Source organism: Meriones unguiculatus, chromosome 10 (genome assembly GCF_030254825.1).
Source record: "Meriones unguiculatus strain TT.TT164.6M chromosome 10, Bangor_MerUng_6.1, whole genome shotgun sequence".
In the NCBI taxonomy this organism is placed as follows: domain Eukaryota; kingdom Metazoa; phylum Chordata; class Mammalia; order Rodentia; family Muridae; genus Meriones; species Meriones unguiculatus.
The window spans coordinates 67,979,463-68,110,145 of NC_083358.1; the positions used below are offsets into that span (position 1 = coordinate 67,979,463).

The 130,683-nt window shown below is 41.0% G+C and overlaps 4 protein-coding genes and 1 pseudogene across 5 annotated transcripts; 2 read left to right on the top strand and 3 right to left on the bottom strand.

The window, feature by feature from the left end:
- The first annotated feature begins 30,841 nt into the window (after window positions 1-30,841).
- LOC110560070 (acyl-CoA-binding protein-like) lies at window positions 30,842-31,147 on the top strand (annotated as a pseudogene).
- Window positions 31,148-41,855: 10,708 nt separating this feature from the next.
- LOC110560069 (uncharacterized) lies at window positions 41,856-42,269 on the bottom strand. The gene has a single exon (XM_021655787.1). The coding sequence runs from the start codon at window positions 42,267-42,269 to the stop codon at window positions 41,856-41,858; it is 414 nt and encodes a 137-aa protein (XP_021511462.1).
- Window positions 42,213-78,534, top strand: Metap1 (methionyl aminopeptidase 1). Its single transcript, XM_021655791.2, has 11 exons — window positions 42,213-42,381; window positions 49,171-49,222; window positions 51,845-51,957; window positions 54,048-54,108; window positions 58,263-58,354; window positions 59,366-59,449; window positions 62,556-62,694; window positions 67,892-68,023; window positions 70,775-70,918; window positions 74,718-74,783; window positions 76,910-78,534. Exons 1-11 carry the CDS (start codon window positions 42,268-42,270, stop codon window positions 77,071-77,073), a joined length of 1,161 nt encoding a protein of 386 aa, XP_021511466.1. The 5' UTR covers window positions 42,213-42,267; the 3' UTR covers window positions 77,074-78,534.
- A 3,704-nt stretch (window positions 78,535-82,238) lies between these two features.
- Window positions 82,239-96,612, bottom strand: Adh5 (alcohol dehydrogenase 5 (class III), chi polypeptide). Its single transcript, XM_021655789.2, has 9 exons — window positions 96,468-96,612; window positions 94,302-94,403; window positions 92,416-92,557; window positions 91,662-91,749; window positions 88,470-88,689; window positions 88,131-88,391; window positions 85,109-85,244; window positions 83,471-83,609; window positions 82,239-83,141 (listed from the first exon to the last, which is right to left on the bottom strand). The coding sequence occupies exons 1-9, from the start codon at window positions 96,477-96,479 to the stop codon at window positions 83,117-83,119; spliced, it is 1,125 nt and encodes a 374-aa protein (XP_021511464.1). The 5' UTR covers window positions 96,480-96,612; the 3' UTR covers window positions 82,239-83,116.
- A 4,330-nt stretch (window positions 96,613-100,942) lies between these two features.
- On the bottom strand, window positions 100,943-120,499 carry Adh4 (alcohol dehydrogenase 4 (class II), pi polypeptide). 2 transcript variants are annotated; one of them, XM_021655790.2, is made up of 9 exons: window positions 120,361-120,499; window positions 119,920-120,021; window positions 118,924-119,062; window positions 115,342-115,429; window positions 113,395-113,626; window positions 109,316-109,576; window positions 104,828-104,957; window positions 103,774-103,912; window positions 100,943-101,464 (listed from the first exon to the last, which is right to left on the bottom strand). In XM_021655790.2, exons 1-9 carry the CDS (start codon window positions 120,376-120,378, stop codon window positions 101,440-101,442), a joined length of 1,134 nt encoding a protein of 377 aa, XP_021511465.1. In that variant the 5' UTR covers window positions 120,379-120,499; the 3' UTR covers window positions 100,943-101,439. The 2 variants fall into 2 exon arrangements, with proteins under 2 accessions (XP_021511465.1, XP_060248621.1); XM_060392638.1 differs by lacking the exons at window positions 100,943-101,464; window positions 103,774-103,912 and adding an exon at window positions 104,194-104,353.
- Window positions 120,500-130,683: the final 10,184 nt, after the last annotated feature.

The window sequence follows — 130,683 nt, forward strand, 5'->3', positions numbered from 1 at the left end:
GGACAAGTTGCTTGTGTTTTTATTTGGTTTTCTTTCCGCCTCCCACCATTTTTCTCTTGGTTTCAGAAAGAGGCTTCGATGGAGAGTCGTTGATGCGCTCTGCGTTCCCCCGTCCCCGGGTCCACTAATGCGGGTGGTCACTTGCTGCCATCGCTGCCCAAGCGGTGGGCGGGCTTGCCCACGGTACCCACTCGCACGCTTGGGGAGGGGAAATGCACGCGTCGGCTTTTCCTGTTCCCAGTCCTGAGATGAAGGTGTCAGGGGTGAATCTTGCTGGACGTAAAAAGTTTGGAAGTTCTGTCCAATCGGTTCCAGTATTCTGTTTGAACGTGAACGGAAATAGCCTACGTCCAGGTGCCAGCCAGGGAAGCCACTCGGGGCTCCGCTGACTCAGCCCTGGACTGAAGGTCAGGAGTCGTTAAGCCGGGTCAACTATGACTCTTGACGTTGACTCATGCTCCTTAGGCGAGTGACTTAATCGCTCAGTGCCTCAGCTTTTTCATTTATGAACTAAAGATGATAATACACTTACCTCACAAGGCCGTGCTGTGGTAAGGACTGTAACCAGCTTTGAAAACGCTTCGGAATCTAAATGCTTAGAAGCAAGCGCGTGCCTTCCTAAGGACCAGCTGCCTCCGCCTCCGCTGCTGTTTTAACAAAATGTTTGACACAGGTTCTCCTCTAGCCCAGGATGGCCTTGGACTTGAAGTGTAAGGGAGGATGGTCTTGAACTGTTGATCCTCCTGTCTCCACCTCCCATCCCCAAGTACTGGGATTACTGCTGCGTGCGGGATCGGGGTGGGGTGACAGCGGGGTGGGGTGACAGCGGGGTGGGGTGACGAGGGAGGGTGGGGGTGGTGGGGGAGGGGGCTCGATTTTGCTTCAATAGGGATGGAATTCAGGGCTTCCTAAGTGCTAGGAAAGCACTCTACCAACTGACCTATGTCCTCAACCCTTAACAGTTGCCATGTACACCAATGCAGTTTGAAAGTTTCAAGACTTTTTCTTTCTTTACAAATGTAGCTGTTCACAACAAGAAGCCTTATTTTCAGGAAATGATCTTAAAAACAACCTCTAACAGAAATTTATCCCCATACTGGCGTGCTGCATTTTCTTCTAAGTTACTGGGCCGTCGTTTGTCAGTGTTGAGTAAGGGTTCTAATGAGGAAGACAGGATCTTGTTGCTGTTTCCACGCAGCTTAAGAATGTTATCACCAGGAAAAGCAATACAAGCAGGCTACCTCTGTGCCTGCCTCTTTATGGTGTTGCTGTTGTCCAGAACTGTGTCATAGCTATTATTGAGTACATAATGGAGGCTTGGGTTGACTAACACATAATTGAGGCTGTTATAAGAACTCAAAAGCCAATGCCTGTTCATGATTTTGTTTACCAGGATGGCAGAAGTGATTTAAATGAAAGCTTTTGTTTAGTCAGCATCAGTAGATTCTAAAGTTGATACAGTTCTGCAAACTAAACAGAGAGATGACTGTCTATATACAAATCTGTTACACTATCCAAAGTAATTACAGTTGATCTTTTTATTTTCTGTTATTTGTAAAGTGAGATCTGGTTAATTTCTGTGAAAAGACAGAGTGCTGAGGTTATAGTGCAGTTGATAGAGTGCTCATCTAGCGGGCTGGAAGCCCTACTTTAGATCCCCAAACACCACATAAACCCAGCATGCTGGAGGATCAGGAGTTCAAATTCAGCTACATGGCAAGTTCCAGGCCAGCCAAGGCAACATGAGAATCTCTATCCAAAGAAAGACAGCATAAATATCCTGTTTTATTAAGCTGCAAGATTACAACAAAAGTCAATCTGTTGGCAAGAAAATATCCTGGTGAGCCTGAAAGCCACTAATATAAAACCTTTGTTTTAAATAATTTGTTTTCATTTGTGTTTTTTTTTTTTTTTCAACCTTCCTCCTCTATTGTCAGTGAAAACTCACATTTTGGGCTAGGGGTGTAGCTCAGAGGTAGAATGTTACCTTAGTTTGTTTACCACTAGATTTAGTTCCCAGTGCTCCTCCCCCACAAGGACTTGTGCTTTTATAGTACTGATGTATGCTTCGTTCTTTATAGCTTAATCGATCTCCATATTTGTATATGATTTATTGCATATTTGTAATATTTCAGACGTGTTTGCCTGGTGTCAACACTGCAATTTCATCTTGTCAACTATATGTAGTGACAAGGTTTCATTATATTTGTCTGTATGTAATAGCTTTTATTTTGCTTATTTATTCGTTTATTTGTGGAGCCAAAGTCTTACTATGTTGTGCAAGATGGTCTTGAACTCATATACTCAAAGGATCCTCCCACCCAGTCCTCCAAAGAAGCTAGCACTAAAAGAAAGGCAGCTGTGCTACCTTGCTACCATAGCCAGGCTCATACTTAGGGAAAAAAAGCTTAACTTTAAACCAGGCTTATGAGCGAGAGATGATGTTGAAATGCTGTCCTCCATGATGGGTCATCTAGATCACAAACACCTGCTTTGGTCCAGCATGGTGTCACTATCACCATTCCTTATAACCCTGGCCTGACTGAATGCTACTAAGCATTAGGAAATAATGACATCTTCTCAATACAATCTATTCCCCAGACTGGTGTGTTACAAATCTTCACAGCTTTAACTCATGTTGAGACTACATCAGTTGTTTCTGTCGTATACTTTGTCTGAATTTTAGTTCCCTGGTTTGAATGACTGAAGTCATTGTTTTCTTAGATTGTTCAATGATGGTTCAAATTAATCATACCTGCTATGATCTATATAAAATTATTCCATCTCACTGTCCAGAATTTTGTTTGTTTTTACGTAAGCAAGCTTTAGAACGTTAGACATCCATAGCTCTTGATAATTATGAAGCAGACTTTGAGACAAAAAGATATGAAGTTGTGTAATCAAATAAATGACCTCAATATTGTAAGCTGAATAGGATCTACGGATACTCTAAGCCAACTTCTAGTCATACTTTGTTCTCACTTTCCCTCAAGATGTGACTGCCTGTACTGTAATTTATATGTTCTACTTTTATTTTGGTAATTTTCCTTCAGGAAAGATTTAAGATGATATCTTCTATATGAAAAATAATCTTGGGAATTTATTATATAGCTAAGAATGTCTAAGGTGGTGTCAGCTCTTATACTACAAATTCTGCTGCTAACTGTGTTGACCACAGATGGACATTTTAGTCAGTTTGTGTCTCACTTTTCTCATGAGTTAGATAGGGAAATAATATTGTTTTATTTGGTTACAGTGAAGAATAATGACTTTCATGTAGCATGTATGAAATAGATTGTAGAACCCAGCATTCAATGTTGCTGATCATTAGAGTGATAAAATATCACATTGATGTATTTTTTTCTTTCATTTTCTTTGTCATATGCTAGACAAGTGTTCTACCATTGAGCTATTCACCACCCTCTTTTTACCCTTTATTCTAAGACAGGGTCTCACTAAGTTACCCAGGCTGGCCCTGAACTCACTCTATAGTCCAAGCTGGCCTTAAATTTTCACTGCTCTGTGTCAGCCTCTCCCAAGTAGGTGACATTACAGACTTTTGCCAACAGGCCAAGCTTCTTCCCTTTTTGTTGTTGTTGAGATAGACTCAGTGAGTAGCCCAGTCTAGTCCTCCATCTGGTACCTGAGAACTGAGACTGTGTGCCACCACCCGTGGCAACATAAATTCCTTATTCCTTCTCTTTTAGTAAAATGTAGTATGTTTAAGAATTCCTTTATCCCAAGAACTAACTACTGCTTATTATCTTTTTAGGATATTTCAAGCCTCTATAAACTAAAAAGTCAGTTAGCATGGATTGGTCTTCTGGACTATTCCAAACATTTTTTCATATGTATTACTTCATTTGATTTTCCTAACCATGTGATTGAAACATTGTATTTTCTGTTTGTTTTTTTGTTGTTGTTTAAACGTAAACAGAGTACTATTGGTGACATGTTGAAGTCCACACATACAGTGATGGAGTCAAACCAATTTTTTCTCAACTTCAATATTCATATCAACTTTCACATCATAGGTGCTTTCTTCTGATTAGGTCTTCCAGATGATGCTCTTCTTAAAAACTTAAATTTATTTCTGGTGTATGTGTATATGATAGACTGGGTGTGAGAGTCTGGTCCCAGGAAGTGAATGTGGAACTCAGAGGACACTGTGGAATCTGTTCTCTCCTACCTTTATGTGGGTTCAGAGAAACTCGGGTCGTCAGGCTCACTCAGCGAGCATCCTTACCCACTGAGCCATCTCCTAGGCTCACTTCAAAGCACTTCTAATTACAAGTTCGTTTACAGACCTGACAAGAAAGCATCCAAAAGGTCCTAAGTTAATGGGAACTGTGGAATCAGTTAAGGCTATTAAAAGACACATGAACTGTAGGCACTCCCTGGACTTTCAAATCTGCTTGGTGTGCTAAGTCATAGAAGTATAAATAATTCAGTTCCCTTATAAAGAAGTGTGACTAAGAACCAAGAGGATGCGGCTAACAAGCAGGCGAGGCATCCTAATGATGAGTGGCACAGTCACATAATTGCTTCCCTCATTTCCTTCAAGCCTCTGTCCTGTGTCAGGATGCCTTCCTTGCTACCCCATCAGCTAGCTTCCTCATTACTCTGTCCCAGCCCTGCTTTATTTTGCCCTTACTCTAAGCTTGACATCATACCACACATTCTTTCATTACTAATCGCCTCTGCTAGGAAGATGCTAGCTCCTTGATGACCTGTGGGCACAGTGTAGAATTTAGAGGAAATCCAAAAGTCTTAAAAATCCCAGCCTTGGGCCTAATAAAGTAACTATCAAGAAAAATCCTACAGAATATGCCAGCTGCTATGAAGTCATTTGTGTGGACTTAAGAGAACCTCATTAAAAACAGCAGTCTGAGGTAGGCATGCCTGTTTTTGCAGGAGGGAGGGGGACTTTTAACCAGTCAATGAGATTGACCAGATTGTAACTGGACTGCAAAATGAAGACCACATTCCAAAGTAATTAGAAAAGAAATAATCTGTGGGTAACACAGAAAATCCATGTAGTATATTAGGCAGACAACAGTTAAAGAAACTTAATTATATAATTGAAACCTGAAAGGAATGAAAAATACATTGGATAAAATAAAGAGATCAAGATTGTCAACACCTGTCAAGGGGCAAAATACAACAACTGGATTTCAAGGTCTGAACTGGGTTTTTTTTTTTTTCAATGCTGAAGTCAGATAACACTTCATTCTACAAAACAGGAGCACCCTGATGAGCCAAGCAAAGGAGGGTGGATATACAGACACAGAAGGTTGATGAAAATAGAAGCCAGGCAAAAGCAGATTGTTCGTTTCAAAGGTATTTGGTGTGTGAGGCAGGAAATGGCAAAAAGAAAGCCACTGAGAAGCATCAGTGCTTTTCAGCAGAAGGTAAAGCAGACAGATTTCACCACCATACCACCAACCAGTCTTTTGAAAAGTTTGGCTCTTATCTCTCTAGCCCTAATCAGAGGTTGGATAAACAGCTGAGTTTCATTACAGTGACTTGGAACTTTAGCATGATGGATTATTATTGGGGTCCAGTGTAGGAACTTGATCCAAAACAATGGCCTTTGATTTTCATTTAGTGTACCCCAAATTTAATAGAGACCTGGGTGAGGGAGACACATGCAGGTCTTCATTGCTCTATACGCTGCTTTCACAATACAGTACTCAAACTGGACTTGTGTTCACGGGAGCAGCCACTTGCTGTCTATAGGAAATCCTCACTGACAGGAGTTGGACCGTGTTCAGCTGTTCCTAGTGTGGGAACAGAAATCCGGTGCCCCTGGACCCAACTGATTCACTTTGTCTTAATTTCAGGCTCACTCAGCAACCATAATGATAAACCTATATCCTAATATTTATGTGCATGTAATGCTCATCAGGAAAATCAGACGTGCACACAATAGTCGTTAGGTTGGTTTAAGTCACTCTCTAAGTGGCCCTTGCCTTTTGGGGTTATTTGCTTGTGATTGTTCTCTGTGGGAGAGGCCGAAGAAAAGCTACCCACTGGACTGCATTGCATCTGTGTCCTGGCACTAGGATGATTCCCTGAGGAAATGGCATGCTATGGAAACTGTCTGGGTGGCTGTCATTCTTTACCAGAACTTGCTGTATGCTCTACTTTCTATTCTAGCTATTTCACTAGTTAGCTATTCCACAAGTTGGGAATTTTTTTTTCTTGGTAGCTTAGTGTATTCTAGTAGCAAATTTACAGAAAGAACATAGAAGGCAAACAATTAAAAATATGCCTTGCATGGAGGACAACTCATGTCAAACAAGTGTAGAGAACAGAATCTATGTTGTCAATAGGAAGTTTTCTTATTGAAAAAAAAATCCGAATGTCAGGCTGGAGAGTTGGTTCAGCACTTCCAAGCACTTGCTGTTCTGGCAGAGGCTCTGGATTCAGTTCCCTAAGTAGTGGCTCACAACCATCTGGGGGAGGGACGCCCTCTTCTGGCCACTGCAGGTACCAGGCGTACAAGTGGTGTACATACATGCATACAAGTAAAGCACTCATATACATAAAAACCTTTATTTCCCCCGAGACAGGGTTTCTCTTTGTAGCCTTGGCTGTGCTGAACTCACTTTATAGGCCAGGCCTCAAACAGAGATTCACCCGCCTATGCCTCTCCAAGTGCTGGGATTAAAGGCATGTGCCACCACTGCCAAGCCAAAAAAAAAAAAATATATATATATATATGTATGTATATATATATATATATATTCGATATTACCCAGAAAAAAGTAACATGTTTATTATAATTATGATAAACTACTGAAATTTGCTCAGTGTCTCACTTAGAATTGTATTAATATTTGCTTCACAAGTATCCTAGTTTCATTTCTGTTGTGATGATAAAATGCCCTGATAATTGAAACTGTCTATCACAATGAGTGCCTACATCTTGAATTTTAGAGTTTGAGAGCACTGCCTTTTATTATATACTCACAACATTGCTTGAAAACATAAGACATGCTCAAGTACCACTGGTATAGCCCTATGTGTTTCAAAGAACTAATGGTTATAGCTTTTTAAAAGTAGTACAGTTGGACATGATGATGTTCACCTATAATCCCAATTTAGGAGGTGGAAGGATCAGAAATTCAAGGCCAGCTTCAGCAAGATAGCAAGTTCCAGGCTGGACAGGATTACACGACCAAATGAGACAGTGTCAAAAGAATGAGCTCTGAAAACAATAGAGTAAAAACAACAGCACATTTTCCAGGGGTAATGTGAGAACACGGGAAAGATACACATCAATGTATTAGCAGCCATAATGGCTGAGAAACGAGCAGGGCAAGGGGTCATGGAAAGACGTGGACATTCTGTGCTTGTATAGGTGAAATGTTTACAAATATATAGATAATATGCATTTGTAGTATATCAAAATAAGTAAACAGCAAGTCCTCAAATTCCTTAAAGTTCGTAAGCCGTATAGGGGAGTATAGTGTACCGAGAGCCTAACAAATGTCATATCTAATGAAAAGCACACCAGAATGTACAGAATTTAATGCCATACATCCTATGTCTTTGAAATTGAGAGAGAAAGAGAGGTTCTAGTTTAAAGAAGAGAATACACAAAGAAATAACATCCAAGTAGATGCAACAGGCAAGGTGGTTCTATGTGATCTGTCTGGATATAAGGGTGAAAAACAGGCAATCAGGAATTTCACTCAAAAAATTGGCTGGGAAACGGCAATCTCTCTTTTTTTTTTTTAATGATTTTTTAAAAACTTTTATCTGCATTGATGTTTTGCCTGCATGTATGTTTGTGTGAGGGTTTTAGAGCCCCTGGAACTGGAATTACAGACAATTGGGTGCTATGTGATTGCTGGGAATTGAATCAAGGTCCTTTGGGAGAGCAGCCAGTGCTCTTAACCAGTGAGCCACCTCTTCGGCCCTGTAAAAATATTTCTGTGGCCCTGCTCTTCAGATAGAGCTCTAGCAAATAATTTAAATCATCGTCACAGAAATGTGAGAGGTGGAGATTTACGGTTTACAGAGTTTGCTGAGTTTACAGAACAAAGCATGGTGGGAAGAGACAGGAGCGCAAGAGGAAACGTGTTGCCTGGCTACTGGGAAATCGACCTTTGTTTTACAAGCTTACAGCCTGTCAGCTGGTACTCCAACCTGAGGCAAAATTTTTTTCAGACGGGTTCCCTCCTTCGTTTTTCCTAAAAATCACTAAAGCGATCGCTTGTCTTTGAGTAAGAGCTCTGGCCCCCCTTGCTCCTAGTGTGCCTGGCGAAATCTGCCCTCCTGGTATCTCCCAGCATGCAAATGTTCGTAGACAGCGCGGAGGCCCCTGAGTGAAAAGGAACCAAGGCCTTGACCCCTTCCTCTCTGCTAATTCCAAGTTATTAGATCTATCTGATTAGATGGACCTAAAGGATGTCATGGGGCAGAAAAGAGCAGTAAATTCACAGGAATTAATTATGAAGGAACATCTGGAGAGGAGTGGCGAGGCTAAGTGATTCAGCACGTCGTGGAGCAAAAGCTGTTCATCACTTCACATCGTCCTGGCCTTGGGGGATTTGTTCCCCAAGAAAAGTCAGAATGTTACAGGGCTAGGGCCCCATAGCCCTCGGGACGGCAAGAATGATTGGCGCAATGCTTAACCATCTGGGGTGCTCCTGAAGGGCTTTACTTCCCAGTTCTCTCCGAGCAGCCAATATCCTGGAAGGAAAGCAGCCCCCGTTCGCCTGGTACGTTTCTAGGCTTTTAATGTTAATTCATGGGAAAATTCAAAATAAAAAGGTCTCTTCCCCAAGAATAAGTAGGAATTACCAAAATTCAATAAAAAAATAAATAACTGTAATTTTTGGTAGAAACAAATGAACTGATTGTGATTTATTTTTTAAACCTAAGATCCAAACCACATTTTATTTCTAAAAAATTCTTATCATTCCAACAGTGAAGGTCTTTCTTTTTATTACTTGTCAAAGAGTAGGAAAGGGTATTTGTTTAAATATACATACACACGTATACACATGTATCTATATTGTGTGTGGGAGGGTTAGAGAACAACGACAGAGGTTGGTTTTCTCCTTCCTCCGTTTGGCTTCCAGGGATGGCCCTCAGATTGCCATGTTTAGTGTTAGTGGCAAACGCCTCAATAGAATGAGCCACCTTACCAGTGTTCTTACTCTTTGCTTTTTTTTTTTTTTAATTATGTATGTACATTTGTATTTTCACATGTGCGCAAGTATGTGAAGGGCCAGAGGTATCCTTTCTTCCTTTTTTGGGTGTCATCTGCCTTGTTTTTTGAGACAAGACCCTTTACTGGTCTGGAGCTCAGTAATGAGGGTAGCATTGATGGCCAGCAAGTCAGAGATCTGCCTGTAGCTGCCTCCCAAGTGCTGGGATTAAAGGTGTGAGCCAACACATCTTGCAATTTCTCTTATATTTAAATTTTTGAAAGTTATGATTATCCACACAAAACACCTTCCCAAGTTTTAAGGTTTCTGCTAAAACAAGTTCTTTAACTTAACTATTTCATTCTTTTTACAGAGTAAAAGCCAATAAGGTTGCGTGAGAATCACAATCATACCCAGCGCTCTAGGTGACAGGTACCTCAGACTTTTACAAATGGGCATTTTTCCCACTTATTCTCAGAGTCCTTTGAAACTACCCATTGACTTGTTTTGCTAAGCCTTCCCTTTCGCTTGAACTAGAGTTTTTACCAACACTGAGTTAGGGAGCAGTGACTTCCCCATGAAGTAAAATAGTTAGGTTAGGGGTTCTAAGGCTTTCTCTAGCTTTGCAGTGACTCCGGGGAGAAGACGCTTCAGCAGTGGGGTAGTCAGGGGGAGTGGGAGGGTGAAGGTCATGTACCTCTGCCTTCGAAGAGTTTGTGGTAACAGGAAGAAATACTGAACAGGACTTACGCATACATTTTAAACCTTTTAAGTAGAATTTTATGTAACCACGTTGGGGGGCAAATTGACCAACAAAGTCAAAGATGGCTTCGATGGAGATGACAGAAATTAAGCTGGGCTAGAAACAGGATCATGAAGGGGAGGATATTCAGACACATGGAGAATTTTTTTTTTTTTTTTTTACAGAAAGTATTTTTTTTTTATTAATTACAGCTTATTGGCTTTGTATCCCAGCTGTAGCCCCCTCCCCACCCCCCTCAATCCCACCTTCCCTCCTTCTTCTTCTCCTATGCCCCTCCCCCAGTCCAATGATAGGGAGGTCCTCCTCCCCTTCCATCTGACCCTAGTCTATCAGGTCTCATCAGGACTGGCTGCACTGTCTTCCTCTGTGGCCTGTTAGGGCTGCTCCCTCACATGGAGATTTAATCTAAGATTTAAGATGAAGCCTAAATGGAACTGTGTGGCCCTTTGACCCCTACTTCTTTCCACCTGCTCCTTCCGGCTCTGGCCACTGAAGGCTACCTGTACCGGTTCACTTGCATCTCCTCTGACTTTTGGGTGATTCCATTTGAACTATAGGTAAAGGGAAAATGGGTGAGTACAGCAAGAGTTTTAAAGGCTTGTTTCTTCCACTGAAGGTCTCAGGCAGCAGTTCTCAACCTTCCTAACACTGTGACCCTTTAATACAATTCCTCATGTTGTGGTGACCCCCAGCCATAAAATTATTTTTGTTGCTACTTCATAACTGTAATTTTGCTACTGTGTTATGAATCGTAATGAAAATGTCTGTTTCCTGATGATCCTAGGCAACCCCTGTGAAAGGGTCAGCTGACCATTCCTGCCTTAAGTGGTTCTTGCTAGGTGGTTTGTTACAGCAGTGAGAAAAGAAACAGATGCACCCTCTCCTCCCTCTCAGACAAGAGACTGTAGTAATCCCCAACTTCCTCTAAAGCCAGCCTTGCCTTGTGCTCACCAAGCTTTGCCCGTGTCTGTAAATAATTCCCATATTACCGGCAGGTAATGTAGCCTTACAGTTTGGTAACTGCGAGATCACAATATATTTTATCCATACCTGTAGATTCTACCCTGATCCAGAATTGCCTGTTAAGCCCACGTTATGTTCGCAATCAGTGGCACACTGGAACTGAAAGACTAGCAAGGAGTAGAAGATACTCTAGAGAGAAAACTTACCTGGGATTCTGTAGCAGATAGGCACTTTGAATTTTATTCTATAGTCAACTGAGAGCAATTGTTGCGCCTATGAATGGAGTGCCATAATTAGGCTGGTGCTAGAAGAACACACTAGCAGCAGCGTGAAGGGAGAACTGAATACAGGAAGGCCAATTAGGCTGCTGTTGCTATAATTTAGATGAACGCGATGAAGGTCCAAAAGCGCAATTAGAGTAGACATAAAGAGGACAGGGTAGGTATCATGGGCTGTTATTACTGCTATATAAAAAAACAAGCTGAGTCAGAATAAGCTGAGAGCTACTTCAGGGGTGCAGGGACTCAGGAATGAAGTGCTGGCCCCAGGCCTGCCTTCTGCCTTCCAGGGATCTCATCAACCTCCTTCAGGAACTATGAAGGAGGGGCTAGAGAGGTGACCTGGAAGTTAAGAGCATGTACTGCTCTTCCAGAAGAGCAGAGTTGGATTCCCACTGCCTACACCAGGAGGCTCACGGAAAGCTGTGACTCAAGCTGCAAGGGATCTGGTGCCCTCTTCTGGAGTCCACGGGCACCTGCACTCAGGAACACACCCCCATACACAACTATACACATCATTTTAATATAATAAACTGAAGAGACAGCTCAAAAGTTAAGACAACTTGATACTCTTACAGGGGACCTGGATTTGGTTCCCAGTACACACGCGGAGGCTCACAACAATCTGTAATTCTAGTTCCAGGGTATCTAAAGCCCTCACCTGAAATCCTACACCATCAGGCAAATGCACATGTGGAACATGCGTTCATGGAGGCCCAACACGCAAACACGTAAAATTAAAATAGTCTTTTTAAAAATCGTGATTGCCATAAGAACATAATCACTACCACTGGGGGACGGTAAATATGATTTAAAGTTTTTATCATATTTAGATTTTTCTCATTAAAAATCATATTTTTAACTTTTAAAATGTTTTACAAATATCGTCTAAACTGGAGAAAAGTAGGCAAAAGCATTAGAGGTTATTAATTCGATCTCTAAGCAAGCCTGTCTGAGATGATTTCTAAGACATACAGAATTTTCAAATGGCCCAGAGTCTCATCTTCTCTGTCTGTTCTCAGTCTCACAAGAACAATTATGCTAACAGCCCATGGGTGCAGAGCCTTGGCTATGAGCCAAGCTCCACTGTTTGTCTGCTACAAGGATTAACTCATTTAATCCTAACAGTCTCACTTTACGGACAAGGAAACTGAGTCATGTAGAAAAGTTAAGAAGCCCAAGGGCACACAGCTAACAGACAACCAGACATTTTGGTTTCAGAAGTTGGTTTTGTGCACACTGTACGTTGCAGTATGCTGCAGTGACCATTGTGAGAAAGAAAGTATCAGTCTCTGATATTCTGGAACAGTGAAGAGATGGTGGGAAGGCAAGAATTCACCAGCAATATTTTGAGGGGCAAAACTCAGACTTGAATAGGATTGCTCATAGATGCAACCATAGGAGAATAGTAAATAAATATACAAAGGAGAAACAAAAGAGAATATACTATCAAGGCAGGAGAGATGGCTCAGCCATTAAAAACCCTGCCTTCATTTGCAGAGAACCAAAGTTTGGTTCCCTGCACCCACGTGCTGACTCACAAGCATCTGAACTCCATCCTAAGGATCTGGGATCAGTCACACGTGACATACACATACATACGTGTGGGCAAAACACACATACATATAAAATACATTAAATCTTTTTTTAATGTTAAAGAACATAATATAATGAGATAATAGCTGTAAAATGATACTAAGATACTCTAAATTGACCAGTAGTTTAAACTTAATACCACATAAAAGAGAAGTTAATATATAAATTATATTCAGATCAGCCTAAGTAGGTGCGTGAAATGTAATGTTCTCCCCTCCCCTCTCCTTATTTTCCCTTTCTCTCCATGTCTCAGTCTATTTTTTAAAAAATTAGCGTTTACTTATTTTTTTTTCCTGAATGTGCACACTTGGTGTCACAGGGTTGGAATGGAGGTCACTAAGCAACTTGCAGGAGTCAAGTTTTTCTGCCTGGCGGGTCCCCAGGGGTCAAAACTCAGGTCAGACAGACTGCTAACGAGCACTTTCCCCATGGAGCCATCTTGCCAGTCCAATGCCTTGTTCTGTTTACTTTTGAGTATTTCATTTCTTTGCCCACTTTTTACAATGACTAATGGTCATTGTACTATGGCTTTAAAAACTCGTTACAGGCACCTACAGCAATTTGCATTAGCTGCTCTGTGTGTGTGTGTGTGAGTGTGCGCACACACAAGGGAATTATTTTATGCCATAAAGTCCACTTTTCCTCTAATTTTTAAAGATGCATTTATTCTGTAGGTTGTTGGTGCTTGCTACAGTGTTATATGGTTGTCAAAGGACAATTTGAAGGAACCAGTTCTCTCCTTTCCACTGCTCTGGGGATCAAACTTGGGTTGTCAGGTAAAGTGCCTTTACCCACGGAGCTGTCTCCCAGGTTCCACATTTAAAAGTTTTCTTAATGTTTAGTGGTCGCCTCATAAAGGTGCATATGATGTATTTATACTGAGGCCTGTGTAAGGGAACTATAAGAGGACCACATGGTTAGACTAAAAGGAAGAAAGGGCCTCAAAAGATGAGAATTGCTGTTACTGGGAGAAAGCTAAATTTATGATTACGATGCTGAGAAGAGAAAATAAAAAGATATGTTGAAATTTTCTGGTTTACTAGGTGTGAAGGAGAGAGACCCAGAGCTTGGAAGGATTCCAAGAGAAAGCAGACTGGGTTTATATTTCTTTCTTCCTTCCTTCCTTCCTTCCTTCCTTCCTTCCTTCCTTCCTTCCTTTCTTTCTTTCTTTCTTTCTTTCTTTCTTTCTTTCTTTCTTTCTTTCTTGAGACAGGGTTTCTCTGTGTAGCCTTGGCTGTCCTGGAATCTCTTTGTAGACCAGGCTGGCCTCAAACTCACAGAGATCCACCTCCCTCTGCCTCCCGAGTGCTGGGATTACAGGTGTGATTTTAAAACATAGCTCCTGACACCAACAAATTTGTTCTGCTCTCCATGTTGGTCCAAGATGCTTGTTCCCAGTGATGGGTACTGTAGAGACTCTTAACTGTTCAAAGTACTGAGCATGAATGTGAGCACTCAGCAGTGGAAGGGACATCTGTATCACACTCCCATCTCACCACATCTCAGGAACATCAAGAAGGAGAAGAATTAAGATCCAGTAGATGAGGACACATGCTGTGAAGCACTGTCCTCTGGACATGGCCATTACACACATGAATTCACGGTAGCTGGCATCTGCACAAAACCCACACAAGATCAGGCCAATTAAAAAACCCCAGCATATGGGATGGAGAGATAGCTTAGAGGTTAAGGGCATTGAGAGGTCCTGAGTTCAATTCTTAGCAGCCACATGGTGGCTCACAACCATCTATAGTGAGATCTGGTGCCCTCTTCTGGTGTGCAGACACACATGCAGGCAGAATATTGTATACATAATGTATAAATGGTGGATGGAGGGGCTCCCAAGGTCCCACCTCTAAGCAAGGAGCTCTTGGTGGTTGATGGCTGTTGGGAGAGGGAGATCACTTTTGGCGGGGTGTGTGTGTGTGTGTACCATGTCCCATTCCTCTCCTCTTGTCTGATCTAGCAATGAATTTCAAAAACAAAACAAAATAAAACAAAACAAAAAACAAAAAACCCAAAGCACTAAAAAAGGATACATTGTTCTCCCCATTTTGACCAGTTCTGAATTTCTGTGATAGGCTCCCTCTGCTGTAAAAACAAGCTTCTGATGCAGACTGAGAGCTACATTTATATGTAGTTATAAGGATAGGTATTTAGAATGTTATTTATGCTATTTACAATGTTGCAATGTTTCAAAAGCAAACTGTGACATCACATAGATATATGATTTTATCAATTTTATTGTTCATCAATCCCTCCTCAAGACAGATCATCAAAATTTAAATTTTTGTTCCTAAAACAGGTCATGGAAACCATTACCTTGTGCCAGGCATCCCAGCACTCAGGTTAGCCTGATTTACATAGTAAGTTCTAGGACAGCCAAAACTATGTGAAGAAACTCTCTCAAAAAAGACCACACACACACAAAAAGAAAGAAACTATAACCTTCCCTTTTGCATTGGAATTGGCCAATTAGAGTTATTTATTTAAAATTATGAGAAGCCGGAGAGATGGCTCAGCACTGTCTGCTCTTCCAAAGATCCTGAGTTCAATTCCCAGCAGCCACATGGTGGCTCACAACTGTCTATAATGAAACCTAGAGCCCTCTTCTGGTGTGCACAGATATATGCAGCACGAGTACAAATAATAAATATATAAATAATAAATATATAATTATAAATAATAAATAAATCTTTTAAAAAACAGGAGAGAAAAAATTATGTACATGAATGTTTTGCCTGTATGTATATATGTGTGTGTGTGTGTGTGTGTGTGTGTGTTTGCATGTGCACTGCATGTATGCTGTGCCCATGGGGTTCAGAAGAGGGAGTGATGGATGGTTGTGAGCCACCATTCGGAAGCTGTGAATCAAATCAAGGTCATTTGCAAGATCAACAAGTTCTTTTTCTTTTTTTAAAGACAGGGTGCCTATGTGTAACAATCCCAATGGTTCTGGAACTCATTGTAGACCAGGGGCTGGCCTCAAACTCATATAGATTCACCTGCCTCTTTCTCCTGGGTGGTAAGATTAAAAGATACACCACCACGCTCAGCTGCAAACTTGCACTCTTAATCGCTGAGCTATCCAGCCCTCAAATGACATACAGTTTTTGAGACAGATGAAAACACAACACAAGTAGAATGGGTGACATTTAACAAGAATACTCATGTGGAAATGCTCTCAAGACTGGTAGAGGTGTGTTTGATGCCACAACAACTGTCTGCATTTAGGAACAAGACACTGACAGAAAACCACATGAAAGGTGGGTTTTAACTTGTGCATATCTGTGTACCACCTTTTGGTAACCATCAGACCCAAAGGATATGATATGGAACATCTTAAGTGTGTCTTTTCAAAGTTCATTTAAGAAATAGAATCAATCACTCAGTAATTGATGATGATGATGATGATGATGATGATGATAATGATATAAAGGTAGTGGTAGCGAGAAGGAGGAGGAAGACCTGTGGTGTATCTCCTGATAGTATTTGGTTTAGGCTCTTTTTTATGGGTTTATGATTTTGTGCCTGGCCCATCAGTACCATTTTTGCCACAAGAATGTCCTTCGAATCTTGTAACTCCCATTTTAAATTCACATCTGTGGATATTCTTTTCCTCTTCAGTATGCATGACCTTTTTTCACTTAAAGTTTTTTCAAATTGTTTTCAAGGGTGGCAAGATGGCCTACCAGATAAAGGCACTTGCCACCAAGCCTGAAAATCTGAGTTCAGTCCCCCGAACTCACATGGTGGAAACAGAGAACTGACTCCTCAATTATCCTTTGACTTCTACATGAGTGCTTTCATGTGTTGTGAGAGTTTTTCCTGCCAGTCCCAAGCTCCCAGAATAATGGCTCATGAGACTCAAATATATATTTACAAATACCTAGGCCATATAGCTAGGCTCTTCTCTGTCTACTTCATAACTTAAAATAACCCATCATACCAATCTACATTCCGTCATGTGGCTGGTTATCTCTGCTCAGGTACCATGGATCTGTCCTCCTTTCATCTGCCTAGACGAACCTCCCACTCTTGCCTCTATCCCAGAATCCTTTCTGCCGGCCGGATATCCCACCTTCTATTCTACCCTTTCTTGTAGGCCATAGGTTTTTTTTAATTGACAGGAAATGCATCCATATAATATACAAGATATTCTCTTTACATGCAGTTCTAAATAAAATAAGTTAACAATAGATAATCTTGAAAGTCTAAAACCTTTTAAAGTTTTTTTTTAACTCTTAGAGTATTCATGCAAAAATAAAAGCATATTAGACTAGTTGTGGTAGCACATACCCTTTGATCCCAGCACTCAGGAGGATGAGACAGTCGGATCTCTGTGATTTCCAAACCAAGCCTGAAGACTCTATTTCATATAAATAGTGAGACTCTGTCTTAAATAAAATAAGAGGCATAGTAATAATCGGTTATGCTTTACTATTAAGCAATTTTCTAGGGACTTTGAATGAAAAGTTCCATCTAATATCCTCATTTCAACCTTATGAGATAATGTTATGGTTCACATCTTCAAAGAGGGAAATGGAGGCACAGAGGTGTTAAGCACACTGTGCGGGTCCGTAGCTGACATGTGCAGAGATGTGATGTGAGCACAGACCATCCATGTCTGTAGGTGATTCTAGCCACGTTGTCACACTCCCTTGAAAACAGAATGTAAAAGCTACATTTTGTTTACACATGCTGGTCATTTACTCGCTCCTTTTGGCCCACTGTCTGGCCTTGGAAGTTGTGGGGAAGGTACGTCTTGGGAGCTGGACCCTTCACTGTAGATCTGACATTTTCCTAATACGGTGTCAGAACTGAATTAGACGAGAGGACATCCAGTTGGTATTTGCTGCTGCAGAATCTATTGCTACCTTGGTGTGTGAGGACCCCTCTGTATCAGTCAAGGTTCTCTAGAAGAACAGAACTGATAGAATGAATCTCTCTTTCTCTTTCTCTCAATGCATTGGGAAGAACACCTTTGTAGGAAGAAAACAGACTCTGCAGGCAACTTGGCAGCCATCATTCTTCTCATTATTATTTTTAAGCTTGCAGAGGGCATGTCTGAGACCTGGGATGGCGCGAGCTGTGGGTAAACACTGAAAACACATTTTTTACTTTAAGCACTTAGACGTTTCCTATCAGGAGTGAAGCCTCCTTATGTAACACTGTGGTGGTATTTGGGGAGATGGCAGTGAAGCTACTTCTGAAAGAATAGGGGCACAAGTGAGACATCTGTGGGACCTTGGTACCTGGGATGCCCACCAGGATCTCAGGCTTTCCTGAACATCCGTGGAACCCAGTAGAAGTTCTGACAGAGCAGGAAGCCACAGTGTTGGCAGGTGCCTGCGTGTTGGGAAGTCAGTGTTTGTGAGATAGCACTAAAGGGGTCTCAGACACTCCAAGAAACTGAGATTGAGAAAAGACTTCTAATCTTGAGATCAGAAGTCATTTTTGGAATCTTGGAAGACTTACAGAGCCACCCAAAGCTCCTGTCAAAATAAGATATAATTGGCAAATAGAATATTATTTTGTATTTACAGTTTTCAATGTTGCATATGTTCTTGTTGAAGACTAGTCCAGAGCTTGGGAAATCTATGAACTTGGGCTCTGACCATTGTCTCATGGAGGTCATTGGGCTTTGTCAGTCTGTGTGGGATTCCCCCTGCCCTTGTGTGTGTGTGCTGTGCGTGTTCATGCATGCTAGGGGTGAGCATGATCACTGTCTTCCTTAATTGTTCTCCACCTTATCTTTGGAGACAGTGTCTCTCAGTGAACCTTGACCCCATGGATTGGGCTAGACTGCCTATCCAGGAAGCACCAGGGATCCTTTTTTCTCTGCATCTCCAGTGCTGGGAATATAAGTGTGTGCCGCTCCATTTACCTTTTTATGTGATTATTGGATTTGAACTCAGCTTCTATGCTTCCACAGCAAGAATTATTGGCTTAGCGATTTGCCCTTTCTCTACTTAGCCTACTTTTAACTACAGTCATGAGTAAGCAGAGCCTTAACATGTCTGTCTGCCCACAGGCCAGTGGTCCTCAACCTGTAGATCACAACCCACACAGGGGTCATATGTCAGATATACTGAATATCAGATCTTTACATTATGATTCATAACAGTAGCTAAATTACAGTTATGAAGTAGCAATGAAATAATTTTATGGTTGGGGGTCACCACATCATGAACTATATTAAAGGGTCACAGCACTAGGAAGGTTGAAACCATTGACATAGACTCTCATAATAGTTCAACTCTTTTTTTTTTTTTAGATTTATTTATTATTTATACAGCATTCTGCCTGCGCACCAGAAGAGGGCACCAGATCTCACTGTAGATGGTTATGAACCACCATGTGGTTGCTGGGAATTGAACTCAGGACCTTTGAAAGAACAGCCAGTGCTCAGGAACTTTGGGAGAACAGACAGTGATCTTCACCTCTGAGCCATCTCTCCAGCCCCATAGTTGACCTCTTTTAGAGGGTTACTTCTACATGTATTTCTCTTCTTATATGAAGCCACCCAGTCTCTTTAGCTAAAAGCTAATATCAGCAAGGGTCATTATCTGGGGTGGTAGTGTTGTGCCACTCGGGAGGCAAAGGCAGGTACATCTCTGAGTTCAAGGCCAGCTTGGTCTACAAGGAACTCACTCTGGGCTACACAGAGAAACATGTCTTGAAAAGCCAAAAACCAAAAAAGCAAAGGACAAACAACAACAAAAAAAAACACAAAACAAAACAAAACAAAACAAAACAAAAAACAAGGGCCATTATCTGATCCAAGAAAAGACCACTTATCATTCAGACAATAACCTATGGTTAGTTAGTCTTTCATTATGATGCTGGACAGTGGGTACCATTCTATCTAGTTAGCCTGAGGAGTATCATCTTTGTTTAGGAGGCATTCATTTGGCAGCATAAGCAAAAACTGAAAGACAAATGTTGAGAAAATATAATGATGGGAGCCTACAAGCAGAAGTTACAACAGCAAACACATTGTTAACCAGAGAGAGAGAGAGAGAGAGAGAGAGAGAGAGGAAGCTGAAAGGGAGAGAAGGAGAATCTTATGTTTGGTAGCATCTATGATCAGACACAGAAAGCATCTGCATCTTCATTTTAGAAAGACATGCAATAAAGCCATTGTAAGCTACTCAGCTCTGAGAATGATTGGACACAAAGAAATTCTGGTTCTCAAGCTCCATTTTATCTCCTTAAGTCCTGGTAGCTTATGGATATCTCTATCCCTCTAACTTATGGAACTGTATTCCCCCACTGCAAGGATAAACTATATCAGATTTTTAAATCAATACTGACTTAAATAGTTTTTTTAAAAATCATTATTGGTTTGAATAGATGGGGAAACATTTGTTTACAATGCATTAGTAATAAAGTTACTGAAATGATGTAATGTAATCAGAAATCAAGTTTTAAGACACATAAATAAGTAGTAAATATTCAGGTTCTGTATTCTGAGCATAGAAATTGAATCTGATTCGGGGTATTAGTAGCAAACACCTTTAATCCCAGCACTTGGGAAGCAGAGGCAGGTGCAGCTCTGTGGGTTTGAGGACAGCCTGGTCTACAGAGTGAGTTTCAGGACAGCCAGGGCTACACAGAGAAACCCTGTTTCTAGAGGAAAACAAACAAACAAGAAGCTTGTGCTTTGTAGCTTGGTGACCTCTATGAAGACCTACATCATTCCAGAGCCTCCCCTAGATTTCCCATCTCTGTTTGATTACATGAGTCCAGGACCACTAGTGATCCTGGGGAGGTTCCCGTTAAACTCCAAGGATAACATATCTGGTAGAATTAGAGGGTGAACAGTCCGCAAAAGTACACTGAGGCAGAACATCTTTTATACGTTTGGATCTGAGCCCTGGGGCTCACATACTCTGCATTCATGCCGTCAATCATGAGAAAGGAACCAAGCCCACTGCTGAGTTCCAAATGAATCACAGTGGCCTCAATGGCAGGCTCTTTTGAATCACAAACTATATGGACACAATAGGAGAATCTTATTCTCCCGGAATAGAGACGACAAATATCTGTATTAGAGCCTGTCCCTTCCCCGAGGGGAGCCAATCCAGATCATTCGAGGCATTACCCGTCCTTGCCACCGTGGTCTCTTGATGTGTGAGTCCCTGATGCCATCCTATACCATTCTGGCGACTCAGCCACTCTCTATAGCTGCTGTTCCTGCTGCTCTGCAGTGAACTGGCTTCTGTCCATTGTCTTTCTTAGCTCTGGCCATTCATAGTTTCTGGCTACTCTTGACTTTTATTGTCCTGTAGCGTCTGATGGTTGCCTTTTCTCTGGCTTTGTTCTTTTTGCTTTATGGACTCTACTCAGCAAACTGCTGACTTTCTTTGTGTGTTACCTACTCAGCTTTGTAAGAGTGAATACTCGTGTTTGTGTCACTATGGCTCCCTCTGTTAGACAGAGCTATCACCCCAAATCATACACTTGTGCCTGGGGCTGGCACTGCCAAGCTTTTCTGAGTCCATCGCACAGAGGGCTGTGTTTGTAGCTGACTATATAACTATAATAACAACAGCTTCTACAGTGTGGTGGTAATTGTGGGCCAGAATTGTTTCAAATACTTTAGCTTTGGTCTCTTCAAACTTTAAAATGACATTCCCATTTCAAGGAGGAGGACAGCTGATTAGCATGGAGCAATGTTTCTGGGATCATGTACCCATAAGCACAACCCTAGGGTTTTAGCCCATTTATCTAGTTTAGCCACTACACTTCTGATGCAAGTGAGCTTCACAGAAACCTCTGTGGGAGCTTCTGTGTGTGGCAGAGAATGGTGGGTAGGAGAACACTGAAGCCTGCAATTCTGTTAGCTGGGTCCAGTTGTAATCCAGAGGTATTTACCCAGCTGAGGACCATCCTAGGGTGGGACAGCACCTTTTACTCCCCTGCAAGGGGGGTGGGGTAGATAGGCCTATCTGCTACCGATTGCTGCCACTGACAGCACAGCTCAGAGGGCCAATGAGTATTTATTCAGCACTTATTAGATGCTAGATTAAGTGCTTGGCACTTCATGTTGCTTTTACTGAATTTTCTCCTCATGAGGTGGATATAATTGTTTTCAGTTTTCTTTTTCTTTTCTTTTCCTTTCTCTTTCTTTCTTTCTTTCTTTCTTTCTTTCTTTCTTTCTTTCTTTCTTTCTTTCTTTTTCTTTCTTTTTATTCTGATACTGGCTCTTTCAGGTCTTGGCTCCAAGATGACCAAAAAAAGAATGTTGTTGGTTTAGCAAGTTGGTGGTGGTGTGTTGTATTTAGTTATTAATATTTACTATTGATTTATCTTTTAGAAAAGCTGCAGTTAATCCTAAACAGCTGTATAACCAAATCACCACACAGAGACTGGATTTATTTAATTAACCCAGATCACAGTGCTGGGCTATAGTTACTCCATCCTACATCTCCAAGCCCACATAGTTTCCTGCTATTCAGATTTTACCCATTATACTTGCTTTTAGTGCTATCTTAGGTCCGATCCATCTCTCCACGTCATTCCAAGACCTCTCTCCTGCCTCTGCTCTCCCAACTTTTCTCCTGCCACTCCTCCTCCGCCTTCCTCTCTGCTGGCTCCTCCCCTCTCCCTCCTACTCCTTCCTCCCCATTGCTCAACGTTGTGGCTGGTTGTTTTATTTTGTCATGTTTACACAAAGTTGAGACAGGTGATGCTTAGAATAAGTGTCATAATGCAATGTCCGGATTGAAACAAAAGGGTGGGGGAAAGAAATCAACATTTGAATGAACAAGGGTAAGGTGTATACATTTCAAAAGAACATTATACCAACAGTGGTGCTAAAAAGGGTGCCTGGACTGTGCCCAAGAACAAGGCCATTAAGAAGTTTGTCATTGTATGTGGACCTATCTGCATTGCCCCCGTGGCACGCCTGGGTTGGCTACCCAGAGGCTATTTAAGCTGTGGGCTGGCTTTCCCCGGGGTCCGAGGATTGTTCAATGTTCCTGAATAAACTGCATTGGAAAAAAAAAAAAAAGAAGTACTAGGAAAAGATAAATTAAAAAGAAAAAAAACCCAAGACATTTAGAAATTATTATATAATCCTAAAGTTCTATAGGCACTAAAAGAAAATGTCAGTTAATTTAAAAGTTAATGAATGTTTCATATGCATTTTGAGAGTAGAGACATATTTATGCACAAAAAAATTATTTACCACAATTTCATGTAGAATTATGCTCTCCTTGATTGATAAATATTTTGAAGTACTTTTGATATTAAGGAAGCCAAACTGCAAGTTTTCAATTGATAATTTAAAAGAAACAAGATGATAAATATATTCAAATAGATATTCTTATAAAGAATACCTAGCTTTATTTAGCAGAAACAGAGAAAATATTGTTATGTATACTTTTGTAACCTTAAGAATGTTGAATTGCAGTGCCTCTTATGAGCTTTCGCTCACCAGTGCCCTGTTGGTGAAAGTTTGCTGGTTTTATGGGTTAGAAACAATGGCTGTTAGAAATAGTCCCTGTTCCCCTCACTTTGGGAAACCAATTGGTTACTGAGCTACCACAGGCTACATCTGAGTGGAGGTTCTAGGTTATATCCATACATGGTCCTTGGTTGAATGTCAGTCTCAGAAAAGACCCTGTGCCCAGATATATTTGGTCCTTGTGGAGCTCCTATCCTTTCCCCATCAGACTAACTCCCCTTCTTTCTTATGATTCCCTGTACTCTGCCAAAGGTTTGGTCATGAGGAGCAGTCCTGTTAGGCCACAGAGGAGGGCTTTGCAGCCAGTCCTGAAGATACCTGATAAAACAGGATCAGATGAATGGGGAGGAGGTCCCCCCTATCAGTGGACTTGGAAAGGGGCACGGTGGAGATGAGGGAGGGAGGGAGGGACTGGGAGGGAATGAGGGATCGGGACACGGCTGGGATACAGAGTTAATAAAATGTAACTTATAAAAAAAATTAAAAAAAAGAAACAAAAAAAAAAAAAAAGAAGTTTGTCATTCGGAATATTGCAGAGGCTGCTGCTGTCAGGAACATATCTGAAGCAAGTGTCTTTGATGCTTATGTGCCTCCCGAGATCTATGGCAAGCTGCATTACTGCGAGAGCTGCACCATTCACAGCAAGATGGTCAGGATTTGATCCTGTGAAGCCGGGAAGGATCGAACATCCCCACCACGATTTACACCTGCAGGTGCTGCACCTCGACCTCCACCAAAGCCCATGTAAAGACAAAAGGCATTGGTGACAGAAGGACAGGAAAAGAAAAACAAAAACAAACAAACAAACAAAAACCACTTTGGGCAAATAAAATGGAAGTTATGCTTTAAAGATAAAATAAAGTAAAATTCTGAAACTGGGAACAAAATCTAGGGCCTCACATATGCTAGCTACATCCCGGATGTTATCAGTTTTGTTTTTCGTTGTTGTTGTTGTTGTTGTTTTGTTTTGTTTTGTTTTAAAGAGAAAAACTGAGACTGGACAGACTCATCACTAGTTTCTCTTAGGATCTAAGTAAGAAGGAATGTTGGTACTAGACCATGGGAACAAGGCTGGTGTGCTTCACCTGCAAGCTAAGGATGCGATTTGCTCCTGCTCAGTTCTTCCACAGAAACTGTGTGGTCCATCTGATTACGATTGCAGCTCCATAGAGTTCAAAGTGCCTCCTGCTGAATGACCACTCTGAAGATCTACCCAGAAGGATTGACCAAGCAAGCATGTATGAGTCTTTGAGGAAAGAAGAAATAAATTCTTGCGATTTCATTATTATTTTTTGAGACAGAGTCTATTATGCAGCCCTGGAACTCATTATGTAGACCCTGCCAGACTCTAGCACACAGAGATACACCTGCCTCTGCTGGCCAAGTGCTGGGTTTAAAGATGTGCACCACCATTTCTGGCACAAAACTTAAAGGTGAGATTTGAAGATGGTTATAGCAGTTAATATAAACCCATAATATAAAATTCAAACACTCCTTTTATGAATAATCAAATAGTTTGTTGGCAAATAGAGGTGATTTAATTATGTAAATGATATAGACACTGAAATGCTATCAACAACTTTGATAAAATCTCTGGGAACGAAATGCTGTACTGCCCATGGGTCTCCACTAAAGATTAATATATTGCAACAATAAGGGCTCTTCTGTTCCATATGAGTGGATATATGAGCAGTATGTTGTATACTGGAAAAGGTACTAGAGGATCTTTCCTTGAATTTCCCAGTATTTTGTGGGGATAATAAGGATTGTTCATTTGAATATACTGTGAAAAACTTCCCCATTTCCTGGGCCCTGATTCTGATAGATCTGGGTAGCTTACCTTCCAGTGTTATAGGCTGAATTTAGTTATAACCAAAATTCACACACTGACTCCTTAATCTCCAGTACCTCACAATATGGCTGTATTTAAATATATGGCCTTTAAAGAAGTAAGGGGAGGCAAGACGAGGTCCTAGAAACAGTCCTTTATCTCATATGCCTGCTGCCCTTATAAAGACAGTCAAATGCAGACAGCACAGACTTACGAACGACTATGGAAGGGCCCAGCAAGAAGATGGTCATCTACCAGCTGAAAAGAAAGACCTCAGATGAAACCAAACCTGCCAAAGCTCTTAACTGTGGATTCCTAGCCTCCAAGACTGTTAGAAATAGGTTTGTATTGTACAAGCACCCCGGTTGGTCGTGCTTTGTTATGGCGTTGTTGGCAAACTAATATACTCTCAGTCCCTTGGAGTCAACATGCTGAATCTTTGAACTTTCTAAGTCATCACAGCTGTCACTGGCACAGCATGGATTCAGGTTTTGGTATCTTAACCACTCTCTAAACTGGGAACACAGACACTCTGTTTTGCTATATCCACAGCCAATCTGTCTCTGTTGCTTGATTTTCTGAGTTGATTTTCTCGCTGTTTCAGTCTTTGCCTGTTGCTGACAGTGCTCACGGGAAGGTTCTGCTGATAACCCACAAATTTATCAAACACTTGCTTCTTGAGAGAAATAGAAGACAGTGATTTGATCCTTCTAAATATTTCATTCTCTGTTACACATCATGCCAGACTGTCAAGAGCATGTCACTATTCTGTTCAGGGACATTTGTTTCTTTCCATTTTTTATTTTTTTCCTAGTAGGATGAAAGCCGTAGGAAGGCTGTTTCATTAATATTGGACTTCTCAGAGTTTTGCAAAAGTGTTTAATCAACTTGTCTTATTTAGTTCATAGAAATACAGGATCAAGTACTTATAAATAATGCCAATAGTTTAAATAAAAAATGATGCTAGAACTTAGAATCCAATCCTGTTCATCATTATAAAAAACATCAGAATGCATGAATCAACAATAATGAATCACTTGAGAAGCCCTAGAGATGCATTACTGATATTCTTGTTACAAAGACTGAAAGAGAGCTTGCCTAAATGTAGCGAGTGTTTTGAAGAGACATACGATTTTACTGTAAGATAGAAATGGAGCTTGAATTGCGTTATTCATTGTGATGTTGATGAGACTGTGATAAAACAAAGTAGATGGCTTGTGCAATCCAAGGTTTCCCGTTGCTATCTTTTGAATTGCCAAGACCATTTGATTAAATAGCATGGCATAGTCACCAAGGCCATTCCAACAACAGCAGCTGTACTCACAGCTGGACGAAGTCGTGTTCTCACAAAGGCATCCTGACCTTGGTAACACGCTTGACCTCTTCTTCAAGCCCTCTCTGTCAGTTCCCCATGGATCTCGACTCTTGCATTGCTTTTAGACATGCCCCGAATAAAGGTGAAATGCAATCCTGCCATAAATCAATGCCTATGAATGCCTACTATAAAATTCCTAATTTATATGCTACATGGTGTGTGTTCTTTTGAAAATGTAAAACTATGCAAATACCAACCAGAAAGCAGTGACAGAAGACGACCACTTTGCTAAGAAAGGAAGCAAGAGAACTCAGCAAGCTCACAGGGTAGGGCTGCAACACAGGAGTCTGTGGGAAGCTGGTAAATGTGCAAGCCAAATAGATAGTTGTCTTTTTATTTCTGAAACGACTCAGTATTTTGTGGTTATCTAGTCTGTCTACTTGGAAGACATTAAAAAAAAAAAATCCTTAATGCAATTTGCAGCCAAGTTGGAAGTATGAAAAGGTGTAGTGTTTCCTCTTCCCTCTTGCCTGGGCCTCTCTTTGCTAAAAGATTGTTGTGAGTCTACATAGACGGTAAAAGGCTATTTCTTCACATGGAAATGCTATGTTTCTGGGTAATCAAAGTCCACCTCCTTGCAGTTCCTCCTACCCTGTACATGTTGCATATCTTTCATAGTTAAAATAAGAAAGTTTGAATTTTGCATTGAAGCTATGATATGAATGTATATGTCAAATATTCTAAAATTTTGTCCAACTCCAGCAATTCAGTTTCCCAGCTTTATTGCAAGCACCCAAGACAGAAAGCCAGAGTGGGGCTGATTTCATTCTTCAGTTACAAACTCACTTGAAAAACTACTTTTAGCTCAACTTGTCTGTAATCAATCTTGGAATCCTATTGCAATTTGTTGTAGACTGTGTCAGTGGAAAGAAAACAAATCTTCGGGGCCTCTTGCTAACCTCACAAGAGGCCAGATGATGCTACTTGCCACTTTAATTTGCTTGATGGTGTTGAGGGAAACCAGATGCGAAATGCATATTTCCAATTAAACTTTGCCATGCTTGGCTGATGTTTATCTTTGTCATTGCATTTCAGATGACAGAGTTGCATATAACACAAAATTTGAGTCAGTTAATTTTAAGGCTGAATTGTAGAATGAAGCCTGTTTTTTTTTTTTTTTTTTTTTTTTTTAAATAAATGTAGAAGCAACTGTTTCAGTAGCTTTTTTGGCTTGTGAGTCCAGGACTCTGTTTTTAGATATTTTTTCAAAAATTGTATGGTGGGAATTTTTTATAACAGTTGAAATCTGCAACTTACGAATCACAAAGAAGTAAGGAACTTTGGATAAATAATATAGATTTGCTAATGTTAATGTTAATATATTACCTAAGTTAAACCATATCTTTTCTTTTATAATTTTCTTCATTTTAAGACAGCACCTGCAATTGAGAATAGGTAACATCCTTTTGAGTTGATGGCCAAAGGTATCTCATAGAACCTCTGAAACATTACAGGCTTTTGCCAATGCTACCTCTGCAACCTGACAGTAAGACATTTTGTTGAAGACATCACATAGTTACGCCATCAAATGTGGAGAAGTTGGGCTGCTGCTCAGCTTGAAGCTTCACCTCTACTGATGGCTATTCATAGGGCTGGAGGTAATATTCATGCTACCAGAGGAGGAAAGCAATCATCTGTATCAGCCAGCTATGATTCCTGTAAGCTACGATAACAACCTGCCTGCAAATACATACCCACTGGAGCAATAGTGGCACAAATGTTATGGGAGTAATGAACTACTTTCGTATTGGATTTAAGGCCTGCTCCATGGGAAAGAATTCATACCTGACATCGTTAATGAGAACAAGAACCTAAGACTGGATAAGTCTGAGGGGGAATAAACCTACTAAAGTTAACACTGCTAAATGAATATAGCAATAAAATAACTCTTCATGATGTAGTGCTATCATTGAACCTCACCAGGTAGGCCTCTTTTTGCAGTAGATGGTAATTAACACAGCATCTTAGTCAATGTTCTATTGCAGTGAAGGGACACCATGACCAAGGCAACTTGGAAACTATGTTGCAACCAAGGAAAGCAATTAATTGAAGCTTGCTTACAGTTTCTGAGGCTCAGTTCATTATCATCATGATGGGGAGCATGGCAGTATAAAAGCAGGCAGGCATGATCCTGGAGAGTTAACTGAGAGATTTACTGTTTGGGAAACCCTGCTTCAGTCCTCTATGACCAGAAAGCCCTGACCTTGGTGAAAAATTGAGGACTCCGTTTGTGCGCGAGGCTTCTTCTCTGCCCGCGGATCCCAGACCCTCACACCCTTTACTTTAAGAATGTTCTTAAAGACCTTAAGTAAATTACAGGTCCAACTCCCTCTCTCCCAATAAGAACCAGGTCAATAAGCACCTGGGATTCCTGGAATGACTTCCCATGTATGAGGCATCTCAGTACCTTCTGCCAATGACCTTTGCCCACCCTGGATATCCCTAGCTCCTGCCCAAAGTTCTATATAACCCTTGTTCACTCTGAATAAAATGGATCTGCCTTAATGAAGCGGATCTTGGGGCTTGTGAACTCCCTGCCCATTGCCCCTGCTCCCATTGCCCTTGTGGACTGATATGGGTGATGATCCTGGGGGGTGGGAGGCCAGGAAGGGCCACATCTTACATCTTGATCCTCAGGCAGGACACAGAGAGAGGATAGATTCACACACACACACACACACACACACACACACACACACACGTTGGAGGACCTGCTGTTTGAGGTTGCAGTCCTCCCAGTCCTGATGGCCTTTTTGAGCTTGGCACTAGAGGAGGACTCCTTCTCCCCAGCAGGACCTCCTACTCTCTGCTTGACATCATCTGGAGAGTGTCTTTAGGCATAGATGTGTCTAACTGCATCTGATATATGGCCTTTGGCACAGTTCCCTGCTAGCTTTCCCTTCTCTGTGTCTGTAGGATAATTAAGCACCGTTCCACTGCACAGGCGACAGGGCCAGGATGTTTAATGCAAATGAAGTATGCTGTAAAAACCTATCAGAGCACCTCCTGTATCTGTTCCCCTCACCCTTGGGATAAAGTTGATCTGCCTGCCTGCAGCTGATCCTGGAAGCTATTCCATCATCGTGCTCACAGCCTTCTGAGCCCTGTGTCTCACCTCTGCTTCGCCTGTCCTTTTGGGCTGGTGGCCAACAGCTCCCCCCCTCAAACCCACAGCCTCACTCGTGTGCGCGCACACACACACACACACACACACACACACACACAGAGAGAGAGAGAGAGAGAGAAAGAGAGAGAGAGGCAGACAGACAGACACTGGGCTTGGCTTTTGAAACCTCGAAGCCACCCCTAGTGACACTTCTCCAACACAGTCACATCTACTCCACCAAGGCCGTATCTTATAATCATTCCAAACAATGTACCAACTGGGAACCAAACATGAAAATCTATGAGCCTATGGGGGCCGAGCTCATTCAAACCTTCAACACACAGAGACCCCACTGGACAAGTTGTAGAAAGCAAGACACTCTGGAGCAAATCAGCCCTAAATAGGATGTCTGTAATCACACTCCTCTGATGAGGCTCAGGGACCGGAACAAAAGAGGAGGCAGAAAGATTGCTAAGAACCAGAGGTGACAAATGATTCCAAGAAAATCCTGTTGTTTAGACACAACAGGACTGATCCACGAATGAACTTGTGATATCATGCACAGAGCATGCACAAGTTCATACCAGACAAATCTTGGCATGGAGAAGGAGAAGTGGGCACGAAGTCCCACTCCTAACCCAGAAGCTATTGGCAACTGATAGTTGCCAGGACATGGGAAATCAGCTTTCTTCAATGGAGTAACACTAGCTTTATTAACTACACTCCAGGGTAGGACCCATACTCAGGAAGAGTTAGCTGGCCAACATAAAACTGACTTTATGGTGTGTGAGTGTGTGTGTGTGTGTGTGTTTAGGAGAGAAAGAATAAGAAATGATGCATGTGTAGGGAGACGTTTGTGACAAGTTGACAAAAATGCCAACCAGCATAACGTGACCATTTGTCAACTTGACACACAAACACATCACTTTTTAATATCTTCTTTCTTGTTTATCCCCACAACCACAATATTAACATCAGGGGGGCTGGAGAGATGGCTCAGGAGTTGAGAGCGTTTGCTGTTCTTGCGGAGGACCAGGGTTCATTTCCCAGCGCTCACACAGTGTTCACGACCACCTGTAACTCCAGTTCCAGAGGATCCAATGCCCTCTTTTGACCTCTGTGGACACAAAACACCCACACATAATAAAATAAAATAAATAAAATAAAACAAGACCACACATAAAACATAACTCACTTTAAAAGTCCCCCAGTTTTTAAAAGTTCAGTCTCGGGTTACTTCCTGCTCTGGGGCTTGTACCATCGTGCCTGGGAGTCAGGTTACCTCACCAACATGCCTTAGACTGAATTTGACAAAACTGAGGAGGACGTGGAGTGCCTCAAGAGGAAGCCAGCTGACAAAGAGATGCTGCCAATCTACAGCCACTTCAAACAAGCCATGGACGACATAAATACAGATCTGCCAGGATTGTGGGATCTCAAAGGCAAGGCCGAGTGGAATGGGTGGAATCGGCTGAAAGGGACTGCGACGAAGCAAACTACCTGGAAAACCTATGGGAACCAAGTGGAAGAGTTACAGACGACGTCCAGAATGGAAAGACCGGATTCGGTATTTTTCCTTCCAGGATTCCGTGGCTAGTTCATTGGCTACAGGTATGACTCTGCTCCCTTGTCTGAATGCTTGAGAGCCAACCAACGGGGAGAAGAATCTTCCAGAAAAAGAACTTCTATTTCTTTTGGAAACAAACTTTCACTGAGACTTCAAATTTTCTGACATTTTGGGCCTCCTTACTCTTCCTCTAATGTGGCTGCTCGTTATTTAAGCTGATTTGGCAGCTTAAGTAACATGACTCTTTTCTTCTTTCCTATCTCTTATGGGCAGCTGGTGAAGTTATATCTTGATTGCCCTGAGGTTTTCTCTTTTATACTGTAATAAAATTGCCCTTGAGCTTCCATTTGAATCTGAGACTGAGAAGGGGAGGGGGTACCCTGATTTCTCCTGTGTCAGGAACCCCTAGAGCTGGAGTTACAGGCAATTGTGAGTCACCTAATGTAAGTGTTGGGAACTGAATGTGGGTCCTCTGCAAATCAGTGAGCCCTCTTAACTGTGAGGTCACCCACCCAGCCCCTGACCTTTTTAATAAACTTTATTTGAAATTGTTAACTGTGACAGTAGCAGTTTGTTCTAGGTTTAGAAGTAGCATAGTGAACATACTTAGATACTGATTATCTAGAACCCACGAGGTCAGGAAAAGGTTAAAGGGTTAAGTGCTGTTGGAGTTGCCTCTTTCTCTTTCTTTCTTTCTTTCTTTCTTTCTTTCTTTCTTTCTTTCTTCCTTTCTTTCTTTACATTTAAGTGCCTTTCGTTATTTCTTTTTTAATTTAATTTAATTTTATTAATTACACTTTATTCACTTTGTATCCCCCCCATAAGCCCCTCCTTCCTCCCCTTCGGGTCCCACCCTCCCTCCCCCTTCCTCATGCATGCCCCTCCCCAAGTCCACTGATAAGGGAGGTCCCCCTCTCCTTCTTTCTGATCTTAGTCTATCAGATCACATCAGGAGTGGCTGCATTGTCATCTTCTGTGGCCTGGTAAGGCTGCTCCCCACTCAGGGGGAGGTGATCAAAGAGCAGGCCAATCAGATTATGTCAGAGGCAGTCCCTCTTCCCATTACTATGTAACCCACTTGGACACTAAACTGCCATGGGCTACATCTGTGCAGGGGTTCTAGGTTATCTCCATGCATGGTATTTGGTTGGAGTATGAGTTTCTGGGAAGACCCCTGTGTTCAAATTTTCTGGTTCTGTTGCTCTCCTTGTGGAGTTCCTGTCCTCTCCAGATCTTACTATTTCCCACTTCTTACATAAGATTCTATGTTCCCTGCCCAACAGTTGGCCATAAGTCTCAGCATCTGCTTTGATAGCTTGCAGGGCAGAGCCTTTCAGAGACCCTCTGTGGTAGGTTCCTAGCTTGTTTGCTGTTTTCTTATTCTTCTGATGTCCATTCTCTTTGCCTTTCGGGATGGGGATTGAGCATTTTAATCAGGGTCCTCTCTCTTGATTAGTTTCTTTAGATGTACTGATTTTAGTAGGTTTATTCTATGTTATATGTCTATATGACCATGTGTGTCTTTCTGCTTCTGGGACAGCTCACTCAGGATGATCCCTTCCAGGTCCCACCATTTACCTGCAAATTTCATGATTTCCTTGTTTTTAATTGCTGGGTAGTATTCCATCGTGTAAATGTACCACAATTTCTTTATCCATTCTTCAGTTGAGGGGCACCTGGGCTGTTTCCAGCTTCTGGCTATTACAAATAAAGCTGCTACAAACATGGTTGAGCAAATGTCCTTATTGTGTACTTGAGCCTCTTTTGGATATATGCCTAGGAGAGGTATGGCTGGATCTTGAGGAAGTGCTATTCCTAGTTGTCTGAGAAAGCGCCAGATTGATTTCCAGAGTACAAGTTTATATTCCCACTAGCAGTGGAGGAGGGTTCCCCTTTCTCCACAACCTCTTCAGCATGTGTTGTCACTTGAGTTTTTGATCTTGGCCATTCTGATGGGTATAAGGTGAAATCTCAGAGTTGTTTTGATTTGCATTTCCCTAATGGCTAATGACGGTGAGCATTTCTTTAAGTGTTCTCTGCCATTCAATATTCCTCTACAGAGAGTTCTCTGTTTAGCTCTGTTCCCCATTTTTTAATTGGATTACTTGGTTTGCTGCTTTTCAGCTTCTTTAGTTCTTTATATATACTGGATATTAGTCCTCTGTCAGAAAAAGGGTTGGTGAAGATTCTTTCCCAATATGTAGTAGGCATTTGTTTTGTTTTGATGACGGTGTCCTTTGTTTTACAGAAGCTTTTCAGTTTCATGAGGTTCCGATTGTTGCTCTTAGAGCTTGTGCTGTTGGTGTTCTGTTCAGGAAGTTGTCTCCTGTACCAATGAGTTCTAGGGTTTTCCTCACTTTTTCTTCCTAACCGATTTAATGTGTCTGGTTTCATGTTTAGGTCTTTGATCCACTTGGACTTTAGTTTTGTGCAGGGTGATAAGTATGGATCTATTTGCATTTTTCTACATGTAGACATCCAGTTAGACCAGCACCATTTGTTGAAGATGCTATCTTTTTTCCATTGTATGGTTTTGGGAGACTTCAACACCCCACTCTCAACAGGTCAACAAAACAGAAATTAAACAAAGAAACAATAACTCTGACAGAGGTCATGAATCAAATGGACCTCACGGACATCTACAGAACCTTTCACCCAAACACAAAAGAATTTACCTTCTTCTCAGCACCTCATGGAACCCTCTCCAAAATAGAACATATAGTTGGTCACAAAGCGAGCCTCAATAGATACAAGAAGATTGAAATAATCCCTTTTATCCTGTCTGATCACCATGGAATAAAGCTGGACCTCAACAACAACAGAAATAGCAAAAAGCCTACACACACATGGAAACTGAACAACTTGCTACTAAATGACAGCTGGGTCAGGGAAGAAATAAAGAAAGAAATTAAAGTCTTCCTAGAACTCAATGAAAATGAAGACACAACATACCCAAACTTGTGGGACACAATGAAAGCAGTGCTAAGAGGAAAGTTCATAGCACTAAGTGCCTTCAAGAAGAAATTCGAAACAGCTCATTCAAGTAACTTAATGGCTCACTTAAAAACCCTAGAAAAGGAAGACTCAGACACACCAAAAAGGAGTAGAAGGCTGGAAATAATCAAACTCAGGGCTGAAATCAATCAATTAGAAACAAATAAAACAATTCAAAGAATCAATGAAACCAAGAGCTGCTTCTTTGAGAAAATCAACAAGATAGACAAACCCTTAGCCAAGCTAACTAAAAGGCAGAGAGACACCACCCAAATCAACAAAATCAGAAATAAAAAGGGGGACATAACTACAGACACTGAGGAAATCCAATCATTAGGACTTACTTCAAAAGTCTATATGTCACAAAATTTGAAAATCTAAATGAAATGGACAATTTTCTTGATTGATTCGACTTACCAAAGCTGAATCAGGACCAGGTAAATCAATTAAATAGTCCTATATCCCCCAAAGAAATAGAAGCAGTCATTAAAAGTCTCCCAACCAAAAAGAGCCCAGGACCAGATGGCTTCAGCGCAGAATTCTACCAGACCTTCAAAGAAGAGCTAACACCAATTCTCTTCAAACTATTCTACAAAATAGAAACAGAAGGAACATTACCAAACTCATTCTAAGAAGCCACAGTCACCTTGGTACCTAAACCTCACAAAGACCCAACAAAGAAAGAGAATTTCAGGCCAATCTCCTTTATGAACATTGATGCAAAAATATTCAACAAAATACTTGCAAATCGAATACAAGAACACATCAAAGATATCATCCACCATGACCAAGTAGGCTTCATCCCAAGTATGTAGGGGTGGTTCAATATATGGAAATTCATCAATGTGATCCACCATATTAACAAACTGAAAGAAAAAAAAAACACATGATAATCTCCCTAGATGCTGAAAAAGCATTTGACAAAATCCAACATCCATTCATGTTTAAAGTATTGGAGAGGTCAGGGATACAAGGCACATATCTAAACATAGTAAAGGCGATATACAGCAAGCCTATACCCAACATCAAACTGAACAGAGAGAAACTTAAAGCAATCCCACTGAAATCAGGGACAAGACAAGGCTGCCCACTCTTCAACATAGTTCTGGAAGTCCTTGCTAGAGCAATAAGACAGTTGAAGTAGATCAAGGGGATACAAATTGGAAAGGAAGAAGTCAAATTATCACTATTTGCAGATGATATGATAGTATACCTGAGTGACCCCAAAAACTCTACCAGAGAACTCCTACAGCTGATAAACACCTTCAGCAAAGTGGCCAGATAAAAATTAACTCAAAAAAATCAGTAGGCCTCCTGTATACCAAAGACAAAAGGGCTGAGAAAGAAATTAGGGAAACAACACCCTTCACAATAGCCACAAATGACATGAAGTACCTTGGTGTAACCCTAACCAAGCAAGTCAAAGACTTGTATGAAAAAAATTTCAAGTCTTTGAAGAAAGAATTAGAGGAAGATTTCAGAAGATGGAAAGATCTCCCATGCTCATAGCTTGGCAGGATTAACATAGTAAATATGGCCATCTTACCAAAAGCAATCTACAGATTCAATGCAATTCCTATCAAATTACCAACACAATTCTTTACAGACCTGGACAGAAAAATTCTCAACTTCATATGGAATAATAAGAAACCCAGAATTGCTAAAACAATCCTCTACAATAAAAGATCTTCTGGATGTATCTCCATCCTGATCTTAAGCTGTACTATAGAGCAACAGTAATAAAAACTGCATGGTACTGGCATAGAAACAGAATGGTGGATCAATGGAATCTTTCATTCTTTTTTAAACGTTTTGATTTATTTTATGTATACAAATGCTCTATTTCATGCACACCAGAGGAGTGAATCAAATTCCACTATAGATGGTTGTGAGCCACCATGTGGTTGCTGGGAATATGAGCTCAGGACCTCTGGAAGAGCAACCAGTACTCTTAACCTCTGAGCCGTCTCTCCAGCCACAATTAGCTCTTAAAGAAACAGAATCAGTGTGGGATGCCATGTCTGAAATATTAACATTTTGGAGGCTGAGGCAGGACTGTCATAATTCAAGGCTAGCCTGGGCTAGACTTAGAACCTATCCAAAAAAAATAAAAAATCTATCCATCAGTCATTTCATAAAGGATCAAATGGGGCAGCTGCCTGCAGAGATCATTATGGTACAGCATTTCTGTGCTCTAACTCAGAAGAATATAACTTTTATGTTACATTTCTTAGCCCCACCCCCTCCCAAGTACTGACCAAAGCTAAACTTGCTTTTCCTGGCACTCTGAATTTTGTCCCTAGTTCTTCTAAGCCCCTTGTTCTGTGGCCATGTAGAGAAGAAGCCTCAGTTGCAAATGTTGTGGTTGTCTCTCTTTCCCTTCCCCATTTCTGTCTGGCAACTGCAAACGTTCATAGCCTTATTTTTCTCTAAACGCTAATAAAGTTGTTCTCAACTTTTGAGTCCATTTCTAAATTCTTTTATTAATGAGATGAAGATACCACCGAGGTAATGGAAGCAATCTAAGTATTTTCTATCAAAAAGAATGATTACAGGAACTTAACCTTTGGAAGGCTATTTTGTAGCCTTCACCGCCTTGTAAAATGGTGTTTCCACAAAAGCCTTACTGCATTCCTGAAACGTAGTTGCCTGGAGTGGCTGACCTGGTTCCTATTTTCTTCATTTCCTTCCTTCTGATTTTTTTGAAAATTAGGCAACTTTCAAAGCATGTGTGCTTGAACTCCACCCAGTGGGGAAAAGACACAGTATTCTGGAGTTAGGATAAAAACCTATCACATTTCCTACTATGTGCTTGCTGCTTGGATGAAGTAATGCACTCTTTTGCAGAAGTTAATGCTGCCTAGCCAATAATAATAACAATAATAATAACTTATTAACTGTAATTATAATTATAATTGCAATGTATAATTAATTATATATTAATATTTATTTTTCTTTTTAAATTTTATTTTTAAAATATTAGTTACAGTTTATTAACTTTTTATCCCAGCTGTAGCCCGCCCCCTCATTCCCTCCCAATCCTACCCTCCCTCCCTCATTTCCTCCCTGCCCCTTTCCAAGTCCACAGATAGGAGAGGTCTCCTCCCCTTCAATCTGACCCTAGCTTATCAGGTTTCTTCAGGATTGGCTGCAATGTCCACCTCTGTGGCTAGAAAGGCTGTTCCTCCCTCTTGGGGGTGGAAATCCAAGAGCCCGACATTGAGTTCATGTCAGAAATAGTCCTTGTTCCCCTTACTAGGGATCCCACTTGGATACGGAGCTACCATGGGCTACATCTGAGCAGAGGTTCTAGGTTACATCCATACCTGGTTCTTGGTTGGAAATAGTCTCATAAAAGACCCCTGTGCCCAGATATATTTGGTCCTTGTGGAGCTCTTGTCCTCTCCAGGTCATACTAACTCCCTGTTCTTTCATATGATTCCCTGCACTCTGCTGAAGGTTTGGTTATGAGTCTCAGCATCTGCTTTGATACACTGCTAGGTAGAGTCTTTCAGAGCCCCTCTGTGGTAGGCTCCTGTCCTGTTACTTGTTTTTTCCTACTTCCAATGTCCATCCCATTTGTCTTTCTAAGTTAGGGTTGATCATCTTACCCTGGGTCCTCTTTCTTGTTTATCTTCTTTAGGTGTACAGATTTTAGTATGTTTATCCTATCTTAGAGGTCTAGTACCCACTTATAAGTGAGTATATACCACATGTGTCTTTCTGCTTTTTGGATACCTCACTCAGGATGATCTTTTCTAGTTTCCACCATTTGCCTGCAAATCTCATGATTTCCTTGTTTTTAATTGCTGAGTAGTATTCCATTGTGTAAAAGTACCACAATTTCTGTACCCTTTCCTCCATTGATGGACATCTGGGTTGTTTCAAGAATAAAGCTGCTCCAAACATGTTTGAGAATATATAACGAACTAAAGAAGTTAAAAAGCAACAAATCAAGCAATCCAATTAAAAAATGGGGTACGGAGCTAAACAGAGAATTCTCTGTAGAGGAATATAGAATGGCAGAGAAACACTTAAAAGAGATGCTCAACATCTTTAGCCATCAGAGAGATGCAAATCAAAACGACCCTGAGATTTCACACTCATCACAATGGCTAAAAAACTCAAGTGATAACACATGCTGGAGAGGTTGTGGAGAAAGGGGAGCCCTCCTCCATTGCTGGTCGGAATGTAAACTTGTACAACCACTTTGGAAATCAATCTGGCACCTTCTCAGACAACTAGGAATGGTGCTTTGTCAAGATCCAGCTATACCACTCCTAGGCATATATCCAAAAGATGCTCAAGTACACAATAAGGACATTTACTCAACCATGTTTGTAGCAGCTTTATTCATAATAGCCAGAACATGGAAACAACCTAGATGTTGTTTCCATCTAGGAAATGGATACAGAAATTGTGGTACTCTTAACCAATGGAATACTACTCAGCAATTAAAAATTCTTATAACCATAAATAATTGATTATAATAACTATAATTATTATAAGTAACAATTAATAATTATTAGTAATAATAATTATTATTGAAAAATTTACTTCAGGACAGGGGAATGGAATGATAAGAACCTGTAAGACAGTTTGGAGAGATTGCTCAGAGATTAAGAGCACTTGGCTGTTCTTCCAAAGAACAATTTCCAGCAATCACATGGTGGATCATAACCATATATAATGATATGTGGTGCCCTCTTCTGGCAGTAGGCATACATGCAGGCAGAATACTGTTTACATAATGAAAGAAAGAAAGACAGAAAGACAGAAAGAAAGACAGAAAGAAAGAAAGAAAGAAAGAAAGAAAGAAAGAAAGAAAGAAAGAAAGGAGCTTTAAAAATGGGGATCACTGTGAGTTTGAGGCCAGCATGACCTACAAAGTGAGTCCAGGACAGCCAATGCTACACAGAGAAACCCTGTCTTGGAAATCAGAAAGCAAAGCAAAACAAAACAAAACCCAACAAACAAGAAACTGTAAGAATGGAATAGCAAAGTGTTCAGAGAACTAGGCAATTAGCTATTGCAAATGGGCTAAGGGCCAACATAAAGAATCACGACAGAGGAGCCTAATGAGGTAAGCCAGAACCATATACAAACAACATGTATGGAACACCGCAGGCGATGAATTTTGAGGAGTGTAGGTCAGTTATACTATATAGACTGTCTGGTTTGGGTTTACTTGATATTTCCTTCTGATTAGGATTAACTATGTATTTTGGGTAGGAACATCAGAAAGAATACTGCAACTTCTTCATGGTTCATATAAGAAAATGTACAAAATTGATTTGTACATTTCATGTAGACAATGTGTTTTTCCACCATAAAGTTAACTGTCTTTCCTTTTAAATGTTTTGTAAGGAATACATAATGAGCCCTCTTGCCAGTCCCCCTCAATATATTTTAAGCATACCAGGACTTGATAAACTGTTCCCAGTTGGGACCTCTTTTTGCCTGAGGAATATTTATACAACTTTAAGTACAGAGGTACATACAATGATATGCAAATTAGACATTCACTGACACTTATCTCAATTCTTTGGAACAGTGAGATGGCTCAACTGGTAGAGGCACTTGATGCCAAGGCAGCCAGTGCATTCCATCCCTGGGACTCCCGTGGTGGAAAGAGAGGATGCTGCAACCTGTCCTCTGACCTTCAGATACCCACCACAGCAAGCGTGTGTCAACACACACACACACACACACACACACACACACGCAATAAAGAAAACAATTCTTTGATGCAGAATAATTTTTTAAAAAATCTTTAAAATACATTTTATTTTAATTTATGGGTCTGTGTCCGTGTGAGAATATGCATGTGTACAGATGAGCACGGGAGTCAGAAGAGGGAGTAGGATCCACAGGGGTTGGAGTTACAGTGGTTGTGAGCTAATTGATGTGCTGAGGACTGAATTCAGGTCCTCTGCAAGTATAGTAAGATCTTTAAATTGCTGAGTCGTCTTTCCGTCCCTTAGAACAATTTTGCTATAACACTTTTTTATTAAATTCACATTACATATGAGACATATTGCTTGTTCATTCTTCATACAGAGATCTTTCCAGCAGTGGTGGTACATGCCTTTAATCCCAGCACCCAGGAGGCAGAGGGGGACCTCTGAGTTCAAGGCCAACCTGGTCTACAAAGCAACTTCCAGGACAGCCAGAGCTACTCAGAGAAACCCAGACTAGAAAAGCCAAACAACAACAACAACAAAAAGAAAAGAGAAGGAAAAAAAAAAAAAAAAGGAAAAGAAATCTTGGATGAATATTTGACACTACAGGTCATAAAGCATCTTTAATGTTTTTCATAGTTGATGAATTATCTTGATTTATAATTGTCAATGCTGAAAATGTTGCTTTGTATAAATATGTAGTACAAAATAGCAGAAGCATATTTTGATCTGTTTTAGGAATTGTTGGAAACGCTGGCTAATCCACGCCAAAATCCACTGTATAATTTTTTTAAAAATGAAGTCCAAGCCAGCAACTCAAAAAGCAATATTTAGAATCATTCAATTCACTATGCAAAGTACCAACCACCTTACTACGCTGCTATTCTAAGGCAATTCAATCCAAACAGATACTTCATAACTGATGAAGAATGATAGTAGGAAAATACTAAAATTTTGTTTTCTGTAATGAAACCAATTGTGCTTAAGAGCAAAACACCAAAAACGCTGACTTCACAATATTTGCAGTTCACAACACACAATAGTCTCCTGTGGCAGTGTTCAGGCGGTTGTTTGTGGCTGCCTGTGTGACAGTACAGGCAATGCAGTGTGCTGTGGGTTCAGAATCAAGGCTGCAGAGAAGTCCTGATGCACACGCTGAGTGTTAACAAAATACCTGCGATGCAATTCGCCTTTAATTTTCAGTTAACTTCTGGTGGTTAGGCTTTTAAAAACCTTTTACTATTGCCAAATATTTTGTGGTTCCACATTTAGAAGTTGTAAGCCACAGTTTAGGAAGCTGGGATTTGTATAGTTATATGTCCTATACAAACATATACATATATGCAGTCACTGATTTTTTTTTTTTTTGCTTAAATGTATACATTTTTATTAGAAGTTTTACAGCGGTTATACAGCAAAAGTTATTAAAGAAAATATGAGCTTTTCTGGTCTACTAAGGTGGAAAAATTTTAAAAAATAACAAAACCTACAGCATTTAGTTGATGATCAAATAAAACCAGTTCCAGCCCCACCCTTCCTCCCCCCCCCTTGACAAACACAAGTTAGAAACCGGCAGTTCTGGAGTCTACTGAGTATTTGTAGTTCAAAGATTTAGGTCACAGGTTTGTAGCTGATGAACTCTAAGAGCTTTTTTTTTTTTTTTTTTTTTAGCTTCTTTTCTTTATTTTCTTTGGTTTTCTGAGACAGGATTTCTGTGTAGCCCTGGAACTCACGCTGTAGACTAGGCTGGCCTGGAACTCCCAGAGATCTGCTTGCCTCTACCTCCCTAAGTGTGTGTGGGCTTTTAGAGGCGAGCGCCACCACCGCCCGGCTAACACCCACATTTCTTGGTTAGTTGAATTCTCTTAGACCATAAAATCAGATAATATATATATATAAAAAATTCCGTGGGTATTGAACGCTCTGGCAGTTACTAGCATTATGTATTTCAACGGCGGAGTTTGGAAAGAGAGGCACGAGGGAGGGCGGATTTTGACCCATCTCGGTTCCATTGACATTTTTTTGAGAATGGGCGCTTTTTGGGGTTTTTCTTTTTTTGAGGGTCAGAACTCACAAAAGGGAGTTACTCTGCAAGAAGCGTCAGGTGAAGAACCAAGCAGAGGAGCCCAACAATGAGGGAGTTCCGGGTCCGTGTTCCGAGGTCGCGCCCAGAGGACGCAAGCGGGGTCCGCGGCCGTGGACCGGGGCTGCCGCGCAGAGGCGGGGCGAGGGGGTGGGGCGCGGCGGCAGTACGCGTGCGCAGCGGGGGCGGGGCTGCCGGGGGCGGGGCGGGCCGGGCGGCGGGAGGGGCGGGGCAGCAGGTGAGCGCGCGGGGCGCGTGCGCGGTGTGGGCGGGGCGCGCAGCGTAGGGGCGGGCCCTCCTCCTCCCCGCCCGTCGCTCGGCGGAGCTCCTCCCCGGCTGCCTCTCTCTCCCCTCCCTCCGGCCGTTCCTCCCTCCTCCGGCAGCCTGGCAGCATGGCGGCCGTGGAGACGCGGGTGTGCGAGACGGACGGCTGCAGCAGCGAGGCCAAGCTCCAGTGTCCCACCTGCATCAAGCTGGGCATCCAGGGCTCGTACTTCTGCTCGCAGGTAGCCACCCACTCCGCGCCCCTCCGGCCTCCGCCTCTGGGCCCGGTTGCCTCTCCCTCCGGCCTCAGAGTGGCCCGGGCCTCGGGAGCCAGCCGCCGGCGCTCGCGGGGGCGGAAGCTGACCTGCGCCGGGTTCGGGCCACACGTCCGCATCCCGGAGGGCGGCCGGGTAGGGACGCGCGGGAACCGGTAGCCCACGACCTTCGCCCGAGCCGGGGTCGGGTGTGGGCGCCGCGGGCCGCGCTCCAGGGGCTTCGTTCCGGTGCCTGTGCAATCCCGGACGGTGACGGAAGCGACCCGCCAGGGCCTCGGGGTGGCCGCAGTCTCCAGAAAAGGAGAGCTAGTTTCAGCCTCACTTCTTTTGTGTTTTACTACCGTGCTCTGACATTTAAACAACTTTGAGTGGGCGTGGAGGGGGGGGGGGTCTGGGTAATTCATTCTTTCCGTTGGCATCTTAGATTATTCATTTAGAGAACTGGTAAGGTAAAGAGATGAGTCACTTGTGTTCCTGAAGTTCCTACAGAGTAGAAAGGACAGTTCCCTCAGGACCTCAGAGCTGCAAGACTCTGATGTGCAAGTTTTGTGCAGCTGAGCAAACCCAGCGCTGAGTGGGGCCCTGACAGAAGTGTGTGTTTACTGAACAGTGTTTGTGTTCCGTTGTGTTTCGAGACCCAGCATAATGGCAAGGCAGCAAACACTGGGCTTCAGTTAAGAGTTTGTTGACGACAGGTATATAAATATTGTTTGATATTAAACTGACAGGTTTCTGGGAGAGGGAAATTAATCAGGAGTCCAAAGGCCTTGGCATGCTAATTCTTGAGTAAGTGAAATTACTTACGCTTCCAACTTATCTTGTGCAGACAGAGTGAGTGAGGATTCACAAGGTTGCTTGACACTGATACTAAGATAAGACCCTGTAGCCCTGCAACTTAAGACCTTGTGTTTTTTAAAGGATTCCAGTACAGTTTAGTACTGATATCTTAAAAAAGTTGAATAATTATGTGGCCGGAGGGGTGGTACATGTCACCTTTAATCCCAGCACTTGAGAGGCAGAGGCAGGCAGATCCCTAGGGTAGCCTGGTCTACAGAGTGAATTCCAGGACAGCTAGGGGTACATAGAGAAACCCTATTTTTTTTTTTGGCGGGGGGGGGGAGATAGTTATGTGAAAACAGCAAGACAACTATTTTTGAGTATAAAGTACATGAAAAGATAAATATAAAATAAAACCTATGAATAAAAGCCTTAACAATTGTAGATAAACCATTGCAAAGAGATCTTCACTTTTGCATGGGTCTTGTTTAGAGAGTATATGATCTTTGACCTTAATATCATTTTCCAAAACGTTGCACGTGGAAGGGAAGTGTTGCTTGATTTAAAAATAGCTCTGGGCCGGTAGAGGGCCTCTTGAAACTGTTAACATTTTCCAGTTCAACTTACTGAGTTCTTTTTGGAACCTGGACTTAAAAGGAAAGTTTGCCATGAAAATTGTGTACCATCTGAGTAGATTAGTGTAGTTTACACAAGTGTTTCACGTTGGGAGGTGCTGGGTGTGGTGCCACACACCGTTAATCCCAGTACTTGGGAGGCAGAGGCTGGTAGAGTTCTTAGCAGACCAACCTAGTCTGTCTAGTGAGTTCAAGCCCAGCCCATGCTACATATTTAGACTCTTGTCTCAGAGAGGGAGAAAGAGAGAGAGAGAGAGGAAGTAGAACTAGGAGGAGGAACAGGAGGAGGGGCAGGAAAGTAGGATGGGCTGGAGAAATGTCTCTCCGATTTGGGTGACATTTTGTAAAGATATATGGATTAATATGTACTGACACTAGCTCCCCAATTTGATTATGCAAGATAGATGCTGAGCCCTGGAACTGTATACATACAAGGATCATTAAGTAGACTGAAAAGGTTGTATTTATATGTTTAGAAATACACACACACACACACACACACACACACACATTCACATACAGTTACATAGTAATAGAAGCCATGGATCTAAGAGCTAGGGGAGGGGTTATGGGAAAGGTTGGAGGGACGAAAGAGAAGGGGGAAAATCCTGTAATTTTTAATTAAAAATATATAAATGCTTAAAATGTTTAACTGTTCATCAGGCATAGGTGGCATCTGTTGTAAAGAATATTGAATTGTAGTTTGGAATTGTGAGAACATCTAAGATATATTCAGTATGGCAGAATGAGTGTAAAAGTAGCCTGTGTTGGAGCCTGTAGATATAGTACTAGTATCACTGTTATACCTTTAATCAAATAGCCAGAGTGGCTTATGCTGCCTTTCCTCATTCCTATTACCTCTCATGGCCAGTTTGTAAAATTTGTCACTGAGTCAGTTGTAGTAATTCATCCATCCCTCCACTGTGATTCCTCACTTTGTAAACAAACCACTCAAAGCAAACCAGACTAGATCTTATCTATAAATGCCACACCTCCCAAAGTTGGGTCATGCCTATTTCATTAATGAGGTTCTAACTGCTTTTGGTGTTCTGGCTCCTCAGTTAGAGTAGCTCTTGTCTGGCTGTCGGGATTATCTTGCTGTTTATATTCTTTACTTACCAAAATGTTCCTTGTCCTCTGTCTCTGAACCTTTTCCTAAACACAGTTTACATCCATGTTGAGAGTAAGGCTTTCCCTTGCCATTAGGCATGCTCTTTTCAGAGGGTTTTTTTTTTTCCTTTACCTCTGTCTTCGTTTCCCTAATACTGGCCAGACTGTTTTTGGAACCAACCAAACTACAAAGACACCTTTTTATAACACCATAACACTTTTATAACATTTTAATGACCTCCAATTACCTTACTTGTTAAACAGTGTCTTTGATCAGAAGGTAAGCTATCATTTTCATGGCTGAATGCTCATTTCCTTGTACTGTAACTTGTATGCAGCAAGTGGTCAATACATTTGAATGAATGAGTAATGAATGAATGAGTTCAGGTCAGGTTCTCCGTACAGGTTGGTGGCAATTCTAGCTTAGCTTTTTTATGCTGGGATTTAAGTACATGCCCAATTTATATTTTTTACAAATTGTTAACAATTAGTTAACAGAAGTGAAGAATACTAACTTCTGAAAAGGCAGAACAGAAGCTTCTCTGCTGTGTGACTTCATACATACAACTTCTGGTTTTCATTATCTTTTGAAAATGGGGCTTGGTGGCACATGCCCTCAATCCCAGCACTCAGGAGGCAGAGGCAGGTGGATCTTCATAAGTTCGAGGCCAGCCTTGTCTGCAAATCAAGTCCAGGATGGCCAGGGCTATACAGAAAAACCCTGTCTCAAAAAAAAAAAAAAGAAAAAGAAAAAAAAATTGGGTCACTAATAGTTCTTATATGGTTTTGGTGGGTGGAAAGGCACTGACTAAACTGTAAATGATAGTTTATTTTACTGTTAAACTCTATTTTATGTTTAAAAACATAAAAAATATTTTTATCTTAGTTTCTTTTTAAGAAATTTCTTTCTTTAAGGAATAAGACCCATTATCCTTAAAATTAGGCTTTCCAAAGCTTGTGATTTTTTTTTTTTTTTAGTGTCTTGAAGGTATCCTTTCTTACTAAATTAATAGTTGTATGTACCTTATTTTCTTCACTTGTAAGAGGTTTTTGTTTTTTGTTTTGTTTTTGAGATGGCGCCTAAGGTTTACTCATTGTTGTGTTTTCTGAAGTTTCTTGTTGTCCGTATGTGTTCAGTTCATTAATTGAAGGATGGAAGGAATGTGCCTGCTGTGGAAAGTGGAATTCTACCCTTACATTATCTTTTTTGTTTTTCAAGACAGGGTTTCTCTGGGTAACCTTGGCTGTCCTGGAATGTACTATATAGATCAGGTTGCCCTTAGAGATCCACCTCCCTCTGCCTCCCCGGTGCTGGGATTAAAGGTGCGCCACTACTGCCAGGCAAAATTTCAGTTTCTTAACTGCTGTTATTTAGCAAGATTCTATGCTGTTCACTGTCTTGCCCTGGGCCAGATAGTCCGCTGAGAAAGTCCTAAATGATGTGCTATTCTTTGTGGCCATCAGAACTGAGAAAGTCAGGGACTGTGGCTAAGTGGGATGAGACTGCATTTGCAGTGAGACTTGGGTTTTAGTCTTTGCTCCTGATCCTTCGGCGGATGGATGAAAGGCACCATTCTTAGAGTTGGGAAGACAGTGAATAAGAACATGTACAGAGCCTGGCCTAGTGTCTGGTAAGTGATTTCAAGATGCTGATCACCTTATTTATCATTTAGGTTTATTTATCGTGTGTGAGAGTATTGTGTCTGCCTGTATGTATGTGTACCATGTTGGTGCCTGCTGTTCTTGGAGGTCAGAAGTGGTCATCAGATCCCCTGGAACTGGAGTTAAGAATGGTTGTGAGCCACCGTATAGGTGCTGGGAACTGAAATAAGGTCCTCTGCAAGAGCAGCAAGTGTAGCCAGGCATGGTGTAATCCCAGTACTTGAGGAGGCAGAGGCAGTTGGATCTCAGAATTCGAGGCCAGCCTGGTCTTCAAACTAAGTCCAGAATAGTCAGGGCTTATTACACACAAAGTATTACACACACACACACACACACACACACACACAAGATATTTGGGCAAAGTCTTTTTTTATCTTAAGACAAATTGTCATTATGTAGTCCACCCTAAGGATTCGTGGCAATCCTAGCTTAGCTTTTTTATGCTGGGATTAAGTACTTGCCCAATTTATATTTTTGACAAATTGTTACCGCTAGTTCTTGCAAAACAGCAATGAAGAATACCAACTTTTCAGTCTTAGATTACTAGTACATACTGGATGTGCACATCCGTCTGTGAACAGTCTCTACGCTTGCCCATGTCGTCTGTCACTCAGCTCACATGGAGGCAGCAGTAGGTGTTGTCTGTTTGTTTCTTACCCACAGATATCATGTGACATTTTGCAAAAATGATAGTGAGGAGTTGACTAACCAAAATGAAAGTATGACAAAGAAATGATAAATGATGTTGATGGGAAATTTAAACCTAATACAGGGCTGTAAAAGGTATTTGGGGGAAGCTAGATAAATGGTACAGCATTTGCAGCTCCTGCAGAGGACTTGCTTGGTTTCTGGCACTCACATGGGGTGGCTTACAACTGCCTTCAAATTCTTCCTAGCTTCTCATGTCCTCCACCGGCCTTTGTGGGTATGCATGTGTATGTGACACACACACACACACACACAAATAAATCTTAAAAAAAAAGGACATGTTAGTGACATGGGATTGTTGACATTGCAGGCTTTCTAAAGACCCTACATATGCCGCCAGAGGAAACGAGGCAGTTGGGGTGGGGTGTGTGTGTCTGCCTTTTTACATTAATGTTGGAAGTAAATCATATTAGGGGAAGTGGCACCAATTCATGCTGTAAGTATAGTACAGTGCTAGAGATTAGGCATTCAGCAAGAAATATGAGATGGTTCCTTATCATTTGAGACAAATATTACACGACTAATTACAAAATTTACGTTATAAAGACAAAAAACATACACTGCTATGGAAAGGGAAGGTCAGATTACGTTAAGGATGAGTCTGGTCTAGCAACAATAGATACCAAAAAAACTTCAGACTAGGAAACAACCAATACATACTTGAACACATGACAGAGTTGTTCTCCAGATACGTACCCAAAGTTTAGACTTCTTTTTAAAGCTTTATGCATGTGTAGTGTCCACAGAGGACAGAAGAGGGTGTTGGATCCCCTTGAGCTAGAGTTAGAGTCAGTTGTAAGCCTCCTTGTGCGGGTACTAGGAACAGAAATGGTGTCTGTTGAAGCTTGTAACTGTTAAGCCATTTCTCCAGTCCACACTATGAATGATCCATGTGGTCCCAAAGAACTACCTAGAACTGGCTTTTAATACTGACAGTCCTTTCTTTAAATGATAGGGAGGAACCGTGAAAATGGGAGCGGATTCTATGCATAACAATAGAAAAACTGAAGTTTTTCTATAACTATTACATTTTTTGTTTGTTTGTATTTTTGGGTCAAAATTGTTGGTACTATATTAGTTTTCATTCCTGTGGCAACTTCGTGACAGAAGATGCTTAGAGGAGGGCTGGCTGTTTTGGCTTACAGTTTAAGAAGGGATATTTTAGTCCATTACAGGGAGGAAAGCTAGTGGGCTGAGTCTGAGGCAGCTGGTCGCGGTGTATCTGCAGTCAGGAAGCAGGTTAGAGGCTAGCCCGCAGTGACCCACTTCTTCCTGCAGGGCTCCTTCCCAAAGGCTCTACAACCTTCTCAAAGAGTACTGCTAGCTAGGGAATAAGTGTTCAAACACTGGGCTGGGGGAGCCTGTAGTAGGCATTGAAGGCAGCGCACACCATGCAAATGCTATCCCAGTCAGTGAACTATAACCCTAGCCTTAGATTACTTTCTGCTTTGAACTGCTGCCATTCATTCATTCATTCATTCATTCATTCGGTTTTTTGAGGCAGGGTTTTTCTGTGTAGCCCTGGCTGTCCTGGACTCACTTTGTGGACCAGGCTGGCCTCGAACTCATAGATCCACCTGCCTCTACCTCCCTGATTACAGGTGTGTGCCACCCAGCTTTCTCTTAATATTTGTCTTGCAAACCCTTGTGTTTTAGTCTTTTTATTTTTATGTTTTGAGGCAGTGTTTCAGTGTGTAGTTCTTGCTGGCCTGGAACCCACCTGCATGTCCTAGCCTCCAGAGGGGTGGGATTAAAGGCATATGCCATTGTGCCTGGCCAGTAACTGTTTCTTCTGTGTAACAGTTCTTAAAAATGTTTCTGATTAAGGCAGGCCTGAAACTGATTTTCTTGTTTGCTCTTTTAGGAATGCTTTAAAGGAAGCTGGGCTACTCACAAGTTACTACATAAGAAAGCAAGTGAGTAACATTGCTTATCCTTATGCTCTCTGCCTTGGATGCAGCATTTGTGCTAGTCTTGGGACTTTTACTTCAGAAAGTATGTGTTTGGGTGCTCTGAAAGCATACTTCTGACATCTGGAATTATTATTCTTTGGTAATATGTAATAAAATGTCTGAATTACATCTGGTTAATCTTGTTTCATGTGTTTAACATGAGAACATGAGATCTTTGCTAGGATAGGTGGATCTGGCTTGGTTAGTACCTGATCGTGCCCTAATCCTTTGACACCCTCTTGTTTTGGTAGAAGTGTCTGCATATTGTAGGCGGAGGGCACAAGGGGTATTGGGTTTTGTTTGGCCAGATCGCTGTTCTGTAGCTGATAATGGTCTTAAACTCTCGATATCTCTGTTTCTGCCTCTAAGTGCTGGTTATAGACATGTGTCACCATACCCTGTTGATTTTGGAGGTGTTTTGGATGACCCACAAGATGAAACCATAATAATTAGCTATTATCAGCCACACTGGTATGGCATTTTTTTCAGCATAGTCTTTCTGTGTCAGCTCTTCATGCTGTAAATTTAGTCATTAGTATGGCTGACCTGAGACACCCTGCCATGCTTGCTTGGAAATTGACTAGGACTTGCTGTGCATCCAGCATTGCCATGTGATGGGTGCATGCTTGGCATGTAGTGCTTGGTAGTTGGTATAAACTTTCTGTCTCAATGATTTTGGTGCCATGTACTCATCTGCTTGTTTTCTAGGAGTTAGTTGGTTAATAAAGTTTGCTAGAGTGCCTTACCAAATCATCTGAGGTTAGCCAAACCACATTTGAAGGAAAAGGAAATAGAGATTTTAAGAAGATGTATTTTTCCTGGTGGTATAAAGTGATATCTGTGCTTACTGGGCATTCTGGGTTATCCATGGGAGGAAGAATAGTCTGCAAGTGGGCAGTACTCTGAGTGAAAGTTCACCAAAGCATAAGGGAAAAGAGAAACTGCTTTTGGTTTGTCCCCTTGAATGGAAGTGCACGGCTGGGATGTCTTGTACTTTGGGCCTTACATTGCATGCTCTTTGGCACACTGCCTGTTTCTTATCTGGGCCTAAAACATTGTAGCTTTTGAACAATAGTATGCAGTGTCCTTTGCTTTCACAGTTGTTTAAAAAGTTTTGCTACCAGCCTCAGTTGTTTGATGACTATTAGGAATCTAGTGCTTGTCTAGCATTGGTTAAACAGGCCCTGAAATGTAAGCTTACTTCAGTTTTCGGATGTAAGTTTGGAGTGAGGTCTATGTTTGAGGTCTGCTTTCAATTCTCCTTTGCAAATACCGTTTGTAGAAGGGCAGGGATGCAGATCAACAGGGAGCTTTAGATTTGAAAGGCTTTACTTCCAGGCCGGAGAGCTGGCTCAGTGGTTAAGAGCACTGTTTGTTCTTCCAGGGATCCTGAGTTCAATTCCCAGCAGCCACATGGTGGCTCACAACTATCAATACCGGGATCTGATCCCCTCTTCTAGCATAGCATGCATGTATGTTTGCAGTCAGAGCACTCACATACATAAAATAAGTAAATAAATCTCCAAAAAAATCCGAAAGAAAAGAAAGGCTTCACCTCCTTTCCTTTCTTTGTTGCTTCCCTAGGAGTATTGTTAAGCAAAAGCTGTGTTGAGACAGAATGTACATTTTTTTATTGCATCTATTATTTTATGTGTATTTGTGCATGCATGCGCATGAGCACACGCTGCACATGTGGAAGGAAGTTGGGACTCTTTGAGGGGTACGGGTTTTGCCTTCTGCTGTGTGGGGTGGTGGTAGGGATTAAACTGAGGCTTGGGAGGCAAGTCCCTCCTTTATTTACTGAGCTATCTGGACAGCTCTGGAATCTAGTGATGTAGCTAGCACCCTGTATGACTTGAACTTAATGATCCTCCGCATCGGTCTTCAAACTGCTGCGCAGATTTGTACCACTGTGCTCAGCAAAAGCTTGTATCTTGATTGTTCTAGATTTAAAGAGATACATCCCTAGATGTTCCTCCTTCAGACAAACTACTTCATGCTAGTATTCATGCTTGCCATTTTGAAGAATTTTCAATAGTACTTGAATTTATTGACAATGAATGCAGTCCATTTTTGTCTTGGGTTCAGAAATAGTTTTGTATTGATTGAAAACCTTCACTTAAAAGCCATTGAATGGTTAAATAGGAAGTTGTTTTTTTATGTAAGTTTGCTTTAGGATTGATTTAAGATTACTGCTTTTAAATAAGAGCATAGAATTCAGCTGTTAAGTCTGATTTCATGTGGGAAGGTTTTGCTCATATTTTGACACTTCAAAATTACCTTTGTATGAAGTGTTATTGTAGAGAGCATGTGTTTATCATTGAGTGTCATTCTGTTTGAGACTGTGTACAGTGTGTGTCTAGGGAATGCTTCTTCCTAGACACGGAGATCTGAGAGGGTTGGAAGCTTGTAACCAGAGCAGGAAAGCAGCTGCCTTGTCAGCTTAGATTGGATGCTTGCTGGATATTTGTGCCTGGGCTTTCCTGTTCAACCAAGTGAGAAGTAAAGTATGCTCTTCAGTAGCTGATGACTGAAGCATCCTTTCCTCTCCTCTCTTTCACATCTGTTTATCTCTTATTCTTTCAGAAGACGAAAAGGCAAAAAGAGAAGTATGTTCCTGGACTGTAGAAGGTGATGTTAACACTGACCCGTGGGCAGGTTATCGGTACACCGGTAAACTCAGACCTCATTATCCACTGGTGAGTATGTAAAGTAATTAGAGTGTAGCCTTGTCTTTAAACCAATTTTCAGTTCTCTGAAATCCATGCTTGTAATTTGTATTTGAGTAGTGAATCATCAACAGGATTGCCTTCAGAAAGGAATGTGCATTCTAGCTCTCAGGGTATATTATTTGGGAGCTAATAGGGATAATTGGCAGTTGTGGAAGAAGTGGAAAGATTTTTTTGTTTTGTTTTGTTTTTTTTGAGATAGGGTTTCTTCTCTGTGTATCTTTGGCTGTTCTGGACTCACTTTGTAGACCAGGCTGGCCTCGAACTCACAGAGATCTGCCTGCCTCTGCCTCCCTGAGTGCTGGGATTACAGGCATGCACCACCGTGGGGAGAAGTCTTTAGATATAAAGATGAAAACTTTATTAATTTTATAAAAGAATGGAATAAATAGTCTTATGGCTGGCATGAGAGCATGTTACTGCTTTTCTACAGTTTTTTAATGTGATGCATTGTAGCCTAATTATGATGGCTTAAGTACCATTCCTGTCCTTGAGTCTGATTTCACGTGGCATTTCACCTGTAGGATTCAAAAGATTTTTCTAATTGTTTTGAGAATTTCATGCAGGAATATAATGTGTTTTGATCAGACTCACATGCAGCTTACTCTCCCCTCTAACTCCTCTGTTATTTTCTTACTACATTTCCTTCCCAACCTAATATGTTAAAAAAAAAATTACCAAGTCATCTTAATGCTGCTAGCATGTGTATGGGTGTATGGCCGCCCACTAGAACACAGGCAAGTTTTCAGGAGCTGCATCCTTAGAAAAGTGACTCATTTCCAGCAGGTTCCTCTGCTGGGGATAGGACTTCACCAGCCCCTCCCCCATCCATACTAGAATTTTGGCTGCTTTGATCTTGTACAAGTCTTGTTTAGACAGTCACAGCTGCTGTCGATTCTGTGGGAAGAAGCCCTCTCATGTACAGTAATGCTGTCTTGCTGCAACATCCACAACCTCTGACTGGTGGGGTTCCTTAAATCCAATGAGAAATAGATTCTTTACTCCCAAAGCATTCATGCAACCTTTGAACTGGGTACATGGAGTCACCCTGGTCTTACTGTAGCTAGAAGGGTTCATAGCTGGGTAAGACTGTTGGTACTTTCCCCTGTTGGTAGCATGTATAACACTTTCCAGAGCTATGAAAGCTAGCCAATAGATGAAGCTTCCACTTTAGTACAAGCTTGGTTTCTTCATAGGACTCAGGAGTGATTTGTTGTTATTTTGAACCATACTCTGGCTGTCCTGGAACTCATTGTGTGTAGACCACACTGCCCTTAAATTCACAGAGATCTGCCTGCCTCTGCCTCCCGAGTGTTATGATTAAAGGTGTGCACCACCACTGCCTGGCTTGACTGGTACTTTTAATAAAATGAATACGTCTGTAATATAAAATTGGGATACATAAGAAAGTTTCTGTGTGCCAGGCATGGTGGTACATGCCCAAAACAAAAAAACAACAACAAAAAGTTTAGGTTCTGTATTTCTCCCTCCCGGTGATCATGTCTACGAATGTTTGATTTTACTCTGAGCTGCCACTTTATTACAGTTACCAGCTTGCCAGTTTGAAGCAACAGGGTACCTGTTGGTTTTTAGTCTTTTTGTTGTTGTTGTTGTTTTTAAGATTCACCACTTCTATGATTTAAATCGTGTGTTTATAGCTCTGTGTGGGTGTGAGCACATTAGTGCATGTGCCAGCAGAGACCAGAGGTGTCAGCCCTCTCTGGAGCTGGAGTTGCAGGTTTTGTAAGCCACATGATGAATGCTGACTGTTGCTTAGGTCATCTGAAGAGCAGACTCTTAAACACTGAGCTGCTTCTCCAGACTTGTATCTAATCTTGAAGCGGGGACACGCTTAGTCATTCTCCTTCTTTCTCAAGCATATATGTGGTACTAGAACGTAACCTTAATCTCAGTGAGTCAAATAAGAGTCTTGTGATACTAACATGTCAACTAAAAAACTATTAAAACCTTTGGCTTGAACTCCATTTTTGAGTTTTCTTTGCAGTTTTATTTTTGTTACTAGTTAACAGGCATTGAACTGATCTCGCTGTTGTTTTTAGATGCCAACAAGGCCAGTGCCCAGTTATATTCAAAGGCCAGACTATGCTGATCATCCCTTAGGTAAGTCCTGCTTTGGCTCCGTTCTGCAGTTTTCAGTTTGTGGGCTTGACATCACGGCAAAGCAAGGCATGCTTTTCTTGTAGGGTTTTCAGTGCTGGACATGTAATGTAAACACTGTTTCTTTTCTAAAGCCACATTAAAGCATTTAAGATAAAGATTTTTACCCCCTCATTAGGAATCTATCCAGTTCTGAAATCAATGTTTATGTGGCTATTAAAGACGACATTCAGAAAAATACTGTATTTTGTGTTAAATGAACTGCCAGATGGGAGGGAAAGGTTTTTAATTTTCTTTTTTGCTCTTACCTAAATTAAGGCAAAAGTATATCATGAAGGCCTGAGTGAATGCTTCACTAAAAACTTTGGGCTGTAGCAGTAATAGAAAGAATAGCAATGGTGGTGATAATAATAGTTATGTGAGCATGATGGTGATGATTCTTTAATAGTAACTGATATTTATTTTTGCTTAACCATGTGTCAGGCACTGTGCTAAGTTCTTTGCACGTGTTACTCCATTTAATACTTTCAACATTTCTGAGGTAGGTTCTGTTGTCTTCTCTATTTTATAGATAATAATAGTGAGACATGCAGAGAAGATGAGTAATTTGCCACACAGGTCAGTGGACTTAGTCTCTGACCTTTGGACTTGTACAATATTTAGGCTGGACTAGGTGTTGATTGGTTTTGCATGTCAGAAATGAGAAATGGTTGAATATCAGCGAGTTTACTTGATTATTTGTTTATTTTTAAATTTAAAACGTTTAAAATTTTTTGGTCTTGAGACATTTTACTACCTAGCCCAAGCTGGCGTCAAATGTACAGTCATCCTGTCTTAGCCTCCTGAGTGTGGGGTTACATGTCTGTGCCACTGTGTGCAGCATGTGTGGCTGAGTATAAGTTTAGTTAGCTGCTTTTTTCTTTAAGACTCACAGAACCATAGTATTATTCTTTCTATATGTAATTTTAAAACTTACTAAATTCATTGTAGATAAATTTAAGGAAAAGATACTAGAAATGATACAATAATGTGGAAACTCATAATTTTATTATTTTCTCTTGAATATAGTAAAAACTTATATTTTAAGAAATATAGGTATAACTTTAAATAAATAGAATGTTTTGCATTGAAAAGAAGCCCTACTCCCTAGAGATAACTGCTTTAAGAACATTTCTTGCAGGAATGCAGAGGCAGAGGCAGGTGGAGCTCTATGAGTTCGAGGCTAGCCTGGTCTACAAAGCTAGTCCAGGACAGCCAAGGCTACACAGAGAAACCCTGTCTTAAAAAACAAAACAAACAAAAAATCATTTCTTAATTAATACACATTAGACCTAGAGCCCGTTTTTACACAAAACGAACGCACCACATACACCTTTTCAACCTTTTGTTTTTTTTTTTCATATATGAGTTCATGTAAGTTCTTCAGATCTATAGTTTTAATTTCATTGTGTGGCTGTATCATAATTACCATCCAGGCCTCTACTAATGAATGGTCAGATTAGATTATTTGCAAGGCTTTGCTTCTCTGAATTTGATTGTAATTTCGATTCTTGTAGTTTCATCTTTGGCAACATTTAAGACTTTTTTTTTAGGTTAATTGCCTAAAATAATGGTTTGAATCAAAGGATATAGACATTTTTATTTTGAGATATTAGAAACTTCAGAGTGTTTTTCAGTTATTACTCTCATTAAGAACACGAGTGTACTTGCTCTGACAGAATACATACTAAAATTGGGATGATACAGTGAGGACTGTCATGATTCTTGTGTGAGGACGACACACAACTTCATGAAATGGTTCAAATTAAAACAAAATAAAACAAAACAGAATTTTGCTCCTCTTCAGTTGTTACCATCATTGTTTGTTAGCAAAGTTTTTATGTTTTTTTTATAAAACTGAAAGGCTGAAATTGCATATTCTTTTATTTTAGCTTGCATTTTTAAATTATAAGGTTTAACATCTTTTCATGTATTAAAAGTTGTATTTTCTTTCCTTTTGAATGTCTGTTCATATTCTTATCCTCTTTCCCCATTAGGTGATTAGGTTGTTTGTTTGTTTGTTTTCCTTAAATTTCTAAAATGTTCTTTGTACATTAACACTCTGAACTATATTGCAAAGATTTTTTTCCTCAGGTAAACACTAATGTTTTGTTATTCTGTAATAACATGCTTTCAGTGTTTGTATGTATAGTAAGATAAATGTGTCTTGTATTGTTATATTTAATTCTCACATTAAGTATAATGTGAGAATTATATTGGACCGGTGTTTGATTAGCATGTTTGACTAATCACATGCCATTGCCAGACTTTCACTTTTGGAAATGTTTTCATATTTGTAGGCCTTGTTGCTGTCAACTTTGTTTTCCTTTAGAATTTTCCTGAGTATCTTTGCATGTTTCTTCTGTATTCAGTTTATAATCAGCTTGTCTTGATTCCCGGAAATATCTTGTTGGTATTCTTTATTGAGATAATACTAAATTTACAGATTAATTTTAGAAGAATTGATTTCTTGATAATATTTAAAAAATAGGGTATGTTTTATATTGTTTCTAAAGTAGAGTTTTCAGAGTTCCTTTTTGAAGCTGTTTTAGGGTTATATTTGTTCTGGGTACTTTATTGTTTGGTAGTTTTTAGGTTGTTTATATTATGGTAAAGTTACTGATTTTGACATCTTAATTGTTGACTTGCTAAATTCTTACTTTCATCCATTCACCAGATGATTCTTTTGTTCTAGGATTATGTATTATCTGCAGATGAAGCTTTTATCCTTTAAGTTATGTTTTGTTTACCTAATGTCTGCTGGTATTGCCAGAACAGCATTGTGCCAGATAATCATCATTCTGTGATATTCATTCTGACTTGGGATTTATATTTTAAGGCGGTAGCTACCCATGTTATCAGGATTATCATTCTGGATAGTCATTTATTTTCTAATATTGAATTAATTGCCTTATCTTGTGAATTTATCTTTTCTAAATTTGTGTAAGTATTTAGGGAGCTGTTAACCTCAGTGGTTAACAGCACTTCCAGCCCTTTGAGAGGTCCCACTTGCTATTAACTCCTGCTCCAGGGGATCTGGTACTCTGTCTGGCCTCCACATACCAGCACATTCATATGACACACACATAAAAGAATTGCAGAAAAGTTTGTTTGGGCACTTTCCATTTTAGAGAATGCAAACAGGATAGATTGATAATTGGTTAGATTTTTCCTCCCAAGATTTTGAAATAATTGCTATATAGACTGTTTCTTTTATGTATATGTAAAACTTGAATTAGACTAATTCAGTATTGAAGATTCTTTGGAGAGAATTTCCCAGACTTTTAATTATGACCCTGAATGAGAAATGTTCTGTTTTTTTTTTTTTTTCTTTTTTTTTTTTTTTTTGTTTTGTTTTTTGACATGACCTGTGTGTATAAAAATAATAATCAGATATTTTGCAGCAATATTTACCTGGGTTGTATAATATAGAATCTGACACCTTCTTTTCCCTTTTCAAAAGTTAATTATAGCCTACTAAAAGTCAGTAAATTAGGATGGAGAGATGGCTCAGCAGTTGAGAGCACTGCTGCTCTTCCAGAGGACCTGGGTTCGATTCATTGCACCGTCTTGATAGCTCACAATCTCCTGTAACTTCACTTTTAGGTGACCAGATGCCCTCTTGTGGCCTCCAAGGCCACAAGACATGCATGCAGATTACGTGTGCACATGGAACTAAAAGGAAAAAAAAGCCAAAAAAAACCCTAAGATTATAAACTGAGGTTTGAGTGACATTGAGTTAGGCTCTGGTTTTAAAAAGCAGTATAATTGTTGATTAGTTGTTGGTATGTAAATGCTTCATGCATGGTCATAAAAACAGTATGTGCTTTGTGCTGTACTTGTTAAAATGTATCATTTAGTGAATTTATTAGTATAATTTTGAAATTATACTAATAATAATTAGTATAATTAGAAGTTTTAGAAAATTTTTCTTTACAATGTCTTTTATTTCCTTTTTGTGTTGAAAATATTAAAAAATAAACTAACTTTGACGGTCTTAAAATGTGAAATATTATTGTACATAAGGAGAATCAGCTGTTACCCCAACATCAGGGTACAATGTGCTGAGTTCTGTCCTTCTGTTTGTTGTGGTTTTACTCACTTCTTTTCCATTCCAGGAATGTCTGAATCTGAACAGGCTCTTAAAGGTACTTCTCAGATTAAATTACTCTCATCTGAAGACATAGAGGGAATGCGGCTTGTATGTAGGGTAAGCGCTACTTTTCCCTGGTTAAGAGCCCAGACAGGAAGCCTGTGATTTGTGGTCTATGAGATGTTACATTGTTGACTGTTCCAAGCCATCCCATTTCTTCACTGACTTCGAAAATATTTTTATATTTAACTAATCCATTTATTTAAATCTGTTCTATTTTAGAATAAAACCAAACGAGTTGAGTCATCTGTAGTTGTGATTTTCTTTGATCAACTTTGTATTGTTTGTTTATTTGCATAAATATTTACTGAATTGCAAAGATTGAGAGATGAGTATGACTTTACTCTGCCCTCAAGAACTTCAGAATTATTATTATTAGTTTATTTGTGTGTGTGTGCATGTATGGTTTTGTTTGTTTTTTTTTTTTTTTTAAGGGTCTCTCTTTCTCTCTGGCCTTGGCTGTGTTTTGTAGCATTATATTTAAAACTGAAGTTTTTAAGATACTTTATCATTTTATGTTTGCATAGGACAAAGTACAAGGCTCACACAGAGTTAGGCTAAAGTCCTTTGAGACACCTTGTAGCATGGAGGGGTGGATGGGATTGATTAGATAAAATCACATACTTACATTTTGTAAAGGAAAAAAAATGCCTTAGATATTTATTAAAACTTTTGTGCAGCATTTGAAAAGTGATTTGATGCTAACTCTTCTGTCTGGAGAATTTTGTATTTCTTTCACTTGATATGATTTTTTTTTTTTTTTGAGGAAATTCATTAATCTTTTTTTTGTGTTTCCTTTCATGCTCCCCCAGGTTAGAAATGTCAGATTAGACTTTCATATGTTGATTGTTAATTTAGGTATACTTCTTCATTAAGTTTACTTACAAGAAGCCTGTTTATCTTTTAAATAAATTTATTTTTATGTATTTTTATATTACATATTTCTAACTTTAATATTGCATACAAAATGGTATCAAATGATTTCATTTGATTTTTACAAAATCAAAGAAAGTTCAGGGTTTAGGTTGTACTTTACTTCTTCTTGAATGTACGTAGTTTTCTTTTCAGCTTGCGAGAGAAGTTTTGGACATTGCTGCTGGGATGATTAAGGCAGGCGTAACTACTGAAGAAATTGATCACGCTGTACACTTAGTAAGAACTTCACTTTCTTATTTCAGAAGCTTCAAATGATTAATTTTTTAACTTCATCTTTATAATGTCCAAAATAACTTTATTAAGCTAGTTTGAAAGGTTATTTCTGTATTGTTTTATGTATGAGAAGCATTTCATAGCTATGACAGTGGTAAGTATTATAGTGGGCAGTCAGGCATTTGACCAACTGCAGTTGAAAATCTTTGGGAAACTGGCCGTGGTAGTGTACCTTTTTAATCTTAGTGTTAGAGAGGCAGATCTCTGTGAGTTCAGAGGCCAGCCTGATCTACAAAGTGAATCCAGGGCATTTAAGGCTACACAGGGAAAACCCTGTCTCCAAAAACCAAAAAAAAAAAAAAAAAGGGAAAAAATAACTTAGGTTTGTACAGATATGCTTGTGTTCTTTTATTATTTGCTACTGTTATCGAAATAGGGAATATTACAGTGTAATAGTAAGTAATACAGTGATGGCTTAAAGTATTTGGGAGAAGTGTGTAACATATATGCAAACACTACACTACACTGTACAAAGGATTTGAGTGGTACTGGATCCTACTGTGACTGGATCTGTGATGCTGAGATTCCTCCAGGGCACTTGAGACAGCTTATTCTGAAACCTCAGCCTGTAGGTTGAGCTTTTAGAAAATTGATTAACTAGTGTTTCCGAAAAATCATACTACTGTGCTATGTATTCTGAAATACAGAATAAGCTGCAGAAGCTAGACTAGAAATTTTCCTTTTGTATGTACAGAAAAAAGGCAATAAACAGATTAGATAGGAGGATCCTGTCTTATTCAGTGTTTTGCTGTAAAGAGACATCATGACCACAGCAGCTCTTACAAAGAAAGCATTTAATCTGACCTTGCTTAAAGTTGCAGAGGGTTAGTCCATTATCATCATGGTGGGAAGCATGGCAGCATACAGGCAGGTGAAAGTGGAAGGGAGAGAAGGGAGAGGGAGAGGTAGGAAGGTATGTAGGGGATGGGAGGGAAAAAGAGAGCCCACCTCCGGTGACAGACTTACTCTAACAAGGCCACATCTCCTGATCCACCAGAATTCCACTCTGGTGACTAAGCATTCAAATATATGAGCCTGTGGGGCGTAATTCAAACCACCAGGGATATCGTTGAAACAAACAAAAAACAAAAAAAATCCCCACTAACAAGGCAATAAACAGATTAGATAAATATTTTTAGTATATATGACTTGGAGATATCTTTTTGTTTTAAAATAAAGATTGCTTGTTAGAGTCTTTAAGATGTAGACTAGTGCATGCACCATATGTCTAAGTTCATGGAAGAGGCTTAAGTAATTTAAACACAAGGACAGTAGGTTTTGAAGACCTCTCTCTGCCCATCCATTTTGTATGCGGGAATGATGAAACTGACACTCCCATACAGCACAGCGACGATGGTATTATGAATGGGGACAGCCTTCCTGAAGGAGTGACTATATGTCTAGCGCTTATAAAAGTGCTGAAAAATTAAAAGCATTGTTAGATTTTTTTTGACTGTTTCAAATCTATTTCATTTATTGTTTGGTTGTGGTGGGAGTTGGGTGTATGTGTGTCTAGGGTGAGTGGGGGTCTAAAAAACAACTCAGTTCTCTCCTGTCATGGGTCCAGAGGATGAAACTCAGGTTGTCAGACTGGTGGCAAGTGCCTCTGTCTCCCTCTTGTGGTTTTTTTTTTTTTTTATGTAGACTTAGATGATTTTTGATTTTGAATATTGTATAATCGTAGATCATGGGTAGGCATTTTGAGTATTTCCTGTAGGTCAGGTACTCTTTAAAGTACCTTCATATTTAGTAGTTTGATGTTGGCAGCATCCTCTGGAAGTAGGTGCTACTATAATTGTCCAAGGTCACATAACTTACAGAGGATGAAAACTGATATGATTGATACATATTCTCTGCCAATGAAATGAACCAGTTTAAGCCAAATTAAAGTATGCAGCAGGGTTATTGGGGGCAGTTCACCAACCTCACAGGAGTGGGTCAGTGAAGTTGCCTTCAGAGGGAGACAGATAGAAATGGGGGCAGGGAGTGGGGAGAAGAAATGCAGAGGTGGGGGGAAGAACCAAAATGCCTGGATTATATAGTGAAAAGCCTGTGGGGGAGAGGAAGCCCAGCCATAGGCTGGGAAGTTCAGGTAGGGACTGAGGGATGCTGGGAGAACTCCAGGTCCAAGTTGGTTAATTAGGCACCTCAGTTGCTTGCCCCAGGTCTGAATCCTAAGGATGGTACTATAGAGAAGTACAGCCATGTCAGGGAAGAGCTGGAGGGATGCAGTTATTTGCTGTGAGAGGATGTTCTACCTGAGGGAATGTCAGATTACTTAAAGATTCTAGAAATAGTGGAATTGCTAGTAAAAGTATGGATTATTTCACAAATAGTGTTTTGGCAGCTATTATTTGCTGAACTGAAAACCATGCTGTAGCAAGGACACAGAACTTACAGTACACTGATGGCCGCTATATAAAGATTCAAACAGAGCTGTTTCCTAAGTCCACGGAATGTAATGATTCAAATATTGCAGAAAGCACTTTACCATTTCTTAATTATACATGTACTCATTTTCTGTTTAGAGTTGCAGCTGGCCTTAATATAAGGCAGTATTATTAAAAGTACCTATTAATTTGTGCTATTTTTACTGAAAATGTTTCATAGGTAGTAAAGTCAGAATAGACTCTTCACATGACTCTAGCATATATTTGTAGTGTGTGAATTTGATTCCGTTTTACATGAACATAAGTAAACTGCTTTGCATACAGTGTATTTAATTGGCATACGTTATCCTGCTGGATAATGAACAGGATAATATCTGCCAGCCAGTCGTGTGTTGTCATATGCCTGTAGTCCCAGTTTCTAGAGCTGTAAGTTCTAAGAAATTCTGGGTGGCGACAGCATGGTATTTCTCTGTGTGTGTTTACGTGTACAATTCATACACATGCACACACATACATACACCACTATTTTCAAGTAAAATATGATATTCTTCATAATAGCATCTATGATGAAATCCTTCAGATTTTGTGATCTGATTCATTATATACAGATTTTTCTTTTACATTCCAAGTTATTTTCTCTGTACTTTCATTTACTATAGGCATGCATTGCAAGAAATTGCTATCCTTCTCCTCTGAATTACTATAATTTCCCGAAGTCTTGTTGTACCTCAGTGAATGAAGTCATCTGCCATGGGATTCCAGACAGACGGCCTTTGCAAGAAGGTGATATTGTTAATGGTAAGAAATTTGAGTAACATTTGTCATTATGAGCAAAGAAACAAGTTTCTGGAGTCCGTTGAGAGGTTTCTATAGTGAGAATTTTGGATTTTGGTTTCTTTAAAGATCACAGAAATGTTAAAAATATTTCTTCATTCTAATCTCAGGTATGGGGATATGGGACTGCTTTGAACTTTCTGCAGCAGCTGACTATGATTTGTCTCATGCTCCAGCAGAGACATGGTTTTGTCAGCTGCTGAAGCTGTTTGTGGGATTTTGTGACATTTTATTCTGGGAACTTTTCAGGGGCTATATTAATGGTAGGGTCCCAAGAGGCAGTGTTGCTAGTTGTTAGTTGTTCAGGGAGTTGATTGTGATTTGAGGTCTGCTCCGCATAGAAGAAACAAGAAAGACATTTGATTCAGGTATCTCTACCCCCTTCCCTCTATCCTTCTTTCTCTCCTATCTAGTGATGGGGGTGAAACGGAGAGGGTAAAGGATGGGAAAAAGAACCTACAAAGACTACCTACAGGTTTCTGTTTTCTTGACTTGATTTTTTCCTGTTTAAAATTCTGTCACTCAAAATTGAAGGAACTCTTTCTGCCTGCCTGCCTTTCTTCCCTTTCTCTCTTTTCTTTCATCCATCCATCCATCCATCCATCCATCCATCCATCCATCTATCTATCTATCTATCTATCTATCTATCTATCTATCTGAGATAGAGTCTCTTTACAGAATACTGTCTATTTTGAAACTCACTCTGTAGACCAGGTTGGTCTCAAACACACAGAAATCTGACTGTCTCTATCTCCCAGTGCTGGGATTAAAGGGGTGTGTAACCACACTTGGCAAGAAATCCTTATTTTGGGGGGTTGAGACTGGGTTTGGCTGTCCTGGAACTCTCTATAGACCAGGCTGGCAGGAACCCAGCCTGGCAGGAAACCAACCCATTTTTAATGATTTTAAGTGTGTTGCATTCAGCATATATCTAGTTTGTGTTCTAGACAACCTGTTTATCTTCACAGCCTATTTTACATGTGATTGGTAAGTACACAATGTTGATGTAGAAGTAATACTGAGCCCATTATATACTTTTTTCTTTTACCAACATTTACTGAAGGTATGAAGAGATCATGATAGGTTTTCAGAAGAGATTTTAGGGAAACAATTGTAATTAATAAAGACCTTAAGAAAAGGGAAAAACTCACAGAATTGACTTTTTAAAATGGAGTGGCTTGGATTCCTGTACTCTTCTGTTTTGGAAACACTGCATGTGTGAGGAGCTACAATAACATTTCCCTTTGGGATGGAAAGTACCAGTGAAGGAAGCTCCTCTAGAGAAAAGTAATCAAGTCTTACCCAGCTCTGAACCATGTGAGCTACACCAACAACTGGCTTGGCAAGCAATGTGTTCTGGTACATTAATAACATGAATGTTAAGGTGGTAACCAACCACTTTCTGATTTGATTTTAAGAAACTCATGCCCGATACTGTTACTGGGCCAAAAAGCCATGGCTGGCCAAGTCATAGGTTGCAGGAGAGAACCTGAAATAACTATCATTCTCCTAAATGGATACAGTAATAAACCATACCCTCGATTCTTATCTTTATGCCCATAGATTAGTACTGCTGTCAACTCCCATCAGAGAAACCTCTTTTTGTAGTAGATTTTATTAATACAGAGACTCATAACTAGCCAACATACAGAGATATATATGAGACTGGAGTGCTTAGCTGTAAATGGCTCTCTATATCACACCCTCATCCCCATCACCCCACCCCATGCCAAGGCTCAGTGATTATTTCAGAAGAGGGGACAAAAAGATCCTCAGAGACAGAAGTTGTGTTTTGCAGTGAAACAGCTTTTGATGGACATGACAGGGACATGAATTCATAGCACCTGTGACCATATACACAGGACATTTTTAAGGTCAAGCCATCCAAAATTACACCATGGGGGAGGGGGTCGAGCTCATGAAGTTCCACTCTTAGCTGAGGAGCAACAGTGGTTCCTGACTTCTGAGGGTGGGAGAGTCAGGGATGTGGTCCTTGAGATAGTCCTACGTCCATGCATATACAGGAGCACTAAGAATGTGTTTAAAACTAGCACATCCCATATTTACCACCCTGCACAAAACCAAAGTGGATCAAAGACCTCAACATAAAACCAGGTACACTAAAACTGTTTGGAAAAAAAGTGGGGAAGAGCCTTGAACTCATTGGCACAGGAGATAACTTCCTGGTCACCAACAGCACAGGCTCAAAGAGCAACAATCAATAAATGGGACCTCGTGAAACTGAAACGCTGCTGTAAAGCAAAGGACACTGTCATCAGAACAAAACGACACCCTACAGATTGGGAAAGGTTTGTCACCAACCCTATATCTAACAGAGGGCTAATATCCAGAATATATAAAGAACTCAAGAAGTTAAACAGCAACAAATCAAGTAATCTAATTAAAAAATGGGAAACAGAGCTAAACAGAGAATTCTCAATAGAGGAATGTAGAATGGCAGAGAAACACTTAAAGAAATGCTCAACATACTTTGTCATCAGGGAGATGCAAATTGAAACCCTGAGATTTCACCTTACACCCATCAGAATGGCTAAGATCAAAAACTCAAGAGACAACATACTGGAGAGGATGTGGAGAAAGGGGAGCCCTCCTCCATTGCTGGTAGGAATGTAAACTTGTACAACCACTTTGGAAATCAATCTGGCGTTTTCTCAGACAATTAGGAATAGTGCTTCCTCAAGATCCAGCTATAGCACTCCTAGGCATATATCCAAAAGATGCTCAAGTATATAATAAGGACATTTGCTCAACCATGTTCATAGCAGCTCTGTTCATAATAACCAGAATCTGGAAACAACCTAGATGTCCCTCAGCGGAGGAATGGATACAGAAATTGTGCAACATTTACACAATGGAATACTACTCGGCTACTGAAAACAAATCATGAAATTTGCAGGCAAATGGTGGGAACTAGAAAAGCGAGGTAACCCAGAAGCAGAAAGACACACATAGTATATACTCACTCAGAAGTGAATATTAGCCATATAGTATAGGATAAAAATACTGAAATCTATACTTCTAAAGAAGCTAAGCAAGAAGGAGGATTCTGAGTAAGATGCTGAATCCTTGCTTAGAAGGGCAAACACAACAAGCATCGGAAGCAGGAAAAGAGAGGGAACAGGACAGGAGCTTGCCACAGACGGCTCCTGAAAGACTACTGATTGTGGTATCGAAGAGGATGCTGAGACGTATAACCAGACTTGGGGAAGAGTGCAGGGAATCTTATGAAAGAAGGGGGAGATCGGAAGACCTGGAGGAAACAGGAACTCCATAAGGAGAGCAACAGAACCAAAAAATTTGGGCCCAGTGGTCTTTCCTGAGACTGATACTCCAACCCAGGACCATGCATGGAGATAACGTAGACCCCCTGCACAGATATAGCCCATGGCAGCTCAGTGTCTAAGTGGGTTTCCTAGTAAGGGGAACAGGGACAGTCTCTGACAGGAACTCAGTGGCTGGCTCTTTGATCACATTCCCCTGTGGGGAACAGCCTTGCCAGGCCACAGTGAAAGACAATGCAGCCAGTCCTGATGAGACCTGATAGGCTAGGGTAAGATAGAAGGGGAAGAGGACCTCCTCTATCAGTGTACTAGAGTATGGGCCTAGGGGGGGAAGAGGGAGGGAGGGTGGAATTGGGAGGAGAAGAGGGAGGGGACCACAGCCAGGATACAGAATGAATAAATTGTAATTATCATTTATTACAATTTAATAATAAAAAAATAACAGACCCCTCCCCCCAATACCAGCACGTGAAGTTGGGAATGGAAGACAGGAAGGAATAGGGTGTGGATTTGATCAAAACACATTATGTGTGAAGTTCTCAAACAAAAAACTTAAAAATAATAGTCTTCCCTAGATGTTTGTGTGTTATAATATATATATAATTCACTTATATGTTGAAACATTTATAATGTAAAGCTCATGTGCATGTGAGTATGTTCTTGAATGCATGTGTGTTCACCTGTGCATACTTATGTGGACACCAGAGGTTAACTTTGGGTGATTTTCTCTCACTCTCCACCGTATTTTTTGAGGGCTCTCACTGTTTTAACTAGACTGGCTGGCCAGTGCATCCCCAGCATCCTCCGAGTTTGCTCCTCCGGGATTGGGTATGTGCGCCAGCCTGACTTCATTTTACATGGATGCTGGGGTTAGTTACTCACATCCTCATTCTTTCTCAGAGAGCACTTTACCCATTGAGCCATCTCTGTAGGTCCCCACATGGTATTTTTATTATTAATGAATTTAGTCTTTTTATGATCCAAAGGACCAAAAGTCCAAATGTTAGAAACTGCACAGGTAGGAGAGAATAGATATAATGTTGTCTTTATTATAGTTGTTGTTTACTCATATAGGGCTCTTGTTTACAAACATTTCACAAGTTTCGAAATCAGTCCTGATTTTCATATAGGGTATCTCTATCTATCTATCTATCTATCTATCTATCTGCAACAGAGTCTCACTATATAGTTCTTGCCAGCCTTGAACTCAAAGAGATCCTCCGTACCACACCTGACTAAACCTTAGTTTTTTTGTTATTCATACAGCATGTGACATTTTTCAGGAATGAATTGTCTGTTTTGCAGTGGTTCAGGTCGCCTGAAGTGTATAATGTAATGATATTCATTTAGTATATTCTCTAGATAGACACATAATTTCTTGTAGTGACACAGAGTAATCTACTTCAAGCCTGGGGTAAGGATGGATGAATGACCAGTAGATTTTTTAAATAACCCAGAACAAGGTAAGCTTTGCTCTGTGTCCCAGGCAGAGGAAGAGCAAGCTAAAGATAAGTGGAAATGTTTTCTGTTTAATGGCAGAACTTAGTGACATCATCAGTTCAGAATTATTAACCTGGTTATTTATCTTACACAGTTGTTTCCTGTATAATGTTTCTCCTGCCACAAAGGATCTCTTTACTAGCATAAAAGCCTACAACTGTCTGTTGCTGCACAGTCATACTCTAGTTCTCTACAGTGAGTTATTTCCCCTGAGGGTTTTCTCTTAGGCATCACTACACTCACTGGGAACTTGAGGATGCAGATGGTATCATTTTCATTCAAGTGCATGAAGCCGTTATGCTTGATTTTAAAACATAAACAAACATCGGCTTTATATCTGCTTTTTTCTTTCCTTCCAGTGGATATCACTCTTTATCGAAATGGTTATCATGGGGATCTAAACGAGACCTTTTTTGTTGGTGATGTGGATGAAGGAGCGCGGAAACTTGTTCAGACTACGTATGAATGCCTGATGCAAGCAATTGATGCAGGTCAGCCTCAGCTGTGGCACCCCCTGGCAGCGCACTGCAGCGCACCACATGCCACCACTGTTCAATGCACTGTTATTTTATTTTTCTTTTTGATTCTTTTCAGTTGCATTGTGTTCTCATAGGAAAAGCAAGGATTGGGTTTGGGTGAATGGAGATGGAGCCTCCTTGATGTTTGTGTCCCTCTTTGCTTTTCATAGCTCTTTACTTCAGTATCCTTGGTACTTTTAGGGTCTTTTTTTTTTTTTAATTCTCTTTCTGCTGTACTTGAAGCTGTATATAGGTAGTGTATGTGCTTAGTTAGGTTAGAATTGTAGAATGTTCATCTCTCTTAAAAATTTTTTATTTATGTGAATTGGTGTTTTATTTGCATGTATATCTCTGTGTGGGTGTTGGATTCCCTAGAACTGGAGACAGTTGTGAATTGTCATGTGGATGCTGGGGATTGAACCTGGGACTTCTAGAACAGCAAACATTGCTCTTAACCACTGAGCCATCTTTCCAGCCCTTGGTATCTCTTAATTCGCTATTACTTCAACTAATATCTTAAAGATCCTTCTAAATTAGTCTATATACCTGCATATATAGATGTACCTCCTTTAAAATACTTTTTAAAATTACAATATGTATGTGTGCACATAGGCACTGTGCTAGTGAGGACAACTTTTGGGAGTTGGTTCCCTCCTGTCATGTGGGTTCTGGGGATGGGACTGAGGTCATGGGGTGCGACAGCAAGTGCTTCTCTCCACAGGAGAGGAGGCCCAGGGCCTTGTGCATGTTAGCCAGTACTTCCCCATTCAGCTGCCTTACCGGCCCTGGCTCATTATTGCTATTCTTTTTCTTACTTCGTTGTTTTAGTTTATAGGTGTTAGGATTTTATAATGTTGACCTGAACGTTGGTGGTTTCCTGCTTCTACAGCATTGCATATAATAAGTACATTTCTCTAATCTTTCTCAGGCTGTCTTGGTTCTTACAGATGACTTGACCAGGCCTTTTTTGTTGTTGTTTTGGGATGGCAGAACAGTAAGTGCTTGTGGTTTGAGACTACTGATAAAAGGCTAGTCTGGGCGCAATTTTCCAGAAAGTTCTATAGCCTTTGAATTTTCATATTCAGTGTATGATCTTTCTCACCACACACTATTCCCACCAAAACTCTGACATGTCATTGGCCATGTTAGAGTAGAATCCTCCAATGAATGTATGGTTAATTCTAATAACATTGATCTGCTTTGACTGTTTGCAGTGTACTGTTTGAGATTTAAGAAATGAAGCTTTTACTGTTTCATATAAAGACTCCTTGGGTTAAAATGAAAACGATAAATATTAGTGTGGGGAAGTTCTCCACCCAAGTTTACTTACTATCGATTTAAAAATTTCAGAGTTTTAGGTGATATCACAAGAACTTTCATATTTTCATTTTTGAGAGCCTCAGTTTTCAATTATTTTTAAGGTTTTTAACCAAATAATTTGTTCAGTGTTTCTGTCCTCTGCATCTATCATGACTGACATAACCAGAAATATTGAGTGCTGTACAGAAACATGGCTAGAACGTGGCAGGCACTGACCAGAAGCTGAAGTTACTTTCCAGAGTAGAAATCTAGGGTGTATCTTGTTATTGTGAGTTTGTTAATATTTTAACTTCATTTTAAGATGTTTAACTTTATCTCTGGTGAGTTACCAACACTCTTCCCTTATGTAACCAAAACGTCTCCAGATATGATCCATGGGTCAAGGTTGTCTCCAGTTGGATATTTGGGGAAGAATCCCCATTGCTTCCTCTGCCTTTATTGTTGCATGAGGATTTGTTTCATTATGTACTATGCATTGTGGCATGAAATTTTGTTGTGTATCCACCACCTCTCGAAGACTGAAGTCCTGGGTGAGATTGAAAAAAAATTACTGGAAAAGTTACTGTGTAGTTGCTAAAAATTCAGAATTTTTGATTAAAATATTCCTTTAGCTAGTTACTCAGACCTTTGATTATTTGGGGAAGATTTATATTCTCTAGGGAGGTTTTACTGAAACCTTAGGATATGGTAGTTTAGGAAGCTGAAGAAGAAAGTATAGGGCATGGAAGAAGGAAGTTCTCTCTGCCTTTGCCTGCTTGCTCTCGCCTAGCTAGTAAGTTCATTCTTCACTGGTGTTAGAGCCTACCTCTGTGGGGACTCCAGCATATACTACAGATCAGCGGAGACACCCAGCCTAATGGACTAAACAACTACTGGACTCCTGGACCTTTTGTTATTAGACAGTCATTGTTGATAGCTCTTCTAATAAGTCCCCCTATGTGTGTTTGCGTGTGTGCGCGTGTGTGCGCGCGCGTGTGTGTGCGTGTGTGTGCGTGTGTGTGCGCGTGTGTGTGAGTGTGTGTGAGTGTGTGTGCTTTCTCCATTCTGTAAGTTCTGTTCCTCTAGAGGACCCTGACTAATATATCCTTAGTGAAAGAGATTAAAAAACATATTTTCTATTGTATTGTTTAGTGTTCTTAGAAAAAACAAAAGGTGCTTTTTTTGACCCTTTGGTGTTCTCCTCTTTTTTTTTATTATAGGAGGTGTTCCTGTTTTTGAATTAGCTTTGGCATTTACTGGGCATCTGGATTTCCCTGGGCCTTCATTTCCTCATATGTAGAGTCAGGCATGAAGGCATAGTGTTTACCAAGGTCCTCCTTCCCACAAGGAATCCAACTGCTTAATTAAATCTAACTGCTTAGTTAAATGCTGCTTTTCCTCACAGGTCTTTTCTCTTCCTTTCAGTGAAGCCTGGTGTTCGATACCGAGAACTGGGAAACATCATTCAGAAACACGCCCAAGCAAATGGATTCTCAGTTGTTCGAAGCTATTGTGGGCATGGAATCCACAAACTTTTCCATACAGCTCCCAATGTACCACACTATGCCAGTGAGTACTGTTCAGATACTTGGTTTTTTCTGTTTATGAACAAATGCTCAAGTATAAGTCAGGTCCTCCTGCTTTCTCTTGACTGAAGTAATGTATAAGCTTTGAACACACTCCTTTGCCTCCCAATTTCACCTGTTCAAACATAATGTCAAGCTTATGCCTTCCTCACATGACAGTGACAGTAGATGTGTGGCCAGGAAGAGGTGGTCCAGGCTCTGTTGTATTTAACTAATCCTTTCAGGTCACTCTGGTATTGTGTTCTGTTCAGCATGTAGTGTGTCAGGAGCAGAGATGCTTGGAAGGATCTGCTTGGGAATTGTAGTCAGCCAGCCTGGGACTGGCGTAAATCATCTGTATTAGCTTCCATTTGCAGAAATTCAGTCAATTATATCTAACTGCAAGGGAAATAGGAACTGTAATCTAATTGCGTTCTTTGGGAGAAACCTAAATAGATTTTGGCAATCAGTAAGTAGTCTTCCTATAATAAGTCTTGCTCTCACCCTTCTAATTCCTTAGGTAAAATCAGTGCATCTTACTTGGTTTGCTGGGAGTTCTTCATGTATTTTTTATTGGTTTAATAAAGGAGAATAAGGTACTTAATTTTAAGTTGAGAGTGGTGTGCAAGAAAAACAAAGTCTTAGAGATCTTGTCTCTGGAAGATTAGCCATTTGTGAGATGTGTCTTGTTATTTCGTGTTAGGAATGAGAGCTGTCCATCAAAGTGAGCAAGGAAAGGAATTTAGTGTACATGAGTGTATGCACTTAAATGCATTCTTGCGATCTTTTTTTGAAAGCACTCATATCTTTGTATTAGTTTCTCATTGTATGGTAGTAGGGAATGATAACCTCCACGAGTCGTTCACTTCGTTGATACTGGGAAGCAAGGAATGCGCCTGACATTTGACAAAAACTCACCTGACGTTTGGAATGACAGTGGTGGTGATACCCACTATCTCATTTGATCATCAAAACTAAATCATTTCCTTGCTCTGTTTATTATTGGCCCAGTGTTGAACTGAACCCAGGATCTGTGCCTGCTAGGCAGGCACAGCCTCTGAGCTGCATCTTCTGCCTCTTTCAGCCAAACTTTGAAAAGCAGGTTGTGTGCTCACATGGACAGTTCATTTGCTCACAGTCAATGCCATCAAGTGAACAAATGCCGTGGCTGACCTTTGGACACTGGTTCTCTCTGACTCTGGAGTCAGTCTCTTCTCCCATATTTAATGCTTCTTACAGTGAGAAATGAAACAGTTGATGACTGTGTCCTGGGGATTACCTAAAGCATGGCTGAGGTTTTGGTGTGGTGGAAGAGATGAGAAAGCACTTGCAGGTAGCGGGGGTTCCGAATAGTTCTGAGCTGAGACCTAAGCTAAGCTTGGCCAAAGGTTGTTTTGAGGTGTCAGGAACAGGCAATCTGAGGAATAAAATATGGGGTTCTTCTTGCACGTAGAGGAATTTTTAGGAATATTTTGGGAGGGTGCTGTTACCTAGGTATGACTCAGCAGTTGAAATCATGAACACACAGCAACTTTGACTGCTCACATGGCATCTAAGGAAGAAAGGAAAAGAGAAACAAGAGTAGAGGGGGTAGTGGGGAAGAGTGAGACCACAGTGCATCGTTTAGAAGTGTGGAACTGTCATAAAGTAAAAAAGGAAACAATACACAGACATGTGCACAAATGAATGCCGTGAAGCTGGTGGGAAGACTGTATTGGCTGTGGTGTCTAGGTTGTCGCATAGTGAAAGCAGCTCATGGGCCAGCTGTTTTCTAGGTTCATGCCTCTGAAGAAGAAATAAAATGAGTGTAGTGGGGAAGCTGGAGTGGTGCTTTGTATGGACAACACACAGGGTATCAGTCAGCACTCACCTGTAGACCACATCATTGTGATGTTAGGAAAAGGATGAGAAGGAAAGAAGACACAAACATTGGAAAACAGCTAGCAACTTCACTTGTGTATGTTAAGTCCTGAAGTAAGCTGAGTGTCCATTCCAGTCACAAAACTGAAGTGCTAGTCTCATCGTAAGGGCTGTGTGTAAGAGACTACAGAGAGAGAGAGAGAGAGAGAGAGAGAGAGAGAGAGAGAGAGAGAGTAATCCAAGTGTAGAGGCAACAAACTGATAGAAGTATGAATTAGTAAGGCTGAAGATAGTGAAATTTGTGGGAGGAGGTGAGTCAGTTGTAGTATAGCAGAGATACCTAAGTTTCATATTAAATATAAGAAAGAAAACAGGGCTGGAGACAAGGGTAAGAGTACTGGCAGCTCTCACAGAGGGTTGAGGTTGGATTCCCAGCACTCACATGGCAGTTTATTATTGTGTGTAGCTGCAGGTCCAGTGGATTTGATACCCTTTTCTGGCTTTCTCAAGTACCAGGCCCATATGTGCTACACAGACATACATGTAGGCAAAATACTCATACACATAAAAATGAAAATTATTTTAAAAAGTAAAAAGAAGACAGGAACAGGAAGCAGTATGTTCGTTTCCACATTTGGTATGTTTCCAAGTCACAGTGATGGAAGTGCCCTGTGTTTACATGTATACCTGACTTACTTACCATAACAGTAAAGTAGGTACAAGTTTTTCATTTTTTTCTTTTCTTAAGGTAGGGTTTCTCTTTGTGGCCCTGGTTGTCCTGGAACTCATGATCCGCCTACTTCTGCCTCCCAAGTGCTGGGATTAAAGACATGCACGTCTGGCACAAGCTTTAAAATTTACATGGCAGTAGTACAACCCCTCAGATAACCTGTGTTTGTTGAGTGAGTTGTTAACAAAACTAGAACTTTTTTTCAGTATTCTGTGACATGAGTAGTAGAAGTTATAGCTCTTTTTAATGAATAATGAATGAGTGGCAGAAACAGGAATATTAGCAGGTAGTCACTTGTAGGAGCTGTGTTAAAAGTAACCAGTGGGATTTTAACCCTGTATCTTTAAGGACACATCATACCTCATATATCCCAATATTTAAAGTTCTGTAAGCTACTGAGATACATAATGCCTACTGCTTTAATTTTTTAATTTTGCACTTTTTTACATTTAAAATCCATTTCTGTTGCTGTGGTAGCATCAGACAGCACAGCTTTAGATCCCTTCATGCCCTTTGCTTTCTGTAACACCACATAGGTATGCTTTGTTGTTTTGAGTCAGGGTCTCTCTGTGTAGCTAGCCCTGGCTGTCCTAGACTTGCTTTGTAGACCAGGATGGCCTCAAATTCATAGCGATCTCCTGCCTGTGCCTCCCTGAATGCTGGGATTAAAGGTGTGTCCCACCATGCCCTGCTAGGAATTCTTAACATTTTCTGTTTGATAGTACAGGTAACTATCCTGTGCCTATTTGTCATCTCTTTATACAAACTTATTCCCCTTAACCAAAGAGGTGAGAGACTTCCGGTATATTCTACATGTCACTCAAACTTCCATAAGGTGATGGGTGATGGGTTATGGCATTCTGTTTGATAACCAATAACACCCAACATCTCCACTATCTTCCTTCCACTACCACCACCACCACTGAGTACTGGGAATAAAGTTGTGCTCCACCATACCCAGCAGTGATTGCCTTTTTCTAATTTGTATTAGCACAAAAGATTGCGTTTCTATGTTAATTAATGGTGATTATATATGGAGTTTATGGACACCTGGACCAGTAACCAGGTGGTTACTGGTGATAGCCTCTTTGCTGAATGACAGACGGTTAGAAAATTGGGAAAGTAATGAAGGGGAGTCCTGTGGTCTTGTGAGCTGTTCAGTTCAGTGCTGTTGGGTTTTGGTGTCTTTTGAGACTTTTTCCTTTAATTTCAGAAAATAAGGCAGTTGGTGTGATGAAATCGGGCCATGTGTTTACAATTGAGCCAATGATTTGTGAAGGTGAGTTTGCATGTTCCTATACTGTTTTTGTCTCTTAGTGTTTTATTGCTGTGACAAGAACTATGACCACAGCAACTCTTATATGCAAAACATTTAATTGGGCCTGCCCTACTGGTTCACAGTTTTAATCTGTTACCGTCTTGGCAGGGAACACTGGTGTGTAGGCAGACATGGTGCTGAAGAAGTTGCTGAGAGTTCTATATACAGATTTGCAGGCTGCAAGAAGAGAGGGACACTGAGCATAACTTGACCATTTAAAACCTCATAGCCCACCCCTATTGACATACTTCCTTCAGCAAAGCCACACTTACTTTATGCTTCCTTAGAGTACCATTCCCTGGTGACCAAGCATGCAAACACATGATTCTATAAAGGCAATTCATATTCAAACCACCACAATTTGTAGCTTTTTTTTTCTCTTAAATTTTTTTGTATTTAATTTTTGCAAGTGTGCACATAGTATGCAGAGGGTGGACAGCGTGTGGAGGTTGGCTCTACCATCTGTGGCCTAGGAATCAAATTTAGGTTGTCAGCATTTCCTGTCTTGGCAGACCTTGAACATTTGTTGAATTTTTGTTTTTAGTTTTGGTTACAAATCAAATCAGTATCTGATTTTGTTTGCTTTCTTTTGTTGCATTCTTTCTAGTGCATCTTTTTTTTTCCCCCTTTTTGAGTTTTTCAAGACAGGATTTCTCTGCGTAGCCCTGGCTAATTTGTACGTGCTTTTGTAGACCAGGCTGGCTTCGAACTCACAGGCATCCTCCTGCCTCTGCCTCTTGAGTGCTGGGATTAAAGGCATACACCACCACCTGGCTCCCAGTTACATCATGATTGTTAATATATGGGGTTTCTAACAAGATCATAGATTAACGTAGCGGATTCTTCTATTGTTCGTAAATATAAAGTACTTGAATTTTGGGCCTATTCCAAAAGATCTTATCAAAGGGTGAGTTGTAACAACAAGATCCTATGTCAAACCTTTGTAGACGTTTTTGCTTGATGTAGATGAAGGGGGAAGAGGAGACACAGTTATACAGGTTAATTCCAGTTAATAGAGAAGGTGTTAGAAGAGTAAGCAGATCCTTGAGGAGTGTGACTTGCCTAGTTGTCATAGCTGCTCATGTGGCAGAATTTGCCAGACTTTCCAGTTGACTCTCACTCGTGTGGTTTCCTGCAGCATCACAAGGGAGCACAGCACAGGTTCACTAATCTCTCATGATTGTCTGTGGGGGCTCGGGCGCTAATGGTGCGCTTGTTATGAGCATTTATCAGATTACAACTGGGAAATGCTTCTGCCAGTTCTTTTTGGGTTTAAGCAGGGCAGCGTGTCAGTGCTGTTGGCGTCTTTTGAAGCACAGCCTTTCCGGATCCTCCAGGTGTGAATATCCGTGTGTGCGTTAGTGACCAGAGGTCAACCCTACCTTCTGTTTTTCAGGACCCTTCCACTTTGTTTTTGAACTAAGTCTTTTATTAGGACTTGGGGTTTGACAGTTAGGCTAGCCTGGCTGCCACAAACCCCAGAGACTGCTGCTTTTTACATGGGTGCTAGGTATCAGACTCGGGTCCTTCCCCTTTTAAGGGAAGGGCTTTGTCAACTCAGCTGTCTCCTCAGCCCTCATATTTTTCTTAGTCTTCAAAAACCCTATTTTTCTTTCTTTGCCCCTTTGTCTGGTTTTTAAATTTTTATGCTATAATCTGTCCTCACCCTCTGATTGTGTGCCTGCCATTTTTTTTACAGTTACTTCAGGAGTTTCATGCCATAGCTGTGCAGGAACTCATGTTCATTATGAACAATGGGATAGTTCAGTCTGTTGTTCTGGAAATTGTCAGTTCTAAGTTTCTGTTCAATTTTGTGGGAGGAGTTTCCATGTGTTTGCTGAAAGTCTCATGCTTTTATTTTGGAAACACCATCTTGATTTGATATTGAGAAATAGAAAAATTATCAAATTGCTCCACTGAACAAGTTTAGACAATGTTATTTTGTTAGTGCTACAGATGGGAATGAAGTTGGAAAAGCTTTAGCTAGAACAAAGTATTAAGAGGGGTCTTAATAGTGAATTTGACTGATTATTTCCTCTGAGAGACTGTGAATGAAAAAACTAAGCAACTGTTTTTGCTTGTTTAAGGTGGATGGCAAGATGAAACCTGGCCAGATGGCTGGACTGCAGTGACGAGGGACGGAAAGCGATCTGCTCAGTTTGAGCACACCCTGCTGGTCACGGACACTGGCTGTGAAATTCTCACCCGGAGACTTGATAGCTCTCGGCCTCATTTCATGTCCCAGTTTTAATTCCTCTCAAGATGCCTAACATCTGAACATCATCTTGTACTGTGCATTTTATTGAAAGTACAGAAATGAAGAGGTTTCTTTTTTCTTTTCTTTTTTTTTTTTTTTTAATCACTCGTTTTGTTTTGACTGTGGATAAGAATGGACTACAGCATTTGGTGTGTGTCCTCAAGAGCATTTTTTTGGGTCTGAAAAAGCTGAGAAGAATAAAGGAAACATTGCTTACTTCCTTCAGTCCCTGGCCTCACCCCCAGTTCTCTGTACTGTGTTTTCTTCTTTGCCCCTTGAGCACTTTGACTAAACATGCTTCTCGTTGCTTTGTCACTGCCATAGACCAGCTGCCAAGGGCCAGCTGTTTTCCAGGAGAATGTTGAAGATGAGAAATCTTGAAACTTTAGCAACATGTTGCTCCAGATTTTTTATTATATATTGATATATATGGAAATATATATGCATACATTTTAAATTCCATATACATAATTACTGAACACTATAGGACCTGTGGTCTGGGTTGATTCTGATTTGACAGGATATGTGCTGTCATAAACGGATCCATAATTTGTTAGTGATGAATTCCTAGTTGGGAATTGGCCTCCTCTCACCCCCATGCTAATTATTTATCCTTGTATGTGTGTAGGGAACACTTCCGTGTAGTGTGGACCGTGTGTCAGTGAATGGATGCTAAGAGTCCCTTGGAAGTTATCAGACTTTGTAAGGTCTGGTGTTTGGTCAAATAGCTGAGCGGCAGGTGGTGGCTGGCAGCCGCAGAGTAACCTCACAGTACACTGCTACTTCAGATGTCTTTTGGTCAGAAATGAGAGGGAAGAAGCTCCCTTTAAGGGTACACCTCTGGAGTTCTTAGAACAGAGTGGCAGTTGTCCTGTGGCAGGTGATGGGGAGAGTTCCAAAATGTCTCCAGGTGTCAGCATAGTCATGGGTGGCTATAAGTTTTAATGTACAGTAAACTAACAGCAGTGAGAAAGGAACTTGTTGCAGTACTGTAAACACTCAGTATGGATGCTGCTATCCTTTGTTGCAAATGCACCTCACCTCTGTGTAGTTGAGAGCCTCATCAAAAATGACCCTGTGCCCAGAATCTGTGCTCCTTGGGGGTTGTTCAAATACGAGTGTATGCAGTGGAGACACACCAGATCATACAGTTGTCGTGAGGTATCCTTGATTACCGGGTGTCTTGTGACTTTATTGTAATATAATTTGATACCACTGATGCATACTAAGACATCTTTCCCAGAGTGCCTCAGACCTTATTGCTTTAAGAGAATGATGATAATGTTTTCATGACTTTAATGATTTAGTAAAGTGATTGAATCTGGTGTAGACTTCTGGGTGTGTGTGTGTTAAAAGTTTTTATCAAACTGTAATATTTGTGAATGGAATGCCTTGTAATATGAATGTTAATATAATATGTAAAGGGAGATTAAAAGTTTGAATGATTATCCCACTTACTGTAGTTGTATTTGTTGGGATTTTAGAGGGAACTGATGGGAATGAGGCTAATTTCATAGTCTAAACTCATTACCATTGGAGCACCTTTTCAGGTATAATACTGTACCGTAATTCCATAGTATTTAATCCAGCAGAATGCCAGCACTAGCTGAGATGTAGCTGCATCATGAGAGCTTTTAAGGCCAAGAGGATGGCTTATTTAGGGAAACATTTTCTATTCCGACAGCAGAATTAGTAATGGGGGTGGGGTGGGTGTTCAGTTTCTGTCATTAGAAAATGAAGCTCCTGGAACAAAATCTTGGTAGTGTTGTGAAAAGAGTAGACATGCTGGTGGGACTGCTTCCATTGTTTTGTCTCTTAAACAATGTGGGCTCTAGTTTAATCTCAAACTAACCCTGGATTAAAAATACTAGATTTAGTCTAAAAAACATCTACTTTCTCATTGCACGACAGTAAGTTAACGTATTAGCTCTTTTTTTGTCAGGGTTGGGACTGAACTGGTGGCCTTGTATATAGACAGGAGCTCTACACTGCCCAACATATCCAGGTTAACTTGTAAGCTGGTTTTCTTCCTCCTGTCTGTCTTTCATTTCCTATAGTTATAATTTGAAAGAAGAAAAATATGTCTGTCCTTTATCTTAGTGCTTTTCTTGTTGCTATGACACTACCCAACAAAAGCTACCTAGGAGAAGATTTATTTGGGTTTATAGTTGTTTTTAAAAGATATAATGCACCTTGGAAGAATGGCCTGGTGTGGAGCATCAACCTGCTGGTCACTTTGTGTTCCCAGGAAGCAGATGTGGTGATGCTAGTGCTAGCCTGGCTTCCTGCTTTTCATCTTCGTATTCAGACCTTCGCTCATAGGATGGCGCCATCTCCATTCAGGATGGGTCTTCTTACCTCAGTTAAAACTGGAAACACTCCCTACACTCCTAGGTGACTCCCAAGTCCAGTCAAGTTGACAATGAAAAGAAACCATCACTTTTTTTTTTTTCTGATACGTAGTTTAGAACTCCTTCAACATGTATAATACTCAGTGCCCATGTGATTTATAGACAAGGCTGGGGATTTGCTATTGCTAATTACTGTCTTCTATGTCACTTCTGGTTTGGTTGAAATGAACAGAATACTCCGTAGACACACCTGAACTAGAGAGATGGCTTGGTGGCCAGAGTGCTTGCTGATGGACAATCATGAGCATCAGAGTTGTGGTCCCAGCAACCACATGAAGCCACATGTCCCATATATGCCTGTAATCCCAGCAGTGAGGGAGATTGCTGGGCCTTGCTGGCTGCCAGCACAGCTGGGAAATGGGCTCCAGGACCAGTGAGATGCTGCCTGGAGGGAACAAGGCACAGTGGTAGAGAAGGACACATATGCTCTTCTCTAGTCCAGTGCAAACACACATTTTACACAAAACTTTATTTTTGCTTTTTGGTACCTTTGCTTCATATATCTATGTACATACTTTTCCCCGACCTAGTCCTGGGATTGAACCCAAGGCTTTGTCCACAAAGGGTATTATACTTTGCCCATTACTGCTTCAACCCCTATTTCTTTACGGATATTTGTGCTGGGGTGTAACTCTTGATGGGGTGCTTAACTAACAGAGGCTTTGCGGTTTAATTCCCAGTGAGTACCCCACATCCCAGCAAAGGAGTCTGTGTGATCATGACGTAATTGTTACACCAAATAAGTTTTAACATAGCTGCATAATTAAGTATATACAGACTCAGTTTCCCCCAGGTTTCTTTTAAGCACCCTGTCATGTAGCAGTAGTACATGACAGAATAACTCCCCTTAGTGTTTTAGGAAAATAACACTTAACAAATTGTGTCAGTTGCATATAAAAGTCTAGTTCTCATGAGGATACACAGAAATATTTTGATGGAAGAAATCATGTCACGTTGCATTCATTACATCCCACATGAGCTGTCAGTGTTCCAGTGTGTTTGATAACTTGGTGTCTGTCCCTCCCTGCTTTTCCCCTCATGACTTTTAAACAAATTTTGAGGAGCTACTAGGAAACAGTATGGATATCAAGGTCACGCAATGATTTTAGTACTCACTATTTTCTTGCCTTTGTCCTGCAAGTTGGGTTTCCCAAATCTAGCATTCTATTTACATTTACTGACATTTTACAAAAAAGCACAAATACATCATCTCTCTGATTATTAGCTGACGGCTGATGTGTTCCTCCCTTAGCAATCCCCTCAACCTCAACTATCACTCTTAGCTCATACTTGTTTTTCTAGAAAGCTTTTCACTGTGTAGCCCTGGCCATCCTAGAACTCACTCCACCAACCAGGTGATCTCGAACTCAGATCACCTGCCTCTGCCTGCCTCCCAGGTGCTGGGATTATTAGGGGCGTGCACCGGCTGCGCCTTGCATCATCCCTTAACATTTTTGAGAATCTGATTGTATTTTGATAACGCCTCTCCCATACCTCCTCCAGATCACCCTTATCTCCCTATCCACCGAACTTTGTGTTTTTAAACCGTGAGTCCAATCCATGTTGCCCAACTGCTCAGAGTGGAGGCCTGCCCTGAGATGTGACCCCAGGCGTCATGCCATTAAATCTGATCTCATTTTTTCCCAGCATATAATCAAAGGGCAATGGCTCCTCAGCTACAGGTGGGATTTTGTGCTCACTTTCCTGTCTTTGTGCTGGGACTTTGATTGGCTTCAGCATGTGCAAAACTTGTGTGTGTTGCCACTAATCATTATGTGCAACTTCTGGGTTGTGTCTGGAGAAGTTTCCTTAAAATCATGCCACCACCATCCTTGGATCTTAAGTCTTTCTACCTCATCTTCCACAAAGATTTCTGAGCCTTGGAGGAGGGGTGATAAATACATCTCATTTAGTGTTGAGCAATCCAGTTACTCTCTGCAAGGTGAACAGTTGTTGAAGGTGTTAATTGCTACCTACTCTAAGAAGCATCTGTGAAGAAGGTTGACAGAAACCCCTATGTCCAGCTTGACAGTGAAGCAATTTTTTGTAAACTTGCTTTTTCTTAGCCCTGTTACTATTCTTCCACCTTCTCCACCCGGCTTCCAGTGACAACCCAAAGATGCTGTTTTCAAGAACTTGTGAGCCTGTTTGCACTATGGTGTTTTGAGAGAAGTACATGACCATGACACCAGGGATCTCATTTGAACTGCATGGCCGGGGACAAATTACACCTTTGTGTACTGTCAAAGCAACAGTTTGTACAACAATGGAGGAATTTGTATTATCAGTAGCTGGGTGTGTCACTAGGGAATCCAGGCTCTGTTTAAGCTTAAATCAGTATTTGAGAGCTGAGAGAACAGTCACGCTCCTGAGCACTGCTCTGTGGCGATCAGAGCACAGCCTCTTGTTTCAGGCTGCTGGGAGTTCTTGATTATCTAAGTGGGAGGTCATCCTGTTGTGCAGTCTGCATGTCCCCTACTTGCAAGGAGCATGAGCACTTTTACCTCACACTTGTGGAACTGTCAGCGTTCAGTTGATTGAGAGTCCACGGCACTGTTTTGTTCTCAAAATTTTACCAAAGGCAGTCCCACGGAGTGGGCATGGCTGGTTCACCTGGCTACTTGGTTGTTGTCATGACAGTATGCATTTATTATCAGGATAGCTGCCTAAACTTTAACACATGAAATTTAAAGTTGGTAGTTTTTATCTAACCCAGCTAGCCCCAAATAATCGAGACAGAGACTTAAGTTTTATTCAGCATTTTTTTTTTATGTACAATAACTGAGCAGTACCAGTCTAAATTTATCCTCTAAGCTAATCTACCTGTCTCCCACTGTAAATCCCCAAGAAGCTTGCATTTTATGGCTTTGTCTGAAAGCCATTTTGAGCTCTTTTCTCATCCTCTCTCCTGAACCTCTCCTCATTGGCTGAATCCCTTAACTCCTCCCCTTGCTGGAAACAGAGTCCAGCCAGCCTTATCAATACTGCTCAGTTATTGGCTGATCAGTTTTATTGACAAATCAGAGAATAAATGGGGAACAATGTTTACATGAATTTGAGACAGGAGATTCTTAGAATAAGCATTACAATAATACTATGCATGGATTGCAACCAGATGTGAAGACAGAGAAATTATCATTTGAATAACACAAGGATATGCTTTACACAGTGCACAATAAAATTATGCCAACAAAACTTAACAAAAATTTACTGAATACTTGGTAGTATCCATTTCTAAAAGGTATTTGCAAAGAATGTTCTGATCTCAAAACCTATGATGATGAATTAAAAATCAGCCTTTCTTTTGGGTCAGCACTGTTTCTAAACAACTCATCACCAGCCTACTGGACAGCCTAAAAAGCACAGGACGTTCAACTTATACATAAATGCAGAAAATATTTTTATTGTGTTAAAATATTCCTTGATGAGCAGCAATTATTTACGTGGGGAGTTCAGAAAACCAACATGACTATTTAATGCCTTGTCCTTGATTAAAGCCGTGATTACATACATTCCTTCTAGTAGTTTTTGAAGTCTAAGAGACGGTTAGTTTGCAAATCTTCTGTCAGTCTGTTCCTATCCACTCACAGGAAAAAGTACAGGATGGACAGTGTTCTCTTTAGAATTTACATCTTTAGAACAGTCCGAATGCTGGGAGAGAAAAGCAACATGAGTAAAACTTCAAAGATGAACTAAAAAGAATCGTATGTGTGTGAGCGCGCACACATGTGTGTGTCTTCGGGAGTGCACGTGCCCTGGCATGCCTATGGAGGTCACTTCTGCTCTTCTACCATGTGGGTCCTGGGAATCAAACTCAGGTCATCAGGCCTGGCAGCAGGCACCTTCTCCCTCTGGTCCATCTTATGGTCCCTGAAGGTGAACTTTCAAGGCCACTGACCTCTTTGTTTTTATCCTCCCTCCCTTTCTAAGTGTCAAATCATTACTGATTCTGTAAAATGAAGCAGAGCTTGAAAACTCACCTTTTCCCCGAGTGCATCAGCTCAAAGGCTTTGTTAATTTGATCGAAGGACAGACTGCCAGTCACAAATTCATCAACTTTTATCTTTTTGGACATATATTCAGACACCAGCTTTGGGACACTCTCTACACTCTTCCATCCTAAAAGAAATCACATTCTTATGGAAAACTTATGCAACAAGTTTCTACAGTATGCTGAGTCATGTCCTGGGTGACACAGAGGCAGCTATAGATTAAGAAGAATGCAAGGGGAATGAGGCATTCTGAAACTGTTGTGAAGTGAGGAAGAATCAGACATATCCTTAGCTGTGAAAAAGCAAACATTTTGGAGTTATTGTTCTTTTCTTATAGAAGGGTTAATAAACACTTGGGCCTGATGGCACAGGCCAGAAAAGCCAGCTACAGTGGAGGCTGATATAGGAAGGATTTTAAGTTCAAGGCCAATCTGGTCAACTGTGTCTCAAAAACAAATAAGTAAATAAGTTGCAGTATAATTCTATTAGAGAGCACCTGCCTCGCCAGCATGTGCAGCACGTGCCAGTTAAATAGTCTAGGACACTAGAAACCAGAGTTAGACTGACAGCGTCTAAGGTAAACAGTATATCACAAAGGAGAATTTTGGTCATGTCCCCTTTTTAGTATACTTTTCAAAGCTTTTCTTATGGGCTTTAAAAAACGTGTTTAAAACACAGTATGGGACCATCCAAAACACCTGGGATGTCCCTTTAGTTTTTTTTGAAATCTTATAAGATTTACAAAAAGTTGGGCTATGAGACATGTTTTAGTATCTTCTCTCTAGCTGAGCACTACAAAAAGACTCTCCAAATTTCTATCTATAGTTCAATTAATGTCAAATGATTAAATGCTGCTTAGGGTTACACTAGGGGAAAATGATCAGGGGACAGCCTTTTAATTTTGCTAAAATGTTTTGTCAATATTTTAGTTTAGGACTCAGTACTGGTTATTATTGAAACCAGGATTATTTGGAAAGAAGCCTAATCACACCAAGTGATAGCTGCATTCTCTAAGAAATGTGTAAAAATGGTAACTATGAAACCTAGACATAAAGCCCTGGGCTTTACTCAGCCGGACCCCAATTTCTTGGTCATTAACTTCCTCTTTTTTTCTTTCCTTTCTCCCTTTCTCTCTTTTTTTATCCCAAGGCACTATGCAGCCCAGGCTGGCCTTGAATCTGCCTCTGCCTTTCAGAGCCCGCCTCTGCTCAAGTGCTAGGATTAAAGGCATGCGCCGCCATACGTGGCTCTTGTTCTACTGTTGAAAGCTTGTATTGTATTGTGTGGTTCTGTGTGTACTACATGTTTGGTTCTATGCGTATTGTATGTTTAGTTCTGTGTTTATTGTATGTCTGGGTCTGTGTGTATCATATGTTTGGCTCTGTGTGTACTGTATGTTTTGTTCTGTGTGTATAGTGTGTTTGGGTCTAAACTTCAGAAGAAGCTGAATGTCTCCCCAGTACCAGCAGTCAACACTGGCTGATTCTGAGAGCCTCAAGTCTTTCATTAAACAATTCATAACACAGATAACCTGTGATGATTTGTGTTAATATAAGAAAATGAGACTGGGATTTAAATTATGACAATGGAAAGAGGGTAGAGAAAATCTACTGATCACCATGTTACCTCCAAAGGCAGTCCCTTTCCATGTGCGTCCTGTCACCAGCTGGAATGGACGAGTGGAGATTTCTTCACCTGAAGCGGCTACACCAACCACCACACTGACGCCCCAGCCTTTGTGGGCTGCCTCAAGGGCTGCTCTCTGCAAGCACAGCGATAATGTATGAACCGCACTGACAATGCCCTCTTCCCTAGAAACCTCTAGCAGAGCAGAGGCGACACAGAGCCTTTTAGAGAAATAGCAACAAATATCCAAACTTAGTGTTTAGTAATTTTAATTTTATTGAGCAATTATATTTTAACAAGTTATCTTTAAAAATTAACCCCAGCATTAAAATAAACAAATCTAAAGATTTTATTTGCTTTCTATTTTAATTTTAAATCCTATATGCACAATGCATATGAATGGATCTAGACCATTTCTCTCTCATGAGTTATAAAAAAATCAACTACTAATGGTCTTAAATATAAGATCAAACTACTGGAAGAAAACATAAGGGAAATACTTACAGCCATTGAACAGGGAGATGTTTTTTGGATTAGATCTTAACTTAGGAAGCAAAAGCAGATATACACAGATGGGAGCACAGCAAACAAAAGGAAGCTAAGCACTGGGAAACAAGAGTGCACTGGCAGCACACAGACCATTTGTAGGCCATGCATCTGACAATGGGCTGACACCCAGAATTTACAAGATCCTAAAAACCTAACAGTAACAAACAGCCAAACCGCCTGGGCAAGGGATAGAAAAAGACATTTCTCAAAATCAGACACAGACAGCAAACAGACACACGAGAAACTGTTCAGTATCACTAGTCACTAGCGTGACTCAAAACTACACACATCGACTGATTCCAGTAAAAACGACAGTTATGAGAAAGGCTGCAAAGGAAGTTTCTAGAATTCTCCATAAGAGGAGCAGGAGCAGGAGCTGTCTCAACTGTTCACCCCTCTAGCCTCGGCTCACTCGCTAGCTATTAAAAATTGGTTAAGAAAACCACTTACAGCTGGGTGCAGTGGCACATGCCTGTAATCCTAGCACTCAAGGAGGCCAGCCTGGTCTATAGAGTGACTCTAGGGCGACCAAGGCTAGACAGAGAAACCCTGTCTCGAAAAAGAACAACAAAAAGTAAAACAAAACAAAAAGAAAACCACTTACTATGTTTTGTTTTTTTTTGGGGGGTGGTGGTGGTGGTCAAACCCAATGCGATCTAGAAAGAATTAGAAAAAGCCAGTAGAGAATACAAATGAGGAAGAAAGGCTTAAACAGATTTTTCAAGCTTCTGAGAGTCTGATTCCAACAGAAGAAAATTATATGACAAGGGAGGAGAGTAGGCAATTAAGGATGGCTCATGCCTATAATTCTAGCACTTGGGGAGACAGGCAGGCAGATCTGTGTGAGTTCGAGGCTGGCCTGGTCTACAAAGCCAGTCCAGGACAGCCAATGCTAAATACACAGAGAAACCCTGTCTCAAAAACAAACAAACAAAAAAGATGGCGCAGGTGGGGATTTGGACTCTGGCACCGATAATGGTTTCTGGAATAGAAGGAAAAACACAAGAGAAAGGAGAGAAGAAAATGTTTATCAGTGCTCAGTAACCTTGGAGCAGGTCCAAATGACAGCAGCTCTGTAAGAGTCTGTGACAATGTGAAGGCCAAGGTGGTAAGAAAGGAGCTGTTGAGAGTGTGGTCTCAAGTGCGCAGGCCCTGGGATGCAAATTAGTCCTCATCAGATAGGATGGGAAAGGAAGGGTTCAGCAAATCCAGTCTGTGTGCATGAGTGAACATATCAGCTCCAAAGACAGACTGAGCTGCAATGGAAGGCTGGCTCAGGAGGAGAGTCTAGAGGTTCATCCTGACAATGAAATACAGTGAAGCTAGAACACTGTTTGGATTAGAGCCAGGGGTACCGTGAGAAGAACCATGCTGTTTGTACTTTTTACTTGACGAGAAGACATTTTCATGGCACCACTTCTAAAAGTCAACACCCAGTCCTCACAACCAAATCATGCTCATCTCCCAAGTCAGACTGTCAGGCAGGGAGGACACATCACAGGTGAGCAAAATGAAGATATGCCAGTACATCATGAAGCATCCCAATATCACATACAGTGGTCTCATCACCAACTTTAAGCTAAGCTTCCTAGGAATAACTCCTCTCTAACACAAACTCTCTTTGACAGAAAAACTCCCTCCTGAGAGGTACGAAGAAGAGACTGATTAAGTGGATCAGGTAGAATTGGGGACTCTGGCCAAACAAGAATGGAGCAGACCCGTGTTTACTGCTACTTAACAAAGCTACATGATCTTGAAAGTTTCCCCCATAAAAGATGATAAATATGCTTAGCCACATGGAAACAGTACTCTAGGGATTGATTATTACCAGGTAATCCAACAAAATGTACAAGTTTTATGCTTTTAAGAGATCAGTTTAGAAATACAAGTAAACCCCAACTCAAAACTAAAACTGAAGATTTCAGGGTTGGAGAGATGGCTCAGCAGTTAACAGCACTTTCTGCTCTTACAGAAGACTGGGGTTTGGATCCCAGCATCCATAAGGGGCTCCTTAACTCCAGCTCTCCAGGGTGCAATGCCCTCTTCTCGCTTTGTAGGCACCAGGCACACATGTGGTACACATACATACATGTGGGCAAACCACTCAGACCCACAAACAAACCAAAAAATGTTAGCCACGTGCTGTTAAAGACTGCATCAGGACACTCTGTCAGGGATGGGCGTGCATATCTGATTCCAAGCTCATGCCTAACTTTTCATTTCATGAGATAAGCAGTCAATGTGCACTCAAAGGCAAAGAAACATTTTTTCTGTTCATCTTTCCCTGAGCCCTTCTTCTATCATTTCCCGTTCAAGTAGTTCTAAGCAGTACAAGCAGCTGTTTCCATCCTCTGCTCTCTTTAAAATTAAGTCCTATTAAAGCTTCCTTCTAAAACTTAAACTTTAAACTTAGGGAAGGTGCACTTTAAAAAGGAACTCTAAGCACAGAAAGAACGAAGGCTCACATGCTCACCATGACCTTTACGTTGCCAATACATTCAAAGGAGTAGTCCACTCCGCCATCCGTCATCTCGATGAGTACTTCCTGGATGGGTTTACTGAAATCCTGGGGGTTGACACATTCAGAGGCTCCGAATTCTTTGGCCTTGTCGAATTTGTCTTTATTGATATCGACACCAATGATCCGGGATGCACCAGCCACTTTACAGCCCATGATCACTGCCAATCCAACTCCTCCCAGGCCAAAGACGGCACAGGTAGAACCAGGCTCCACCTACCATCAAAGACAGTCTGTAAGTACCCCACTAGGAGTCCCACCCTCGCCAGCCAGCCACAGGACCCCGGTCCTTACCTTGGCAGTGTTCACAGCAGCACCGTAGCCAGTTGAAATGCCACAACCAAGAAGGCAGACTTTATCCAAAGGCGCCAAAGGATCGATTTTAGCAACAGAGATGTCAGCCACAACTGTGTACTCGGAAAATGTGCTGGTTCCCATGAAATGAAAGACAGGCTTTCCTCTGCAGGTAAATCTGCTAGTACCATCGGGCATCAGTCCTTTCCCCTGAGTGACTCTGGAGAAGAAGAAAAAGGAAAACGAGAAATGGAAAGCAAGGCTCATTTCCTTAGCTCTAGAGGAAAGAAAAATACCAGTTTTAAAAATAACGACCAACAAATACTCAGAAAAGTATCATAAAACAAAAACAAAACAAAACAAACACCAAATCCTAACTTTTAATGCAGTGGCTCTCAACCTTCCTAATGCTGCAGCCTTTAATACACTTCCTCATGTTGTGGTGACGCCAACCATAACATTACTTTCGTTGCCTCTCTACTGTGTTTGAGACAGGGTCTCTTTGCTACTGTGTTAAACAGGCTGAGTGAGTTGAGCTTCTGGACTGTCGTGTCTCCTCTTCCTGTTTGCACACTGGGAACGCACACTTGGGCCTCTGCAGCCAGCTCCTGGCCTCTGTGGTGGTTTCCGGGGATCCGAATTTTCCCACCTGAGCCACCTTCTCAGCCCCAACATTCATCCTTTCCAATAAACACAGTAACCCAATTAACACTCAGATAAGCCCTCTGAAATGTCTATGAGTAAATACACAAACGGAGAGCTGTGCGTGTGCACATCTCACACTTTTGCTGACCAAATCCCAGGAAGCCACCAAGGGAAAGCAGCGCACACACCCAACCCAAAACAACGAGGCCACCAGGCAAGTGAACAAACACTGGTGTTTGGAGTGGAGTATGACAGAGCAACATAAAAGCAGACATGCACATAGCAACGTGGACACTGCTCAGAGACACAAACGGAAGACACCTGGCAGCACACGCCTCCTGATCAAACTACGAAGTTCTCCAGGGAAAGCTACCAGGACTCTAGGGACCTCCGAAGGAGTCAGGTACTCATGTGGAAGGGCCATGTGGAGCACAAAGGGGTGATGGTTGGTGGGGTTCTCTGGCTGTATCTGCAGAAGGGTCTGCCCAGCAGGTGTGTATGAGGGTAAACCTCACTGGGCTGCACATTTACACTTTGCGCACCATGAGTACTGTATTGATGTATGTTCTACCTCAATAAGAAAGGCGACCAACAAGATCTACAGGGCCTCCGAGGGTCCTCAAGTGGTGTGACATACCTTACAACAGAACCACCCTTTCTGCATCAAGGGGATTGTTATGTCCTATAGGCTTCACATTTCCCTTATGTGGTAACTTTTATTTCCTGAGTGTTGAGATTAAAGGTGTGGGCTACCATGCCTGATAACAAGCTTCTGTTTTATATCTTAACGGCTGGCAATACTGGGCAAACTTTGAGATTTCTCAGTCTTGATTTTCTCATCCTTGAAAAGACAGAGCTTAGTAACAGTGATAGTAAGGCCTTAAAGACAAAATTAAGTAACTCCTGTAAAATGTGCTGTTTAAATCTCTACACAATTACTTGCTGAGATATTACCTTTTTTTTGTATGTGTACGGGTGTTTTGCATGTATGTACAAAATGTGTGTGCCTGGTGCCCTGAGGGCATCAGTTTCCATGGGACTGGAGTTACAGGTAGTTGTGTGTTACCACGTCAGTGTTAGGAATCAAACCTGGGTCCTCTGGAAAAGCAGCTGGCACAAGTGTTTTTAAAACCATGGAGCCATCTCTCTGGCACTATAGTTTGTGCTAATGAGATCTCTTATTATAAGGCTGTATTAAAAGAGGGTGGAGGAGGTGATTCAGCAGTTAAAAGCACTTACTGTGCAAACCATGAACCTGAGTTCACAGTGCAGAGCCCATGTGAAACACCAGGCATGACCCCGTATGCTTAACCCTAGTGCTGAGGGAAGGAGGAACAGAGCCAGGCTCACACGGGAGCTTGCAGGCCAGCCAGCACAGCTGAAATGGAGAGCTTCGGTTTGAGCAGGAGACCCTGGCTCAAAGGTATGAGGTGGGGAAGTTGTAACAGTTTTCTGTAAGATTGAAACATTTCTTTCTACAGAGAAACTCCTTAGGCAGGAAGGTAAGCAACTCAAAAGAGCACCAGGAAGTCCCTGAAACTGGCCAGATTCACTAGGCCCTTCCCTGCCACAGTAATCAATAAAAGCTGAGAGTCCCCCTGAGATAAGAGAGCCGAACTGCAAAGAACCCTCTGGGACCAGAGCAGCTGTCTGGAAGAGGCAGAAATCAGCAGAGTTGCCTGGAAGAGGTTTAGGTTAGAGTCACTTGGAAAGGACTCTCTAACTTGTTGAGCGGCCTGTAGCTGCAGGGAACCATGGAGTTGGCTTGGCCTAGCAGTCCTGGGAGAAATATGTTAGGAGTTTTTTAGATTAGAGTTCATGGCTCCTGAAGCACAACATGCCTTCCAGTTCCTGAGAGACCTATGCACTCCCTCAGGCATTGAATGTTCCTCTGTATGTTTCCTAGGCAGTCAAGGAAGCACGGAAGCTTCCGGGAACAACTGATCTTGGATATTAATCTCGTTCCTTATATAGCTTTCAACTACATTGTATAATGGCAATTGCCATTATATTGTTTCTGATAAAGGTATAAAATGCCTGATTGCTCTCAATAAAATTGCTACAGCTTCAGTGCTGTGGACCCTCCAACTGGCCTGATTTAATTTCTTGAGGCCATTTGAGATAACCTTGGTGCAGTAAGTAAGCACAAGCTGACGTGGATGTCTTTGAGTATTTCTGTTCCTTTAAGTAAACCCTCACCCACCTTCCTGTAAGCAATCCCAATAAAACTGGTTCACTGGTTCACCAAGTTGGATTAGGTGCTACCTGTACTTTAGTCTGTGGTGGGCTTCCTATCTGGAATGAAGAGACATGTTGTGTCTCTCCAGGAAAACTTCTGTCACACAACGCACCTGAAGGTGGGTAGGGAAGTGGGTGAGAGTGAGTCTCATTGATGTCCTGCTGTGGCCCTTGCAGGTATCACCGACACAGGCATATACACATACACATACACACACACACACACACACACACACACACACTCTAGTTTTTTTTTTTTTTTTTTTAAAGAGCTATATAGTACATTAAAACATATCAAAAGACACTAACCTTATTTTCTGGCAAAGGTTTGTTTTAGGATTCAGGCAAAATTTGCACTCTCCACACTGTGGGATGTAAAGTGGGATGACAGTATCACCTGAGAAGCAAATGTGAAGTTATTATCCTGAATGGTGTAGCTGGCTTTAAGTCAGCGGTTCTCAACATGTGGGTCGTGACCCCTTTAGGGGTCCAATGACCCTTACACAGGGGTTGCATATCAATTATTTACATTAAGGTAACAGTAGAAAAGTTACAGTTATGAAGTAGCAGTGAAACACTTTTATGTGTCAGGGTGACAGTAACGTCAGAGCTGCATTAACTGTGGCAGCACTAGGAAGATTGGGAACCAGTGCTCTAAGTGAACACAGCAGGCCTCTTACTCTCATCAGCTGACACGCGCTGGAAGAAACAACCTCAAGGCTGAGAAACACTACCTAAAGAGCATGGTTTAGACACTGACCAGCCATGCACAAAAAAGGTACGCTTCAAAGTTCTTGATCTAAATGAAACTCTAAATTATTGGAGGATAACAATGTGCTTGAAAAACATCAACTCATTGATGCATCTCTAAAAATTGGCACTTAACTTGCCAAATTTGCTTTTGATAATGTATTTAAAAGTTTGGAAAAACCAACCCAAATACTTGTTCTTCCAAGACGAGGAGTGAAATTACCTTGACTACTGTATAGTTGTAAATAAATCGATGTAACATCCCTACAGAAACAAGTCAAAACCATCACAGTGCTTTAAATGTCTTCCTTACCTGCCTTCAGCTTTGTGACCCCTTCACCAACGCTTTCCACAATTCCAGCACCTTCATGTCCCAAGATCACCGGGAAACATCCCTCGGGATCAGCTCCGCTCAAGGTATAGGCATCAGTGTGGCAAACGGCAGTGGCGATGATCTACCGGGATGGTCAGAAAAGCATCTAAGTGTCTGCACTCAGCCAGAGATATAAGTCGAGTAAAAGGCACCGAGCTTCATGGCACACTTGTAGATACCTTTCTTTGATAGGTTCACTTGTCCCGAACTAGCGTGCTTACAACCCATGGCATCCTTAGACCCTGTGGACTTGGTGCTGGTAATGGAAACAGCGGTGCATTTATATCAAGGACGTGTGGCACCGCTATTTTCCTTTCTGGTGCAATGGGAGCCAGTAGAGGTAAAGCTGGTGGCTTCACCAGCACTGTGCCTTCCGCTGTCAAGAGGGTGGAAACAGCTGGGGCCACCTCACTGCTGGCTTCTGGACTTGGGGACCGTGATGCCTAAGAAGACATTATTTCAGAGAGACGCCTACTGGCCTGTGCTTTTGTTAGTGGAAACGAGTCCTTTCCACTAACATACACAATTTCTATTCAAACAAGTCTTTCATTGAACTCTCTCTACCATCTAAGAATCATATCTGGGGGCTGAAAAGATGGCTCAGTGATTAAGAGCACTTACTGCTCTTGTAGATGACCCAGTTTTGGGTTTTCAGCACCCACATCAGGCAGTTCACAAAGGTTCCAATGCCCTTCAGTCTCCTCAGGTTCCTGCATGCGTGTGGCGCATATAAACTCATGTATGAGTTTTATGTTTATGCTTAGGTAGCACATAAATATAAGCATTGAAGAAACAAAGCAATTCAAGGCAAGGCCATGTTTGTCTTTATGCTTTGCTGCTCCTGTCCTATGCATCCACTCTTTGCTGTAAGCCAGCAGTTTCCCGGGGATGAAGCTGTCACTGGCCATACTATTCATCTTAGTCTATCTATGTCAAATTGCCTTCTTTACTGGCAAAAGCACAATCAGCCCAGTTCCTGAGCATGAACAGAAATACATAAAGTATCATAACATTTCAGATTCTTAGCTCTTGGCTGAAAAGGACCTTGAAAAGGTTTTGTGCTTCTCAACTGGATGCATGTGAGCCCTGGGACACTGGCTAGTGTGCACAGTAATGGCACGACAATAAAAGAGAACCATGTCTGCTTTCCTTGAAGGAAGCATTGTTCCAGAAAGTTAAGGAACAGACACATGCAATGGGTATGACTTTAAAGCATTAGTTTTGTATCATAAACACAAGCAGAAAGCAGAGAGCAAAAACAAAAGTTTTAGAGATGCCAAGGTGTCAAAGGTCTCTGGAAAATGCTGTCTTCTGCCTCTCCCCGGGGTGACTTCTTAGCCACGGTGGAAGGAGAGGAGCAGGGGACTAATGGATCCACTGGACCCTGGCCTTGTCCACCAGGGGCAGTGCTCTCTAGACGAGGGAACTTTACTTTTTTATTGCTCTAATAAACCGAGCAAAACTGAAGACTATGTCTACTCTTTGTTTCTAATGCTACACCATGCTTTGTGAGTTAGGGGATTAGCAGAAAGGGGAGGATCATACAAAGCCACCATAAACCCAAACTATAAAATGTTATACTGTGGTTACCCGCTAATCCATAGGTTTGGCTTCTCAGCTTCAGAGCAAATACAAAAAGATGGAAAGGACTGCTATGAGGGAGGACGGGTGGGAGGATTTCTAGATTCTGCAGCTGGAAGGCTTCCAACGACTTCTCCCTTGACACTGCCCTTTGGGGTTTATCCTCTGTGGCCCTCAGGTCTACTCTTCTATCCAGAGGCCTAACCCGTGAGCTTTTTCCACCAGTACCTTGGCCGTAATGTTACCTTAATTCGAACTTCATGAGCCTTTGGAGGCGCCACTTCTACCTCCTCTATGGAGAGAGGCTTTCCGGCCTCCCAGGCGACTGCAGCCTTGCACCTGATCACCTGAAGTGGGGGAAAAGGGAGTAAACATTTACCCTCCTAAGTTATAATTACTTCATGGTCAATTCAGATGATGATGAGTGTACCAGGGCTGGGGAGATGGCTCAGTGAGCAAAGCGCCGGCCGTGCAGGCCTGAGGACCAGAGTTCGGATCCCCAGCACCACACCTGGAGGTAGTGGCCTGTCTGTAACTCCAGCCCTCAAACAGCAGGGGTGGGATCCTCAGAGAAAGTCAGGTGACTAAAGCAACTGTACTGAAGATCTCTGTGTTCAAGTGAAGATCCCGATTCAATACATATGGTGGAGAGCAACTGCAAGGAGACCCCCTGATGTCAGCCTCAGACTCCAAGTGTCCACATTTGAACACGCATAAACACACTCATACACATTGCAAATTCAGACACAGGCAAAACTAAATAAATAGAAACAAAGTGAACAACACGCACAGAAAGACGTGTTTCCTCAATGTGAAATGAAGAATGGTTCTTAGGTTTCATATAAATAATATAGTTGAACATACATAATCGAAGGGCCAGGCATAGTGAGGCAGACCTTTAGTCCCAGCACTTACAGGCAGAGGCAAGCAGATCTCTGTAAGTTTGGGGCCAGCCTGGTCTAAATTTCAAGTTCTAGGAAAGCCAGGGCTACACAGAGAGATCCCACCTCAAATCTTCGCTCCAAACCCCACCGCCACCACCAACCAAAACAATGTGTGTGTGTTTAAATGAAGGGATGAAGAGATGGCAGAGTGGTTAAGAGCACTTGCTGCTCCTGCTGAGGGCTCCAGGGTCTGTGCTCAGCAACTACGTGCCCACAGCTTCTTGTAACTCCAGTTCCACAGGACCTGTACTTTCTTCTTGCTTCTCAAGGCTCCTGCATGCATGTGGTGCATATAAATACACACAGGCACACACAATAAACATTTAAAAACTGTAGAAGAAGATGGAAGGGAGGAGGAAAGGGAGGAAGTGAAAGAAAGAAAGATAAAAGAAAAGAATGAATCCAGAATCCAGGTCCCAAGCTAGGGAAGGAGATCAGTGGAAGAGCACTTGCCTTAAATGCCCTGGATTCAATCCCCCACACAACAAAAGGCAAGCCAAGCAAAGAACAACAGCATAATCCTACCCAGGAATTTGGTTTGTAGGTTTGGCGAGGAATTCAGGAATCACAGGTTTATTACTATGTGTCCTAATGATCTTTTTTGGGGGGATAGCTTATAAAACATCAGTCTAGTGCAAAACTGCACAGTGTAAAAGATCCTAAGAAATATCCAAATGGGCGATATGTAAAAATACCACAACCATCTCTAGCTAATGCATTAGCCATTGGGACCTGAGACCGGCTATTAAGTGTAAAGTTTTGAAAGCTTAGAAGAGTGAAAAATATTTCAATTTAAAAATACCGATAACATGTTGAAATAATGTTGTGACTACTAGGCTGGTTAAATATACCATTAGAACTAATTTTATGTATTCTTAATGTGTTTCCTGAAAAGTTTAAAATTCCATATGCAACTTACATTGTGCATCTAGAGCAATGTGCTATCAGTGATAGCACATTTCTTTTCTTTTATCTTTCTTTCTTTCACTTCCTCCCTTTCCTCCTCCCTTCCATCTTCTTCTACAGTTTTTAAATGTTTATTGTGTGTGCCAGTGATAGTGTACAGGCCTTCCTTACCACGGAGGCCAGCCTAATGAGGAACGCTGGGTTTTGATCAGTTCACTTGATGCTTATGAAATGTGTTGACAGAATAAAGGTTGCAAGTCACTGGGCTAATGGGAGATGGACTGAGAGTCAATAACCTGATTTAAAGAACAGGCACATGGTGCTGCGCACAGAAAGCGAAGGCCGAAGGAAGAGATTAACTTTGCTTGGTAGTTTTGAGAGCAACCCGTGCTCCTGCTGCGCCATTCTGCGAGTGCGACACGGGCAAACTACTCCGTCCCGCGTGCAGGGCGCGGGCCTCTTCCCACCGGCTCGGGCGGCCAAGCGCGAAGTCGAAACAAAGCCTCCTTGCCCTCGCTGCGCCTTGCGCTCGCCACCCCGGCCCACAGCGCGCCTCCATACCTGGTTCGCCATGTCCGTAAATTCGGGCTCGGGCGCTCTGAACGTTCACTACTGTAGCGGAAAGCGGGTATGGGCGAGGCGTGCGTGAGGGGAGGGGCTGAGTGAGCAGGAGGGGCGTGCGTAGGAGGCGGGGCGATGAGGGGCGGGGCTAATGCCGGAAGGGCGGGGCCTGGGTTTTGGCGCCCTCTCTCCGTAGCTGGAGAGGCCTAAGATTTTGGCCTTGGGTGGCGAAGCTCTTTATTCCGGGTTGGCCTGACGGAGTCGCTGCAAAGCCTCTCTGTGGTATTCCCTTGTCTAGTTTTGGTGCAGTCACTGTACATTAGAAGTGAGAGAAGTATAACTTGAGGAAACCGGAAAGCCACTGAAGCACGTGAGAAACAAGCCGCGCCTGTCCGTGTTCCCGCCCCCGCCCCTCCCCGCCCTTCCCCTCCCCACCTTTCTCCTCCTCACCCCGCCCCTCCTCTCCCCCCCTGTCCTTTCAAGATCTGTGAAGAATTATGTTGGAATTTTGATGGAGATTGCATTGAATCTGTAGATTGATTTTGATTGACAGAAATGGACAGAGGCATAGCTAACCAACTTTTCATGGGCAATATACAGAGACTTCTATTTTCCCCAGATAGAGCATTAACAGACCAAGAAAATGAGTTAGCCCAAATGTCAATATGATGAAGCAGTCTGTTTATTGGAGTTACTTATAGGTGTCTGTTACAGGTACATGAGCTGGTGTTGGCAAGCCACACCTTTAATTGTAGCACCCAGGAGACAGAGGCTGGTGTGTCTCTGTGATCCAGACCACCCTGGTCTACATTTTGAGACAGGGACTCTGACACACACACACACACACTCTCTCTCTCTCTCTCCAATTTATCCACTTTATATCTTGATTGTAGCCTCCTCCCTCATTAGCTCCTGCTGTCCCCCTCCTTTCTCTTTTCACCTCCTCCCTCCCCTAGTCCACTAAAAGGGGAAGTCCTCCTCCCCCACTACCTAACCCTAGCCTATCAAATCTCATCAGGACTGCCTGGATCCTCTTCTTCTGTGGGCTGGCAAGGTTACCCCGACAGTGGGGAAGTAATAAAGAGACAGGGACTCTAAAGTAAGGCAAAGCAAACCAAAATCAAATCAAACATCAGACATCAAAATCAAAACCAATAAAAAATGTTTAGCCTGCAGATACACCATCCTCATAAAGCAGTTGGAAGAATAGTGTATGTGTTCCTGTAACAGGACTCACTTTCTGGAGTTAATAAAGTCTGCCTTGATCACTTCACAGGGTAAAAGGCTGGAGGACCTACTCTCTGTAAGGTGCTCAGGGTTAGATACATGGCCCTACCTTCAGGGGCCTTATAGCAAAAGTGTGTGAGGATCACATCATGTAATACATAGGAAGGGACCCTTTAAAATGATAGCTTTGATATTAATAGAAATTGCTATTCTTCCTGATTTGTTTTTTTCAGTAAAAATGGTATCTAGGAAATGACAAACTAAAAGTAACACCAGAGGGTGCTGTGGTAGTATTTTGAAAACTAAGGTGCCAGAAGGCCATAGTGACTATGTTAAAACCCGTTGTGCTTTTCAGACAAATGTATAGTAGTACTGTGTTCAGATTGCTGTTTAAATGTGAGTGTTGTACACTATTACTGGAACAAATAAATATTGTCACTAATGTTAGACCTGCAAAACCAGACCTATAAAACATGTGCCTTCTTATGTTGGGGAACATACATTTTGATATGCAGATTTATTATCCTGAAGAAGGTTCATGGTATATGTACCTTAAATTTTAATCTTTAGACTGAAACATTGGCAAATAGAGAGCAGGATAGTTCTTCAGAACAAGAGAAAGTACATTGTCCTGTAAGCCATTACCATAATATTTTTTATTTCCTGTGGAGGGAATCAAGTTCTATTCTGTTACAGTGGCTTGACTCTCCAGAAATGTAGCAGTGCATGCATCTCGCCTTTGAAAAAGCGTCACTCATTAGTGAATGAGAGCTTGCAGGAAAAGGAGCCAGCGGTCAGAATGTAGACTTTCACTATTTTACTCATTGAAAACTGCATTACTTGTATGTGAGTTGGACAGGGGAGACAATATAAATGATGTAAATACAGTACTCGTGTATGAAATTCTCAAAACAAAACAGTCCAGACCCAAACCCACCACACCCGAAATAGTAGCAACCAAAAAGAGGGAATATAGATTATTTGGATGCACACAAGAGCAAGCTTGTTACCAAACATGTTTCCTGTCTGTGCACTCAAAGATTGTTCTGCATTCAAGGAGATTGCAAGCATATATTTCAGAAACAATGGAAGCAGCATGTGTTAAGGCTTCAGTAAAGTCACTTGGCACCAAAACAATGGGGAAATGATGCATTTTGTGGTAAACAGATCTTGAAAGGAGGTGGGCACAAAGCAATCTAAGGGTCAAGGAAGCAAAGGATAAGGATGAAGGAGAGAAAAGCTAGAATAGAGGCTAATAACCTGTGAAGTGTGTCTTAGTCCCCACACCACAGATGGAGAAAACATTCCCAGGCCAACTTTCTTCTACTTCTAAAAGGCAATCTTCAAGCCCGATTCAATGACCCCTCCCTCCCTCCCTCCCTCCTTTCTTTCTTCCCTCCCTCCCTCCCTCCCTCCCTCCCTCCCTCCTTTCTTTCTTTCTTTCTTTCTTTCTTTCGCGTTTCCTTGGTCATGGTGTCTCTTCACAGGAATAGAACAGTGACTAAGACAGGTTGCAAAGAAAGCTGGTAGATTTCAGAAATTTTTCCAAATTGAGAGCTAATCTTTATTACTTTGATCTGAATTATCCAGTGTATCCTCTGTTACTACCAGCTTGTAACATCAAGAATATAGTAGTTTAGAAACTCCTATTTACTACTTATTATGTAAATCTATGACTATTTTTACTCTTATGCTGCTTTATTTTTCATGTTAAAGTAAAATAAAATATTTCTTGTATCTACTGTGTATGTCTGTACATCTGTGTGTGGGCTGTGTGCCATGTGCTCGCATGGAGATCAGAGGATAACACTTTTTTTTCTACCATGTGGGCTCTGGGAATTGAACTGAGGTTTTAAGGCCTGACAGCCTTACTAACTGAGCCACCTTGCCAGCCTTGCTTTATTTTTATATATTTGTTTCTTTATGATTTATTTATTTATTTAGAGACAGGGTGCCACCATTTGGCCTTGGCTGATCTGAAACCACAGAGATCCATCTGCCTCTACCTCTCAAGTGGTGGGATTAGGGGCATGAGCTAGCACACTTGGCAACATTTCTCTCTCTCTCTCTCTCTCTCTCTCTCTCTCTCTCTCTCTCTCTCGCTCTCTGTGACAGCCTTTCTCCGTGTAGCCTTGGCTGTCCTGGACTCACTTTGTAGATCAGGCTGGCCTCAAATTTATATCTTTCTTTTTAAAAAGTTTTAATTTTTTGGTCTTTCGAGACAGGGTCTCTCTGTGTTGCCCTCCCTGGCTGTCCTGAAACTCCCTCTGTAGACCAGGTTGGCCTCAAACTCAGACATCCACCTGCCTCTACCTCCCAAGTGCTGCCCAATGATTTATTTATTTTTATTTTCTGTATTTGAGTGTTTTGCATCCATGTATGTAAGTGTGCTGCATGCCTGCTTGGTGTCCACAGAGGCCAGAAGAGGGCATGGGATTTTTCTGGAACTGGAATTACACAGTTGAGAGCCACCATGTTGATGTTGGGAATTAAGCATGGGTTCTCTGGAAGAGCAGCCAGTGCTCTTAACTGCAGAGTCACCTCTCCAGACCCATCTGCTTTACTTTAAGTACATTGGTTCATTGTTCTTCATTACTTCATTACAAAGGCTTTCTCTTTGTGCTCTTAGCTGTCCTGGAACTAGCACTGCAGACCAGGTTGGCCTTGAACTTAGAGGTACACCTGCCTCTGCTTCCTGAGAGCTGAGAGTGACAGTATGTGCCACTACCGCCTGGTTTGTTCTTTATTGCTTTTAGTTGACTTTAGAAAATAGCTTCACTTAGTGCCAATTACAGTTTTTTAGCCTGTAAAGCAAAAAACATAATGTATTAAAATTATCAGATAAAAGAATAGTTTTTATAGAGACAAATTGAGAGAGTAGATGTGGGTTTTGTTTGTTTTGTTTTTTGAGACAGGCTTTGTTGCTGTAACAAGCCCTGGCTGTCCTGGACTTGCTTTGTAGACCAGGCTTTGCTTTCCGCTCTGAGATCTATGTGCCTCTGTCTCCTGAGTGCTGGGATTAAAGGTATGCACCACCACACTTGGCTTAGATGCGTATGTGTGTGTTTTTAACATTTTTATGTAGATTTTAATATTCCATTACTTATGATTGTGGTGAATTATTACAAAATGGGGTAACAGAAAAGAAATCAAAAGATATTAAAAATTATCTGATTTAAGAAGAATAGATAATAATTTATTAGAATACATAAACCATATAATAATTTTTATACACATACACTCATATATTACAGTTTTTTCCAGCAAAAGTCTTTTTATTGTGAAAAACTGTCAACACAGATAAAAGTGAAAAGAACAGTATAATGAAATTCCATGTATTCATTCCCCAGCTTAAGTTACAAACATATAGACAAGCCTTATTTATTTTTTTCATTTTCCACCTCCACTTCTGAGAAATAGTTTTAAACAGTTTCTAAACAAATGATTTTATACACACTTCAGGTATCTAATTCATTTCTTCATCCACTCCCTTTTCTGGGCATTGAAATCAAGGCTTTGTACATGCTAAGCAAGGTGTGTTCCCCTGAGCCATGATACGCAGCATCAGTTATTTAATACAGGAAATCTGAATATATTTATAGGTATGTTATTTCTAGTTAATTTATGTTGTTGTATAAACATGTGCATAAACTTGTAGTTTTCTTTGGCTCATCATGTGAAGTAATACGTTAACCAGACAGGCTCAGATCCAATCAGATAATATTCCAAAGTACTCTTGGCATCTTCAAAAGGTCAGGATTGTTCTGATGCTGATAATAATAATAATAATATAAGAATAAATACTATTTATCTGAACATTTTATCCAAAGTCCACAGGTTGTTTTTCTTTTCACTTCAGAATTTGAGCTAATCTTTCTTTAGAGACACCTACTAAAAATTAACCTGCACAATTTATGTGCAGTTCATTATGCTATTTTAAGGCATGTATTCACTGTTCTTGGATCATATTCATCCCACCCCCTTCTTGTCCAGCTCTTCCCTTTAGGAGATGCCCACAATGTTAAGAATAATTTCTTCTATTTTGTCCTCTTTCTCCATTCATGGCATTAATAATATTTGTGACACTTTTACTAACCTGGGGGGGGGGGGGTTGGGGATTTTGACATGACAGAGTGAGGCCCTTGTTGCTGGTGGTGCTATTGAGAATGAAGGCATGCCAGCTGAGGAAAGAGGCCTTAGTGTTGGGAAGTCACCACTCTTGGAAAAATTGGACATCAAAGGAGAGAGAGGTTGATATGATGGGATGCCGCTTTCTGAAAACTCCAATGACGGCAAACCGGAGTCATCCCGATGAGTGTAAACACAAACAGAAACCCTATCTCAGACAACACAGCAGTAGCCGAAGAATGCTGGCATATGCAGGGCACCATGCCTAAATGTTTTCTACCTGGATAATGGAGGTTTCATGTACTATGCAGTGGGCCACTGTGTTCCCTTGACTTCTCTTTACTCCTTTTTGCTTATGTAGTTAGGAAGGCAGGAGGACTTTCCCTCTGACGTGTTTCCTGTACCTAAGTGGTAAAGCCACTTGTCCATTTGTAGATAGGTAGGGGGTTCCCTCAGGGCCATGAGGGGAGTGTGACACTCGCCTCAGGTAGACCAACCCCTAAGCTCCCGCTTGATCATTAATTACTTAGGAACTCCTTGTGGATTACGGGAGACTTGTCCATCTGCTCACTACAGCGTGATATTTCACTTAGCTGCTGCCACTTAGCATTCATTGTGGGTCTATCCTGCGGCTGAGAACTTCATGGGAAAGGGTTGTAGGTGAGAAACCACAAACCCCAGGTTCTCAAGCTTCCCAACCCCACTCCCCAAACAACTCCTGACCTGAGGAATATTCACTGTGGGCATGACAAGATTGTATGCGATAGTACAGGATTTGTCTGCTGTGTTTACATAATGTAGCTTTAAAAATAACCACTTTTTCTTCTGTCTTTCTTGGACTTTTTTATGCTGTAGCTAATGTGTTTGTAAATTGGGAAAGTACGTGTCAGTGGGATATTTTCTCAGGTTTCTTCTCCATTAAATAACCTGGGTCTTTACCCCATGGATCCATTTTGTTATTCTGTGACATTCTGTGTTTCCAACTCCATCACCTTCACTTTAATTTAGGCTCCTCCACTTTATCCCTCCTCTTTTTTTTTTTCCCACATCTCTTAAGATCTTTGTCCCATTTCTCTTCTAAATATCATTGTTCATAGTAGTCATGCTTTGCTTCTATCAGTAAAAACTGTAAATTGACTAACATAATTAATCCCAGTCTTACACAGTCCCCAGCTCCCTTGATGGAACATTGCTATAAATGAATATGTAGTAACCAATACTGAGATGCATAGTACAGCTAAAATTGTTGCGTTAGGGATCTTACAGCTACCCTGGAACAAAGGAAGCAGAGAGCTGAAGTACTTGTATATACCTGCCACTCTCTGCTCATATTTCAGTGGCTGAATAGGGATCTGACCATGTCAAATCACAGAAAACGGTTCTAGACCTGTGCACACGGGACCAGAGGAACCTACTGTTATCCTATAGAAATCTTTCCTTCTAGGGAATAACTGGCTTGAGTTAACAATTATTTATGAACGGGAAGCTGTCTATCAGTGTTCCCTTTCCACTGCCGTATGCAGCATAGCATATAACACGATGCACTGCAGAAACGGAAGCCTTTCTTTTATTCCAAAAAGCAGTAACTTAGTCTGTTAAACACATCTGGTGATTTTGACTTAGTGAGAAGAGACCTCTGCTTAGTTGTTAGCTTAAATAAAAAATCATAAAGGCTGGGGTCAGAAAGATGGCTCACTGGTTAGGAGCATTCAAAGCTCTTGCAGAAGACCCAGGTTCAGTTCCTAGCACCCATATTGCATGGCTCATAAATTTCTGTAATTCTAGTTCTGGGGGATCTGACTTCCTATTTCTGGCTTTTTCAGGCACCTACATGCTCATGGTGCAAATATATAAATGTATACCTATGCATGCACACACATAAAACAAAAAGTCATAAATGAAAAATCATAAAAAACTTCTAAACCTCCCAGTTATAGACTTGGAAGTTTACCTTTTTCCTTGGTTCAACAGGTCAATTGCTTCATTGATTTTGTCAAATGGTAAGGCATGGGTCACCAATGAGTCCAGATCGAATTTCTTATTCTTGTAGTCAGTAACCAGGTTTGGGACAGAATCTACACTTTTCCAACCTGTAATTAGGTCACCATTTCATATAAAGAAAGGCACACTATTTGACATGCAGAAGTGGTTAACTTTCTTCTTTAAAGACATTTTAATGGCATTTGTACATGTGCAGAATGCACTCTGCTAATATCTGCTATCTCGGAGTATACTGGCATTACCCGTCCTGTATCTTGCTGGACCCCTTCTAGTTCGGTGTCTTTGTTTAAATCTAGGTAAGTGTGTTTGAAGAGGTGAAATTATTAGGTGAGATTTGGGTTGCTTTAAATACATTAAGCTTTGCTCTACCTTTTATTTTAGGAATTTTATTTAAAATTTTTTCTTTGTCAGACAGTAGTGGCACATGCCTTTAACCCTAGCATTTGGGAGGCAGAGATGGGCAGATCTTTGAATTCAAGGCCAGCCTGGTCAGCAAAGTGAATTCCTGGCTGCACAGAGAAACCCTGTCTCTAAAAAAGAAAAACAAACAAATGAAAAGAAGTTTTTCTTCATAAAAAATTCAAGATTATTATCCACTCTAGCTAAGAAATTGTCTTAATTAGACCAAACTTTCCCAAAGTTTCTCAGTCAACTGGTTCATTTCAATACCACTTGAATTTTTTTCCTTTTCTTTTGAGAAAGGTTCTTGTTATACAGCTCAGGTAGGTCTTGAACTCATTATATGAAGGCTTGTCTCAAACATATCTATCTGCCTCATTCCCTTGATTGCTGGAATTATAGTTTTGCACCACTAAGCTCACTTACTTAAACTGAGTTTCAATTTGTAAATTGTAGTCATATTTTCATGTAAACTTCATTTACTTTTAAAATTATTAGAGTAGTTTTTTTTAATACTCAGTGTTCATATAAATTATTTTTGTTTCAAAATTTAGTAATTAATAATTTAATATTATAGTGAAGAAAAAACTATGAAAAAAACTGACCACCAAAGAATGTTCCATTTATAGAACGGCCCATTATAACGTCCACGGTGGATATATTCATTTCATCAGACTTTGCTCCAACTACAGTGCACGATCCCCAGCCTATTACTGTGCAGTCCACAGCTGCTTTCTGAAATATCAAACAAAAGATTATCTGGGCAAGCAGAGACTTGAGTGTGACCACATAACAGTGCTGCAGGAAAACGTGTGCAATGTTGCCAGTTACATGACAGGCTCAAGTTAGGGGGTCATCACATCCTCCAACCAACTATGAGGCTCTAGTGTTCTGTTATGTGTGAGACAAAGGAAACAACCCTTGATACCATCAAAAGATACTGAAGAGACATGGGACATATTTTACCCGGTACAAACACCATGGTTTGGCTGAACCGGTAAAGTATAACATGGATACTGAGAAACATGACCTTAGAATTAAGAGGAATCTGTTGAGCATGAACTTTAGTCAGGAGTGGTTTGGCAATCTACCACAAACATTTGCTAAAATAGGAGAAATTCTTGGGGCCTGTGATCAAAATATTGAGAAGTATGAAGAGAGAGCTAATAAGTGATTCTGTAGAGCCTGGGAAATGAAGCACACACTGAATACTTAGATTTCGAAGTAGGATAAATATGGGAAAATACTATTTAAAATGGGACAAAGATACAAGAAAATAACACTTTGTTTCCCTCCATGTTTTTAGCAGACAGTTAGGGTGTGTTCTGCCTGCTATGTGTGCTCTTGCTGAGACTGTGAGGCTGTGGATTTGAGCTTTCTGAATGGCTGAGACAGAGAATATTGATGCTAGCCTCCTGTAAGTCTGGGGTGGAGTAAAAAGGCTAATTGAAAATGGAAGTTTTCTCCCTCCCTCATCTCCTACAGCTGGGATACAAAGTGAATAAACTGTAATTAATAAAAAAATAAATAAATTAAAAAAAACAAGCCAACCAAACAAAAAACAAACAGAAGTTTTACTGTGGAAGGCCTTTCCATGGAGAAGCCATAAGGCAAACAGATAAACATTTTAAATATTTTGAGATTGATACGGAAGACAAATATAATTTTTGTTCACATCCTTTGTGGTCAACTTGAGTTTGGACATTTGGGGTGAGATTTACTTTTACAAAAACCGTTGTTGGCTTTGAGTTGCTGAACACTGAGGAAGAAGCAGTTAGTCTCTCTTCCTGGAAGATGGCCAATTCTGGAAACTTAGAATGTGTTTTAAAGTTTTTATTTTAATGTATGTTTATTTAATATTTTGATAATTCCTAATGTTTGAAAATCAAGTCCATGATGGAGATGGTGGTATATACCCATAATTACTGCACTTGGGAGTCTGAGGCAGGAGGATTGCAAGTTCCAGGCCAGCTACATGTAAGACTTTATCTAAAAAACAAAACAACAAACAAAAGAAACAAAATCATAAAATCACACATATACACAAAACCCAACAACAGCAGAACTACATCCCACCAAACTACAAAACTGAAAAAGAAAAGTAGAAAAGAGAAATTAACCCTTCCAAATCCCTGGCTATCCTGAAACTCACTATTTAGATCAGGTTGTTCTTGAGTTTACAAAGTTCTGCCTGGTTCTGTCCTCCAAGTGCTGGGATTAAAGGTGTGTGGCATCATATTCAGTCTCATTTTCTGTGTATTTTGTAAGACACAAGGTTGTTATTTTTATATAATGCTAAGAGAGACCCACGAGAGAAGATAAGCCTGTGGATTTCTCACCTTAAAGTGGCTGCTCACATGAACTCTAAAATTACTGCTGTTTTTAAGGAGGAGAGCGATTGAGGAAGACTCTGGACATCAACCTCCACGTGCACATGCATCTATGTGTATACCCAAAACATGCAAACATGCATATATACACGTATGCATATCATACACATGTGAGTAAACGGAAATGACCACTACTGTGTTTTAAAGGCCTTTCCTGGTGCTGTGTTCACATTCCTGACCATTGCTCTAGTTCATCAGTTAAGCTCTATGACAGTAACAGTGCAAATGGGGTTTGTATGTAACACAATACATTCAGTAGACAGATGACTCTTGATAACAACCTGTTTTGCCTGTGTGTGTTGTTACACATTTTAATCCCAATACTTGAGAGGCAGAGGCAGAGACAGGGAGAACTCCATGAATTCAAGGCCATTCTAGTCTACACAGTGAGTTCTATGATAGTCAGGGCTACACAGTGAGACCCTGTCTCAAAGATTATTTTTGTTTGAATTAGCAAAACATTACAAACTTGTTAATGCTGTATAACTTTTGAACTGTTTTGTTAGGTCCTTTAGGCTGCTTCAGAGAATTAGATATAAATTAAGTTCAAACCTATACCTATAGTTAGAAGTTGCTTTATAACCCCCAAACATGGGTTTGTTTTTTGAGGTATGGGAACTTTTGGTGGAAGAATAAGTATGTCATCTTTCAGGATTAGATACATCTATCTTGTTTCATCTGGATTCCTTAGTGTAATTCTGATTCATAATTTAAAATACCTGTAAGTCAGCTGTAATACTACATGTTAAAACTTAACATGTTAAAGTTAACATGCTCTATTAGGTGACTTATATCACTGTTTTTTATTTGGACAAAAAAAGAACAAAAAAGGAACAGTGAAATTCCCCCAAACTGTGGCAAGAGGCTCCAGCTCCTGCACATTTCCTAGGAGTATGGTTCAGCCATTGACATTTTACAAAATAACAAAATAATAGCACACATCTGAAACTGAAACTTTCAGGAAGTCTGTGCCAGATAGTTTTATGTTATCATGACACTAGCTAAGAGGGGGGAACCTCAATTAACAAAATGTCTTTGTAAGATTGGCTCTAGGCAAGCATGTAGGCCATTTCCTTAACTAGTGATTGGTGGGGGAGGGCCCAGACCATTGCAGGTGATGCCAACCCTGGGCTGGTAGTCTTGGGTTCTAGAAGAAAGAAGGCTAAGCAAGCATGGGGAGCAAGACAGTATGCTGCACTCCTCCATGGCCTCTGCATCAGCTCCTGCCTCCAGGTTCCTGCCCTGTTTTGAGTTCCTGTCCTGCTTTTCTTCAATGATGGACTAAAATGCAGATGTGTAGGCCAAGTAAATTCTCTGCTGTCTATGGTGTTTGGTCATTGTGTTTCATCACAGTAATGGAAACCCTAACTAAGACAGTCTAATGCTAGCCATCACAATTAAAAAAAGAATGTGGCAGGTAGGCTGCCTTTCCCTGTAAAAACTGAGCTGTGGGAAGTGCAGAATGTACATGCAGCACTGCAGGCTGTAGGGTGGAAGCCCAGAATACAGGTACAGGCACAGGGTTAGAAGCCCTGTATGTGTGCTGTCCCCAGTAGCAGCCAATGTCTACTCGTATTTACCACCTGCTAGAGGCTGTCAGGCGGCTTGTGTGTGGCCTACGAATTGCTTTCTTCCTGGGCTCCATTGTTTTCTGGAGAATGTACTAGTCAGGTAAGACCCAGGGAAGGAAACACCACCAAGTCTATTTCTTTATAACTTTTACTCCTTTTAACCATCTCTAAGAGGAGGTTTAGTAACCAGGCTGCATGATAGTGTTACTCGAAAGGAAAACATCACAACTGCTTTTCACTCACAGTGAAACAGGAAGAATCAAGGCAGTAACTCAGTTGTTAAATCCTTTGGTAATTTCACCACTAATCAAACAAAAATAAAATCAGTATCTTGAGCAAATACAAATTAGATGATTATTTACTGAAGGATAAAGCAGGGTGCTACCACAAGCAGAAGCTACAGAGATGACCTGTCTGAAACAGGTGGCTCATTGCCTTTTTTATTTGATTTGATAGAGTGGGGATTTCCCTAGCTAAGGAAAAATAAAGGGCCCCTCAAATTACCTTTCAGAATAGTTGGAATCATCATGGAAAACAAAATTGGAAAATATTATTTTCTGCCTAAGAAGATCTCTCAAAAGAACAAACAGAATAAGTGGCATGGGTGCTCGTCTTGGAGGCCTGAGCCCACAGATCACACTGGCATGTGGGAAGTGCTCTGCCTTAGGCTTGGTCTGACTGTGTCCTTGAAGGATTCATGCATTTGTACCCTGCGTGGCAGTGTTGATAACTGGTGGGATCTTCAGAGAGGCCTAATGGACATAGGTGCTCCTGCCATAATCCCATTCAGGTGTGCTGGTGCAGATAGGAGAGTCACCCAAATTAACCCTGTGCTAGTTACAGTTTTTCAACTTCCAAAATGTAAGCATAATAAGCCTCTTCTCTTAATAAGCCTCAAGTTCATGATACTAACATAAAACAAGCCAAAAGAGGCCACACCAGTGAACTTTGACAGAAAGTTAGTATGGCTGAGGGAGTGGTTGATCATGTATAGATGACAATGCTTTTCTGCCTGCCCTTTGAAAATCAATGTTAAGAAGGATATCTACTGCTGTAAAATAGTCACTTTCCCTTATTAGTTGTTGATCAAAGAGCATATCAGAAGAAGCAAGGATGGGAAGAAAAATCATACCAAGGTCTCAGCTGTTCCTGCACAGTCAAGGGAGAAATCCACACCTCCGCTGGTCAGTTCAGTGATGGCATCCTGCACCGGTTTATCTAGGTCTCTGGGATTAAGGCAGTCAGTGGCTCCCAGGGCCTTGGCTTTTGAAAACTTCTCACTGTTGATGTCAATAGCTATGATTCTGGAAGCGCCTGCTGCCTTACATCCAATTATAGCAGAAAGACCTACACACCCGAGACCAAAGACAGCACAAGTGGAACCAGGGGTGACCTGCAGGCAGGGAAAGTGCAGAGTGACTTAATGCTGCTGCTCTCAGTGTTTTTCTTCATGGGGGAGAGCGAGATGAGGGCTCAGACACACATATGAAGAGAATGATTGTGATAAAGCTATGATGTATCCAGTGCTGAGAACCTGCCAATGTGAGGACAGATGCTTTCCTGCCAGAATTTCTAATATTATTCAAAGGCCAACAACGTATCAATTCATAAGGAGCAAACCCAAGTGGAAAGAATTCTCGATTTCACCTTCCCTTCAATGATGTTATAAAATAATTTAAAAGTCCACATAATTCCAAAGGAGTTATTTTTTTCCCCCATTGAAACTGGGTTTGAGGTAATTGGCATCTAAGTTCTTTTTCTTTTTCCTTTTTTTGTTTGTTTGTTTGTTTTTTGAGACAGGGTTTCACTATGTCTTCCTGGCTGTCTTGCAACTTCTTTGTAGACCAGCCTGGCCTAGAATTCACAGAGATTCACCTGTCTCTGCCTCCCGAGTGCTGGGATTAAAGCACTACCATCGCCTGGTTTCTAAAGGACCTTATTTTGCTGTGTAGTTGTTCTTGAATGACCATTAATATTTCTATAAATGTAAATGGATATACCTGATCATTCCAGATTATTACTTTACTTAAGTGGGATGAAGTCCGAATATCTTTGCATGGAATTGAAGGATGCTTATTTGTTTATTGCAGACAGACTCCCACTGTGTAGGCTACAGTGACCTTGAACTTGAGATCATCTTGCTTTAGCTTCTATAGTGCTGTAATGTTACAGGCATGTGATACCATACTTGGTGAATGTTTGATGACTCCTGTTTACCTTTCAGCTTCATTTCCATGGTATCCACAACAGCCATATATGGCGGCACCTTTCTCTCCTGTGTCTTAATCTCTTCTTCCTAAGGTTAGCCAGTGTACGTACTTTCCATCCTATTTCCTTAAAGTAAAGTATAACCTATCTTTCCAGGAATGGCCTAGACAGCATTTTCTCTGTGAAACTGTTCTTGATTCTTCAGTCAGAAATCAATGCATTTTTGCTTTCCTTTTCTTATAGCATATGTAATAATTTATAACCCTTTCTCTTGGTTTGGTTTTTGAAGACTATGGCACTGCAGACCAGGCTGGAGCTCACTATTTAGCCTATGTTGGCCTCATGGTGATCCTCTGGCCTCAGTGTCTCGAATGCTAGGAAGATAGGCATGAGCCACCACAGCTGGCCAGTGTTTTAAAGGCAGAGGGTCTTTTAATCTCCTGCATTTTTGAGGGCTACTGCTATTATATTGTGAACCTCTGATGAAGGTCTTCTCACATAGACTTAAATGTACAATGTACAGTATGGTTAGAGAAGTCCTGTAGTTGGCACAAATTCTTAGAAGTGGAAGAGTGGCAGAAAATACGACACAGAGGAAAGCTTATTTAGTATTTTCTGATGAGTATTAGAAACTTCAGATTAAAGAATAAGCAAAAACAAAAGATCAGATGTTTCCATGAGATGTTGATGCCATCTAATTTGGAAACATGATTAGTCAGGAGCACTTTCTGGAAGGATGGGCTGATGAGTAAGCTGTGCTGAGAAAACAAATAACAACATGCAGAAGAAAAAGTAGACTTCTCTTCCTTCTCCTCCTTTTTCTTTTTGTTGAGACATGGTCTTTCTGTGTAGCTGCCCTGGAACTCACTATGTAGAGCAGCTGCTTTCAGACCCAAGTGACCCACTTGCCCCTGCCTTCCAAGTGCTGAGATGAAGGGCGTGCACCACCTTGCCCAGCTGACTCTTGCACAAATTCAGCTCACCATGGGTTAAAGGCTTACGTGCAACAGGTAATGCCATAAATCCAATAGAAGAAACATAAGGCAAAGTGTTTATGGCCACAACCTGCCCAGTGATTTCTTGGATCTCACTCTGAAGAGCATAGGAGATGGAGCAAGGATCACAAGATTAAGTAAGGCCATTGGGGGTTGCCTAGTGAGACCCTGTCTCCAAAACAAAACAAAACAAAACAAAACAAAAAATTAGAAGCCTGAGAAACAAAAGAAAAATAAATGAATGGTATTATATCAGTTTAAAAACCTTTTGTGTAACCAAGGGCATAGCCAGCAGACTTGAGATAACCTATGAAATGGGAGAATATACTTGCAACTCTACATCCGACCCAGCACTAATATCAACACCATCTGAGGAGATCTGCTGTGCACAATGGTGACTTTGACCAGCAGCTCATCTACACTTAAATATTTCTGAGGATACATGGAAAGGCTTTTATTTTGAAGGTAATTTTGTGAGGAAGTAGATATGTTATTTTATCATTTAACTATCTACCATCTATCAATCAGAACATCACTTTGTTCTCCATATAGAATTTTCATTGATTAAAACTGAAATCATTCAAGGGACTGGAGAGAGGGCTTAGCAGATAAGAGCACTTGCTCTTCTTCTTCTTCTTCTTCTTCTTCTTCTTCTTCTTCTTTTTTAAATATTTATTTACTATTTATACAACATTCTGCCTGCATACCAGATCTTAATAGAGATGGCTATGAGCCACCATGTGGTTGCAGGGAATAAAACTCAGGACCTTTAGGAGAACAGCTAGTGTTCTTAACCTCTGAACCATCTCTCCAGCCTGCACTTGCTGTTCTTGCAGAGGCCCAGATTTGATTCCCAGCCCCCACAGTGGAGCTCACGACGTACTGTAACTCCTATACAGAGGATCTGATGCCCTCTTCTGATTTATAGGCACATATATTCCATGGTGCATGTACATGCAGGCAAAACACTCAGACACATAAAATGAAGTTACAAAAAGTTAAAAAAAACCCTCAATCCAGCAATAATCTATATCATTCAAAATGGAAGTCCAGCAGCATAGCGTGGCTCATGCCATAATTCTGGCACTTGGAAGGCAGAGTCAGGAGGACTGTGAGTCTGAAGGCAGCCTGGTAGATGTAGTGGTAATTGGGAGGAGTGAATAAGTGAGCTAGGGATAGATAGATATATCTGATAGACTGACATATACCTAATGTATAGAGTAGAGTCAGGGAGAAATGGGTGTCTTCCCTGCAATGCCTGTATCACTCCATTTTGAATTACATAGATTTTACTGGGTTGAGTTTTTTTAAAACTTTTTGTAAAATGTGTTTACCCTTTTTACGTGTCTAAGTGTTTTGCCTGCATTTTTTTTTCTTCTTCTTTTAACAGTCTTGTCTGTCTGTAATCTGGTTAGCTTCGAAACAGTGTTCAAGTTCTGATAGGATCCTAGGAATACATCTTGAAAGAATATATTCTCTTATGCATAGGAGAATGGGAAGTTGGTAAATTGTTACTGATTGAGAGGCAATAATGTACAGAATTACAGAGGAAAGCAGGGTGACTAAGTGGAAATAGGTGGGGTTTCTCCACTTGTTGTCCCCAGATGAGCATTTGTATTTGGAGGCCATGTTTAGATGGGCTTTATTTAAATCAGGGGACAGCTACATGTAGCTTATTAACCATGTATTGTTGTATATATGCAATATAACTTAATATGCTCACACCTATTGATATTTTATTTAGAGACATCTAATAGCCCACATAAAATCACAGAGGCTGAACTTAGAGATATAGTTCATGGGTACAGCATTTGCCTAGCAGGTGTGTGGCCTGGCTTTCAATCTCCAGTACATAAAAAAAAAGAAAACCACAGAGGCAGTAAATGAGATAGCTAATTATAGTGGCAATGAGCAATGCAGCCGAGAGTGAAGACAGTTCTAACTCCTTTACACAGTTTTGTCTCCCGGTAACCTCTGTTTACAGGCAACCTAGCATTGAACAGTGTACCTTGGCAGTGTTGATGGCAGCCCCGTAGCCTGATGAGAACCCACATCCAATCAGACAAACTCTTTCCAAGTTTGCCTCATCATCGACTCTGGCAAGATTGTCTTCTGAAACCACAGTGTACTGAGAGAATGAGCTGACTCCCATGAAATGGTAAATTGGTTTTCCTTTACAGGTAAACCTACTGGTTTTGTCTTCCATGAGCTCTTGATCAATGGTGGGGTATTTAAAGTTTCTAGAAAAAGAAAAGGACACAACAAAGGAGATATATTGTCAATCATATATTTCTCATGAAAGCTTATGGAATCAAATGGAAAAGTTGGGAAAATAACTTGATATTTTCACATCCATACATAGTAGTTTTTGAGCTATTTTAGTGTTAGTACCAACAAACTTCTTTCTGCATGTCAGGAGCCCTTTTAAGGACTATATTATTAACTCATTTCTTCTGATAGAAAGCTTAAATAGAAATAGAATAGTACATTGACCCTCCATGTGCTCACCTTCCAGCCTCATTAACTGTCAAATCTTGGTCAGTAAGTTTTACCTGCCACTCTACACAATACACACATCTTTTCCAGTATCATACAGTCTCATCTGTATTGGAGTATCTCAGCACGTTTCTCACAGATTTCTTTAAGTTGGCAGAGTACGTATTACTAAGATGTCTTTTTAAGTTTATATCTCCCTTGTGGAAAACTGGACTCATCAGTCCTATAGAGTTTCCCTTGTGAGTGTTGCTGATCATTCTACTGAAATCTGGTTTAATATGTCTCCCTGTTGCCTCTTAAATTAGAAGTTTTTAACAAAATGTCTAATTCAGATTTCACATTTTTATGGGAATACTTCAAAGGTGGCGTAATACACCTGGAGGGGTCATTCTATCTAATTATTTTGTTTTTATACTATTAGAATTCATGTCTGTTGTGTAAATCCATTATGAAAGGTTTGCAAAAGAGTATAGTTTTAATTTAACCCTGCAAATTGACTGACATTAGTATCTTATTGCAGATAGAGAAACAAAGGCATAGGTGTTAGTAATCTGCTTTTAACTTATTTTATAAAAAGATTTGCTTATTATGTATGTGTATGTGTGTGAGTTTATATGCACCACACATGTATAGATGCCCATAGATGCCAGAATGGGCCATTGAATCTTCTGGAACTGGAATTATAGATGGTCTTAAACCACTATGTAGGTGCTGGTAACTGAATCCAAGTCCTCTGTAAGACTAATGATCACTTTTAACTGCTGAGCCATCCCTCCAGTCCAGATTTTAACTTCCTAAATAGCAAGCTTCAGTCAGTGTTAAGGACAAATATATCTTGCTTTGGTCTCAAAATCAGTCTGAAGTGATTAAGATCCTTACTGTTGAGCCACAGTGTCTGTGTTAAAAACCTAGTTTCAGGACCTGAAGTTGTATGGCCTGGAGTAAATTAATGTGCCTCTCTGTATTCCTTCTCACTTCCCTATAAGCTGATGTGATTTTAACTTGGAATTTATCACTGTAGTGATGTGTTTTTACTTTTGTTATATACACATGTAACCATAAGCTCTTGTACTGTTTTCCTGTGCCATACTACGTAGCATGTCTCTTAGGATCTTGCTTCTTTCCCTTAACATGTGTTTAAAATTAGGTCAGTGAATGTATTTTAAGTGTAGTTACTTTCATTGTATGATAGTCCATTGTATTATTACATAGCAGTAGATCAAGTTCTATTTTCAATGAAGTACACTCCTGTGGTTGTTCATTGCTCATAGAAGCCACATGACAGTGAACATTTTAGCGTGCTTCTCTTCCTGTGTGTTTGTAACAGTGTCTTATAGGCGCATAGAAGTAGAATTAGTAAGTGGAAGGTTCTCATCTTTTTACCTCCATTTATGTTTGGCTGGTGTGTTTAAGACATCCATGCCTACTTGTACTCTTATTAACAGCGAAGAGAGCTTACCGAAGTTTCCCACAGAGGTTTGTGAGAGGACTCAGACAGAACTTGCATTTTTGACACTGTGGTGCAAAGAATGGGATTACTTTGTCACCTAGAAAGAGAGGCCATATGTTAGATAGCACCTCAGTTGTAGTTGGAGTCTCCAGGAGCACAGTTAGGCTGTGAGTCAGGACCTGCCTAGTTTATGCAAGGGCTCATGCTTGATTCCTATCCCTAAAAAGCTTTCTTTCAGATAAACCAGCAGAGAACACCATTTTATAGAGGATACACTCCATATCCAACCAAAATATAAGTAGCAAAAATATTTTATTTCAGTAAAATGGAAGATTGTGGATTCTTTCAAGTACTGCACCTTTTTTTTTTTTTCTTTTCATTTTTACTCTTCCGGGCAGCCAAGTAGCCTATACTGGTATTAACAGGTGTAGAGTTCTGGTTAGGAATCTGCGCACTGAGTTCTCTGCATATGACTGTTGTTTACTGCCTTTCCCAACACTGTGTGAAACAGACAGCATCATTGTAGGACAGAGGAGGTGGGGTATGCTAGGCTAGAGATAGAACATAGACTTTATGTCACTGCCTATGTTGTACCATTCAGATTCACTTTTAAATCCCACATTTTCTAGCTCCTCAACCAATTCCCATTTAACAATGGCATTGATTCTTTTATAACCAAAGTGATGATACTTCACATGTGATCAGCAGTTAGTATGTGGCAGGCACCATTCAAATAGCTAATGTTATTATTATTATTTTAGTGCTTTTTTATTAATTACAGTTTTTTCATGTTGTATCCCAACTGTAGGCTAATCTTATTATTTTACTTCTCACACCTGCCATTTTAGAAAAGAGGAATTTAAGTCCAATCATAAAAAATGTAACTGGCCCCAATCACACAGCCAGTACATGGCGGAGTCAGGATTAAAGGTTGACACTGGTCATGCTTTCAAGAATGCAGGGTTTCCTGAACTCTGCCCAAAGTTTGCCTATGAGTCTCAGCATCTGCTTTAATACCCTGCTGGGTAGAGTCTTTCAGATGCCCTCTGTGGTAGGCTCCTGCCCTGTTTCCTGTTTTCTCCTTCTTCTGATGTTTGTACCACTTGTCTTTCTGAGTAAAGCTTGATCATCTTACCCAGGGTCCTCCTTCTTGCTTAGCGTCTTTAGGTGTACAGATTTTTAGTATGATTATCCTATATTATATGTCTAATATACACTTATAAGTGAGTATATACCATGTGTGTCTTTCTGCTTTGGGGATAACTCACTCAGTATGATCTTTTCTAGTTCCCACTATTTGCCTGAAAATTTCATAATTTCCTTGTTTTTAATTGCTGAGTAGTATTCCATTGTGTAAATGTATCATAATTTCTGTATCCATTCCTCAATTTAGGGACATCTGGGTTGTTTCCAGTTTCTGGCTATTAAGAATAAAGCTGTTATGAACATGGTTGAGCAAATGTCCTTGTTGTATACTTGAGCATATTTTAGTTGTATACCTAGGAGTAGTATAGCTGAATCTCGAGGTAGCACTATTCTTAATTGTTTGAGAAAGCACCAGATTGATTTCCAAAGTGGTTGTACAAATTTACATTCCCCCCTGCAATGTGCATGGAATCTTATGAAAGAAGAGAAAGACTTGGAGGGACAGGAGCTCCACAAGGAGAGCAACAAAACCAAAAAATCTGGGCCCAAGGGTCTTTGAGTCTGATACTCCAACCAAGGACCATGCATGGAGATAACCTAGATGCCAACACCCACACCAGTGTTGCCATAATAGCATAAGCTACAGGGTGGGGGATATGATTTCTCCGGAAATTTGCCCCCTGAAGGGTCCCTGGCAAACTTATCCCACTTGGAAAAGAGACGTGTTCTGAGATTTCTACGCTTCTTCAGTTGTGGCTCTGGGGCTGGAATAATGAATTCTTTGATCTTTCTCTGTGACACCTGAAACAGCACAACTAATTTTATAAAGAAATTTATTATTAGTAGATTGTTAAAGGCTTTAATAAAAATAATAAGTTTAAGGAAAGTAATGAATTAGATTTAATATTAATAGGCATTAAGAATAGTGGAAAAATAATAGGCTCCTTCTTAAGAAAAAATAACATGAGAAGTACAGTTGGCATGAGTTTCCCCCTCCCTTCAGTGCCTTGTTTCTAAGGAAGATCATAAATCTTGGGCTGGACATATGGGAGGATGGTTAACAAAGGTGTAGTTAGATTTTGATATAGAGAGGGACTTTGGCAAGCATCTGGCTTAGCTCCTGACTTTCTTCTTCACTGGTTAGCAATAATGAAACTATATTTGAGGTTTCTTTTCCTTTGTTTGCTCTGATCAAAAAGTTTTTAGGCCAAGATTTTTTGTGGGCACTGCTTTATGTTTGACTGCATTTTGAGTTAAAATGTAAACTTTGTATTCTTGGTAAAAAGTCTAAATGTTCTGGGAAGTATGCCAATTTTAAGGTGCCTTTTGTATCAAAATACTAGCTTGATTTCAGTAAAGTTGCAGCAGAGTCAAAACCATCAAGGTGTCTGTCTGTCAATTCTTCGTTGAAACCATGTCTTCCTGTCCAAAGCCTTGTTCTTCCACGGACGATGGGAGCCCGACTGGGCTGGTCTGTGGCACCTAGAACCCCTGCACAGATGTAGCCTATGGCAGCTCAGTGTCCAAGTGGGTTCCCTAGTAAGGGGAACAGGGGCTGTCTCTGACATGAACTCAGTGGCTGGCTCTTTGATCACCTCCCCCTGAGGGGGGTCAGCCTTACCAGGCCACAGAAGAAGACAATGCAGCCAGTCCTGATGAGACCTGATAGGCTAGGGTCAGATGGAAGGGGAAGAGGACTTCCCTATCAGTGGACTGGGGAAGGGGCATGGAAGGTGATGAGGGAGGGAAGGCAGGATTGGGAGGGGATGAGTGATGGGGCTACAGCTGGGATACAAAGTGAATAAATTGTAATAAATAAAAAAAATAGAAAAGAATTCAGGGTTTGAGGGAGCAATCTGTTTCTGTGCTCAAACTTGGAATGGAAAATACCAACATACCTCCAAGTTTGGTTGCAGGGGTGATATGGCCCATCAGATCTTACATGGCTTGCACACCAGTATACACTGTACACATTATAAAATATAATGAGCCATTTGCTTGCTTCAGGGTATTAGATTTTATCTTATGAACTTACAAAATGACACTTAAACTAACATTGACGTGTGATGTTCTTCCCTTAAGTCCCCTGCAAGCCTTCACTCTTTACATAACCATAAAATAAATTTCCATTTCATATAGAGAAAGTGTTTGTGAATTACGGAAGCTTTGGTTTACACTAACCCTATAGCTTTGTTTTATAAGACAATTTCCCTGTTTATGTAAATAAAGTGACTGTATTTTCAGGATTTTATTAGACTGTTCTAGTTTCAAATATTCTATTTCCTTGTTATACCATGGCAGATCATTTGAGTCAGTGTCCCTTTGGGAAAGATGAACTCTGTAAACAAAGCTCAGTCATAACACAACAAGCAAAGGCAAGTTGTCAGGAGCTATTATGGAAAAGTCTGGGACTGTCTATTTCATTGAAATCAGAAGGTGAAATACCTGGTTTGAAGTTGGTCACTCCTGGCCCAACACTTTCTACAATTCCTGCACATTCATGGCCAAGGACTACTGGGAAGAGAGCTTTCTTCTTAGGATTGGTAGCATTGACGTCAGTAGGGCACACACACGTGGCGATTACCTACAAAGCAAGAGAGACTTGGGTCATGCTGTCGCAGTGTATTCTTAGGTCTGGTGTTATCCTGAATCACTATAGCAATCCTAGACTTCAGTAAAAGAATTATATTTTGAGGGAAAGAAAGGGCACATACAAAATACTTTAGACTGTATTCTAGTCTTCCTAGAATCCAGTTTAATTTTCTAATTTTCATTGTTTTTAGAAAAAAATCAACAGGATTGGTGATAATATCTCTAGAAGAGGAGAAATCAAAGAAAAAAGGAAGGAGAATAGACACCAAGCAGCGGTAAGAACATAGATCTACGAGGCTTGTTCTGTGTGGAGACTGCAGGGAATGAAGTGAAGGTGATAAACCTGCAGTTCAAAGAAACTAAAGGACTTTTCAACTTCTGGCATGATTCTTCACATTTGTCTGTGAGGCTTCTTCATGCATCCTCACACAAACTTGTGATAGGTTGGTCCAGGGGAAACCTGGGTAACTGGACTTTCTGTTAATGGTTCTGCTTCACTTCTCCCATCTCTAATCGGTCCTCTTGCCCCCACAGGGGCCCACAGCGGCTCTCCAAGTTTTCATCCACCTTTGCTTTGGGCTACTTCTCTCTTCTTCTTAAAAATACCTCCCCATAATTAGCAGTTAGAAAACAAAAAGAAAACCTAACTAATTCTAATTCAAAGTAAGTTACTTGGATGATTCTTAGGGTTGGTATCTATGTTAAGATAGTTGCATTAAATTTGATGCCTACTGTAAAAAAGCATGGTAATGCCTCTTTTTAAATTTGGATCTAAACACATAGCTGCCCATAGGGGAAAGTCAACATTCAGGGCCATGTCTGTATTGCTCAGCTACAGTCCCTACTCACCTGAATTCGGACTTCATGAGCCCTAGGAGGAGACACTTGAACTTCCTCAATGCAAAGGGGACTGCCGGTTTCCCGGGCCACAGCTGCCTTGCAGGTAATAACCTGAAAGAGAAAGGAAGGAGAGAGGGAAGAGGGAGAAGACCGGTGGTGAGGGAAACAGGGAGGGGAGGAGAGAGAGAGTGAGAAAGAGAGAGAGAGAGAGAGAGAGAGAGAGAGAGAGAGAGAGAGAGAGAATAAGATGATTTTGTGGAAAAAAAAAAGACACTGGCAAATCCAGAGTTGTTCTTCCTTAGAGCAGATTCCTAGTTCATGGACTGCTCCTATCACTTCTGTTAACTTCAGTCATCACGCCTCCAGTGTAACCTGGAAGGAAGCATCTTCAGCAAATGTGCAGACACAACAGAAGCAGCAGCTAAATGCGGATACAGGTTATTTACTTACTTGGCCCCTGGTGCCCATTTTCCTTGGGAAGCTTTCTGGGGAAGCTTGTGTCTTCCTGGCTCTGGCCTTTCACCTCTACCCAGACTGCTCTGTCCTGTGCTGGGAACTCTGAATAAATAGCACTCCTGCTGGCTGGTTCTCCAATCACAGCTCTGCCTGACTCCTGTGGTAACATTTGTACTGTCACAGTTCATCTCTAAACCCAGGCACTCCCAGCTGGCACTGAGACATTTTTTAATTATCTCTTTTGAAAATCTTTTATTACAATGTATCAAGTAGAGAAAGTGCATGAATTGTTTAAGGCTGAGTTACAAATAACTACTAAGTAAAGGGCCTTTCAATTGCCCTGGAACTTCTTCCCACCCATTCTTCTCTTTTACACCCTGGTAATAGTTTTCTTGCACATTTGTGGTGTTCCTGTATAGTTTGCTTTTCTATTTATAGTTTTGGTTTTGTTTATTAATGTTTGTGTGAGTAGACTCACAGTGTATACCCTTCCAGGCAGTTTTCCCTTAGTTCTGTTTGTTGATTGTTTACAGTGCCTTTATTTATTTTTTGTGTATGGGTGTTTTGACTGCATGTGTGTCTGGGTACCACATGTGTGCTTGGTGTCTGTTGGAGTCCCTAGGATGGAGTTACAAACAGTGGATCTGTCATACAGGCTCTAGGAATTGAACCCAGGTCCTCTAGCAGCCTGGCCAGTACTCGTAGTTGCTGAGCCTCCTCTCCAGTCTTTTGCAGTGCTGTAGCTGTGCTCTGAGTTTCTTACTGCTGAGCATTCTGCTACATGTAGTTTATGCATCCCCAATCCCCGTTCTTTCTGATGGTTTTTGTTTCGCTCATGGTGAGTCATTGGCTACATAAAAAGTCTCTTCATGTGCCCTGCTGCTCATGTGCTCCAGTTTGCCTAATGAGGGGACATGCAGGACTGATACAGCCAGCACATGCTAGCAAGGTAACACTGGGTGTTCAAACATGGGAACTCTTTTGTTCAGGGGCTAAAAAGCCACTGACTCGAACCTGCTGAGTCCCTTTAACTCTGGTGCAGTCAGGGACCATTTGTCAGGTTGGGGAGCGACACACTGTGTCCCTCTGGGTGTGTGAGCTTGGATGTGTCCCATATCCGTGGCTCTGGGTCTCACAGTATTGTCTAAAATAGTAGGGCTGTGGCCGTTGAGGACCAGTGCCTAGTGCCTACCTGGCCTTCAGGGGCTCTGGCCACTATTGGTCTGGGCCCCAGCGTCACACACAATGGCTGTTTGAGAAAAGGAATGTCTCCAAATGGTTAACAATTCACAAAAATTTAAGGTTATATTTTACTTTTAAATTTATAAACTTAGGTGAATGTAAAAATCCATGTATCCGTCACCCCAGAGGTGTGTAGCAGAGTTCACTGTTTCCCAAGTTCCTGCTGCTGTGTCCTGCTTTCAGGTTCTGCCTACAGCTGATTTGTGTCTCTGTGGTCTGGCTGTGATCTTCTGACTTCATCCTGGTTGACAGCTCTTTTGGCTACTCTAGGAATTGCTGGATGTGCAACTATGATGGTCACAGTGACTGATGTTTACAGGCTGACAGGACCTGTAAGTGACAGGATGTGGAAACTCATGCTGTGGTGCTATGTAAGGATATGCAATTCTTCCCCCCCCTTTCTTTTTAAATTTTCTGTTCTTTTTTTTTTTAAGAGTTATTTATTTATTATGTATATAGCATATTCCTGTACACACCAGAAGAGGGCACCAGATTTCATTATAGATGGTTATGAGCCATCATAATCATCTGGGAATTGAACTCAGGACCTTTGGAAGAAGAGCCAGTGTTCTTAACATCTGAGCCATCTCTGTTTATCATGGAGCATCAGCACTTTGGTGTTGGAGTCAGGTCACACTGCTTATAAGTTAATTAATGTGACATTTGCAAAGATCATTGTTATTCAGTTTTCATATCTTATAGTACTCTTAACTTTTTGTTTTATATATTTAAAATTATTTATTACATTTATTTTGTGTGTGTTAGCTGGAGTGGTTGGGCTTGGAAGCAACTGGCTTTACCTGCTGAAACATCTCTTTGACTCTGTTCTTTATATTTTACATTTGATCTGTGAAAGTTTTGTATTCTGCGTTTTAAAAGTTTAATGTATTTTTGCCATCTTTTCTTGTGAGATGTTGTCTTTACTTATGTCATTCTTCTTTATGTGCCCATAATATTCACTAGCTCTCTTGACTTCAGTATTTTACTATTAAGTTATTTAATCAGCTTTCAAAGTATAATGCATGTTTTCTTTTTCAGTTTCTTACTACCCCGCCCTCTTCAATTTGTAATTCACTGGGATCTATTTTTATCTTCTTAAACTTTAAAAAAGTCTGTTATGTGGTGGTCCCTGAAGACATCATGGACAGCCAGTAAACCTGCTGGGAACCAATCCAGGTGAGGGTAAGAATGAACATTGGGTCAGCATGACTTAGCCAGTATAGGGTCAAAAACTTCTGGAGTCTGACCAAGTGCTATATTTTTCATATACATTTAAACACAATAAAACTTTAGAAAAAAGTTTCCATGTCAGTTATCACAAGAAAGCTTTAGGCTGGGCTACATCAAAACTCTTTTTAAAAAAAATTTTTTTTTTTCTTATTAGTTACATTTTGTTACTCTGTATCCCAGCTGTATCCCTCTTCCTCATTCCCTCCCAATTCCACCCTCCCTCCCTCCCTCATCTCCTCCCTGCCCCTTTCCAAGTCCACTGATAGGGGAGGACCTCCTCCCCTTTCATCTGACCCTGTTTTATCAGGTATCTTCAGGACTAGCTGCAAAGTCCTCCTCTGTGGCCTAACAGGACGGCTCCTCCTGTTGGGGGGTGGGGAGGTTAAAGAGCCAGCCATTGAGTTCCTTTTAGAAATAGTCCTTGTTCCCCTTACTATGGGAAACCAATTGGTTACTGAACTACCATGGGCTACATCTGAGCAGAGGTTCTAGGTTATATCCATACATGGTCCTTGGTTGAGTGTCAGTCTCAGAGAAGACCCTGTGCCCAGATATATTTGGTCCTTGTGGAGCTCCTATCCTTTCCACATCATACTAACTCCCCTTCTTTCATATGATTCCCTGTACTCTGCCGAAGGTTTGGTTATGAGTCTTAGTATCTGCTTTGAAACATTGCAAGGTAGAGTCTTTCAGATGCCTTCTGCGGTAGACTCTTGTCATACGTTCAATGCACATCCCATTTGTCTTTCTAAACGAGGATTGATCATCTTACCCCATGTCCGCTCTCTTGATTATCATTTTAGGTGTATAGATTTCATTATGTTTATCATATCTTATAGGTCTATATAAGTATATACCGTGTTTGTCTTTTTCCTTCTGGGATATTTCACTCAGAATGATCTTTTCTAGATCCCACCATTTGCCTGCAAATTTCATGATTTCTTCCTTTTTGATTGCCCAGTAGTATTCCATTGTGTAAAAATACCACAATTTCTGTATCCATTCCTCCGTTGATGGACATCTGGGTTGTTTCCAGGTTCTGGCTATTACAAATAAAGCTGCTATAAACATGGTTGAGCAAATGTCCTTGTGTACTTGAGCAAATTTTGGGTATATGCCTAGCAGTGGTATAGCTGGGTCTTGAGGAAGCACTATTTCTAATTGTCTGAGAAAGCACCAGATAGATTTCCAGTTTACATTCCCACCAGCAGTGGAGGAGGGCTCCCCTTTCTCCACAACCTCTCCAGCATGTGTTGTCACTACATCAAAACTCTTTTGCAAAGCACCTGTGCCCGTTACCATAAGAAGGAGTTCTGTTAAAAGAGAAACAGAGCTCAGGATAAGGGCTAGGGAGGAAGGATTTGTAATAAGCATAAAGATAGGTTCTGTTGACTGAGAATGCAAAGTACATGGGACTTCTTTCATAAGGGTCAGTCCTGTTTCCTGAGAGACAAAGCTCAGGATCAGGGTCTAGACAATGGTCAGGATTTTGGGGGATTCAGGTGAAGGCTGGCTCCATAGACTAGCAAAAGACCACCATGTTGTTAGACAGCATCCACTCCTGATTTCGGGATGAACAGTAGTATTTCCTTCCCATGAAGACAATAAAGAAAAAGCCTTCCTGTTTTAACAATTCTGGTTTCTCTAGTGCAGTACTTCTCAAACTGTGGGTAATGGTTGGGGGTCACCACAACGTAAGAACTCTATTAAGTAGTTTTAGGTCAAGAACCATTGCTCTACTGCTTTGCTTTCCCTTCCCTTCCCCTTCTTTCCCATCCCCTTCTTCCCCTTCCCCTTCCCTTTCCTTTTTCCTTCCCATTTCCCTTCCTTCCCTTTTTTCTTTCCCTTTCCCTTCCCTTCCCTTTTTCCTTTCCTTTTTCCGTTTTCCTTTCCTTCTTTCCTTTTTCCTTTCCTTTCTTTCTTTCCTACTTTACGCTGGACATGCCAATTGCTTATAGACACCTCTATTTTACGTCATTATGTTCACAAAACGACCCCAGTCTCCTTTTTCAAACTTGAAAATGTCTCTCTCTAACTTCTGCTTGTTGTTCACTTTATTCTTTTCTCAGGGTTCTAAAGCTCCCTTGGCTGTACTCTTTACAGCACTGACAAGCTCTGTGTATCCTCTTTAATTTCCTTCTTCCCACTGTTACTAATCCACAGATAAGCTTTTCATTATATCTTGTTTGCACTGTTGTAGTAATCTTTTTTTAAATTAATTATACTTTATTTACTTTGTATCCTCCCTATAGTTCCCTCCCTCCTCCCCTCCCAATCCCTCCCTTCCTCCTCCTTCTCCACCTGTGCCCCCCCCCCCAAGTCCACTGATAGGGGAGGTCTTCTTTTCCTTCCTTCTGATTCTAGTCTGGTAGGTCTCATCAGGAGTGGCTGCATTGTCTTCTTCTGTGGCCTGGTAAGGCTGCTCCCCCCTCAGGGGGAAGTGATCAAAGAGCAGGCCAATCAGTTCATGTTAGAGACAGTCCCTGTTCCCATTACTACGGAACCCACTAGGAGACTGAACTGCCATGGACTACATCTGTGCAGGGGTTCTGGGTTATCTCCATGCATGGTATTTGGTTGGACTATCAATCTCAGGGAAGACCCATGTGCCCAGATTTTTTGGATCTGTTGCTCTCATTGTGGAGCTCCTGTCCCCTCCAGGTCTTACTAACTCCCACTTCTTTCATAAGATTCCCTGCAGTTTCTTCAAAGGTTGGCCATAAGTCTCAGCATCTGCTTTGATTGTCTGCAGGGCAGAGCCTTTCAGAGGTCCTCTGTAGCAGGCTCCTAACTTGTTCCTTGTTTTCTCCTTCTTCTGATGTCCATCCTCTTTGCCTTTCTGGATGGGGATTGAGCATTTTAGCCAGAGTCCTCCCTCTTGATTAGTTTCTTTAGGTGTACAGATTTTAGTAGGTTTATCCTATATTATATGTCTACATGAGTGAGTATATACCGTGTGTGTCTTTCTGCTTCTGGAATAGCTCACTCAGGATAATCTTTTCCAGTTCCCACTATTTACCTGCAAATTTCATGATTTCCTTGTTATTTATTGCTGAGTAGTATTCCATTGTGTAAATATACCATACTTTTTGTATCTATTCCTCACAGCACAGGCTCTAAGAGCAACAATCAATGAATGGGACCTCATGAAACTGAAAAGCTTCTGTAAAGCAAAGGACACTGTTGTCAGAACAAAACGACTACCTACAGATTGGGAAAGGATCTTCACCAACCCTGTATTTGACAGAGGGCTAATATCCAGTATATATAAAGAACTAAAGAAATTAAAAAGCAACAAATTAAGTAATCCAATTAAAAAATGGGAAACAGAACTAAACAGAGAATTCTCGATAGAGGAATATTGAATGGCAGAGAAACACTTAAAGAAATGCTCAATGTCATTAGTCATCAGGGAAATGCAAATCAAAATGACCCTGAGTTTTCACCTTACACCCAAAAGAATGGCTAAGATCAAAAACTCAAGTGACAGCACATGCTGGAGAGGTTGTGGAGAAAGGGGAACCCTCCTCCACTGCTGGTGGGAATGTAAACTTGTACAACCACTCTGGAAACCAATCTGGCGCTTTCTCAATTAGGAATAGCTCTTCCTCAAGATCCAGTCATACCACTCCTAGGCATATATCCAAAAGAGGCTCAAGTACACAATAAGGACATTTGCTCAACCATGTTTGTAGCAGCTTTATTTGTAATAGCCAGAAGCTGTAAACAACCAAGATGCCCCTTAACTGAGGAATGGATACAAAAAGCATGTTGTAGTAATCTTGATACTAAGTCTCCTGACACAGCTCTGTCTGTAGATCCTGTTTCAAAACACTAGATTCATATTTGAAAGGAAAAGTATTGGATCAGGATTCCAAGAGCAAGTTCAGAGGACAAAGGAGATTTATTTGCCCCAGCTGGACAGAGGGCAGGGAATAAGGAGATAGAGGATGAAGGAGAAGGGGAAAGGAACAAGAGAAAGGTGGAGGGACGTTTGTCCCCAGAGACAAAGGTCTGCCTCTGGATTGAGGAGACAAATGTGGCACATAAGATAGTTGTGGTTTATAAAGGTACAAGGGAAAACCGAATGTTTGGATAAGATTTTAATTTTAATTTGGTATGTTAATTAGGTGGTCCGCAGCAGGCTTTTGATTGCTGGACTTCAATACTTTGATAGATGGAACTTGGTAGTTAGTCTCAGGAGGAGGGAGTAGCCAAATAAGGGAACAGACCTTGGTGGCTCATTTTAGAAATGCAATTTCATGGTTTTTATTAAAGCAGAGGCAATGGGAGAGGAGAGGAAAGCCTGTCTGCGTCATGCTTGTCACACTCAGCTGGCCAGAGCCTCTTCAACATTCCTAACAGTTTCTTTTAGAAAAGTCTTTTCTCTCTCTTTTTCTTAGTAGTTTTTTTTTTTTTTTTAAGTTAGATACTTTTTCTGGTCTAAAGCATTCAGAGTTCTCTAAATCTTGCCAGTCGTTGGCAAAATTACCTCTGGCTTCAAGAACATGTATTCTCACACTAAATTATATTGACTCTTACTCTTCAGGCCTCCTGATTTGTGTTTTGTTTCCCTGTACACTCTGTGGGCCCTCCCCTGATGCTCTTGCTTCTGAGCTGACCTGACTGGAGCTGCCCCATAGCTGTCTCACCAACTAAACTCTAGCATATTCTTCAGCCAGTCTCACAAATTTTGAAAAGGTCCAAACGAAGGTGAGTGGTCCTGATGACCTTTCTGATGACTGTCCCCAAAGCACCACACTACGTATTTGTGAGCAGCGACTTCTGCCTCTCTAGAATACTTGGAGTCCCGAGATGATGATTCTGGTCACTGGGCAGTACTCTGATACAGTAGGGAAGCACCCACTCACATGTCAGCGAGTTTAAAATGCAGGAGAAAGTGGCGTGTGTGCAGAAACTCACACTTGTTTATTCTCGGATGGGGTTAATGGTATTCGCTTGAATTATGCATAGGTCAGATTCTCCAGATTTTCTGGATAATCTGAAACCCGAAAATTATGTGTAACTAATTTACTTTGTATCCCCCCTATAGTTCTCTCCCTCCTCCCCTCCCAATCCCTCCCTTCCTCCTCCTTCTCCACCTGTGCCCCTCCCCAAGTCCAACTAAACTCTAGCATATTCTTCAGGCATATAGGCTTGGTTTTTCCCACTTCTTCTTCCCCTGCTCATTAGGCCCACTGAGATAGCCATATGAGCCCCAACTGATTCTACAGTCATGTTCTGTTATTTGTATCTGTTATTTGTACAACCACATCTATTACAAGAAGAAACTTCTCTGTTGAGGGATGAGTGAGACCCTGATATATGGGTATAACAACATATCATTAGGATTGAGAAGGATTTTATTTACATATTATGTCCTCCTCGAAAACACCTGTAAATGTTGGTCAAGTAGTGTACCTGTCTTGGGATCACAGTAATCATTAACAAGGACAGGCATTAATGCATCTTCCCATGTGCTTGCAGTTGTGCTACATTTCCAACATCAACTTTGTTTTTCTTTTTTATGTATCTCTGTAGCTCTGGCTGTTCTGGAACTCACTATGTAGACCAGACTGTCCTTGAAATCACAGAGATCCATCTTTCTCTTCCTACTGAGTGCTGGGCTTAAAGCCATCTACAACTACTCCAGGTTTTCAACAGCCTCTTTGAAAGTTAGTGCTAACTGAACAAAGTTACAGATGTATTGAAGGGTCTGCAGATATGAGGACCAGGATCAGATAAGTAAAACCCATGTTCTAGGACAGTGCTGGGCATGGTGGCATTTGCTTGTGACCTCAGCATTGGAGAGTAAGAGGCAGAAGGCTCCCTTGTGGTTCACTGCCCAGCCAGTCTAGTCTACTTGGTGAGTGTAGGCCAATCAGGGACCCTATTTCAAGGTTATAAGGTGAACAGTGTTCCAGAAGATGGCAGTCGAGGTTGTCCTCTGTCCTGCAGCTGTACATACATGTACACTCACACCACTACCCGATCAGGCACATGCATACTCATACATGCATTAAAATAATGATATCGCTGTCCAGAACAAAGTGGGATGAATGTTTGGCTTCTGGCTTGGGGGTGGGTATAGCAGCAGTTCCAGGACTCAGAGAAGAGTACAGGGAAACTGCAGCTCAGGCCTGAGTGAGCTGTGATGAGGGGACAGACCAATTCTGTGAAGCAATTCTGTGAAGGGCTGAGGCCCTGGGAAAATCATATCTTTTTCTGCTTTCAAGCATTGTCGACACATGAATTCTGTGGTGCGCCGAAATTCTTTTATTTGTCAATATTATTTCATTAAAAAAATCAATAGATTTATAGAGGGACTAAGAAAATGTGAAGGAATGGAAAACATTTTAAAGAGCCAAGAGGCAATGTCTTCAGAGCATTTTATCATGGCTGTTCTTTAGTTTTTGGCCTATTTTTTGAAGCCACACATTCATATCTGACACCCCTGTGCCTGTCCCAATCATTCTCTGTAGCAATATGCCACTACCTTTGAGAAACCCAAGCTCAAAAGTGTCATTCCCTGGCTCTACCTGCTTTTTTTTTTTCTAATAAAAGATGCTTTATTATATATGCTTTAACAATATACATATATAAGTATGCACATTAGGAAAAACATGCACATATATGTTAAGAGAGAGACAGAGATAGTCACCGAAAAACTAGGAAGCCCAAGCTGGCCTAAGGCTTGTGTCAATTCTCATCCACAGTATTCCAATAGCTAGTATTTCAAGTATGAAATGGCTCATCAGACTATCAGGATTCATTGTTGAACACACAAAGATAAAAATAAACTGGCAACTTAAAAAATGTGCTTTCCAATCTACAGATTCAATGCAATTCCCATCAAAATACCAACTCAATTCTTTACAGACCTCGAAAAAAAGATTCTCAGCTTCATATGGAGAAACAAAAAATCCAGAATCTCCAAAACAATCCTGTACAACAACAGATCATCTGGAGGTATCTCCATCCCCAATCTCAAGCTGTACTACAGAGCAATAGTAATAAAAACTGCATGGTATTGGCATAAAAACAGAAAGGAGGATCAATGGAACCGCATAGAAGACCCAGAAATAAACCCACACACCTATGAATACTCTATTTTTTTTTTCAATGCAGTTTATTCAGGAACCTTGAACAATCTTCTGACCCTGGGGAAAGCCAGCCCACAGCTTAAATAGCCTCTGGGTAGCCAACCCCAGCGTGCCACGTGGGCAATGCAGATAGGTCCACATACACGGAAGCAAGCCAGATCCTCAGCCTTAGCCAAATATGGAGTTGTTTGTGACAGAGAGCACTCACCATCGGGAAGGTGGAAGGCGGAAACCAGCTCCATCTTTAAGGTGCGGCATTATGCAGCTCTCTACAGTTCCCCCTTTTTGTTTTAGACGCATCAGGCAAGAGTAGATGTCTGATCTCTGATATTAGAAATAAATTGGGACTTTGTACCGATGTTCATTTAGGTGTCATCCACCCAAAGAGCATCAGACCCGTTCGATACCTTTTTCTCAGAGGCGGGACCTGGGGCATCAACCCGCATGCAATCAGACATGCTCTTCTCTGGGTCGAAAGCGGCTGACCCCGAGTGCAGTGCTTAGCCTCGCATCCTGAGCGTAACATTTTAGCTCCCATGCTTGGGGAGACTGTCCTGCTTCAATGGCTGTAAAGGCCTGAATGGTCATGGCTGCATTACACTGTTGTGAGACTCTGGAGCTACCACCGCAGCATTAGCCATGAGTCATACTGTGCAGACTGCTCAGACCCTGAATAATCTTTTAGCCAATGTAGCTCATGCCTTAGATGTACAAAAAGGAATTAATGGACAACTAAAAGGAG

What these genes read in the sequence shown, in the direction of transcription:
- Metap1 (XM_021655791.2), top strand. Translation starts at nt 42,268, where the DNA reads ATGGCGGCCGTGGAGACGCGGGTGTGCGAGACGGACGGCTGCAGCAGC. An exon ending in TTGATCACGCTGTACACTTA is followed by an intron (nt 59,450 to 62,555) that starts GTAAGAACTTCA and finishes CATTTACTATAG; the next exon opens with GCATGCATTGCAAGAAATTG. An exon ending in AGAAGGTGATATTGTTAATG is followed by an intron (nt 62,695 to 67,891) that starts GTAAGAAATTTG and finishes CTTTCCTTCCAG; the next exon opens with TGGATATCACTCTTTATCGA.
- Adh4 (XM_021655790.2), bottom strand. An exon ending in AGTGACCAACTTCAAACCAG is followed by an intron (nt 115,430 to 118,923) that starts GTATTTCACCTT and finishes CTCTCTTTCTAG; the next exon opens with GTGACAAAGTAATCCCATTC. An exon ending in CTGCCATCAACACTGCCAAG is followed by an intron (nt 109,577 to 113,394) that starts GTACACTGTTCA and finishes CCCTGCCTGCAG; the next exon opens with GTCACCCCTGGTTCCACTTG.
- Adh5 (XM_021655789.2), bottom strand. An exon ending in AACCTTTGCCAGAAAATAAG is followed by an intron (nt 88,690 to 91,661) that starts GTTAGTGTCTTT and finishes CTTCTTCTCCAG; the next exon opens with AGTCACTCAGGGGAAAGGAC. An exon ending in TTGGCAACGTAAAGGTCATG is followed by an intron (nt 85,245 to 88,130) that starts GTGAGCATGTGA and finishes CTGTGCTTGCAG; the next exon opens with AGAGCAGCCCTTGAGGCAGC.
- LOC110560069 (XM_021655787.1), bottom strand. Translation starts at nt 42,269, where the DNA reads ATGCTGCCAGGCTGCCGGAGGAGGGAGGAACGGCCGGAGGGAGGGGAG.